At 36.6% G+C, this 144,179-nt stretch overlaps 7 protein-coding genes and 1 long non-coding RNA gene across 17 annotated transcripts in view; 3 read left to right on the forward strand and 5 right to left on the reverse strand.

The window, feature by feature from the left end:
- The first annotated feature begins 2,835 nt into the window (after window positions 1-2,835).
- On the forward strand, window positions 2,836-7,187 carry LOC127514726 (protein SPO16 homolog). The gene is made up of 5 exons (XM_051897833.1): window positions 2,836-2,898; window positions 3,079-3,172; window positions 6,294-6,465; window positions 6,761-6,839; window positions 7,077-7,187. The coding sequence occupies exons 1-5, from the start codon at window positions 2,836-2,838 to the stop codon at window positions 7,185-7,187; spliced, it is 519 nt and encodes a 172-aa protein (XP_051753793.1).
- A 362-nt stretch (window positions 7,188-7,549) lies between these two features.
- glmnb (glomulin, FKBP associated protein b) lies at window positions 7,550-13,361 on the reverse strand. Its single transcript, XM_051897495.1, has 18 exons — window positions 13,323-13,361; window positions 12,921-13,040; window positions 12,048-12,158; window positions 11,858-11,966; window positions 11,497-11,734; window positions 10,717-10,819; window positions 10,448-10,626; window positions 10,094-10,147; window positions 9,953-9,983; window positions 9,760-9,849; window positions 9,442-9,483; window positions 9,274-9,347; window positions 9,029-9,113; window positions 8,788-8,897; window positions 8,163-8,220; window positions 7,918-8,053; window positions 7,728-7,819; window positions 7,550-7,636 (listed from the first exon to the last, which is right to left on the reverse strand). The coding sequence occupies exons 1-18, from the start codon at window positions 13,359-13,361 to the stop codon at window positions 7,550-7,552; spliced, it is 1,758 nt and encodes a 585-aa protein (XP_051753455.1).
- Window positions 13,362-24,953: 11,592 nt separating this feature from the next.
- On the reverse strand, window positions 24,954-32,352 carry gfi1ab (growth factor independent 1A transcription repressor b). 4 transcript variants are annotated; one of them, XM_051896404.1, is made up of 8 exons: window positions 32,192-32,307; window positions 30,852-30,996; window positions 29,401-29,605; window positions 28,842-29,030; window positions 28,006-28,388; window positions 27,783-27,920; window positions 27,512-27,677; window positions 24,954-27,410 (listed from the first exon to the last, which is right to left on the reverse strand). In XM_051896404.1, exons 3-8 carry the CDS (start codon window positions 29,510-29,512, stop codon window positions 27,214-27,216), a joined length of 1,185 nt encoding a protein of 394 aa, XP_051752364.1. In that variant the 5' UTR covers window positions 29,513-29,605; window positions 30,852-30,996; window positions 32,192-32,307; the 3' UTR covers window positions 24,954-27,213. The 4 variants fall into 4 exon arrangements, with proteins under 4 accessions (XP_051752364.1, XP_051752362.1, XP_051752365.1 ...); XM_051896402.1 differs by lacking the exon at window positions 30,852-30,996 and having other exon boundaries at window positions 32,192-32,352; XM_051896405.1 differs by lacking the exon at window positions 32,192-32,307 and having other exon boundaries at window positions 30,852-32,173.
- A 344-nt stretch (window positions 32,353-32,696) lies between these two features.
- evi5b (ecotropic viral integration site 5b) lies at window positions 32,697-90,783 on the reverse strand. Of its 6 annotated transcripts, none has more exons than XM_051896397.1 (20): window positions 90,505-90,783; window positions 74,473-74,699; window positions 65,299-65,488; window positions 62,710-62,934; window positions 61,839-61,913; window positions 61,378-61,503; window positions 61,089-61,232; window positions 60,291-60,380; window positions 59,972-60,069; window positions 59,793-59,853; window positions 59,224-59,277; window positions 58,191-58,223; window positions 57,643-57,792; window positions 56,789-56,920; window positions 55,854-55,994; window positions 55,510-55,668; window positions 54,168-54,314; window positions 53,647-53,742; window positions 38,716-38,811; window positions 32,697-34,598 (listed from the first exon to the last, which is right to left on the reverse strand). In XM_051896397.1, exons 2-20 carry the CDS (start codon window positions 74,616-74,618, stop codon window positions 34,326-34,328), a joined length of 2,436 nt encoding a protein of 811 aa, XP_051752357.1. In that variant the 5' UTR covers window positions 74,619-74,699; window positions 90,505-90,783; the 3' UTR covers window positions 32,697-34,325. The 6 variants fall into 6 exon arrangements, with proteins under 6 accessions (XP_051752357.1, XP_051752358.1, XP_051752361.1 ...); XM_051896398.1 differs by lacking the exon at window positions 90,505-90,783 and adding an exon at window positions 77,257-77,512; XM_051896401.1 differs by lacking the exons at window positions 74,473-74,699; window positions 90,505-90,783 and adding an exon at window positions 69,917-70,069.
- Window positions 90,784-92,856: 2,073 nt separating this feature from the next.
- rpl5b (ribosomal protein L5b) lies at window positions 92,857-101,722 on the forward strand. Its single transcript, XM_051896406.1, has 8 exons — window positions 92,857-93,011; window positions 93,474-93,543; window positions 93,629-93,744; window positions 95,506-95,640; window positions 99,787-99,989; window positions 100,214-100,391; window positions 100,884-100,972; window positions 101,556-101,722. The coding sequence occupies exons 1-8, from the start codon at window positions 93,009-93,011 to the stop codon at window positions 101,650-101,652; spliced, it is 891 nt and encodes a 296-aa protein (XP_051752366.1). The 5' UTR covers window positions 92,857-93,008; the 3' UTR covers window positions 101,653-101,722.
- A 908-nt stretch (window positions 101,723-102,630) lies between these two features.
- On the reverse strand, window positions 102,631-128,548 carry dipk1ab (divergent protein kinase domain 1Ab). 2 transcript variants are annotated; one of them, XM_051898247.1, is made up of 6 exons: window positions 128,321-128,548; window positions 128,154-128,232; window positions 107,638-107,772; window positions 107,075-107,182; window positions 105,996-106,169; window positions 102,631-104,685 (listed from the first exon to the last, which is right to left on the reverse strand). In XM_051898247.1, the coding sequence occupies exons 1-6, from the start codon at window positions 128,410-128,412 to the stop codon at window positions 103,873-103,875; spliced, it is 1,401 nt and encodes a 466-aa protein (XP_051754207.1). In that variant the 5' UTR covers window positions 128,413-128,548; the 3' UTR covers window positions 102,631-103,872. The 2 variants fall into 2 exon arrangements, with proteins under 2 accessions (XP_051754207.1, XP_051754208.1); XM_051898248.1 differs by having other exon boundaries at window positions 128,154-128,237; window positions 128,321-128,545.
- Window positions 128,549-129,492: 944 nt separating this feature from the next.
- Window positions 129,493-142,492, reverse strand: zbtb11 (zinc finger and BTB domain containing 11). The gene is made up of 10 exons (XM_051897122.1): window positions 141,109-142,492; window positions 140,231-140,445; window positions 138,830-139,061; window positions 136,545-137,560; window positions 135,502-135,798; window positions 135,016-135,412; window positions 132,482-132,599; window positions 132,205-132,363; window positions 131,867-132,042; window positions 129,493-130,628 (listed from the first exon to the last, which is right to left on the reverse strand). The coding sequence occupies exons 1-10, from the start codon at window positions 141,416-141,418 to the stop codon at window positions 130,111-130,113; spliced, it is 3,438 nt and encodes a 1,145-aa protein (XP_051753082.1). The 5' UTR covers window positions 141,419-142,492; the 3' UTR covers window positions 129,493-130,110.
- Window positions 141,199-144,179, forward strand: part of LOC127514350 (uncharacterized) — a 16,542-nt gene continuing 13,561 nt past the window's right edge. The window contains exon 1 of the long non-coding RNA XR_007930608.1: window positions 141,199-141,271. This is a non-coding gene — a long non-coding RNA (uncharacterized LOC127514350). The remainder of the gene's footprint in view (window positions 141,272-144,179) is intronic.

Genomic DNA, 144,179 nt, shown 5'->3' on the forward strand with positions numbered 1-144,179 from the left:
TGATGGCAGAAGGTCTGAACTCTATCACAGCTTTCATTGGCCAAGGACTGCCCAAGGGGACATTTGACTGACATGTAACGCAACCAATCACAGTTCGTTTTGTTCTGTGTCATGTTTAGGGGCATGAAAATGTAAAGTTGATGCTCCTACAATAACAGACCGGGGTGCTTCTAATAAATTATTCATTCAAGAACGCTGTGCAAGTTTACTGCAACAATGGAGCTGCGAACTTCACATACTTTTGAAAATCCAGTGTTTAGTTGATCCTGATAAGTGCTCATTGTCACAGTTGTAAACATAACAGCATTCTTCTTCCACGAGGGGGTTTGGCGTCACAGCATTTGTTTCCAGGTGGACCATTAAAGAATGCGACACACACGTCTCCCGGACATCCTGTAGAATTCAACCAACCAGATTACGACTTCGAAAATCCTAAAGTGTTTTCAGTTAAGTGTGCCATATGCATCAGACGTTCAGCCAACGGTCTGTGACTATCTGAAAGGTATAGCTTGTATATTGGCCATTGCATTGTATAGCAATAATTTGTATTCATCATTCTATTAAAGAAACCAACAAATTCCAACAATTGCCATCACTTCTCCTTTGTTGAATAACTTTATTAGAAATAAAGGTAACACTTTAGAATAACTCACGCTATGAAGCATTAGTTAAGCATTAGTAAATAGTTAATTAATCATTTATAAAGCATTAATAGACATTAGTAAGCAGTTTATAAATACACCTATAAATGCTTTGTTCTTGATTTAGAAGCATATCTATAATGTGTTTAATAACTGTATTTTCATACTTTATTAATGATCAATTTATCATTTCTAAATTAAGTATTACATTATTTACAAACCAGTTATTTAGGAGTTGTCAGTGGTTCATAAGATCATTTATAAAGTGTAAGTAAATGATTAATAAACTATTTAAATGTACATTTTATTTAGACATATAGTAATAGTTACACAGTGTGTTATTAAATACTTTATTAACACATATTCCTACTGTAACTCATGATTAATTCTAAAACATTTAGTAGTTGTCAGTTAACTATTTTTGTGAGCTCATCTAAAGTGAGGGCTATTCATGCCTCATAAAGCTTTTATTAAAGGAGATTTAAAGAATACAGAACATAGAAATATTTATTTCAAGGAAAACAATAAAACTTTACAATGGGTAACTTGATATAAAATTAAAAAATAAACATCTGCAATTTCATAGAAAATAAGAATCCCTGTACTCCTCCAGAAAGCATTACTGTGCAGTAAAATGAAACTAAGCCTATGCAATCTGATATAAAAATACATTTCTGTAAAGTGTAAACATTGCTGAATAAAAATTTACCAGTGCCAACACTGGATTACAGCAGTGCCAAAATAAAACAAATAATGTTTTTATAAAACAATAATAATGTAATAAAATATTTCACAGTGTCAAAACTACCTCAGTACTAACTTTAAAACATTAGAGAACTGCAGTGCAGAAGATCACTGAACCTTTAAATCTTCTTTGTAAAGCTTTACGAGGCATAAACAGTCCTCACTTTAGATGAGCTCACAAAAATAGTTAACTGACCACTTCTAAATGTTTTATAACTACCTGAATTAATCATGAATTACAGTAGGAATATGTATTTAGTAAAGCATTTATTAACACACTGGGTAACTCTAAATAATAAGATGAATAAATGTATGTTTAAATAGTTTATTAATCATGTACTTACATTTCCTAAATGATCTTATGAACCACTGACAACTCCTAAATAACTGGTTTGTAAATAATGTAATACTTAATTTAGAAATGATAAATTGATCATTAATAAAGTATGAAAATACAATTATTAAACACATTATAGATATGCTTCTAAATCAAGAACAAAGCATTTATAGGTGTATCTATAAACTGCTTATTAATGTCTATTAATGCTTTATAAATGATAAATTGACTGTTTACTAATGCTTAACTAATGCTTCATAGTGTGCAGTTATTATAAAGTGTTACCGAAATAAAACTAGGAAAAGATACACTTACACAAGTCAAATTTTAGTTTTAAATATAGAGAGATAAAAGTTGTAACTACTAAACATACAGTTTGAAAAATATTGTGCATTTACTGAATCTTTAATTCATCAATTGTGAGTAAAAATATAATTTCCTTTAAAAATGTATTTAAAATAATTTTAAATACATTTATAGTTGGCCTATACCTTCTGTATAGGCCAACTATTATCTAGGCTATAAACCTTATGCGCCAGAGAAACAAGCGCACCGCCATCTTTATAATTATCTTTGAACTTCCGTTTTTGCGGTAGCTCTGTATTTATGGCATCGCTGTCAAAGAATAATTAGCTGGTGAAGTAGATTTACTTGTGGTAGAGTTAATGAAAGTTATTGTGAGCATTGTAATGTTTAAAGCAGATGTCTTAACAAATGTCAGCAGACCGGGAAGATTTTAAAACGAGCAGTTCATTCATAAATGCGTAAGATCGCTGTGGAAATACAAACAGGAAGACAAAAGACAACGAGCGCAGCGTTGAAAAGGGGCGGGGCTATAAGGTCTATAACTGTTTGTATCATGAAAAAAAAAATATTTAAATATTAAATAAATATTAAATAAATATTAAATAATTAAAAAATATTTTTGAGTACAAACAATTTGAGTAACAAGGTGAATTGACATTCAACATTTCGGAATGTCCCAGTTCCCGCCCGCTCTAACGTTATTGGCGTCAGTTGACAGACTGTCTAGTTAAAACCTTTTTTATAGGCTCTTTTGTGGAAGAACTGTTAGCACCGTAACTAACTGAATATCAAGCCAACTAACAGGAAATGGCAAGCGATACTAACACCTCTTCCTGGAAAACAACCGTTATAATCAGTACCTCACCTCAGGTTGGTTTTCCGTGTTTACGTTGGATGGCTAAAATGCTTGCTGTTAAAGTTCATAGGTTGTAGTTGTTATAGCTTTGAGGAAAATATTGTTTTTCCGTTTTTGATTTGACTAATTTGATTTATTGATTGACTGAATGCTTATTTATACGTTTATCTGCTTATTTTGTATTATCTTCGCAGTGTGATGAACCCTCACAGATACTTTTAACGCAGCAGCACAGGATTCGTCGCTCGGACAGCATTCTGTCCTCTTCTTTTGTTTTCCCCTTGTCAGGTAGAAATTAGTTACATTTCATAAGTAAATTTAATCCTTTAGAGATGTCCTACTGGATTTTTTTTCAATGCAGTAATAACGAACGAAATCTTGTATGTGCTGCAGTGTGCAGAAGCAGTTAAGAATTAATTGCAGTCCATCACAATGTAGAAAAAGATAAGCCTGGCAACAAGAAATTGCAACAAATAGAATATAGACCAATGCGAACTGTGACAGAGAACATGCGCATTATGCACATGCGCATTACATCCTCTTTCAGCTTGGGAAATTTAAAGGACGTAACGTTAGTTCACATCGCTACGAAGATATTCGCGATATGTGGGAGAGGTAAATCTTGGATTCTCTTCCTCCTTTTTCACTGTCAGTGTGGATAGATTCAACAATATCTAGTGATGGGCAATCTCAAAACACTGCATTGAAGCTTCACAAATCTTTTGTTTCAAATCAGTGGTTTGGCTCGCCTATCAAACTGCCAAACTGCTGAAATCATTTGACTTTGGCACTCCAAACCACTGATTCGAAACAAAAGATCTGTGAAGCTTCAATGCAGTGTTTTGAAATTGCCCATCACTAGATATTGTTGAAAAGTCATTATTTAGTTTTTTTGTTTTTTGGCACACAGAAAGTATTCTTGTCGCTTTATAATATTAAGGTTGAACCACTGTACTCACATGAACTGTTTTAAAAATGTTTTTAGTACCTTTATGGATCTTGAGAGGAGACGGTGAGTTTGCTCTCAATAGAGGCCTCACTGAACCATCGGATTTCATCAAAAATATCTTAATTTTTGTTCCGAAGATGAACAAAGGTCTTAGAGGTGTAGAATGACATGAGGGTGAGTAATTAATGACATTATTTTAATTTTTTTGGGTGAACTAACCCTTTAATGCGAATGTCTGTGACTGCTGATGTTGTATTATCCTAACACTTCTCTTCATGTATTTTTTGACCTCCATGAGCTATCGTTTGTGCTCCGAACTTATGCACCTAAAGCATGCTTTCATTGAATTTCAATATGTGTGGTATGTGATGAAAAAATAAAATTATAAAATTAATGAATAGGGAAAGAGAAAAGTCATTATTTTGTTTTTGGCACACAAAAAGTATTCTCGTCGCTTTAAATAATTAATTTGGGGGGGGCTACAGAGAGAGAGAGGCAGAGAGAGTGTGAAAATATCTGACTTCCTGTTGGTCGGAGCTAATGAGTGTAAATTAGAAAGTTGTCCGGCTTAATGAGAACAATATGTGTATCGAGTTTGGTGACTGTAGGTTAAACTAACCCCCCCCACTTTTGTCAAAAGGTGGCGCTATAGGAGCTAAGGAGGCCCTCCTCCCTGCCCGTTTCTAAGGCTTTGCCCATGTCTACTGGATGACAATCCTGACATGTGTCAAGTTTCATGCAATTTGAAGCATGCTAAGAATCTCAAAAGCATCCATAACAAATACTGAATTTTGATCTGTTGCTATGGCAATGGTGCTTGAAAAGTATCAAAAATCTTTTCACAGGTGTACATTCGCCATGTCTTGACATTATTCTAATGAAGTTTAAACGAAATCGGGTAAAAATAAAAGGGTGATCTCAAAGCATTTTGAAAGTGACACACTTCCTGTTGCCGGTTGGTGGCGCTATAACTTTGACTCACAATAGTCACATCCATGTGATCAGCCTCCTACAATGAACACACAGCTGAAGTTTCATATAAATCAACCAATGTATGCAGAAGTTATAACACATTTCCTGTTTCCCTTTTCTCACCATAAATTTGTTGCCTCGCCACGGCCAAACTGTTCGAGATATCAAAAATCTGCTCGCAATTTAGCATCCTCAATGTCTTGACTTCATGCTGACCGAGTTTGGTGGTGATCGGATTACTCCTAGGAGGAGTATATCTAATTCCAGAGCATGCGCTTTTCAAACAACCCATAATAGCCAACTTCCTGTTGAGCTGGCGTATAACTTAGAGTACGAAAGTTGTTAGGCCCGATGAGGTCTATATGTGTAGAGTTTCATACTAATACATGCAAGCGTGTTTGATATATGGACCAAGATTTCGGACCCCATTCAAAGGGGCACCATAAAGCCTCTGTGCGACGCCCGGGTCCCAGCCTCTGCGGCGTCCTAATGGCCGCACATTCCAATGTGTGTGCCAATTTTCAAGAGTTTCTGAGCATGTTAAGGCCCCCAAAAAGCCCTGGATGTTGGGAAAAAAATAATTCTCCTTAGAAAAACAATAGGGCCCTGTGGCTTGGGCCCTAATCACAACATATGCATCTTGTTTTAGGACTTCCCCATATTGGTTGTTTTTCTCTGTGGGGTTATACTGATGTATGTTGTAAAATAAAATGTGAAAATATCTTTTGTTAAAGATATTTTGTCTGGGTCATTTTTCAGCTTCTGTTAACTACAGACCTTATTTCAGGCTTTTAACCTAAAACCATAAAAAATAAACTATTGATTTTAGCTGGAAGTGCTAAAATGCTAACTTATTTCTAGGGTTTACCTTGTAGAACTGTCATTCCTGCAGCACTCTCATGTTAGGAAACCACTGAGAAATTCAGGCAAGCACTTACACTGTGTTACAACTTACAACTGTACTGATGACAGAAGCATTGTAGAAAACTCCTAGAGTTTGTTAGCTTTTTAAAATAATAATTAGAATAATCAGTTAATTGGTAGAAAGCCAAATAGAGAGATTATTTAACACAAGGTTTTTATTAAGAACCCTTTTAACATTTCCGGAATTCTCAAAAGTGAAGTTATAGTTGGGTAAACTTCTATAGTGGTGAACAGGAGACTACAGCAAATATGATTTTAGCATTCCCATTTGTTCCAACAGAAAAAGAAAAAATCCACAAAAGGCTTTCCGCGACTTTCCAAAAGAGGAAAATAAAAAATATAGAGAGATTGATTACAGCAGTCAGAAGAGCAAAAAGATGTCAAATTTTAGTTGTTGTATTAGAAACACCCTTGCAGCAGTAATGCAATATAAATATAAAGGAAAATATAACACAAAGTATAGTGTTGAAAATGTACATAAATTAAAAAAAAAATACAGTCTGTGAAAATAGATCCCAGGTGTATGCTAAAGAGTTGCCTTCTCTTCACTTTTCTGTTGCACAGGTACGGCTTTCTTGCTAGTCACACTGGAGGAGTTTTCGGCTAAGCTTGAGAATACAGAACTTTTTGAGAGGATTGAGAAGTTTGTGCACGTCCATAGAAACAGTTTTCTTCTGCTTCGAGCCCCAGTCTATGGAAAAAGAGAGTGGGACATTTTCTCATCAGTGCAGAACAGGTGAATGATAAATTAAAAACTACAAATGTACAACCTTATTTTGAAAGCAAGCATGCCATATTACATACATGACCAAAAAGGCAGAGTTCTAGACATGGCATCGAGAGATTCTTTCAGACTTATTGAATAAAATGCCTGTGTGGCACAATTACTTTCCAAAGGTGACAAATAGCTAATGAACAAACTTTGTGGAAGAGTTCAGTTCTGGCCAGCAGCAAAGACTGTTTTATTTAAGAAAGAAAGAAAGAAAATATGTGATAAATGGTGTGATTCTGATATTTAAATTTTTTGCAAGATTCCTTGGCTGTAACCTCAGAGTCATACCTGTGCACAGTACAGCTGATGTAGTGAAGGGAATGCTGATCATCGCTAAGGTAACCTGTGATGTCTTACACTTCAGTTTGAGTTTTCTTTATTCTTATAATTTTTTAGTAATGTTTTCATTTTACAATGAATGCTGTCTAGAGGTAAATTATGTTATGGTTTTAATGTTAATTTGAATTTAACGTCAAGGACTGTGCTTACTATAAAATTATTTATACTAAAATTCGGTTTATGAGAAGTATATTAGCAAAGTGTCTGCAAAAAGTTTAATGGCCTTTATATTCCAGGCCACAAGTAAACCCAATGTGGAGAATTTGAGAGATCAGATGTCTTTGGCTTGTGCTCAAATCATTGATCATAGCCCAGTTTGGGGGATGCTTCAAGAGAGAGAGTTGTAGTGATATTTATGTTCCTGTCCATTCATTTTCTTAATGTTTTGCTATACTTCTTTTTAACAGCAGATGTCAGTATTGTTTCAAAGTAACTTGTGTAAAAACTGTTAATTGCCATTCATACTGTTCATATTCTTGTAAAACTTTTTTTTTCTTTCATAATAGCAATTCTTCATTAAAAACAAAGTATAAACTTTGTCAGAGGAAAAATCGCCACCTTTTTTGTGCTGAAAAAGACTGAAGAGTATGAATACAGTATTGAAAATATCAATATTGTATCTCTCACATGCAAAATGCAGCATGGTACAGGGAATGTAAATAAATAAATACATTATTCAGTTCAGACCACAGTAATTGTGCCCACTTGTTCATTTTTGACCCTCCTCAATGATGTCCTCTATACGAACCACAAGGCTTTCCATTAAGTCATATGTGACCAGTGCGCACTGCAAGACCTGCAAATGATATATTTAGTGTTATGTATGACTTATTGTCATTATTTTTTAACTGAATTCAGATAAGTAGTAGGCCTACTCATAATCTAACCTTATCTTGTGCCTCACGTGGCATGCTGCCTAGTGTCTCTGTTTTCACAATCAAGCTCTGAACTGATCTCTTCCCAGAGGCCTCCTTAAATTCTGTGGGGAAACAAAGATGTTACTACAAGTCAAATTCTATTTTTTATCACTACATAATATATAAATTTAACAGAGAAAGAACACAAAACATATATTACCTTTAGCCTTGATCTTTTTGTCCTCTCTAAGTCTTTTTAGCTCTTTTCCATAGTATGATTTTGACATGCTTAGACATACTCGTAATAATTTTGTGTAACTTTCTGCAATGTGGCACAGGTCTATCCATATTCCAGTCTGAAAATAACAGGGTGGGTCTTATTAATAGAACATGATGAAAATATACAGTATATATATATATATATATATATAGTGGTGATTTGACAGACTGTTGTAAAAATCTTACGGAAATTTCTCTTTCCTTTATCAATAAATACCGCAGAAGATTCAGAGACTCCATGACCCTTTAAAAGCAATAAAGATTAAAAATATTAACACGGGAAAAAAACAAACAACAAAAAACAAATAACTCTTATTGCTTATAGTCAAATTTTGTCCTTAGGTATTTCTTGTACTTTACACAGAAAGAGTTACGTGCAACAGGTGCATAAAGCTGACCATCAGCAGGATGAAGCAAGGCCTAAGTAATTTATCAGGGACAGATTATCCAGACGAGGTATGTCAATCACTCAGGTTTTAGTATCATTTTAAGAATGACACTGGATCTGCCTCAAAATATTGGACTACTCACCATCTGTTCTGCATTGTGGGATCGTGGCAGTAAACCTGGACTACACTCATAAATAAATTATGGTTGGGGATGGATTGTATCTAGCTAGTAGGAGATCTAACATTTAAAATAGAGACAGCTGCCATACGTGGAGTCTGTACTTGGGTTACGATTCATGTCAATGATTTGTTGATATGAAAGTTGACTAGATCCATCAAGAAGTAGTTACGTGCATTTAGTGGCTTGTCAGGCGATTGTTTTCTTTTACTAAAAGCTTTGTAAAAACACAGGTCTTGTTCACCTGTCCATCCCATGTAGCAAGTCAGTTTCATGGCCCTGTGGGAGAGTGATAGTGTCTCTGAGCAGTGAGATGAGCCATGTCCCCTCAAACCAGCCATCCTGGTAGGCTGACTTTAATAGCAAAAGAGAATAAATATTTCTAACATCAGTGATTCAGAGATGATTCAAATCCTATCACTTGGACAAGTGGACATTTAAGCATGTGATTCATGACTAAGACATCCGATCGTTTTGTACAGTACCTTTCTGCACAGTTCCACTTGATTCTTTAAGTTTTTGATGATGACACTCTCTACCCCTGCATGATGGCTAGTCTTCATGATACGTCTTAGAGCATTCACAAAGGAGAAATAAGTAATTATTACCCAGCTGCGAATGTTCTAATTTTTAAGTTACACTTTTTATATTTACATACATCAACAGATTCCATTCAAATTTTGATAGCAGTTTTAATTAAACATTGATTTAAACTATCTAGATACCATACCTAAAAAATTTGTGCTTCGCTTCACCATTGAGCTTCTCGATAAAGAGCTGGAACACCACAAGACTTCTTCCTCTCTTAATGAAAGAGGTCAAATGGCCGCAAACATAAAACTGGCTTTAATTCACATAGATCAGATTTACATGCGATTTGTGCCTCATCTATACTTACCAAATGCTGGATAGGACAGTCAATCATAATTTTAATTAAGTTCTGTGAACAAATAACAAAAGTTCTCATGTAAGTTAACAAAGTCATTAAAAAAAGTAAACATTTTTTGAACAACACAATTAAAATTCTGGGAGGGAAAACTGATATGGTACTGATATATTGTGTATCCTTAGTTTTCACCAACAAGATATTATATAGGTTTTAAGAAGTGGGTGATGTGTTTTTCAGGTTTTTTTTAACATGCACAGTATAAAACACAAATGCAACTCTAAATTTATTTGTTTTGTTTATTCCACAACAATACATAGTGGTGCATACCTGTGGAACCTCATGAAATGGTTTAAGCTCTAAGAGCTCCACTGGGAGACTGCAGTCTGTTACTCTTTCCAAACTTTTAACATACAAGTCCTTAAAAATGCAAAAAAAAAAAAAACATCGCTAGTAAATTACTACTCAGTACGGAAAATTCAAGTATGTACAAAATTCAAGTATGTAATTTTGTTCACTTTACCAGTCCTTTCAAAATCCACGATTCATCCTTTCTGCATAGAAATAAAAAGCAGGAAGGGAAGTTGGACTAAATACATGGTACACTATGTTGGCTTTTTTTTTTTTTTTTTTTTTAATAAAACAAAAAACGTTGTTTACACACCTACTCAACAGAAGATTGATGTATTCCATATTGCACTGCAGGACGAAAACAGGGCTGAAATAAAATGTCAAACAAAAACTCTGGTACATTAAAAGTATATTGGTCATGTAAACCACTTTCATAAAGACATTGTTATTGTGTACCATGAATTTAAAAAAAAAAAAAAAAAAAACTGTCCCAAGCTCTAAAATTGAGCACAAAACAAGATTCTCAAATGAAGGGGATGTTGAACTGCTTTTAAAAGCCCAAGAGATTTGTGGCCTCAACAGTTCACACTTTCTTTAAGTCTGGTAAACACATGGCAAGAGGGGGAAAAACACATATTTAAAGTTTTGAGGTCTAACTGCAACTTACCTAAAAACTGCAGGAAACACTTCTATGGCAATAAGCTGGACAAACAGCAAGTAAGCCATGCAAGCTCTTGATTCATTTGGATAACAAGCATCTTTTTCCAGTATAGTGTCTTCTTTTCCCCTCAAAGGCTGGTAGAACAGTATTTTTGGCAGAGACTCTTGGCTCACTGCTAAGATTGCCTAGTGTTGGAAGCACAGAAGCACTTAGAAGTTCATCCTTTTTCCAGAAGTACCATGCCTAATAGTAACAAAAATGTCTGATATCATTACCATGATTTCTGTGGCAAAATTCCTCAGGGGTGAAATTTCTTTCGTGTTTACCTCTCTGTCCAGCTGAACTTGGAGGAGAGGTTCCCTTAGACTCTTCATGCAACTGAGCCATTAGAGAAAGAAAGGAAATTGTGAAGAATTAGGTAAAATATTGCATGCTTATCTACAAATTGTTGCATACTTCTCAATATCGTTAATTAAATGAGTGCTAATTAAATTTGCAAAATGTTAACTTACATCAGACTCTTTGACAATGGGCTATTTTTCAATTAAGACAACTGATCATATCTTTATAGATGCCTTTTGAGAATTGTTTACTCTCATTTAGAACAAAAGTGAGCAGTATCTAAATCCCTTGGTTTTGAATGCTTAGACATGTGCCTGGGCATCAGACTTCCCTGCTGAAAAATCCAGCATTGTTGGTGTCCAGTATAAGGTATGTTTTGCATGCTAGGACCAGCATGGGATGCTGGTTGCTGGTTTGCTTGTCCACAGCATGGGATGCGGGAGTGCTGGTGGACCAGTTGCAGCACTGAAATATGCGCTAGACAGCACTATAAATGCAATATAGCTAGATCTAAATCCACAGGATTACTTCTGTCATTGTTATATTGTCATATTGCCCACCCCAGTAAAGCCGTTTGAAACAATGTGTATTGTGAAAAGCACTATACAAATAATTTGACTTGAAATACTTGGATAAATGGCTCATTTCAGCAGTATGTATTTTCCATTAAAATTATTGTGATTCCATTAATAAGAACAGGTTTGAAAACATACAACGTTAGAAGAGCAGCTCTTAGTTTGGTGGCCACTGAATTTGTGTCTTGATTCTCGGCTTCCTGTACAAAGGGTTGTACAAAGGTCAGTACTGCAGTGCAGCATCGGCAGAGCCCATACACATCTTCCTGTTCCTGTTTGTGTGAGTAAGGTACAGGCAGCCTTGAAATTTGTTTCTGCAAAGAATCAAGCGCCAAAGCCAATCCAGGGGCTTTTGACTCACTCATTCTCAACAACACTGAAACGGAAACAAACAGAAAATGTTGTATTACTTGATAGTTGCAGTAGAGGGAGCCCTGTTTGTTTTTGGCTTTTATTTTAAGTTAAAAACATGCTTTTTATACTGGTTTAATTTAATTACCTGACTGAATAAGAGGCATGAGAACAATGATGGTGTCTGCAATGGCATTTGGATCAGTCTCCTCCACTTGCTCAAGTAAAATATCAAGGAGTTCTTGCACACTGCAGATCTACAATAAAAGTTATGCTTATTTATTGTCATCATCTTACCGTAGTAATTAAGAACCATATTTGAGTAAGTACAACCTTACCTGTACAAGTTCATTGAGGATAACCTGACAGTGGGCAGGACTCCGGTCCTTTCTCAGCACTTCATTCACCAGTGCAGGTAGTAGGCCACTGCCCATAGACCTCACTATGTGCTAGAAAGACATTTATCCATTTATATTTTTTACATTTAATGAAACAATTTTGCATTTTTGAATATTTTTGTATGCTTTATGTACTGTACATATTTATAAATTTGTGTAGTATTTGCAAATGTATGCCTACAGACCTATATTCTGTACATGCCTGAAATTTAATGATTCACAATCATGATCGTGAAAATTTTGCATTTGACGGATTTATTATTATTTTGAAATCAGCCATATGGTGTATATTTAGTGCATTTAAGCTCTGCTTTAAAACAGCTATGGCATGTTATTAGTGTGTGCTGCATGCATGGAAAAGTGGAGCAGTGCAGAAAATTGGTAAATCAACAGCACTTAATGGAGTGCTGCTCCTGAGAGGGCTTTCAGTGAAGCAAGAAATCTGACTGGTCCTTCGCTTAACTGCATTCCCACACCCAAGGGTCATGGGGCCTGTCAGTTTGGCAGAATGACAAAGTGGCGGTTTAGTAGAGATACAGCCCATCAAATTCCTCCAATCTTAGTGGATTGATGTCATAAAAATGAGCGCAGGATGTATATGTGTAACGTGTAACATGTTGTGGCACCTGTTTGTCTCTTAAGGACCTAAAATTTAAATGGTACCTTCTTGTTTGCAGTAGTGTGTTATATGACTTGAGTTGATACAAAAAGCTTTAAATCATAAAATGGGTGAGAAATATTTTCCATTGCTTTTTCAATAAGAAGATCTAAAATGAGTTTTTAAAAGTATTATGTCAATGCTTCCAGATTTACCTGATTGGCCTCCTCTTTTATGAAGTCCAGTAGTTCACTGCTGTCACCTTGGGCAATGCAGGTGCGACCAGCATTCAGAAAGAGCTCATGGTCCTCTGGTTTAAAGTCTTCAGTTGTTCTCTGAAACAGAGTCATTGTCAAATCCTCTATCTCTATAAACAATAACAAATAATAACACTGTAAATAATAATAACTAACAAATTTACAAACCATTCCGAGCATATTCCTTTTTGCATTTTGATTATGCCCTTTACAGTCATTATCATAATGCATACTGATTTACACAAATTACATTTATGCCTAACTTGATATAAGTACAAATGCAAATAGTTTATAACAAATCAGCACACATAATGTAGTAAAAATGCAACAAAATATGACACTTAATTTTCTTTTTCTCACCCATCTTTGAATTACATCCTCTATTTGATTCACTGCCATTTTCAGAGCTGGTCTTTTCAAAAATAGTCCATATAAGTAACTCTTCAAGGTCAGGATTATAACAGAGGCTTTTCTGTTCAAGATCTGAATGACATCTAGCTGCAATAAAATTTCCACACAAAAGAATAGGGTAGCTAGGTTTATAATGGAGGTCAGAGTGTTTGAAAAGAACCGAGCAAGAGGCAATCTGACAGGGTACCCTTGTAAACCTCTTAGTAAGCACTGCAGCTGAGTGTCTGCTAATAGGATTAAGAAGCAATCTAAAATAGATGGGACAAGATGGAGCTCTCTCGAATGCCCTGGAAAACCGTCATGAGAGTTCTCATAATTTACAGTCAATTAAAATTCTGTTTGTTCAATTGACTTTTAGAGGCACTAAGTATAATTAATCAAACATTTATCTCTCATACATAGGGTCATACAGAAGACCACACTGACTCATAATAACCCTACTAGACTGCTCTCAAATAAGCCCTGACGTTATTTAAACATGTCATGCCATGAAAATAATGAAAGCACATCAGAAATTGCTTAGTTAATCTTTGGCGAGCATGTGTGTACTGTCCCTTAGCTAAATCCCTAATAAGTCCAGCATTGCTTCAATGGACATGTAACCTGATATGAGCAATGTCTTTAACTTCCTGCATGGATAAGTATTGTAGACCCTGATTTCAGGTGTATGGAGACAAACCAGGTTTGAGCAATAGGATTTAAGCAGCAGCTGCGAAGTTTGCTCTGTCTATTACAGTGTGGTGAAAGGCTTTAACAAAAGGCACAATGTAAATATAACAGGAAAAGACAGACTGGTTGCATGTTAGCTTCAGATTTGCCCGTGGCTAATTGAAGACTGCTGATTTAGTGTTTTGACAGTGAACAGACTGTGTGTAATGAAAGTCGAGCTCAAAAAAATGATCTCTCACAGTATGTTGACAGACAAACAGGTTTGTTGTTTTTGCGCGGTCAGCCCATATCCTTTTGCATTCATTGTATGTTCACAAGGTGTTGCAAAAAAAAAAAAATATATATATTGCATTCAAATTCCCTTTGCAACACCTTGTGAACCTACAATGAGTGCACACAAGGATATGGGCTGACCGCGCTATATGATATACATATATATATATCTATAGCATATAGTGCGGTCAGCCCATATCCTTTTGCACTCATTGTATGTTCACAAGGTGTTGCAAAGGGAACCGTAAGGTTGAAAATATCCAAAGATATTTTAAAATTAACAAAGACATTTGCTTTGCTGTTTCAACCCCCTCTCTCTTGCTACAAGGGCCATTTGGAAGGCTCAAAGTTTGTTGATGGTGATCAAGCCCTATAGGCCAAAGTGTATGTACATTGGGGGTCTACAAATTGTCACACCTTTAGTAAAGTGCGGAAGTTTTAATCTTCTGATTGGTCAGTTTGAATGTCTCACATTTGGGTTTCAGTCACATGGTCAAGGAAGGGATAAAAGAAGATTGTAACTGTTGCTCTGTCTTTTTGATTAGTGGCTTTTCTTGGGCGCTCTCTGGCCTTCTCTCTCTCTCTCTCTCTCTCTCTCTCTTTTCCTCTTTCACTCTCTTTCTCTATCTCTCAGGTAACTTTTTACATACATGCTGGGAACGATTAATTTTATATGATTTTATCATCTCATACATCTATTTTGTAATTATTTTAAGTGTAACCATAATCAGATATTGTCATAAAACCCTTTCTATTACAAATGATGTGCTAACTAGTTTTGATTTAGTATTAACATTAATGTGCTCCCTATTGCAATACAATATTGTCACACTATAGCAACGCTCTCCCACATATTTTGCTATTATAACTGCGCTTATTTCCATCGTTGGTATAAGTTGGTGGTAATAGTCAAGAAATGGACAGATTTCTACCATCTTGCTGATAACGTTTCTTAAGACATTCGGAAATCCTACAGCCTGAACCCCTGTAGGCGGACCACCCTTACAGAATATATAAAAATTATATATATATATATATATATATATATATATATATATATATATATATATAAATTATATATATAATATATATATATATATATATATATATATACATATAATCTGTACATTTCTTGACTATTACCACCAACTTATACCAACAACGGAAATAAGCGCAGTTATAATAGCAAAATATGTGGGAGAGCGTTGCTATAGTGTGACAATATTGTATTGTAATAGGGAGCACATTAATGTTAATACTAAATCAAAACTAGTTAGCATATATATATATATATATATATATATATATATATATATAGAGCATGGCTATATAAGCCACAATATCACTTTAGAATACACTGTAAAAAAGTCATAACAGGCAATCAATATCTTTTTTTGGTGTAACCTCATGTCACCAAGTTATTTCAGATATTAAAGGGTCATGAAACCTCCCTGTTTTAGCCTGGTCGTTCACACCTCTGAGCTGGAAAATCTCTGTAAAAATGGGCGTGTAAAGCTCTGGAAAAGTGGGAGTGTAGAGGGGGGGAAGAGGGGAGAGTACAACCAATGAAACACAGACCTACAACACACTCATTATACAAAATAATGAATATGAGCACGGAGAAAAAATGACAACAAACTCCCAAGCACAAGGGAGAAATGCGAAAGAATATTTAAAAGGGCTAATAATACTTTCATTATGTTTACGAGCACTGCAGTCTCATGATAAACGACACGTAGTTTAACACAGAATGAATAAAGACATAGTTTAATTTTTGTCCATTCTCTAAGTCTTTTGTTCATCAGAATAATCGTGTCATCGCGTTCAGATGTATCAGTGTCCAGTTTACACATATAATTCATTTGAAGAAGACTTGATGGAATATGTGTGCATACACCGTGCTGGTTCATGTTTGGTGCAGGAGAACGTGTGAAATATTTCTATAAAAACTTTAAACACAGATACTGTATTCTGTATATGAGCTATAATCCACGTGGCTAGTGTTGTTAAACTCATCGCGGAGCTCCGCACTGAAACCGATCATATGTGCACTCCACATGCATATCATAACAATTGTATTTTTCATGTGTTCGTATTCAAACTTCAGTTCTGACCGCATCGTGGGCAAAATACAAACAACACTCATGTGCTTGTCCGAACGCAGAGGTAAATCGAACAGCACTTTTGTGACATTTGAATTCTCCGCTGTAATGCGATCTCATGCGAACAAATTTTCCATTTGTGCTGGTAGATTACAGCAAAACAATCTACATGCACCCAAACTTCTGCTCCGGTCGCGTCTCACTATACGACCCATGTCTCTGAATGACAAGAGACAGGAGCAAGAGAAGTGATACTTCCTCGTGCATAATACCGCAATTATAATAGTATGCATACTACAGCGCAGTGATTGGATTGAATGTGCTTTTTCTCATGAATAAATGCAGAAACTGTTGACGTCAGCATGTTCGACCAGCCCATACTGGAGCCAATCAGCACTCTGGATCTTGCCGGTAGTACATGATGACGTCAGATTTTGTGACGTTCTCTGACATTGTTTTTCAAACCGGAAGACAGAAATCGCTCTGAAAAATGCAAAATAACTAATTTCAAATTCTAAATAAAATGAATGAGTACCTTTAGTGTTTTCAATGATGTGCAGCCTATACATATCTGTTCACAGCTCAAAAAAAGTGTTCTGGGGTTTCATGACCCTTTAAATAATATGTTTGACTTTATTTACTACATGAAGCACATTTTTATGTTAACTGACAAAATATTTTTAAGAAAAAACATTTAATAGTTACCTTGTCTTTGAATTTAGTCAGAATGGTGTGTGCTGCCTTGGCAGAAGAATGATGGCATGTGTATACTGTTTCTGGTGACACTTTTGACTTTACATTTGGGATATTTTTGCATATGATACACTAAATTCACATGACGCCTTTTTTATGCTGCATTTCTTTGAGTGTATGTGTGTTATAGGCCTGTCCCAGGTCACTGCTATCATATATCCATGTATTTTTAATAGGGAACAGCAACAGGACAACAAAAGTGTAACCTGAATATCTGACGGACACATCAGCTTTTCAAGCTTAGACTTCTCAGTGGAATTTAGCAAAGAGAAATATGGCATTATATTACCTTTAATAATTTTTCTTGTAAACTTTTGCTTGAGGAAAACTAAAACATTAAAAATTATAATGATATAAACAACAATCATATCTCACAAAGTATATTTGAGTTTAATTCCCCTTCCATCACGGACACACATACTGTGAGACACTATGCTTTTTTGCACTTGCTATTCTTTATAATGGCATGCTGACAGGACTGTTTACTGCCACTCTCTTGCCTATTTCTTGGCAATAGAGTGGCCCTGAAGGCCCCTAGAGGCCATGTCTGGAGCTGACGCTGTCTGCCAGAATCCCTCCCTAAACCCCAGCGAGCATGTCAAGAAAAACTGTGCTGTTTAGGGGTCACTCCCTAGAGTCTGCGCCTTAGCTTTCACTGCCTTGCCTACAGATGGACTTGTTCATTTGATTTGAAACAGTGCACTTTTTATGGACATGGCTCAGATTTTCCATTCCCCATGATTTGGTAACTGCAGGAAGATTAAAAAAAAACTAAATAATAAATATTGTGATTCATGGAAACTACTCAAGTAACTACTCAACCTTTACCATACACAGAGGAGGGGTCAGAGTCAAGTGAAATCAACTTGGCCATGATATATTGTATAACATAGATAAATTACTGTTTTTCCTTAAGTTAACTTCCATATTTAACAAGTGCAAATGAAAACATGAAGCGTATGTATTTACGTGCTCAATCTTCTGGGTGGAAGCAGCCTCTGTAATGCTAGATCTGAGTGTTGTCAGAGTGACTGGGATCATGAGGAGGAGAAAACAACAGATCCATACAACCATACAGGTGCTTCTATTGCCGATGCCTGCTTGCCCTTTTGTAAATCGGCATTTTGATGGCAATTACCTGTGTTGAGTTGTTCCAAATCAATACGTACAGTGTGTGAACCTTAATTGACAAGGATAACGCTGGCCCCTTTTCTGAAGGAGAGACAACCCGTCTGCCTTTGATCAATACCATGCTCACCAGCACGACAGAGTCCACTTGTGTGCTTGGGTACTCTGTGCCTTCATCTCTGTAGGCAACCCCCAATGGCAGAAGAGGCTGGGATGTTACATGTGAACAGGCTGTCAAAGCAATTTTGTCAGTCTGCTCATTCTCTGGTGTTTAGAGATGCTGACACACTGTGTACTGGTTCCCATGATTTTATTAAGGTGATGGAAGCTTTTAGGTGTTTTTTTCCCTCTCTCCCCTCCCTCTCTCCTTTTATCCATGAGTACATGTACAAGTGTTTTAATTTTTATTCCTCCTGCCAAATATGTCTCTGAAGCACCTTGTTTGCCTGTCATTCAGGTCAACAGATCAGTTATTTTAAGTTTAACATTAAATCAACAGCATAAGTTGTGTTGTGTAAATCCAGGTGATGATTTCTATTTGAGCTGTTCCTGTTCTGAACTTTGTTAAGCTGTGTGATATGGTCTTTGGTTAAATATTTGGGCCACACATTTTGACCACAACAGACCATAAAATGTTTCTGTGGAAGCCTGTTTCCACCTCCACCTCGCAATATTACTTTAAATCTTACAATGTGGCTATATCTTACAGTTTATATCCTGCAAGTAATTTTTTTTTTTTTTTTGCCAAGTGATTTTATTTCTCACAATTATGACTATTTCTCTCAATTGCAACTTTATTTCTCATAAACTCTACTTTAATTGTGATTTTATATGTCACAATACCACTTTAAATCTCACAGTGTGACGATATCTTGCCATTCTAACTGAATAGCTACCAAAGTAACGTTATATCATGCAATTGTTATTTTATATATGGGTCAGTGACATGACGGGTAATTTTTTTGTCCAAAGGCCTTATTAATAATAAAAAACAAAGATATGACATCCAAAGTATGTAAGGTAGTACAACTAGATCTGTTGTATTGAATTTAAAAAGTTTTAATTATATTTTGCTACAAGGTATTTTAAAGATTTTGAAGTGTCAAAAGGTCTTTCGGTTTAACCGTCCAAAGGCCAATACAGCCATTTCATTTGTGATTAAAATATCTTAAAATGTAATAAATGTATATATTTTTTTATTCTGGCATGATTTTATAACATCATATATCAACAAAGTGCAAAATGGTATTAAAATTACGTGTAGAAGTCGTTGCTTTGTTATGAGAAAGAATGTCTGGAAAAATGAATTTCATTGATGTCATTCGGAGTAACCAATATAAAGGGACCATTTTGGATCAAGTCATGCGGTCAATATCATGTGACAGGATGTGACATCATTCAGACACCTGCAAAGGACCACATGGTCATGAAGCAAAGTAACTAACTCTCTTATATTTGAAAAATTCATGTTTTCACTTGCTCATACGCATATCCCGAAACATCAGATCATTAGATACAACCGCTAAAAAACATGGAAAATGTTGTAATATTTTAAAATCTTTTTGTACTAAATATAAAATGTTTGATTGTCCTTTTGCTAGCTAGCTAACTAGCTGGCTAGCTAGATATCAGCCTGTTAGCATTGTTTGAAAATATCGTCAATCGGTATAACAAAAAGTGTCATTCGGTAAAACCGAAATTTTGGTTAAACCGAAAGACTTTTTTGGTGACAAATTTTGTCCTTCGTGTAAAAAATGACAAAAGCAGTGTTAATTGATTATAAAAACCACATAATCTCACTGTTAACACTTAATAAAACTTCAAAATTAATTATATCTCCATTATGTTTTTTTCCACTTTTAAAAACCTTATTCGTCAATGACCCATATTACAACTGCAACTTTATTTCTCACAATTGCAACTCTATATCTCGCACTGTGACTTCTTTCTAACAATGTGAATTTATTTCTCATTTTTATGCTTTATCTCACAGTTATTTTTTTTTTTTTTTTACTCTGAGGTTCCTTTACAACAAAGTGTATGTGATAAATGAAGTAAATGTGATTTGGAGGTCAGTAGCCACACCTGCTTCTTCATGCTGTTGTTGTGCAAACATCTATAACTGGACTGTGTGGAAAGCAGGCTGGAAAAACTCAGTTTATTTGAGCAGATCAGGTACTGGTTGTGATCATTAATGATTTAGCATACACCAGCGGGGAAACGAGCAGGGCCAGTCTCATCTACTCCTGCAACCCAGATCTTTGTCCTTGTAACGCTGCTCTCTCAGACCTCTAATCTTTTACAGTGACCAGAATCAAAAGCAGTCTCTATTTTGGACCTTAAGATTAATTTCTCTCTTTGAAATATTTAATGTGTGACATGAATTTTATAGTAATATGTGTAGCTGCATAAGCCACCAGGTTTATTGTATAAAAAAATAGCTTGAGTCAGAAATAAATGACTAATTATTAATTGCTACACTCTTGTTTAAATTTAATTTATTGCTTTTTTCTAACATGTACACACTTGTCTGTAATTTTTGTGTATAATTTTGCCTTTTCTGTTAGTCATGAGACCATTATTTAATGCAATTGGACTGTGTGAGATTTATCCATCGAAGATCATGTTTGACAAAAAGGAAATTATGTCTTTTTAAATAGAGTGTACACAAATGCATGTTGTGATAGTTTTGTTAAAGCTCGCTCTTTTGTTCCGTTCACACTTCAATGCCCATCAGAGAGTCAACACCAACCACATTCGCACAACAACAGAAAAACATTACAGCTGTTCCCACATACACCATTACATGAAACAACCTTTTATCTCTAGTGCTTTTAAACAGTGTAGGAACATATCAATGTGTCTGAGTTAGTGAGCAAACGTGCTGGTGTATTTGTGCGTCTAGTGTCAGAATGTGTCTATGGAGGAGGCTGTGCATGCGAGCGCGTGTGCGTGCTGGACCTCGGGGACATTGGAAGTACTTACCAGCTGACTGTACTCTGCTTGATCTGTTGAGAAGCAGTGCAATGGCTTGATGGTGCTACAGACATTAGCACAGGCTTCAGCAAACCTACATCTGAGCCTCAAATCATTCATTAAATCAGAACATCAAAAGGAACTTTACTTGAATGCCTCAACATTAATTTTTTATTATTACTGAGAATAAATCTTTTGTCTTTTTTCTCACCACCACCGTCTCCTGTCTCTTTTTGCACTCTCTCTCTCTCCCCCTCTCTGTCTCTGCATATCAGCTTGCCTACATCCCTCTCTCCTTCTCTCTTCTAGTTTGATACATCCTTTTGCTTGGCCTGGTATTTTGTGAAATGGATCTTATGAATTTTTCAGAGAGGTTCATTGCTTTAGTCAGGCCTGGTTAAGTGGAGAATTGTATCAATTCGCAACCTTTTAGAGTGCAATTGCATTCTTTTGAAAATCACGCTCTTTATAGAAGAGGGATTTATGCTGACCGATATTGATGGATGACTACTAATAATATTAGAATGTTGAATATACTAAAACATTCCCTTACAAAACTCACTTTACCTTTATGTTTATCTTTCTTGAAATGAAGACAAGGGCATTGGTATTAGAGGAACAAATGCATGGACTGTTACATAAAAGATTTTAGAGCTCTTAATTCTACTGTAACTGTGCAGCCTGGGCCTCTCTGTCACATTGTATTTGTTTCTGACCAGAACGCCTCTTTTTGTTCAACCTTTTACCAACATGAATCCTTTTAGTGCTTTTGTCAGGATTCATATGCTATTAGATTACTCTTTAAATGTTGATGAAACAGAGCTATACTGATGTACTACGGCTAAAGAAATTGCTGGATGAATTAGATATGTGTCATGGAAATTTGACTTATTAATAGTAGATTTCTGGGAAATGTCAAATGTTTAATCATTTTTTGAAATGTTTTTAGGTGTAGTTTCCATTAGTTCTTAATGTAGTCTCAATTCCATCTTGAGAAGCTGTCTAATTTGGAAAACTGATTTCTAAAAAAAAAAATTTGTGTGCTATTTACACATCTACCATTTTATTTCTATATACTATGAACACAATATTTAAACAAATTTTTACAGGTACACTGAAAACTGCAACAAATATGAAACATCCCCATATGTCTCCATTTGAGCGACAGCTAGCATCCAAATAGTGGTAGTGATATGTAATGCTAAATGAAGCAGATAAACATGTCTTTAAATGAGCAGCGACCTACTGCACCCACCTTTCAGCAGCTGACTAGGCCGACTGCGTGCTGTGCAGGGGTTGGTGGGCCCCACTGCGAGATAACTAATGGAAAAGCTTTCAGGCTTTAACCTGAAGGAAAACGTCAGCTCACATTTGACCGCTCACCCAGGTCTAATGTCTCCCAATTGTGGCAATCACCACTGCTCTTACCAATTTTTACTATGACCCCCACCCCACGCATAGCTTTTCTCTGTTACACTCTCTCACACACACATACTCCAGCCCCATCGGACTCTTCGGAGTGACTGACTTTAGAGCGTGCCAAGACTCTGGAGACTTACCTTGTTAAACAGTCCTGAAAACAACAAGGACTTCAAAACAAAAGTGTGCAGCGTTTAGGCAGTAAAAGCATGGTACTCAGGCTCAACTGGGACATCCCAGAGCAGACTGGAAAAATGCTCCCTGTTCCCCTGAGTCTGTGTTGAGGTGTCATGTCAAGCTGGAATAGGATGAATAGGAGCAGACAGACACTGTACTCTGATGGCCTCACACACTGTAACCTGATGCAGAGTTTAAGACAAATCAGACTTCTCTATTGAGATTACTTTTTAATTGTTGCATTTCTTTATTTGTGTTTGTGTTAAATGAGTTTTATTCTCAGTAAGTACATGATAGAGTTAATATTTGTATATCTATATTTCTATATCCTGTTTTATGAAAAAAGTCAAGTTATATTTGTATAGCACTTTTCACAATGCACAACATTTTCACAAAACCGTTTTATTAATTACGTTTAATTGATGGGAATTTTGTAGTTTATAGATTTCATATACATAAAATCCATACACACAATTTCACATATACATAGTTCTCACATTGAAATTTAATCAGGTCAAATATCCCCATTTTCATCAAGTATAATTCACGCAACCCTGTGCAAATTGTTCTTCTCACAGATAGTGTGAGGGTTTGTCATCTGTGCCAACTAAATTCCTTGTTATGTTTTTTTCTCCCTTTATTTCTACGGTTCTTTCTAAAATCATGAATAATTTGTATCTCTACCCTACTGCCTGATGACAGCTGTGCAGTTGTCTTGCAGTCTATTTTTCAGATCAAGTAAATAATGAATAAAGCACCACAACAAAAGAACACAGTATCTGAGCCCTGTCTCCAAGACCTTGCACTGCTATCCCGTCACAGAGGTGCAGACGCCCTGCATTTCCTCTGTCACCTCTGTTTATCTTTCTAAGTTAGAGACTGCAGAGTAGTTCATTAAAATACCAGAATATTAACAGGTGATACTAACATACCTTGTTTATGCTTCATTGCTTGCATGATACTTCTGCTTGTGAAATATTGAAATTATTTTTTTAAACAACACATGCCACCAGCAATTCAGATTTCCCTCTTTTTAGATCTCCCTCTTTTTTATTCATAATGTCTGGTTTTCAGTCTTTTCACACATATATGTAACAGTATTCAAATCAGCAGATGATGTCATGATGATTTGTAGGATGCTAGGTCTTAGTCCTTGATATTCTCTTATCAGCCATGTAAATCAGGAGAGTGTATTGGTGATATTTCACTTGCTCATACATGGAAACAGTGTTTGTCTATCATTAAACGTGTTTTGGGAGCACTGTGGCAGGGTGCTTTTCTTTTTTTCTTTTTTTTTTTTTGTCCATAAAATGGAAGTCAATGGTAACCAAAACAGTTTCAAAATATTTGTGTGTGTGTGTGTGTGTGTGTGTGTGTGTGTGTGTGTTTGTGATTTATGAGGACACAAATTTGTATAATGACATGGGTATGACATAGGTATTACAAGGAGAGGGTGACTTATGAGGACATTTTTCAAAAGGCTTATAAATCATACAGAATTAGTTTTTTTTGAGAAAGTAAAAATGTGCACAGTTTCCTGTGATGGTATAGGTTTAGATGTAGGGGTAGTGTAGGGCGATAGAGAATACGGTTTGTACAGTATAAAAACCATTACGCCTATGGAATGTCCCCACAATTCACAAAAAAAAAGGTGTGTGTGTGTGTGTGTGTGTGTGTGTGTGTGTGTGTGTAAACTAAAGAATGAAGTGCTCTGATTACTCGCCCACTGAAATTGATTGGGCTCTTTCCAGGACTTATTCTATTCATATTTGATATGCCTGGAGGCTGTGGGGCAACGGTCTTAAAACCCTCGCTGAAATCTGGCCTGGCCTAATGGTCCACTTGAAGCTTGCACTTTCCCTCTGAGTGAACTGCAGAGGATTGAAACTGTGGTGGATAGTGACCTATGTAAAGGCACTGCAATCCACGCAGCACTCTGGACAACATCCAGATAGCACTGCCACTGTACTCTTATTCAGACTACTCTGTTCCCAGAAGGGAAATAACAGATTTTGAAATGATGGAATATGACTAAAGTGTTTATGTTAATTGACAATCATAGATGTTATCAGCTTTGGTTAAAAAAAAAAAAAAAAAAAAAAAAAAAAAAAAAGAGCAGATTATATTCCTAATATTTTCCTAATTCCTGCATGTTCGATTTTCCCTCACAGCAGCAGGACATGTAGACCCCACAGCTATGTGCTTATCTCTCTTTTCCCTAGAATAAATATGGATTTTTCTTGTTACTCTCAGTCAAATCTTCGGGGTTTTAAAATATTCAGTATTTTCGCGGGCCCAAATGTAGTGAGATTTAAGCTATAAAAAGTCAGTGATTTCAATCTTTGATTGCTCCTTCCCCACTATACAAAAACTTGTGCGTCTAACACAGAATTAATATCATGGCATCTCGAAAAATGTTGAGGGTACTTTTGGAAAATGAGAAATAAAGTTTTTTTCTCCGTCGTATGCAGTGCGGTTGTTGGAAACAAATTTTAAACCGTATATTATTTACCTTCACTGTGCCAGAACCAGATAAGTTGACGTTATATCCTCGGGCCATTTTAGACTGCAGGGCAGCAGAAAGCACTGACCCGCCCTATTCCGCGGGCATAGAGTGAACTGTTTCTGCTGAATAAACTCCCTTTATTTACACTTAGTTTGGTTAACAGCGGAGATCCAAGAGTGTTTACAGTGTAAATAAAAGGGAATAATTATTTTCATGGCAAGATAAGAGACAACTGCTGTTTGATTTGATAACATCTGCATCCAAAAACAGGAATAATTACATTTCTATATAAGAAATATTTTTTATTTTTTTGAAGATTTTGTTCAGTTAGACTTTATTTCTGAGGACTAATAGTTTATTACTCCGCCATAGTAATGAATTTCTGCAATTATAAATCATTTTATGTATCAAATAAATTGTACGAATCGTAGCTAGGGCTTTCAATTATTTTAAATGCGGCATGTGTTTCTCAGACTGTGGAAAAGATAACTGGGAAAATTAAAAGCAGCGTCTGAAACTAAATGGACAGATGTGAAAATCTTACTCCGAGCTTTAGATGAAAAATATTGTGCGCGCGCGCGCGTGTCATTTTTAAGAATAATACAATGAGCATAAAGTCTTCTTGGTCTTCAATTTAATCTAGGCTATTTTATGACACTTGTTTTGTGGTCTCCACTCAACCTATACAGCAAATACTAAGATTTGGTTCTATAAAGACGTAAATAGTTGATCAATCGTCTTTTATTAAATTATTAGATAATATTTTCATTATATCATTCCTTTCTTTTGTAATATCGAATAATTCTTGATTCACATTAACTTATGCTATTTATTTGTGCTTCCAATAATTATTATCTTGAAAATATAAGATAATGCGAATGCATTAATTGGAAAAACATGACACGTGAACTTTCCCACAGCTCTGTTGCGAATAAATATATATATATTTATTTTAAACAAGTAATGAAATACCCAATGCTTAAAATAATGAAATGCTTTCATTTATAATCATGAAATGATATGATCACAAAATAATTTATCAGATGCGCGCAGTGCAGAGATTTTACAAATCTGTACGAAACAAACTTTGATTACACAAGAAAAGAAAAAAAAACACATTAGAAATATCTCTTCGTAATATTCTTTATTACAATAAATAGTGTAAATTATATAAAAACAAATAGGCTATTTATCAATTTAATTTATCTAACAAGGTATAGCCTAAGCTATTGTAGCCAATTTATTTACGTCAAAGAAAACGAACATAATAGAAAAGAAAAAAATGATGACTGGAAAGGGTTCGACAAGCCAAATAATTTAAGTTGGGCTATAGTACACAAACAATCCTTTTATTGATGAAATCTCGCAGTCTATTGTAGTGCTTATTTTGCCAGCATCCCCTTTGCAGCGTTGAAAACAAAGTGACATTCTTTTGAGATGCGGTGATTTTTCTCTCCTTCAGCTGATATTTTGGGTGATACAGTGTCCTTTCTCGCGGCGGTTATATTTCGTCCCTGATTATTTTGGTGATAATATTTTGGGTTCAGACACTGTGCCTGACATGTTTCTGCAGCGGGCTATTGATTTGAATCAAGATACCTGGTGATACCCTGTTATAATATCACCATGAAAGCTGCCAGACCTGCTGGCCTGCTGCTGACTCGTAGGCAAATCTCACAAAGCATAAACAGCTCCACAACTAATGTAAACGCTATTAGTCGCCTACTCTAAAACAGTGATTTAATGTTTTATGAATGAGCATTTGTAGCTTGTTAAATTAAAAAGCATGTTAAAGTTCCGATGGGTTTTCCAATAGTGTTTGGTAAAGTCCTTTGACTCATGAAGCAATGTTTCCTAACTTCAGTCCGTGTTGTGTTTCCTTGTGTCTTCTTAAATCGACCTTGCGCTGGAATCCTTTGCCGCAGAGGTCACATCCAAACGGTTTGAATCCAGTATGTTTTCGACTGTGCGTTATCAGATTGGAGCTCTGACTGAAAGCTTTCCCACACACCTGGCATTTGTGTGGTTTTTCCCCTGGGAGAGAAAATAGGTACGTCAACTTTTCCATCCAAAATTCTATTTCTATAGTCTAAATAAGGTTATTTCCATAGCAGGCTGCACTTTATTTCGTTTACCTGTGTGGATGAATGTGTGTTTCTTCATATCTGATTTCTGGTGAAATCGCTTTCCACAGTACTGGCATGGGTAGGGTCTTGTATCGGAGTGTATGAGAAGATGAGTGGACAGAGTGGATGATCTTTTAAAACTTTTCCCACAGATTTTACAGTCGAAACTTCTCTCCTGTAAGGTGAAAGGCGTGTTTATACAAAGTCAATTTTGCATTCAGTCGATTTCAGTTAGATTAATATTGGACATTTGTGCTAAATAAAAACAAAATGCGCGCACCTGTGAGTGAACAGCTCTGTGTTGTTCCAGACTGACCGCGTGTCCGAACGTTTTCCCACAGATGTCACAAGCAAAAGGTCTTGTTCCACTATGCGACCTCCGGACGTGAACTTCCAAGCCATGTGGTGTAGAAAACACCTGTGGAGCAAAGAGGACCCATCTTTAATAAATACTCGTGATTTCTAAAAACGTTCAATCTAATTTGCGCTAGTAGCTACATTACCTTGCTGCATTTTATACATTTGTATGCGCCATTGAGCAGGAGACGACTACACATAACATCAGAGCTGGATTTTATCTCAGTTCCTTTTCCCAGTATGCTGCTGTCATCATAAAATCCAGAGGCAGTGGCGCGCTCGAATAGGGTGGCAGTGGAGCTGTAAATACCTGCGCCAGATCCTCGTTCAGTGAAAAGAGAGGGCTCGGCCACGCGGTCATTGTAATAGGCTGGTGGTGTAGGCCGCTCGAGAGAATGGTGATGATTGAGAGTATGCTGTACCAGCTGTCTGATTTCACATCCCGAGTACCTGCTCCACGCGTAAGGCCTGAAAGGGACGGCGAAAGGCTGTGTTTCCTCAACGGAGGGTGAAAAGGATTTTGCTGACTCTGTTAAAGTAAAAAAAAAAAAAAAAAAATAGCCTAATGATTTCCGTGTATTAAATCTGTTACTCGGTTTGTTTGAGTGGGTGGGGGTGGGGTCCTATTTTACTATTTATGTTACCTACGTTTTGTGCCAAAATGCCTTATACAGACTTTTAAAACAAAACACAAAAGTTTTTGTGATATGTTTTTGATATTTGATAAACATTGCTGTGTTCGAATTCTCTAGGATAATGATGTGGACAAAACGTGCCCAGACATCTCATGCAATAATTTCCACCGCCAGGTAAAATGTTTTGTGGTTACTAAATCGTTTAAAACAGGTTGACACATTATGTAAACAAAAAACAAAAAAAATTATGTAGCCTAAGACAGACCCCAAAAAACTGTATGACATGTATTCACACTATACAATTTGATGAGCTTTAGATATCTTCAGTAACCTAAATACACCCATACCCGGTGATGCTGATGGTGATGGAGGTCGCCAAAGGTCTTCGTAATCTGACGAGCGGTCGCACACACTTCCCTCACAGCTGAGAGGAGACTCAGCTTGATCCACCAGGTGAGAGTCCGGTGAACAAGCACCAGTCGTGTCGCCTGTCAGGGCATCCGTACAGCACTCTGACTCGTCTGAAGTTTTGTTTTCTGTAATGATTTTTTCCCCCAGTCAAAACCGCAGCTTGTATTAGGCTAAATATGAATCTTACAACATATGGTACAACGTAATGGTTGATTGTAGTGTGCCACCGAAAATCTAGAATCCAGAGTTTTCCCCCACACAAATGTATAGTAATATTCGCTCTATATTTTACCATTCCTTTCTTTCATAGACAAGTAAACAATGACCTCATTATGTTATCTATGTTTATAAGAATCTGAAGAAAGAAAAAAAAACAATAGTTTTAAAAAAGAAAAATAGCCTATATAAAATCTACAAGAGAGGTAATTAAAGCGTTGTTTTATGTTGTTTGGTATTTACATTGTTATCAGTAAATCGATATATTTTTCGACATACCTGCACATATATGAGCTAAAATAGTATCAAGTCTGTTGTAGTCATCTTCCAAAGATCGTGGCTGGTGGTAGCTGTGCGCTTTTTTGCTCTTCACTAAGAAAGACCTAGGCATTGTGTCTCCTCTGGTTCCTTCTTTCGATGTCCTCAGTCATTAGTGAAGATCAGGCAATCTGTCAGATCCAAAGATGCGGCGGCTTTTTTATCTCTGAAAAGATTTGAAGACCATTGGTTGAAGAGCAGCGCGTCTGTATAGAGGATACGGCAGAGTGGGAGCATGCGTAAAGCAATTCTCTCGTCTGCCAGGTGTTATGAAGACAGGTGCTTTAAAGGAACAACTACCAAGCCTTAGGCCTGTGATTGGTCCGCCCCTCTACGAGAGGACAGACAGGTCCGGGGGGAGCCGTGGCTATCAGGATAAGTGATACACTGTTTTATCAACGTGTTACTCAATCCCTAGCTGCAGGGGGAAAGGAAACGAGGAGACAGCAACCCAGCCTGTGCCTTCTCCAGCTCATGATTTGCGCAGGTTCATGTGTTAAGGACCTGCTGTTAACAAAAATTTGAATATTTTCCTCACACAGTTTTATTTAATTTGTTTGATCAATTTAGGGACTGCTTATTTAATTTGTTTTGCGTTTACATATGGATCATGCACAAGGGGACATTTTGAGTCATTCATATGTGTAGGCTAAACATATACTATAAAATGCTAACACAAATTTATTGTTTTTTTCTTAACACATCAACAAAGATCGTTCAGACATTTAATTTTATTTTTGTTTGCTGTAGGCTTTTAGCAAATATATACACTTTGTTTAAAAAAGTAGGCCTAGATAAAATATTCCATTAGAAAGGTATATTTATTCTTTTATTCTGTATTTTTTAGTTTTAGGTAATGCGTCAAAAACGCCCCCTCAGGGACAGTTCCATTAAAAAAAAAACCGCACTATGACACGTCATTATAAACTCTTCAAAGCCAAATAGCCTATCTCCTTTCTTAACCATTTTATGTTTTGTTACAATTGTTCAAAATAGTAGGCTAATTAAGTCATTGATAACCTCGTTATCATGATTTTTAAAAGAAAACAATTAAAACTGTCATTAGTAAAACTATCTCAGATAAACATAGCCTATCAAATAATTCTATTTCTAATAAACACATTGAATTGTCAAGACCTTGAGTGCAAGGACAATAATCCCCGAATGAGCATTAAAACTGCAGCCTAACAACACATAGGCCTATTAAACGTTTGAGATGGATCAATGCAATTTATTGAGTTAAAATGATAAAATGTTAAATCAATATTTACTTTAAAGACTTAGGCTTATTTTAGTTTCAAAACGGAAAATTTAGTAGAATGCCTATTAAAGTTAATGTCAGCAATTAGAATGCAGCTTAAAGTTCTCAAAATGCTGTTGTTTAATTCATACTTGACTATAGGTTTATTAACCTGGCTTCATAGAGGTGATAAAGTAAAACTTGGTTTTAGTAGACTTGAAATAAAGCTGTCCACACGCCAGCGGGGTCGCGGTGATCTCGAGTTTCGTGGCTCCTCAGTGAACAGAGCTGCCTTGTTCAGAGTGGACGCTGGTGATCTGTCGTGGACACAACAGGGACACGCATTCAGCTCGTGCGGCAGACAATCAGTGGGAGCCCATACATACAGGCAATCAGTCTACGTCTCACCTGCCTTTGACTCGTGACAGCCTTCTCGTAAATTAATCGCTTCACTTCACTTACCTAGAGCGCTTTTGCAGTCTGTCATTTAGGGGAGAAAGCTGTAAATTGATGTAGACTAACCGTTATCTAAGTTTCGGCTTCAACTCGTTATTTGGCATGTTTCGCTCACTTTATGATCAGCTTGTATGGATTTTTAAAATCTGTCGCGCCCATCAGTACCTGATAGGCTACCTACAATCACACAGTCCAGGATCCGCAGAAGATGTTTGTACTGGCCAACAGCGAAGCGCAGGAAATCAAAGCGCAATGTGCCCTCCGTCGATTAGACATGCCACCGCAGGGCATCCGGTAGATAGGATACCGATAATGCAAGGACACTGTAGATATCTTGACTGATGTTCAAACATTATTACACATTTACCTTGTACTCCATCACGAGAAATATATATTGGATATAATAATATTTACTAAGCTATCCCACATAAGTGACGGAAACCTAAACGCAAGCTATTTACTGAACACTGTTAAAACGGGGGGGAAATCAATAAATAGTTATCTCAATAACAACACTAAATAGCCTATTGTTATGTCGTTCAACATAAAATAAACAAACGAAAATAAAAAGTAACAATAAAGATAGGCTACTGACCGTTGCTGCTTCCTTTTTTTTTTTTTTTTTTTCCGAAAAATGAATTTTTTATATAGCCTAAAGATGAGCTTAAATTGTACTTCTAATATACAGAGCCAGCTGTTTAGTTATAAAGATTGGCTACGAGAGAGCAGCCAACCTACCAAAATCTTTATAACGCTTTATAGCCAATTTGTTCATGTTTATCGTCCTAACTAGGCTACTTAGAAAATGTCATCCACGAAGTACAAAGCGTTGCAAATCAAAACCTTTTACATTTGTACTGGCAAAACGGTGCTGATAAAAGTAGAGTTTCATTTAGATTAAATTTGTACGTACAGTATCAGTACGAAACTTCATGCATAACTGGAAACGCGCGAACTGTGATTCCTCTTAGCGAAACCCTGATTCAAGAATTACGTTTTATTAATCATTTTAAATTTAACGAGAGCTCATTCCCCGACAGGAATTAGAGTTCTTACCTGATATTCTAACACAATTCGTTGTAAGATGATTTCAGTACAGTTGAGGTGTTTTCGTTTAAGGCAAAGAGCGCACAGCCCATCTCATCTCATGGGTTTTAAGCGTACACACAAAAAAAGCTTCCTGAAAACGTTATTTGCGACACATCTCAATAGTAATCCAGTGTAAGGAGGGCTGTACCTTCAGCAGCTGTTTATTTCAGTGTACTGAATGTTTTTTATTTGTCCTGAAAAACAGTGTTAGGCTAATGATAGATAAATAAATTAATAAATCCTAATACGAGAGGAAAAAAAAAAAATAATACACGCCCAAACATGGGTGCGAGTTTTTTTCTTTTTTTTCTTCCCGATGTCAAGAGAAACGAATTTATAAAATAATTGCATTAAAAATATATTACTCTGATGAAAAAAAAAAAAAAGTTCAACACGTAGGCCTACAATGATCACGTTTTTTCCCCTTTGCTGCTGCATGGAAAATAGCGAACAAAGCAGAACAGTCGTAGGCTACTATCAAATGGTCTTTTTATTGTGATATGAATCAACACGTCCATCATCTTCAAGACACTTATCTTGCATTGTCAACAGTCTGTAAAGCCTTTAATGCCCACAGGAACATTCCACAGGAATCCATTGTAAAACACTCAACTTTTGTAAGGTTTTAGTTTATATTAAACAGGTTTTCTTAATTACTTTAAATAACTTTAGTGTTTTGTGCTTTGCAAGCTCGTTTAGCAAAGTCTTACTTTGTACGTGGGCAAGGTGGGCAAATAGTGTACCAACTTTACATCCATCATGATAGGTTTTAAGGCTTGCTCTCTGAAATTACTTCATTCTTTTGGTTTGAAGATGACTTCCAAAGACTTCCAAAGTCCACTCCCAGTAGTTCAAAATAAATCACTGGGACACAAAAACTCATTGGAGAACAACGATAGAGTGAAGCTCAATTAAATATATTGCCATAAACAGGGATAAGTAGTATTTTTTCATTGTCGTGAAGTCATATGCATGTCGTCTGTGCAAAAATGCAAACTGATTCAGAAGCTAGTTGTTACGAATATGCATGTAAAAAGAAAAGGAGGGACCGTTGATGGCTGTGAGTGCTTGGCTTGAGTAAGGCCGAGAAACGAGAACATTGTTCCGATTTGCCTCCAATTCCATCAGTTTGCAGGTATTCATGATTCATAACATGCTCAGCATACCACATACTGTAGAAAATATTGTAAATCAGCAAGAATTTCATAGAATCTTTCCAGGCACAAAAACAAAACTCCATCCTGTGAAAGAGAGAACTGACTACATCAAAGCTACAGTACATAAAAGTGATTGGACAGCAGTGTGCCAGGAAGAGTTGTTGCCTCCAAAGGCCTCCCAAATTCAGTAATACATCCTTTAACTGTACAATACATTACAATATAGACAAGACATTCACTGAATACATATTTTCAAGTAATAATGGAGATGAAAAAAATGAAAACATGTACATATTTACATAGATGAGTGTTCCTTGACCCACATAATGTGTTCAAGACTCAATCTTATAATTCATGCCAGGAAAAAAAGGCTTGTTAACTTCAGATATGACACCATTGTATAAATATGGAACATATAAAATGTCCTTTTAAAGATGATAGTGTTCCATTCTTTAATATGTTTGCCTCAAAGTTATGCATTGACTGGTTTCTCATGGTTTCTTAAAAAAAGGATGACTTAAAAAAAATAAAAGCTATGACAATGCAAAATCTTAATGCATAAAACACTACGCTATACAAAGTCGCTTCTCGTAATGTGAAAAATTGTGGGGTATTAGAAACACCCCTTTTTAAGGTTTGGGAATCTCGTGCCACAAAATTATGACTTTTATTACAAGGGTCTCAAAGAGCCTAAAAAGGCACATTAGCCCTCTTTATTGTGGCTAAAATTAAAAAGTAGTGCCAGGACAAACATCTGACGCATTTTGGCAAAAACAAAACAAATGCAGATGTAAACCATGACCTTAAGAGAGATATGACTCAACAAGTCCATTTGAAAAGATGAATGAGGGCTTTTCAAGTTCACCAGTTCGAGTCCCATGCTGTAGGACGAGCTTACAGACCATGTCTCCTCCCCAGACCTTTTGTGTCACCAATCCAGATGATCATACTGTAGTTGTCTTATGGCTGCCATTTGAGGGCACAGTAAGTCGTAGGGTATCTCCTTCCTCATCACCCTCACTTTCCGAGTCCTCCAGGTTTGGATGTAGTGTGATCCGGCCTCTAACCTGATGACTGGTCAGGTGGGGTGACAGCTTCTCTCCATCTTCATCCGAGGACTGGTAGGATTCATTGTCACCTCCATAGTGATTGACTATATGAATCCCATCAAAACTGGGTTGGTTGGGTAATCCCTGCTGCCCTCTTAAGCATCGGATCTATGAGCAGAGGAAAGAGAAAGTCAGCACAACTGAAACTTTAACACCTCAGCCATTTCATTTTACAACATGCAAAAACATTAGGAAACTATTTCTTCACAAAAGATAATAATAGAAAAAGGTAACAGTTGCAAAACACACCAATGCACAAACTCTGGACAGCACCATAAATTTAAACAAGCACATACAGTGGGACGATGGGGCCAAAATGAGTTTTCTACACAAACAACTTTAACTACAATCAGTAAACACAATCTTATCTCATGGTAAATCATATCTATTTTACTAAACATTTTGGCAAATTGGTGGCTAATTCGAATGAATTCGCACAATCTCATTACACAGCAAAATCCCCAGAGTTAAATCTACTCTGCACAGAGTACATATGGTCCCTCTCTAAATAGTGTTAAAGTAACACTACTGAAGCAGAGTTAAAGTTAATGAGATAATTAATTAATTAATTAAGTGATGATTAAGCATTAGTGATGAACACCTGCTGTTAACAAGCAGAATCACTGAAGAAAAGAGAAACACAAAAACTACAACTGACTTTAACTCTGTTTCAGTACTGCTTTAACACTATTTAGAGAGGGACCATATGTACTCTAAGCAGAGCTGATTTAACTCTGGGGATTTTGCTGTGTAGGTTCACATGTTTTCATACTATCTGCTTATGGCCCAGTGACAGTTGGGTGGGGTTAAGCGTGGACCTTCATGCTTTTTTTCCTAAAAATCGTACAAATCCATACGAAATCGCATCTCGTAAAATAGTTATGTTTTCCTGTGAGATCAGGTTGGATAGTTCACCCAAAAATGAAAATTCGGTTATTTATTCACTCTCATGTTATTTGAAGACATTCTGAAATATCTTCTTTTGTGTTCCAAAATAGAAAGAAATGCATAGCATTTTGGAACGGTAAATTAGCATTTTGGAACATTTTGGGTGAGTAAATTCTGAAAATTTAAATTTTTGAGTGAACTATCCCTTTAAGAAACAAGTAATAAGTCAGGAGGTTGTCTGGACTTGAAGGCTAAACCATGTATCATATATAATAATACAATGTTCAGAGTCCATTAAATTAAAATAAAAGTCCATGCTAAAACAAAAGCAAAACATGTAAATCAAATGGCCAATCATAAGCCAATAACAAAAAAGTCCTAGTGTGAAATGTGGTTTTGAACTGAGAAACTTGCTCTGTGGTATAACACACAGTTGATAGAGATGCATACACTCTTACCTGAAACATTCTGCCTCAGAAAGACAGACATGTGGGAGAGACGTATTGCATGGGTATTGCAGTGTAACCACAATCAGTAACATTCTGTTTTATGTCCCCCTCACAATGTATAGTCATCCCAACTGATATTACTTTAATTACAAAACAACCAAGAGATTTTAAAACGAGGACAGATTGTTCATGTGGGATATGAATGCAATGCAAATTGAAGAAGGCTGATGTGTGGGTTGTAGAGGCTAAAGAAAGAAAAAAAGCGAATAAGCCGGAAGGCAGTGTCAAAATGGCAAGTGAGGCCACAAGTATGACTTTGTGATGTTGAGAGATTAGCTTCAGTATGGTTTTGCTTGGTACAAATGCGGCTGATTGGAAACCTCTCGCTGTTTAGCAACTACGTGATTTAAATAGCAACCATATACGAGACATCCGTCCTTTTGTTTTAGGGTTATGACTAAGCTGACTTTAGTGTGGCTGATCTTTTAAGCACAACTTTACAACTTAATTCCACAAATCTCAAGTAAACCTCTGCAGATGAATGATACAGATTGTGTAAAAGTGAAAAGTTTTATTAAACTAAACTAAAAACCGATTTTTTGTGTGTGTGTGTGTGTGTGTGTGTGTGTATTGTTTTTTTTATTGCTGAATGTACACTGATTATTGTTGGCTCTTGACAAATTGTTTGTGATGTTCCAATTTGTAACTCACTTTGGATGAAAGCATCAGCAAAATATTTGAATAAATGAATACATTTAAATGTAAAAACAAAAAGCAATTTTATTAAATGAATGAATTAATTAACTACTGTACTTACAACATTCAATGAAGCAAACATAAAAATTCCGTTAATTTAACTCTACTGTTATTAAATAGCTCTTTTTTCGAACTACACATTCACAAAACATCCAAATCAGTCTTGTTCGTAAGGTTTTGTGGCTACAGACAGGATTCATGCTGCTGCTTGATTGTGTACGAAGAGGAACCTGGCATGTTTTAAGAGGTAAAGCTGTCTTGCTGCACTCTGTAGATAGGGATTGAGATGGATTTAGTAGAAAGTTGTTTGACCGCAAACCACCAGCCTTTTGTTGTCAGCATTAGGGAGGAGGAGAAAAATCACACTACATCCTGCCCTCCGTATAAATCAATTAAATGCTTTCCGTCTTCTGTTCTGTTATGTCGCTGTGATGCGGGTGACATTTTACTATATGATTTCTTAAATATCACACTAGGGATGTTTAAAACTGGTTGCTCTCCAAATACATCAAAGGAAGAAACGTCATGCCCACTGCACATATTGTGTCAACACATTTCCCAGCACAATGCTTGCATCTGTTAGTGACGTCAAATTCCAAATAAACATTACACTATCTATATCGACCTGTACCACCTACATAAGCAACATCACTGACCTGCAAAAGAAGCTATTAGACCAGATTCTTAATGCCTAATTAAAACACTTAACAGTAAATTTACCCAATTTACTATCATATTTGCATTATCCATATTTCTCATAAGCACATGAAAGGCTCTATATATCAGTGGTTAAGCCAGTGACTCTTAAAGGAACATCTATGAGAGAACATCGACCCCCGCTTGCCACACAGTGATGTCATAGATGCAAATTAAACGCTCAAATCAGTGTTGAAATCATTCCACGACCCACAGTTTGAAAACCATCTCTATATAGGATAGGAGAGATGGACACATATTTTTCATGTTTTTTTTTGTTTTTTTGTTTTTTTAAAGTTATCCTTAAAACAATTATAATTGTTGATTTTGATCTATTTATTGATACATCAATTTTTCAAGATGCCAAGCCATGTACTCATAGTACTTCCTCGGTAGCTATTTAACATGTGACAGGGTTAGAAGTGCATCACTGCTACAGAAATAGCAAAAATGACCGTAATCCCACTACCAGAAGTGGGCAACAACCAAAACAACACATTAGCCACAAAAACTACACCACCTACATATAATCTAGAGTTGTCACAAGTAGTAGTTTTTGTTGTTTGTAGCAAACACCAACATTACGCACTAAAGAAAAGGTAAAATAATAAAAAGAAAGCATAATAGGTGCACTAAAAGAGAAATTAATTAAAATAGATTTAACTCAACTGCTACTTGTTTAGAATTTTTTCTTCTTTCACTGTAAAATGTGTGTACCTCTCAGTTTATCTGTCTGACTGATGACCTGATAATTTGATAAGGCTGACCTTGAGTCACAAGTCCAGCCGACAGGGTCGACAGAACGAATTTCAGGGTGGTTACAACACCTGTGAGCGGATAGGTGTAGCGCTACAGATTGTGACGGGGCGTGTGCAGGGCAAACTGAAGTGCAGGAAGAGGCCATGCACAGGGCGTAGTTAACACTTAAAAAAGCCCTGTGAAATAAAATAACAAATCTGTTCAAAGCGCTCAAAGCTTGTGAAAAATAAGAAGCTAACCACAAAACAAATAGTTAAGATCAAAAACATATATCAGGCAGGAAAAGAAGCATCTCATGGGTGGGTAAAACATCACGGTTGCCTAGTTGACTTTGATTACTACAATAGACTCGTAACAAATCCTTCAGGTTGTGAATAAATATACATGTGACTACTGCTTAAAGGTTTTTCTTCATTAAAACAATGAAACTGAAAAAAATATATTTATATTTTATATATTTATTTATATATATATATTTTTTTTTTGTTTGTTTGTTTGTTTGTTTACAAAGTATGTTTATTTAAACTTGAATCATACTTTGAATCATTCATTCACAGATGAAGACATCTGTAGCCTAGCAGATAATATTATTCTATTATTCTAAATTCTAAAGAGTATACAGTCTAATTCAATATTTTGAAACCATACGCATAAATATTTATAAACACGGACATTACCTCATGTTTGAGATCTGCTATCTGATCCTTGAGGTCTCGGATGTACTGGCTGGAGTCTGTGTTGTTTAGCTGACCTTGGACCTTTCCTTCCTCTTTCTAGAAAAAAAGAAAAAGAAAATGTATATATTTTTATATATATATATATATATATATATATATATATATATATATATATATATATATATATATATAATTTTTATAGAGAATATGCAAACCACCTAGAACAAGCAATCATTTACAAAATTTACCTCATGTTAACATCAAAGTTAACCTCAACTACATTTTCAAGTAGTATTGTACCTTTTGCCTTTTTCTGCAAAAGCACCATAAAAGTATTATAAAGTATCATTTAAGCAGCCCATATGACTCATGCGCACTACATTCAAAGTCTTATGAAGAGTCTTCATCTTAAAGTCTTCATCTTCAGCGGGTAGGTAACTACTGTAACTGGATCATATTAACTCGAGAATCAGTCTGATTTGTGAATGAGTTTTGTGAACTGTATAACCTGATTCATTGAAAATATTTGAATTGCACTGTGTCCTAACCAGACATGATGCAACACAAAAGGTAGCTTTTCCATGTCAGAGTTTTCGTCGTAACCAGCCATGGCGATTCTATTTCAGAAACTGTTTCTATTTCTGTAACATTGCAGCTGGAACAACAACATACAAAGTATGACAATGATAATCTCAGGTACTGATTATGTGCTATATTTAATGTTAAAAGAATTTAATGTGTGTTTGAATCTTGAGTCAGATCTTAAAAATAAGTGAAAGGAAACAAGAACGTTACAACAAGTGTATTCTATGACAAAGATTGTATCGTTTGCTCAGTATGTATTTTAAATAATGTGAAAAAGGTGTAATAAAAACGCTCTTCTGATTGTCTCTGATTTTTGATTGATTTCTTCATGTCTCATAGTCATGAAGCAGTGTCTGGTGTGGTCTGCTGGAATCTTATCACATAACATCTGGTTAGGACACGGTGTTACAAGAATTATTCCTTCATGTATTAGAGGAACATCGCTTAGCTCATTAATGCAAGTGTGGGTATCTGCAGGTCGGAGTAATGTCCGTGCCGAAAGTTCTTTACAATAGGTTGCGAAAGCTGCCTGTTAGTGTGTAGGGTAGGGTTGGGGATTAGTTTCTGTTGTAGCCTTGTGTACCTTTCGGCATGCCATTACTCCGATCCGGTCTCTATTAATGTGGCACAAAGCCAGGACCGATATCAATATTTTCAGTGACTATTTGGTTTGGTCAGTTCCTTACACACAACTATTATATGGTTTTAGAAAACTTGTGGAATACAGTAGACAAATACTGCCACTATACTTTTATTGAGCTTTTTTATTATTATTATTTATCATTTTGTAGCTAGACAGCTCCAGTCCTCAATCATTTTATAATGCTGAAATAAGTGGTCAGGATATTCTTTAAAATTGTACATTTTGTTTTCCACAGAAGTAAGCAAGCCAAACAAGTTAGGACTTACATTAGGGTGTGGAAATACTGACAAGTTGTTTTTTTGTTGTTGTTTTTTTTTTTTTTTTTTTTTTTTGGAGAGAACTACTTGTCCCAGTGTCTTTAACTACTATGTACTAACATAAATTATTCATTTGATACAATGCATTTATTGCGTACATATATGTTGTTACATTGTGCTTATATTTATATTAAAAAAAAAAAAAAACCTTGCATGTAATTACAGCTGTAAATAATTTCTGTAATTAAATCTATAATTAAACTGTTGACCCTTCCCTTACACCATAACCCACCCTTAAACCTACCCATACCACTAAACCTGTCCCTAACCTTAAGGCCCCAATATGCTAAGTTCTTTTTCGTTCTTCGCTCAGGGGTAAAAAGTAGTTCGAAATACATGAGCAGCGGTATTATGTTAGTAAACATCCCGACACGGTCCATGCTGCTGAGTGGCATTTAGATGAATATGTAAATATGTGCAGCACGCTGTCCTCTCAATAACAAAATAAACACACAACAAAAACTAGAAAACAGCAAGCATTTTTTTTAAGCATGAGAAAATCATCTGATCATAGCAAAGTGGATAAGTTTGCACAAGCTCTGCAATTTGGCACTCTAGTAAAGTCACATTTATTTATACAGCACTTTATACAATGGATTGCTTAAAAGCAAAAAGCTTTTCAGGAAAGTTCACTTCAGCAAGCTATTTTGAACTCCCAAAACAAACTCCAAATGAACTTTGCTTTGGCCTTATTTTGTTCGAAATCACGGCACATCAGTTTGTTCTTCGATTTCGCATATCGGGGCCTTTACCCGTATCCCACATCAAAGACAGTAAAAGTGTTTTGCAACACAACTTGAACACAATACATTGTACATAGTACTTAAAAGATATATATAAATATATATTTATATAAATACCTAATATAAAAAGGGTGAAAAACCAGGTGAGATGTTTGTGGCAGCCATATTAGTTTATATGTATGTGAACAGATTGAGAGGTTATAAATCCTGTTTGGTCATTCTGTGTCAAATCAACCAAATTTCGGAAACTTCCCTGGCTCAATTTTTTCATTTTGTTAATATTTTTTCTGTACTAAGACAAATATAAATAGTGATGAAAGCCAAAATATTAAATGTCACAGATGTATATTTACTGAGTAATCCACTTTTTTTGAAGAGGGGGGTCAAAATGACAATTTTCACCTGAGATCTGAAGCCAAATTAGAGGGGTGTAAAAATGACTTCAGAAAGATGGCAGCATCATTATTTTATTTTTACACAGTGATTGGTAGGTTTTTAGATCTTTAGCAATCTTTGTTGCTTTAGCAATCTTTATTGCATTATGTGTCAACAATGACGGTTCAAAAATGGCAAAAAGCACTTCTTGAGTTTTTTGCCTCAAGTTTGCATGCCTGTAACTCAAGAAGTATTAAAGATATCTTAAAGGGGTGGTTCATTGCGATTTCAGTTTTTTAACTTTAGTTAGTGTGTAATGTTGCTGCTTGAGCATAAACAGTATCTGCAAAGTTACAGCGCTGAAAATGCACTGCAAACTGAGATACTGTTAAAGTTATGGCAGTTTAATGCCTACAAAAACGACCGGTTTGGACTACAACAAGCTTCTTCCCGGGTTGGTGACATCATAAACCCTGCGATTAACATAAACACTGCCCCTGGGAACACGCAACTAAGTGGGTGAGGCCATGTCACGTGCATACAAGTCTTCTTCCTAGGGATGCTGGAGTTCGGGAACAATGTTTAAAATTTATGTTTAATTCTGTTCCTGACAATTATAATGCTAATTTAGCTGTCTGTGCTGCACATTTTATGGAAGACAGCTTCCAGAATCTACACGAGTTCAATGCTGGATTTGCACAAAGGCTATTACTGAAAGATGAAGCAGTTCCCACTTTAAAAGCAGAAGCTGCTGTTTATGGGCCCCAACCTCTAAGTATGTTTTATCTTTTTATAAAGTTACATAGTTTCTGGGACATAAACAAAGACCAACGCGGTTTGGCTTCGCTAGCCAGTTAACATTTCATACTTCAACAAATGCCTACAAACACCAACAAACTTCTATGCAATCACACCAGTGAACTTCTGTTGGTGTTTGTTGGCGTTTCTGTTATCAGTGTATAGCATTGTTTCATTACGGCATTTATGTTGTGTTTACCCACATGCTCGTTCATGCTATAAATTAAACTATACCTTTACAAAAACGCTGTATTCATGTATTCAGCTACAGTAAAGCTTTAATCAGAACACTATGGGGCAGCAGTAACATTTACAAGTGACAGCATATCTAAACACTTTGACACAAATACAAACAAAAATACTTAACATTCATAAACGTCCATTAAAAGCCGTGCTTGCAGAGGTTCTGCTTGACCCTCTTTATCATTACTGGCTATCCGGCAATATTGACACCATTATTTACATTTCCACTGAAGCAAAGACTGGACTTTGACCGAAGCACATGCGACGTTTGCCCGTGATGGTAAGGGCATGGCGTTTCCGGACAACGCGAATCGTGACAACGTATTCCGGACAGCGAATCACATAGGGCCAGCTAACCAATCTCAGTCCATTGCGTATTTCTGAGGGAGGGGCTTCATAAAACCAGGAACAGCGGTGTAGAATAAAGGTAAAATATATAAAAAATACGGCGTTTTTTAAAAAACGAAGCATTAAGACATGTTAAACTGTGCCCCATAAACACAATCAAGCCTAGAAAAAAAAAAAAACAGTGAACCACCCCTTTAATATCCTTTTAGATTCTGGTTCTTAAACTTTCCTTTTGGTATCCTCATTTTACAGGCCCTCAGTGGTTCAATCCCAGAGATATGGAGATCTTAATGTGGCATTGTACACGTATTCAGTGGTCAAAAACCAAATGTGAGTCACTTTGCATACAGCTGATACTTTTTTTCTTTTAAAGAGGAATATCTGAAGAACAAATAATGTTGAAACTTGAAATGTATTGTGTTTTTCTATCAATACAATTGCATAGAACATACCTGTCTGAGTGCAATAAATATTCCTTTTCCAAAGTTTGCATGCCTGCAACTCTAAAAGTATTCAAGATATCTTAATATCCTTCAAGATTCTCATTCTTAATATACTTTTCTTTTGAAATCATCAAGGACCTATATGGTTCAGTCTCATAGATATGGCAATCTCAAAGCAGCTTCAGGTTCAAATTGTTGAATTTTACCCATTTTCAGTGATGGAAAACCAAATGTGGTTCACTTTGCACACAGCTGATACTTATTGCATTTAAAGAGGAATGTCTAAAGAATAAATAATTGTTTAAACTAGAAATGTATCTTTTTCCCCTCTATCAAAAGAATAGCATAAAACTTGACTCTCTGAGTACCAAAAATCCAATGAAATGGTTGAGGCACATTAACTTGCTCTCAAAAGTGTATTTATAAGAATCTATATTTGTTTTTTGGGATACTTGGAAGATGGGATTTTGTTCATTTTAACAGCTTCTGAAGCTACCAAGAGTTCAAATACGCAGTATCGTAACTACACGTTACCACATTGACATCCCTATATCTATGAGATTGAACGATTTGGGGCCTTAACCTCCTGGGTCCTCTTATGGAAATATGATAATATTTTGTAATTATCATTTAAATCTGACAAATTTTCAAATTGTTTGTTATAAATCAACATCTCAGGAAAATGTTATGGGGTTTCTAATCAAAATATGACTTTCTGTTACAAAACAGGGCATTGATTTCATACATGTCCTCAGCAGAGGACACCAAGACTTAAATCTTGTTTATCAGGCATTTTAGGAGACACAAGTGAATATGAAATGTTGCCAACTATTACTCCCATTATTATACTTTTTTTTTCATTACATTGCTTCAAGAACAGATTCATATGCAAATTAGATACAGTGTATCCATACATTGCATTGAATGGGGGTCTTAGGAGGTTAAAAATGAAGATTCCAAAAGAAAAGTTTTATAAGAGCAAGAATCTAAAATGAAATTAAGATATGTTTAACACTTCTTAAATTAAAGATATGTAAACTTTGGGAAAACGTTTGTTATTGGCACTCAGAGAGGTGTGTTGTATTCAATTGTTTTGATAGAGGGAAACAAGATACATTTCTAGTTTCTGTGTTACTTGTACTTCAGACATTCTTCATTAAACACAAGCTATTAGCTGTTTAAAAAGTTACCTACATTTGGTTCTTGACCATTGCAAATGGGTAAAATTCAACAATTTGGACATGGTCCCAAAATCTATGGGACAACACTATATAGGGCCTTATTTAGATTAGATTAAGATTATTTAAATTAAGACTCCAAAAGAAAAGTTTATTAGGAATGAGAATCTAGAAGGATATCAAGATATCTTGAATACTTTTAGAGTTACAAGCATGACACCTTTAGAAAAAGAATATTTATGGCACTCAAGACAGGTATGTTCTATGCATATGTTCTATGCAGCTGTATGCAAAGTGACCCACATTTGACCAGTTTTTGACCAGTGAAAATGTGTACAATTTACTGATTTACTCATGGAGCCACATTACCATGTCCATATCTCTGGGATTGAACCATCGAGGGCTTTTAAAATGAAGATACTAAAAGAAAAGTTAAGAACCAGGATCTAAAAGGATATTAAGACATCTTGCTAAAGTCAACAGATTTTACTAATAGACCTACCAATCTCGGTGTAAAAATAAAATAATGATGCTGCCATCTTTAAGTAATTTTTACATCCTTCTAATTTGGCTCCAAATCTCAGGTGAAAATTGTCATTTTGACTCCCCTCTACAAAATAGTGGATTACTCAGTACATATACATCTGGGACATTTGATATTTTGGCTTTTATCACTATTTATGTTTGTCTTTCTACAGAGAAAAAACATTAAGAAAATCAAATATTTAAGCCGGGGACCTCTGGTTGAGTTGACACGGATAAGTCTTGCCAATTTAAACATTAAAGTGATTTTAAATCATTCAAGCGCAGGAAGAGGCGAAATAGAACTTAATTCAGTACTCCAACGCTGTTACCTACGCAAACCCACACACAGAGAGAACACAGAATCGAGTTCTCTTTTGCATCTCTTCGTGCTTGAATGGACACATACACACAAAATTCTCAAAATACCTGTCTTGGCAAATATTCTCTTAAACATAGATGGTTGTCTTAAGTGAACTTAAACTGTTGAAAGAAATCAGATGTGTATCATTAGGTCTTAAAGTAACAGCACCCTATAAATACATGTTGCTGTCTATATCATCAATCATGTTGATCAAACAACAAAACAGCTATATTTAATTTATACAGTGAAAACAGTTAACACTGTCACTGCCCCCCATTTTTATTTATTCATTTTTATTTATTTATTTTTTCACTGATCGAAATATGATATAATATGATCCCTAATATTATCCGAACCGTGAGTTTTGTGATCCGTTGCACCACCAGTTTTTGACTGCTGCTGAATGCCTTGGGGGAGCTGCGGTATTGAACAGACATGTGTACACACTACATAACATGTTTACCCACCACATTCACACCTGTTAAAAAGGGAAATCAAAACATACACTACAAACATGCTGCACAGAGCCGTTTTCCTCTATATCGGTACAGTTATGGCAAGCCACACAGGACAGAGTGAGGAGTGAAAAAGGAGAAGAGGTGCAGAGAGGGGTGTATTATAGCGGTACTGAGGTAAGATCAACACATGCACACACACCCTAGCAGGGATGGGTGTTTTCAATTCCTGTGGTCTGCGTTCGGCTGTGCATGCAGCTCTCTGATAGGCCGAGGATGGGGATGGAGAGGGATCTAAAGTGTTCTTCCAAGAATTTGTGTTTTTCTTGAGGTTTCTCCCCCTCCCCCCTCAAAGTGTTGTGATAAGGGAAAGGCAGTTAGCCGACTTCCTTACACTCAGCTGCATGAAATCAGCAGGTGGCAGACTGCAGCTAGGGACATCAAACGTCTGAGTAATGGCTTCCTCACTTCAGTACTTCACTTCAATATCAATTCATTGATTTTAATGGATATTCATTTTGATGAATCAATATCGAATCTTAAATCCTAAGATTGATCGTTTAGTCTATGCTGTTTTCTGTTGATGCGTGAACAAAACTTTATTCATAGCACACCATCTATTTCAATAAGCTTTGTGTTTTGTTACTTTTGATAAGAAACAAAGACCCGGCTTTCAAATTCTGCCAATTGTTATGAAATTCAACAATAAATGTAATTTTGATGCAATTTAATGTGGTGACAGACTGCTTTAGCCGCTTCAGTTCAAGCGCCAGCATGGAGCGCCTGTAAATCGATAATCTCTTCTTCTCTACAACTACTTATATCACAGAACAAACAAGAAAGTATGTTAAAAGAAACAGTACTACTTGCTTAAATGTTTTATGTCTAATGTAAATCGCTCAATCAGTGTTTCAACCAATTGAACGAGCTTGTAAACAATGTCATGTAACGTTGCATTTACCTCAGGAAAGCCATTTAGCCTACTTTCCATAGCTCGTTAGTCAATTAGGAAAAAAACTAGAGAGAAGCACTTTGCAAAATATATGCACTGTATAACATATTCATTATATTTTCACTTAACCTCTTAGAGTACGTTTACACGACAACAATGTACTAAAAATGGAAACATTTTTCCTTTGCGTTTTTGAAAAGTTTTGCGTATAGGCGACGTTGTCACAACGATCCCCATTCACACGGATCCGTGAAATTGACCAAAAGTAAAAATGACTGTATTATGCCAGGCCAGTAGTTTGCGATGTCACTTGGTAAAGAAACACTATGCACTTATAGACTGAACACATAATACACATGCACATGACATTACAGTTTTCACAAATTTGCATTTTTGTTATTTACACTGAGGCGATAACGGTGTTGTTTTCAAAAAACTGCACTTTAAAACCTGTTTTCAAAAACGCTGTTGTCGTGTGAATGGCCAAACCGCATAAAGATTTCTGTTTTTAGTTGAAAATGGTGCTGTGTAAACGCTCCCTTAATGATGTTTTTATTATTTTATATATGTTTGAATAAATCCGTCAAGTTATGACAGCCACCATTTAAACATTGTAGAATGTAGAAAAATAATTATATCATTAGATTTTATATCAAAACTGCCTTGTGCAATTTAAAGGTGCAGTATGTAGGATTCGGTCCGTTAGAGGTCGCTAGAGGCCTATTCAAAACAAAGGCGTAGCTTGATGACGCCAAGTTTTAGCGCGGAATCTTAGGACATGTGGTCTTCACCTCAACGGATGGTGCAAAAGAATAGGGATAGGACTCGGGAAGAAATCATGTTCATGGATGCGATTATTAACGTTACTGTAGTATGAAGCAGAGCAGGACCGAGTGTTGTGGGAGCTGAACGAGGCCGCTGAAGCGATTGCGCAACACACGCCTCACGAGCAGCGGAACTTTTATTATGCCACAGTCGCCGGCGCCGCTTCCGCTTTTCCGGTCATGAGTATGAGGCAACGCAGCTCTGTTTATCATATTAAATACATTTGAGTGTGTTGAAAATGATGTTATAACGTTACTCTGTGCATTCGCATGGTGGCTGCTGTGAGACACTTGTTTGAGACACACTGCAGTAAGCTAGATCGATTTTAGAATATCATATTAAATGATGGATGGCTTGTGTTGATAAATGGCATGCAATTAATTTTAAAACGTATTGTATGATGGAGAAAATTCTGTATTACTGTTACTAAAAATAAAGCTGCATCTGATTATGCTATGTTAGCTACTTCACAAAATAGTGTTTTTCTCTGAGGCATGGTAAAGCATGGTACTCGCAAAAAAACAAAAAAACAAAACAAGAAAATTAGATTTAAACAATAAGACTAAACGTGTTGAGCTACATAACTATAATTAGTTTTCTGTCTATAAACGTAACCAAACAGTTGTTCCCTTGTCTATTACAACATGTAATATATTAAAGCGTCTTTGGTGTTTCCATGGTTTCTACAAAATAAAACCGGAAACCGAGGGTAACGCAGGTATGATGCAATTGACAGGCGACTCCTTACACGTCCCGGAGCCTTGGTTAAAATAGCAATTTTCTCACGATTTACAAATAGTTGGAAACATTTGGGATATTCTAAGTACTCAAGTGAACAAAATATATAACACTGGCCTAGTGGTTTTTGGATATTTTACTGCAAAAATCTTACATATTGCACCTTTAAATATTTGTATACAAAACAGTTTTTTATTAATTATTATATCTAAAAAGAAATAATTTAATTTAAGTGTTACATTTATTTTAAAAGTTTATTCTATTAATTTTATCCTTTAATATTATAGTATTGTACCAACTGACAGGGTGCCCTGTAAAGTTTACAGCTTTAGTTGAGATTTTTTTTTTTTTTAAATAAATGTACTGTACCTGTCTGATATATATTAAATCAGAATCAAATCAAGAGCTTGTGAATTGAAATCAAATTAAATCCTAAAAATCTGTGTCAATAGCCAGCCCCACTAAAAACTAGAACATTTTAATACTACAAGTAAATTTAAGCATCACAACATTATAATGAGATTTGCTAAAGAGTACATTTAACAGTTTTACTAAAGGATTAAATGTGTCTGAAGATTAGATGACAGCAAAGATCATTTAAACTGATATATCCAATGTTAACTGATATTGTTAAATTTAAAATGTGTGTAATGTCAGCCGATAACCAATATAGTATCAAATAGTGCATCCCTAATTTGTGCATTTTCATACTTCAAAAGGAAAAAAAGTCTAATGTAGACTACAATGCAAGTATGAGTCCCAGTTTAATGCAAATTGTATTAAATAATTTAAATGGAGGCATTTTAGGCCTTCCATGACAATATCTCTATATATAAATAGACAACTCTCTTCAGAAGCTAAAATACATTATTTTCCTAAAAAAAGCATATTCGTTGTTTGTTCAGTCCAAAGATTTGAGTTAACACAACTTTTTTTTATTTTATTTTTTTATAATCAACAAGTAAACAGCATAACCGTTTCAAACAAAAAGCAGAACAGAACTGAGCCACAATGACTCGATCAAATGGTGATGCTGATGAACTTGTAATATTAAAAATGAACTGTTGGCCTGATTCTGGGGAAGATTCAACTTCGTTAAATTGAGCAATTCTTATCTGATGGAACGAACTCTATTGTGACATTACTGCTTTTTAAAATTTGATGTATAACATAAACTAGAATTCTAACTTTACAATGAACTTTGCAACTTAGATATAGAAAAGAACCTGCGTATTTGTTGAAATGTTAAAACATAACGCCTTCTACAGACACATTCTGACCAATATGTAGTTAAGGTAAAATGTTCAGTATTTGTTGTTCTATATCAGGTTGTCATGGCAACAAACACTGTCACTTCAGTGTTTCGGGTGCATGTGATTTGAAACACTTCTACTAAATGTCACTTTTCCTCTCTGCAGCAACTCATTACTATACTACTGAGATTTCTTATTGCCTTTTCTTTGTTCATATGTATGCATGCATCTTACAAACACCTGCCGAGCTAAATCGCTCTGTTACAATCGATCATATGAATCCAGAGCAGTAAAGCATAAAGCAGAATGTGAGCTTTGATTATAACTTAGTGTGTTTCTCTGCCTGATAGGAAGTGGTTTCTCATCTGGTAATGAAGATAGCTAAGCTGCGGTCCCATGGGCCATGCAAGCAGCCGTTTCAACCCTGTGCTCTGCTAGGTGTTAAAAACTAAGAAGGAAAAAAAAACCCTCTCCACTCTTAATTAGGCAAGAGCTCATAACAATGCAGAGAAGGAGCAATGCTGATGCTTTGCATTTTCGTTGTGAAGGCTTCATTCAGTCTTACTTGCACATCAATCGCAATAACTATTAAAAGACTCGGGACTAACACATTGTGTGGGTGTTCTCTGAAAGGTGTCTACATCTTCTTCATGCTGGGGAGCTGGGTTAGTGTGTTGGTGTCTGGTGTCAGACAGACCTGTAGGTTCGCTTTATAGTGGAGTTTTCCAGTGAAAATAAAAACCACACTCACTCAGAGAATCAGTCCAGAGAATTAACGCTGTGGTGACATCATGGTGTTATATTTTCCAGCAATGGGACATGACAAGTTAAGAGTGGGTGAAAGATGAGCAAATAAATGATTGGTTCGATGCTATGTCGGTAACAATGATGAAAAGATATGCAAATTCTAAATGCTTCATAATAAAACAAAATTATTTAACTTATTTGTGTTTATTTGTATGTGTGTGTGTGTGCTGTGTGTAACTGATACATGTGGCAATTTGATAAATAGCTTAGATTTGCAACAGTGCTGTTTACTCGCACAAAAAAAGACTTTATATTTCCCAAACTGCATTAAAACACACAAGAGAACAAACAAACATAGAACTCTGCAATATAATGCAGAAATTTCCCTTGGCACTGTATGGCCTTAATCTTGCATGTGTAAAGATGCTGCTGACCTGGTATGCTTGTTTAGGTTTGATGCATCTATAAATTACCATAACGAAGATGTTTGCCATCATTTACTGATTAACGGGTGTTGCATTTGTGTGCACGAGCTGCACTGCAGATCCAACCAATTCCTATTAGCTACAAAAGGTTTTAGTAAGTCTAAGGTTTAAGTAAATTTTAGTTCATTTTCAAATCACACAGAACAGAATGAAAAATGTAAAATAAATGCATTAACAGCACTAATAAACTGCGTGGAACTTATAATGAACTGCATTCATTAATTTTGTTAGCCTGAATTAAAATAAATTTTAATCATTTGGTGGTGTTCTTGACCTATAGATAAACAACGGGTAGTTTCTTTCTCTCATTCGCTCACATCTTCACTGTCTTGTGCCAAAAGCAAAAAAGTGAATTAAAGTATGGTGAGCCAGATATGTTGCCCACAGCCCTCAGGGTAAAAACCATGTAGGTAGCCAAAACCACAGAACCACAGCTAAGAGCTGCACATGCCTAAAAGGAGCATGCTTGTCTAATCTGATATATTGCAAACTGATGCAATTTCAGCATACATAAATCAATTGCATACATCTAGCAAAATACAAATCTCTCTAGTTAAATCTAGGAAAGGAAACAGCTAAATGTGAGATTACGCAGACTGTCCAACATCTTCACACTTCACAGACATTAAAAAAAAAGTTGAAGAGAAAAGCTTGCAACAGAAATGAACAAACTCTCATATAGGTGAGATTTAGTTTCGAATACAAAAAAAGCCCGCATTATATATCCGTCTCAGGAAGGAAAGTCAAACACCCCACACTGATATAAAATGGCACTGATGACATACTGAGCCAATCTTTAAAATAATTTGTCTTCCTGCATGAGGAAAGGAACATTTTTAGACAGCAGCGTTTTCTCTGAAGAGATCAAAAAACGCTCATCTCACTTCTCACTTTAATCCAGTAAATCTTACTAATATAATCTTTCCCTCAAATCAAAACACACCTGCATTTCAATCACAGTTGACATATGTCTGGCCCTATTTACCAGAATGCCAAGGCTGCAGTAATTACAGTAAGTTTTTTTAAACTGATTTGCTTAAAGAGTGTACACATCTTACAACAAGATTCTGAAATCTGTGTATAAGTAAGGTTGTATTTAAACACATTGCAAAGCTAGGTCAGAAGAATTACAGATGTTTTTTTATAAAATTTTAAAGGCATCTAACTTTAGATGCACTCTAATTTTAGTTTTGGTTCAATTAAAATTGTTTTCAAATATTACATACCAAATCAACCAAGAAATGTTTTTAAAAATCACATAATACAAAAAAAAAATGTGGCCTTTCATACAGAAAAAGGCAGCAAGACTGAACCATGAACTATGTTCACAAAGAACCCCTGAGCAAAACCTTATTTACACACTAGATCAGGGGTACTCATGTTTGGAGGCCAAGGGGGCCGCATTTTAACCACAAGAAAAGCAAAGGGCCACAAATAATAACTTGGATCATAAGACCTTTATTTAGGCCTACTTAAGACAATATCTGTAGTTTTACTGAGTATTTACAAGTGCAGTTTATTATCTAGCTTAAGTCTTACTAGTATATTAATTGTTGTCCTATTTAAAGTGTCACTGAACATGAAAAATAGCATTTAAAAAAAAAAAGGATTAATAGCTTGTCTTGCTGTATTCTTAATGCAGAAATGTCTGCATTGTTTTCACAAGTAATTTCAGGTCTGGCTGTTGCTTACTGGCTGATTAGACAGTTTGTCAGTAAGCTGAAACGCTGCACTTTTTTTATAGCCTTTAAATACTCCATTCCACCTTTTAACACTTTTTATAGCGCCTATTTATACTCAGGGTCACTCAAAGGTTTTATTATTATTACCTACCTTTTAATTTGGTCAGAATCCAATCTTTTTTCTTTTTTTTTTTGCTCAATCATGAATTATCTAATTAACCAACGTTGTAAACATGATAAATAAGAAATTCTCCATGAGCTCAATGATGTGACGAAAGATCTGTAATGGGAGCGCTCTCTGCTTGCTTTCTGTTTATAACACATTGACATTAAGAATAAAAGTTTTGTTTTTCATGCTGCTAAGAGGACTATCGGCAACTTACACACTGCAAAGTTTGAGGAGTGTCAACTGCATTACATGATGGACAAATAAGGTTACTTCATTTTTTACTTGCGCGCACATTCTCGTACACAAGTGCTCGACACATGCGCACTAGGGAGATTCATGCTTGTCTAGTCTTTTTCGCTCAAATAGTTACAATAAAATCTATTTGTACTCGTTTAAAATAGAGTTGCTGATATCTTTTAATCCCCTCACACAAGCTCTCTTCAACACGGCGGGCTATTGTGTTTGTTGTTACTCTTGTTCTGTCTTTTTCGTTTCTTTTCAGACTGAAACAACAGCCCGTTTCAGTGCTGACACCTTATAGATAAACTAAATTAGTGCAAAAACTATTTAATGCGAACGTGCAAAGTGCCTTCAGTCTACATTGTTCTTTGCGGTTAGAAAAACTGCTGTGTGCTGATGATTACAGCGTCACACGCACTGTACGCCTATCCTACATGTAAAAAAAAAAAAAAAAAAAAAAGTAATATTCATGCTCATTTTGAATGCAAATTATAATAAAGAAGCATTTATACGTAGCATGATGCGGGCCACAAATTTAATGCTGACGGGCCGGATGTGGCCCGCCTGTTGAGTACCCCTGCACTAGAGCTTAAATATTGTGGACAAATAATATACTCAAAATGCTATGATAGCAGACAAATATGCTCACATGTTTAAATGTAAAAATCTAATGGGCATTCTAGGAGCTAACAAACAAAAAAAAGCAATACTATGAAAGGGAACTATAAGCAGCTTTGCTATGGAGAGACTACTGTCATGGACTGGACAGAAGGGCTGTGTAAGACTAAATTGGACTGATGAAGTGTGATTCGTTGCTTATTTGTACCTGAATTTCAAGCTCAGAGATCTGCTGCTGAAGCTCAGCCATGGCAGCTATATTGTCAGCTTCTCTCAATCTCACTGCCATTACCTCTTCTTTATTCTGTTTGAGAGATAAAGAGAAAAAAAACTGAGAAATGAAAAAACTGTGAACATATCAGCTTTTACTGAATGGCTTATTTTTGTATGTTTAACTGAAAACAGAAACACACTCAGCATCTTAAACTGATGTCTTAAACTGAAGCACTGACAGGAACTACTAAACCCTATTTAAAGCTAAGTCATGAATGAGGAAATGCAACTAAATCATACAAAGATGTGGTAATTAGAGGCATATTTTGCTTTTTTGTATCATAAAAGTATTTTTTATTTTTGGCAGATTACTAATTATATGAAAGGTATAATGGCAACTAGAATAAATAAATAAATAAATAAATAAATAAATACCTTTTGGATAAAGTCTACATTTTTGCAACAGGCTATGGGATTAACTGACTACTCAGCTGATGTCATGTAAATGATCATCACCTTGCATTCTATTTCAGCCTGTTTCCGTTTCATCTCCTGCAGCTCTGCATGCAACATCTTGTTCTGGTTGGTCAAAACCTGCAGTCGCTCCTGTAGATTTCGTGCCTCCAGTTCTGCTCGCCGCAGTTGATTACTATGTCTTTGATTCTGTGAGTAAAAATATAATAAATTCAAAACTCACAGCTTTCCTAAAAAAAGACAGCATTGCTAACTCTGATAACAGATACAGCCTATCATGTAAAAAAATCATTTAATTTGTCTCCCTCTACTGGCCAAAAATCTGTGTATGCTCTCTAGTCTCAGCCTCGGACATCACACACGGACTGCCCACACTCCACTAGCTGAATGTCTAATGCATATGGCACACAAAACTGGAAACCTTTTATAAGGCAATAGTATAAATCTGATTTGCTTCTACAGGTTTTCAGGGAGCCTAGTGTGCGGTGATCTTTAACGGTCCACCAGAAAACAAAGCTGTGCTTAAAGTTCTGATACTGTAGCAATGATCACTTCAGAGAAGTGACTAAATGCTGGATTTAAAAAAACGTTCTAGACATAGAAGAAACTTCTAGATAGAGCATTTTGTCGTGACACTTAGTTGAATTTAAAGAGATGTGTTCACATGCGGGATACGATTAAAATATTATTTTCCCAAGCTTGGCTAACCCTTTGGATTCCCAAGTGTTCAGAATTTATTAGCTGTGTATTCTCTCACATCAATAATGGAAGGTGAAGTACAGTACTGTACTAAGGGAATATCTGTGGCATGTACGGGTAAACAATGAATGCATCAATAGTCTGTTATAGCACAAAGGTCTGTAATTGTCGCAACATGTACCCACCCCTAAACATGATGTTGCACAAAACAAAACTACAAAACTGTGATTGGTCACTTTACATGTCAGTCAGACGGCCTCTTCCTGACTAAGTGGGTGGACCTTGGGCAGTGGCTATAGAGGCCAGACCATGTCGTTAGGAAAAGGTCTGGCTACACAAGACTATATGTTCTCGGACTTCTTTTCTCTATAAATTCAGTGGCCAGCAGTACAGGGCTCAAAATTATTTAAGTAGTTTTATTAGAATTAAGTGTCATTTTGTTGCACTGTCAATTATTTTGGCAATATCTGATTAGTATTGCCCATCCTAAACATAACAAAAGATGTAGACGTAGCCAGGCAAAAGTCTGGCTAAGCAAGTCTGTCTCTTAAGTCCTGAACAAATGATGATTCTTTGAAAAATATGATTAAAAATGTGAAAACAGGATTAGAAATTGGCCATCTTATGAATGCCCGACATACTGCACAGGTGTGAGTGCGTGAGTGAGAGACATGCGTGTCAAGACCTGGGTCTCCAGTTCCAGCATCCTCTGTCTGGTCTCTCTGAGCTCAGCCTGTGCCTCTGCCTCTCTGAGCCTCACGCTCATCAGCTCATCCTGAAGCTCGCTCGCTGCATTCTTCCGCGGACTGTCTTTCCAGCGGCCCGCTGTGCGTGCCAGATGCCTCTGCAAACAATGCCAAAAATGTCTTACTGAAACATTTGTGAGTCAATTGGAGGCATGAAAAGGAGTGCAAATGGTAAAACTGCAACACAGCAGAGCTTGTGGGTATTACACACATTCTAATATTGTGAATGAAACAGCTTTCTATGTGTGTGTGTGTGTGTGTGTGTGTGTGTATGTATATTCACCTGCCAGTGCTCCTCCAGGTCTCTGACCTGCTGTCTAAGCTCTTTAAGCCCTGTTAGAGCCTCTGCCTCCCTCAGCTTTACACCAATTAACTCCTCCTGAAGACGTACCACATTATTCTCATCTGGCAGGGATGCATTTCTCTATAACAGAAACAAATATACAAGAAAGATAAGTGTAAGCTTATACACCAGAATGAAGAGAAAGAAATTTTCTGCAGTTAGGCAGCTAAAGTGGGGGCCAAACCTGGACTCATTTAATGTGTAGAAAAGCAAGCAGAAAAGATAGCTTTGACTGTCTAAGTTTAGACTGCTGTTCAAAATATATATATATATATATATATATATATATATATATATATATATATATATATATATATATATATATATATATATATATATATTTATTTATTTTTTTTTAAATAAAATGGGCTAAAGGGTGAAATGGCCAGTAGACTGGTTGCCCACTGGAGCTAGGCAGGGTTGAGCCAGGGTTAGTACCTGAATGGGAGACCTCCTGGGAACATTTTTTTTTCCACACACAGTACGAGTTGCAATCTGACATGTTTTTCCATCACCTTTTGCCTTTGCCTTTAATCGGCCCTGATCATCGGCTGTTTTTAAACAACTGGCCCATTACCGATTATTGGCTGATACTTCGGTGCATCCCTAATTTTAATGGATATATATTTAAATATCTTATGATTATTGAAAGCAGCTTGTGATGGCATCAAGACTGAATTCAATGTAGGATGATAAAGTATTATATTACTTCATGAGCAGGTCATGTAGCAAAGTAGCCAGTTACATTATTGTTTGGCTCCTTGAAATGGCAGTTCTGAGAATGAACATGAATACCAGCACCACAATGGTGAAAAAAAACACAATTGCTTACAGGTGAGTATGTGTGCTTAAGAATGCTAATAAAGTTCTACCACCTTCTCCATGTCGAGGATCTTGTCCTGCATCTCTTTCAGTGCGCACTGAGACTCAGCATCCTTAAGTCGGGCTTGAACCAGTTCTTTCTCCAACTGCAGGATGAACTCCTCAGTGTAGCGTGGGTTCGCCTTCTAAATTAAAAAAAAAAAAAAAGTCTGACCAAAAATTCTGTCAATCAAAACCCAACCTGTAAGTAATTATTGTCAGTGTTATAACCGAATACTCATGGAAATAACATCTGAACGGCTCTTGTGGTTTGATTTTACCAACAACATAAATCACACATTAATTTCATCTTCAGATTTTAAAAAAGTTCTCTCCACACGTTCATGGTTTTACCACCAGCCACATTAAAACATAATGATATTGCTACACAACATTATGTAAAACAGCACTTTCCCCACAGCACATGACACATTATCCACTTTTTCTGTGTTGAGCATGTGCACATTAATAACTGATGAGCCATATTCTGCCCTTTGGTTGAGAATGTAGATTTTATCAAACAGGCAGTGGCTTCTCAAGACTCTCTGCTTAAGTTACACTCATTCTTGACAAACTCCTACATATACATAAACCCCATTTGGCAGAGTTGTGCATGCAAATGACCCCAGCTCTGCTGTTCTGATCTGCAGTCATGCATGTAAAGAGCATCGTTACAAGAGCTGCTGTTTGCAGCTCTGTGGTCGCCGAGATTTTGTTGCTAGGCAACGGCGAAAGAATCAAGTACAGCTGCCACTGAAAACTGTTGAAATGTGGGAGCTAAACATTTCTCAGTGTAGTCATACGGTTTCTGTGTTCAAAGAGCAGGCCTCTCATCCAGGAGGAGGCGCTGTCTCTGAACTGTCCTTACCGCAAACGGCTGCTGTTGCTGGAGCTGTCGGATGGTGTTTTGCGCTTGCTCCAGCTGTGCACTGGTCTCCTCATTGTGTTGTTTGACTGTGGCCAGCTCCCGCTTGACCAGATAGTTCTCCTCCGCCTCTTGGGCTCGTGTCACCTGACCCTGACGTGACCAATTATGGATGAGGGGTGAGCGGAGAATCGGAATGGGTGGAAACGGATGTATGGATGGAGAAAAATAATGCTGGATCTCAAGCTCTGTCATGCTGTTAGCAGTTTTAGGCTTTCAATTTAGCACTTAAAATTTCTTCGACTATCAAAGGGGGGATTATTGTAGTATTCCACCAATAATCAGGACTGCAGCTCAAAGATAGTAAGCACAGTGATACCTCTTCCCTGTCAGAAATTGCAGAATTTGCCTTATTTCACTGTTGATTGTGAGTAGGTGTGAGATATTTAAGCAAATCAAGGAAATGAAGCAAAGCTAAAGATAGAACTGCTGGGTTCTTAAATGGAAAAAAAGACAGAGCTAAAGGGTGGAAAGGAGAGTGAAAATTGTACCTGAATCAATCTATCTGCCAAAGAAGCACTTTCCTAAAAACAGAAAATACATAAAAAGGAAACAGCAAAGAGAAGAGAGAGACCAAAGAATATTACAACACAGAACAAAACAATAAGACTGATTTGACAGAAAACAGTGTTCTTTTTCGTACCCCTACATTAAACATTGCAAAGATACTGTTCTAGATGAACATTTGCTATTTCAGCATAAATTTGCAGCTTTGAAAACATCATAGTAAGGTGGGGTAGAAAAGGAACATGATTTGAGCATGGTGTTCGTGCTGTGGCTATGGAAAAAAGCAAGATTGTGCACCACAACAGGGTGAAAAGTGTAAAAGGAGACCAAGCAGAGAACAGTCCGTGCTTCAGAAGGGTGAGAATAAATAAAACAGAATTAGTGTTATTTTAAAGCCTCTAGGTCTACTATTTGTGTGACGAACGCGGGCCTTGGCTACGAACGGGGAATTTCTGAAGGCGTTTGAATTAGTACTTCATTTGAGTACAAAGGTTCCGTGCTGAGAGGTGATGAAAGTGGAGGTGGGTTTTTTTTTTTTTTTTTTTACTGACCTGCAATGTGGGCTTTCTTTTTCATGCATGACACAAACATGTTTTCACAAGCAGAGAATATTCCGACATGCACCACTGCAGGCTTGGGTTTTCACCCATGCTCAAAAGATCATGGCTCGAAAACAGCCTGTCAGACAACCACTTTGGCCTGAAATAAGTACACGTAGTGTACAAGCATTTCATACCCATGTGCGCACGCAAAAGATTGATTTTTCTTTCAGTTAGCACTGTACTTACCAGCCTCTTAAAACACAACAGGTTTTCCAATGACATGCACACAAGCAGTTAGTTATGATACAGCCAATGGGGTGCGTGGACGAGCATTTGTAATTGTTGACACCAAAGAGTTGTGATAATTGACAGCAAGGAGATTAACCATTTCAAGATAAGCAAATATGGGATGACAATGGTTAATGGACGTGTTTGATTGATTAATGATTTGCTTTGCCTCTTATTTATCACTCACTTTCTCCAGAGTGTCTATTCGTTGCTTCAGCAGTCTGTTCTCTGTCCGTAGTCTCTGTAATAAGAGTGTCAACATTAACAATGTTAGACTGCAATACATCAATAAATATTCCAACTATTTGGCAATATTATTGTTTAGTTTGGGTTTCGATTGAACACATTTAACAGTATTTACTTTAAAAAGGGTTGAGAAAATAAGTTCAGAAAACTCTTTTTCACATGTCCGCAGTTCTCAAAAGTGGATGTTGTTATAGTTGGCTAAATGTCTACAGTGGTGAACGGGAGATTACAGCAAATATGATTTTTGTGTTCTTATTTGTTCCAATAGTAAATTTCTAAATTTCCACAACTTTCCAAAAAAAAAAAAAAAGAAAAAAAAAAAAAAAGGAGATTGACTACAGTCAGATTGTCAATATTACTATTGCTCCCACAGCTGCTGTATTATTTTTAAATGTACTTTTTTAATAATAAAAACTTTGCTAGACTTACAATGTTAATAACTGTGAAAAAAAATCAAATGTTTGGAAAGGCGTAATTTAAGCAAGTTGGGTGGTGGGATGGATGTCTTACCTTGATCTCCACCTGTTCTTCCATCTCCTTGGTTTTGATTGTAGTGTACTCCTTTTCCAATCTGTGAATGAAGCCATAAAGAAACAGTTCAGAAATCTTCCATGTCTAAAAACATACTTAAAAAAAAAAAAAAAAAAAAAAGAAAAAAAAGAAATTCAATTAACATCATGTAAACTCACTTTTTCATTTTCTTGGCATTGTACTTGACTTGATAAGCAGCCTGAATAACTTTGTCTGGTCCACTATCCAGCTGGTGAGGGATGACCTTCTGAAAGTGCTGCAACAGAGAGTGAAAATAACAAAACTGCATATTATCATTTAATTATGCATATTTGTAAAACAAATTAATTTGTACACTGCTTAGTGGAAACTAGTCTTTAAGTCTAGACTCAATTTATGGTGTAGCAGCTTCCACAGAAAGTATTGGCTAGCATACGCACTATAATTAAGACAAATAAGTGTTTATTCTTGAAAGGAAAATGTTTATAAATACCCCACCTGCAACATTCCCTCCATGTCCAACTGCATGAGCTCAGCCTGATTCATCTGCAGGATGGCCATCCCCACACGAAACACTATCTCTAAACCCTGTAAGGACACCTACTGGTGAAAACTAAAGATCCAAGAATGTTTGCAGTAGCATTGTGAAGCCACCAGAGGGCGATAGCAGAACACTAAAATACACCAGTGTTTTGTTCTCAATTAGCTTAGCACATAAAACATATGACTACACCACCAAAATGAAAGGCAGAGGAGACACACTCTCTCTCTCTCTCTCTCTCTCTCTCTCTCTGTGTGCGTGTGTGTTCTTGTATACATGGTTTATGAGGACACAAATGTGTATAATGACATGGGTATTACAACGTAAACATGGTTTATGGAGGACAATTCCTGTGTCCTCGTAAACCAAATGGTTTAAATTAAAACCATTTTTAAATTAAAAAAAATGCAGACAGTTTTCTGTAATTGGTAGGTTTAGGGGTAGGGGGTAGTGTAGGGGGATAGAATGTACAGTTTGTACAGTATAAAAACCATTACATCTATGTAGAGTCCCCGTAAACCATATATACAAGTGTGTGTGTGTGTGTGTGTGTGTGTGTGTGTGTGTGAGTGTGTGAGAGTGTGAGAGTGTGAGAGAGAGAGAGAGAGAGAGAGAGAGTGTGTGTGTGTGTGTGTGTGTGTGTGAGAGTGTGAGAGAGAGAGAGAGAGAGAGAGAGAGAGAGAGAGAGAGAGAGAGAGAGAGAGAGAGAGAGAGAGAGAGAGAGAGAGAGAGAGAAAATGATAACAAAGTCTTACCTCACACATGAATATATCAAAGATCCTGGTGGCTACAGGAAGAGGGAACGAGGTAAGAAAGATTGTGAGAAACCAAGATGAAGCATACATGGAGGTATGGAAACTCTGGGCTTGGAAGTGCACATGGAGCTCTGGGAGCTGCTCCTGCAGGGAGAAACCAAGAGACTGTAAAATCACAGAGAGAAAGCAAGAACTATGTGCAATTCATAAAACACATTAATTTAATTTAGTGGGGAATTGGAACGTTAAGCTAAGCTTAAAAGTCTGATTTTGGCAAACAGTCACTGACCTGAATCATACATTCAAACTGGTACATGCAGAGGCCAAGTTCAGCCATACTGGGTTTAAAGAGCTCTCTCAGCCTGTAATCTTGCATCAGTTTCACAAACACACAAAACGCCTCTTCTTCTGGCATCTGCGAGAAGGCAATTATACATCACATAATTACAGACTAGGAAAAACACTACCAACAGATATACATTAATTTGAAGAAATAATAACCATTATTATTATGTAATAACTATTATTATTATCATCATCATCATTATTATTAGTGCAAAACCCAAGATTATGTATATAACCATCACAGAACAGCAGCTCATCCAGCATTATCTTATCAGTATAAATATTATACTGTAATGTTTCATAATACAGCTTGTTAAAAATCGAATGTGATTTATGGCAATATATATTTATGGCAATATATATTTATGGCGTGATTGGTGGAATATTTTTTGACTCTGTTAATACCTGCATTAGAAGAAGGCCGACAATGAAAGCGCTTCCTTGACAATAACCCACCTCTCTATCAACCAGGGAATAGGCCTGTAAACACAAAAGTGAGATTTGGTGAGAGCTGGACTATCGTTTATAAAATCATTGCTGAGTTAAGAGCAGAATCAACTCTGTTCTTCCCCCAGACAAGCCTGTGAATTACTCATCCACTCTTTAAAAACAACCTCCAGTGATCTTTAGGTGTTTTCTTAGGGTGAGCTGGCTTTAAATGTCATTAAACTTAAACTGATGGCTACAGATCTGGAGGTTCATATTCCGAATGAACTATACTTATAAATAACTAAGTATGAAGTATAACTACTATGTCCTTGTTCAAATGTTTTTTTTTTCCTGATATCAAATGTGTTTAAAAAAAATATATATATATATATATATTGTTAATGATGGACAACACACAATATTGGATCATATCAATTCTCGTCAATGCTGGACCTAATGATGTTGGAAAGAAAATAGAAACCGCATATATCATTTTGAGTTACAGCTTTACCTTTATGTTCAAAATATTCTTATATGTGCAATCTGCTTAATTTAAACTACTACTGGACATTTAAAAATCTAATAAAAAAAATTAACCTATAACCTGGCGTACCAGGTGTTTTAGGGAAACTGCAGTGATGCCGTGTGATATAATCTTATTACATTTACTGATGAGCAGTCCCAGAGAAAATTTCTTGTCTTTATTTTTTTCTGAAATTATTAGGTTTCGTGTCAATTTGCGGATGAATTGGTCAACATCCTGGCTATCACCCCATCCATTCAAACTCTCTCTTCCAATCTCTAATGGAAATCATTTCTCCAGTTGGCCAGCAAGGAGAAAACCTACCTTCATAACATTAAAGAGCACCTCCTGACCCAAACTGTCCTTCTCCTTAAAGAACTCATGCTCGGGGTAGGTACGGGCAATGTCCCTGCGGATAAGTTTTTCACAGGGCGAGGTCATCTTCAGCAGCTCAGAGTACTGCTCCTTTATGGGTAGATTCTGGGCATTGCACAACAGCTGCCACACTATTGCTCGGAAGTGATGCGGAATGCCTTTCCTAACCAATTCCTATGAAAAAACAACAACAAACCACTTTTAAATATTAACACTGAAAGTAAGGGCATAACAGCCTTACTTAAGAACAAGTACTCATGTCGCCACTTGCCACATCTACAGGGTTGTAGAAGATATTAGTTGATTTGAAGGATTACACCTTAAAATGACTGAAGGTTTCAAGATTGTCAGCATTCAGATGTTCTCCCAAGGGTTTAGTTTGTGCCTCAGACAGGATAAGGCAATTTTATGCTGCTAAATATAACCTTGTCAGAGATTTCTATAGCACAGCTCAATGTTTTTGTAAGCGAATTATGTTTGACCTGATTAAGCTGTTTCCTGTGTTCATCTATGAAGCAGAAATTGGCTCAGACAGCCAATTTCTACAGCTGGTCATTCCTGTGAGGGTCTGAGATGCCAGTCCACCTACATACACTGTCAGCTCTGAGATTCTTCAAAAGCACTCTAGGGTTGTGCTAGAGATCTGTCTTTGTTAAAAACATCAGGCTTTACAAAAGACTTCTGTTGCTGCTCTGCTAGAAGAGCCCTAGATCCTCCCCTTTGGCTTGTAAGAGGTCATACAGTAAACATAAACTGCATTTACAAACTGCATTCACTGAGCACAGTAAGTTCTGTGGGAAAGCGACAACATTATGCAGGCAACTGCAAAATTTGCACAAGTGGTTTATATAATTTTCTCTTTTCCTATTGTTTCCTTGGAAATGTTATTATGAGAGCGAGATGTGTAAAACACTGCAGAAATATTAATTTAGGAGGAAATGGAAAATTTTTCAGAAGCTTCCATGTAGTTTTAAAGGAAAGTTAAGGAAAGGGCTATAATGATAAAAGAATTCAACCAGTCATTCGAAAGTTTTGAAAGTTTTAAAACGGTCTTATATTTTTTTTTATCATTTAGATTTTGTTTTTGGAGGCCTACTTATAAATGTTATAAAGAGCAACAACACATGTTAGGCTCACTATGAAGCTTATAAATCACTTTCCATAACATACCACGGGGGATTTTATTTACTCATTTTGTATAGTCATTTTTGAATATTCATTACTCAAATATATCCGTGGCTCTTAATCCTGGTCCTGGGGACCTACCGCTCTGCACATTTTGCATGTCTCCATGTCTCCCTTATTCATCACAGCTGATTCATCAGCTTGTTAGAAGAGCGCTCCATGAACTGAACTGAGTGTGTCAGATAAGGGAGACATACAAAATGTGCAGAGTGGGGGTTCCCCAGGACCAGGATTAAGAATCACTGAAATCATCATTTATCATTTAAGGATGCACCGAAATGAAAATTCTGGGCCGAAACCGAAAATTCTGGATGCACTTGGCTTATTTTAAATTAGCTTATTTTTCTCAATTCCAAGAATGCAAAGAACAGACTTGCATTCTCGTGGAGACCGTTCTTGCCAGGCGACCTTGAAAGAACGAACTCGGAAGGATGCGAGGACACAGAATGCATCTTTGTGAGAACTGAGATGTGCTGCGATCTTGTTGCTCAACTGACCGTCCCAGCATATTATAAATAATGACCAATACACAATAAATACAACATAACATCACAAACAAATGTCCTATAACCTATTAAAACATTTCTTTCATATTATTGACTTTTTTTAAATTATATTTTATCTAATATTATTTTGCCACGTGTATTTGAAAAAAATAGTATGCATGTTTAATGTTACCTATGCTTTGTCAATGCTAAGATTCTTTTTAATCTGCCAATAAAAATACTGCATGCTTTCTTTAGGTCTTTATCATTTATTAAGCAAAACAATCAAAAACAAATGTTTAGTCTGCATTTGATGCATCCTCAATATCAAGAACACATCCGGGTACTTTCATGCATTCTCTGTACTTGGGTTCTTGAGTATTGGAATTGATCTTCGATGGTTGATGATGGCGTAATATAAGAACACAAGGATGCAAGATCGCCTAAGAACACATATTGAGAAACAGCCATAGACTTTTAATGAAATTCAATCAATCATTTTAATGATACTGAATTTTAAAAAAATATAAGCCAATTAAAAAATTGTGTTCAAGCGCATTGAAATGCAAAAGAGGAATCAATTTACTCGTGAACACATTAGCATTACCGATAAATCACTCACATATTTAAATTGGGCCATATGTTTTATGACCCTCTTTGTAATGCGCTTTACTTTCTTGCAACAGAAATAAATCTATATAGCTGTGTACTTGTGCACTATATTTGATGTTGCTGCAGATTTTCTCTAAATCTTGTGTACTGTTGTGATTAAATAAAAGAATTATAGCTGGAATTCCATATGTTCAGTTCATAAATAGCATAAATCTGTTTCACACACCGTGGCTTGATGTATAATCTATCTGCTTACCTTTAGTTGTTTTTCCTTTTTCTTCCGCACATCTTCCCACTCGTTGACGATGCGTCCCCACATGATCCATGAATCCTCCTCCAAGTGTGACAAATTGGAGGAGGCTGAGGAACTAGACACCAGCGAGGAGCCGCTGTTCCTTCGAGAGCCATTCACAGACCGTAAAGACTTACTGTCCGTCTCCAACAACCTGGAAAGACAACCATGGCAGATAACAGTTAATACAAAATTAAATTAACATTTTTGTTGTTCTTTTAAAAGAAGCACAATAAAAACTGAAAAACTGATATATGAACTTAAAGTTAACCTACATCAGATTAAATAGGCCTGGGCAGTATGATTTTGCCATGGTGAAAGTTTGCTTAAGCATTATGAAAAACAAATGTTCGATAAACAGTTAATGTATTAATGACAATGTCACAAATGTCAAAAAATGAGGCTGTTGAAATGCAAATATATTTTATAAGATTATTTTCAGTTTCCTTGGTTACTTTTACAGTTTCTTTTAATTATTCTGTTTTAACTCAAGTGTTATACAATTTGAAGCAGTGGTTTTTGCAGGTGTTCATAAATATTATTCATTATTGATAATATTTTTTGGATAAAGTTCCAAAATAATAAGAAAAATGAAGAAACATTTCATTTATTTACATATTAAGCATTTAATTCATAAAATTAAAAAAAAAAGATTTTTCACATGGTTATTGAATATATAAACAATTTTCAGTTGAATTTCCAGCAAAAAGAATAAGATCTATATAGTTATGTATAGTATTACCAAGACAAAATCATACTGTGACATTAGATTTTAATTAATACCACCCACCATAAAGTGAATATTGATACACTGGTAAAAGTTGTTGCCTTAAAGGAAGTCTTGGTGTACAGATGGAGCAGCGATAAGAAAAGCAATCATATTAAGTAACACAATAACAGTCAAAACAACTTGGTTTATGTTGACTTTCCTTCCAGTATCAGGGAAGTGTTCTAAGTTGGTAATCAGTGAACTAAATGGCAAACTGGTTTTTGGGGCAGGAATGAGGGCATGATGCCAGCAAAAAGAAAAGACATTTCTAGCCATTCTACGGAGAAACAATTGTGATGTCACTGCTGCCAAACTTAGGGAAACAACACGTTCATGTTGAAAATAAAGATGTATTTTGGGCAACAGTAGCAGTTGCTATGGCTAAACTAGTCCAATCGCTCTCTCTTTTTGCCTGATTTGGGGGGGCACTGCATGGCTTGTTTGTTCGAGAAAACGTAGTTTTAAAAAAAAAAAAAACTACAATTCAGAGCAGACAGAAATGCTTATATGGGTGTTAACTAGGGGTGTTCCCGACTACGGATTTACAGTCGTTACATAATCAGATTCGAATCAGATTGCCTATAGTTGAGTCCACTAGTCCACACAAACTCTTTCTGCTCTTAAAGCCAAAGGACTATAGGCTACTTTGAAAAGCTTGCGTGCTCAACTGTGCATGAGATGGAGCGGGATGCAGAAAAGAAAGTAAGGCCTATACCCACGCCTTAAGACAACTTTTATTTTCTTTCACACACAGCACAGAGAAATAACTTCCTAACAAAGCGACCAAACTGCCTGCAAGTGATAGACGAAACTGACAATGATTTTTATCTTTTTTAAACTGAAATGAAAGGCAATGTGGATAAACATTCATAGCCACGATGTACAGTACACCACACAAAGACAGAAGAAAATGAATAAACACATTTTGGATTAATAAACCTAAAAAAATATATATATATATACATATATATAAAAAAATAACTGCACACTGCAGGTATGCATTTCACATGTCGGCAAATCAAATTAAATCGGTTAAATTAACTCTACAGCGCAACATCAATGCACCGAAAAACAATCAAATTAATTACAGAATTGAATTGGAACAGAACATACCGTTCTAATAAATAAAAATAAATTTTAAAAAAATGAAGTAGTCATAATCAAGTCACAAGTGCAGGGGAACATATATTCAAAACACAAGCCACAAATAGTTAAATTAGATAACCCAAAGTGATCAATAAATAAATTAAAATTAAAGAAATTATAAAAATAACGAAAGTAGCCCATAGCCAGAATTGTCAACTTTGTCTTTTTAACTGCAGAGACAATAAATGCTAAACTGGAGTGGCAGTCTTTTTAGCTAAACATTCACAGCATCCAAAAATCAAATTAGAAATGGCTGAAATGTTTTGAAATCACTTGTACCCTACCTGATCAAAGAAAAAAATCCAGTCTTGTCACGCGACCTGCCTGTGTCCGTTTGAGTCTTTTCAAATGTGCTAGTCAGCTCGTTAACATTGACCGGCAGAAGTGCGCTGCAATGTTTGTCGCTGTTGAGTGGTAGGACATGAGCTGTTGGCACAACTTGCATCTTACGTTTTTTGGATCATCATTTACCATTTCAAAGTGCATCCAATTCCACACTTTAGATTTTCTTATCCCAGACATTGTTAAAGATTTAATCCCTGCCACCAAGATGCTCCTCTGTCGGTAACGGATCATGGAAAGTGAAACAACTCTGTCACAGTGGTGGTTGGATTTGTTCACGCACATTAAAAATATTTATAAAAACCTTTCTTTTCACATTTTTATTTATAGCATTATCATAATAGGCTGTATATTAACTTATTGGGAGAAAACCGGTAGGTTTATGTGAAATCAGATATTGAGCACCCCCATATCTCGTCTCATAACACCTCTGCGAAGATTCGACTGAGATTGGTAGTCGAATCAGGCTTGATTATTCAGGGTCACCCCTAGTGTTAACAGTAGCATTAGAGTGACATTATTTTAAGACTTAAAAGTCAAGTATTCAGAACTAACAACTGAATATTGTTATGAAATAGGGGCTGCTTGCCAAATGAGTGCGCTAGCTTGGGAACACTGGCAGACAACTATAAATGGAAAAGCTAATTTAAGATTCTAAAGCATATCTAATGCAAAATGCAATAGCCAACGCTAACCACATCTGCATGCTCAAACATAACAGGACAACAATAAAACAGCCTACCCTAAAAAAAAAAAAAAAAAAAATACAAGCATGAGAAAAAAAAAAAAAAAAAAAGACTAAATCTTTCTGACACTTCCAGCAAAACATAAAACTCTCCAAAACAAAGTAGTAAAACGCATATTAAATAGTTTAAAAAAAAAAAAAAACTGTCCCTCTCTGACTGTGGGACAGCCGGGAGGGCTATCATTGTGAACCTGACCCTGGATCAGCTGGAAGACAAGCAGACAATGCTTGTGAGTAACCTCAACATTTAAGAGCTGACAGCACAGACACAAAGCCATGGAAACCTGATCTCGGAAAAAGAGAGGGGCCCCGGGCCTTTAAAGGCAGCACTAGGTGACGTCATGGCCAAGGCTCTGAGGCAGGATCCAGTTACAGCCGCTTTTGGTTCATTCAAGGGGGGCCACGGTTGTTAGGGGTGAAAGGCAGCGAGAGAGAGTCATGGGGTTCACAGCTGAGGGGTTGTGATGCTGAATGAGTAACTGGTGGTAGGTGGGCAGAAAGGAAAAAGAGAGAATGTCCTGCTGAGAGACTTTCAGTCTCGGTTTTTCTCCAACTACTGGCCCTTAATCCTACAAAATGTAACTTTTCAACCCAATTTTTGTTAGAAGTACACTGTAAACTGCATTCAAAGTAACTTAAGGTTACTTTAAATTCCAGTCACAAACTAATCAAGGCATTAGGCAAACAACACAGGGGCTGAATCTCCTCCACCTAGTCGAGACCAAAAGATAACTTAAAGGAAAACTCTGAAGACCATTTGTTATTGGACAGTTCACTAAAAATGAAAATTCGGTTATCATTTACTCACCCTTGTTTTGTTACAAACCTGTATGACTTTCTTTGTTCTGCGTAACACAAAAGATAGTGTAATATTTTAAAGAATGATGGTAACCAAACAGTTTTGGTAATTTCTCAAAATACCTTCTTTTATGTTCCACAGAATAAAGAAAGTCATACAGATTTGGAACGACTTGAAGATGAGTAAATTATTTTTTACTGAATTTTCTTTTTTGGGTGAACTGTCCCTTGAAATCTCTATCAAGATGATATTTATTTAAAGGTCAGAACGTTTACACTGGGAAAACCCAGCAAATGTTTGCACAATTATGTCCACTCACAAGCCATCATAAAGATGTTCAGAAGCTACATAAATTACAAATAAAGCAAAACAAATAATTGATTTAAAAAAAATCTTGTTAAATGTTACAAAAAGTACATATACTGTATGCTTTACCTTTGATGAATTCAGTGAGCATTTAAGACAACTTGCATTGCATTTGTTGCTTCTGTGTTAATGATTCACTGCTGGTTAAAGTGCAAAGTGAATTCTTGTACAGGAAACAAACACTTTTGTTACACATTCCTCCACAAAAATTATTTTACTTTGTAAAAGCAGAGAGAAAGCCAAGTACTTGTTCTACGAATGAATTTGAAAGCAACCACAAACAGAAAACAAGACTGTGCCAGCGAAAAAGACTGCGCTAATAAAATCTGTAACCGGCTGTGAATTTCAGCTCCGCTGCATCTGCAGCATTGTGCGATAGAGAATTGATCAAAGGTATTACTGTGAGGCTGCTCACCATGGGAAGCTCATTCTGCAATCCACATGTCTTTCCTCGGATTCCTCCAAGTAATCCCAAATGTGTGTCTGTGAGAAATGAAACAACCTGATTTTCTCTCACACTCTCTTGTTGTCTCAGTCTCACCCTACTCTCTCTCTCTCTCTGAACCCACATAAACAAACACACAAACACTGCTTATCTAAAGTGCAAAGGCCCTTGACCTGTGCAGCGGCAAAGCAAAATCCCAGGAGTTTAAAATCTGTGCGAGCATGCATGGAGAATGCTCCAAAATTAACTGTTTGCCACACGTGCCGATGGTGGGTGAATTAAAAAAAAATAAAAATAAAAATTACTGGCCTTTAATTCTTAATGGCTATGAAACTGTATTATGCATTAAAACAACAGAATCATTTAGCAGTTTTTTAGCTTGGCATATATTCACTTCCATTTTGTGTATCTCTGTAAAACACTACCTGTTACCAGTGTTGGGGAAAGTTACTTCCAAAAGTAATGCATTAAAATTGTGTTACTCCCTAAAAAAGTAACTAATTGCATTACTTAGTTACTTTTAATAGAAAGTAATGTGTTACGTTACTTTTGCGTTACTTTTTCTCACAGGGGTTGGGCTTGCTTGTTTGATTTTTAATAACAAAACAAAAGTTTTATTTTTGGTACATGTAAAGGCCCATTCACACCAAAAGTGAAACGAATAAGCCTTCTTCTAGATTGCAGAAGAATATGATGCAGGAGAAGAATGTTCCACAATCTTATTTTAGCAATAAAAACAAAAATAAATAAATGTCATGTTTATTTTTTTGCTTATTAGTATGCTTTAAAGTCTAAAAAGAAGACATTGGTTAAAATTTGTATAATTTAACATTTAATTATTGTAGTTTTTTATTAATTTTGAGGAAAAGTGAATGTTTTTGTGCAAGTGAGATGAGAAAATGCTCACATTTAGTCTAGAACAATACCCATCACCACACACAGTGCGCACACGGCTCTGCACTTAAGCTGCCTTCACATGCTATCGGAAATTTGATAATTCCCACTTCTGAAGTCATGATTACGAGCTCATTGCATTCAAGTTTCGAAATGGGAGGGCGTTCATCTGCAATTTTTACCAAGGAAATTCATAATTCAGAAAGCACATGAAGGCAGCATTACTCACGATTCTTTCAAAATGAGGAAAGGAGATCTGTCAGTCAATACATGAGAAAACAAAGTAACTTGCATTACTTACTTGAAAAAGCAACTCAGATGTTTTGTTGTAAATGTAAAAGTAATGCGTTACTTTTTACACAAAAAAAGTAATCTGATTACGTAACTCGCGTTATTTGTAATGCGTTACCCCCAATGCTGCCTGTTACAAACTCATGATGACACTTCCTTGTACTTTCATTTTGGAGGCTTGCAAAAAATGCAGAGTTTACTCAAAGTCAATTGTTTTCTCTAATTTGGCTTTTAATTTTGGACCATGATATGAATTGTCTTGTCCATGTATATTAGAGTTCAAAAGTTTAGGGTCAGTGAGTTTTATTTTTCTTACTTATACTGCAGCCTTGGTAAGCATAAAAGACTTCTTTCAAAAAATACCAACCCCAAACTTTTGAACAGTAGTGTAAAGTAGGGTTGGGTATTCGTAACTCCCAATACTATACACATTGTGACACACAATCCAATACATCAAGAAATAATTGTGTTTGAAACTTTTTCAGATAGCGGCAGATAGAGTGTCAGTGTGTCAGCGAGACAGAGCAAATCTGTGGTATCAATCTCTCATGCTGTTCGTACAGTTTTGTTGAGTGCCATGTCTTAGAAGTTTCTCTGACCTCACATAGAAATGTCGGTTTAGACTAGCTGCTTCTTCTTCATTAACTAAACTGTAGAAAATATGAATTAAACAATAAATAAAAATATGGATAAGAACTTGAGATGGATAAAAATGTGGATAAGTTTGAATCAATGTAACATTGTAAGAAATTAAATTGTGATGTATCCATATCTGATTGTATCAGCATAGCCCTAACTTAAAGATTCATCAGTGGTACTCGAGGCCCCATTTCTGCAGTGGTAAGACGAGCTCATATGGCCACGTGAAGAATTGGAGCTCCAAACACTCCACAGATCCTCTGAGCAGCTGCCCTACTTTCCATGCTGCAGAGAGAACTCTGTGTGGGTGTTGCACTCGCCCAAGCGGATCATTCTGATTCCGCTCTAATACCGAAACCAGTCTGTGATACCAAAAACAACAAGATGAAAGCGAGCAATGGGTCTCCAACCTAATCAATACTTAATGAGGAAAGGGGCGGGGCTTTATCTGCCAACAACAAATTCAAATGAATGCTCACGAAAAGGTCAACATGCCCATTAACACTTTAAAACGACCAGGAAATAAGTTGCAGATGCTGATACAGTCACAATTTCTTCTTATGTGAAACCAGGAAGGAAAAGGCCTTTATTTTATTACATTTCTCCTTCCTGGTTTCAAATGTGGCAGTTTAAGTAAATTCAGCTGATTTTAAAAGGCCTTCCAAAGAAAGTGTGGTTTAAATGACTGTCAGATATATCATTTTTACTCTGCTTTGCTATCAATATCAGACAAACTGCCTAACGTAAGCATTATGAAAGTGCTGAGGCTTGAGAGGAGACACACTCTCTGACATGTGCCAGACAGCATTACACTAATGGCATGCATACTGTGGGAGACAGCAGGTGATAGGGCATTGTTCGTGATCTCTGGGACCAGCTGTGGCTTCCAGCTGTCCTGATGAAGACTGGGGTCAGAGGTCAGCTAGCCTGAGCACCACACCCACTCTGCCATTTAGTAAAGGTCACAGGTCAAAATGGGTTAACATACTAAATCTAAAGTGAATAAGTACAAATGCACATCCACAGTTGATTTTTTTTCCTCCCTCAGTTTGCTGTGCAAAACCGTAAAGATAAACAAATGTTCTCCTAGAATAAACTACGAGTTATCTGAACCAAAGTGAAATTTTGTATAAATGAGTTGGCAATAAATTAGTTAAAATGTTGGCCATGCGTTCCATTACCATAAATGTTACTGTTAAAGGGTTAGTTCACCCAAAAATGAAAATTCTGTCATTAATTACTCACCCTCATCTCGTTCCACATCCTTAAGACCTTTGTTCATCTTCAGAACATAAATTAAGATATTTTGGATGAAATACAATGGCTCAGTGAGGCCTGCATTGCCAGCAAGACAATTAACACTTTCAATGCCACTGTAGTCACATGAACTGTTTTAAATATGTCTTTAGTAGCTTTCTGGTCATTGAAAGTTTTAATTGTCTTGCTGGCAATGCAGGCCTCACTGAGCCATCGGATTTTATGAAAAATATCTTAATTTGTGTTCCGAAGATGAACGAAGGTCTTAAGGGTGTGGAACGAGATGAGGGTGAGTAATTAATGACAGAATTTTAATTTTTAGGTGAACTAACCCTTTAATCATTTTACATTTACACTACCGTTCAGACTTTTTTTTTTTTTTTTTTACAAAATTAACACTTTTTTTGCAAGGATGCATGAAACTGATTAACAGTGACAGTAAAGACTTTTACATAATTACAAAAAAACTGGAATAAATTATAATTGACAGGAAATTATTTTATTTTGCAATATACTATAATATATTTAAAACTGTAATAATATTTCACAATATTACCGTTCTTACTGTATACAAACAAATGCAGCCTGCAGAGTGAGAGGTGGAATAGGATCAGGACACATCACCGGCAAGACTCGAACCAGAGTCACTCGCATGAACATTACAGTTTGGAGCAAATTTGCAAACCATGTTCAAGACATTTCCTACAACTAGGTGTGAGCAATTCTCCTACTTGTTATAATGTAAACAATGGAAGACTGAGACTGATAGACAGAAAACAAAGAGTGATAGACAGACAGCTCCACAACCCTTTATCTCTCACAGGTTCTATATTTGGAAAAGTACTGTGCCATCACTTGTCTGAGAACACAACACAGCCACCCCAGTAAAGGCTTCACTGTGTTAACATCATGTCAGTGCTCTTGACATATCACTGTTTGTATTAGAGAGCAGGCTAAATTTGGACCACACCAGAAAAGAAGCTGGACAAGACTAGAGCTCTTCAACACAAGGTTGGACAAACTTTAAAGTTGGCAAGACCGAAGGCAAATTATACACAAACAACAAAATTTCCTTAAAAAAAAAAAAAAAGCTTGCAGATGTTTCAATTTCCTGCTTTTCAGCATAAAATATGCTTCAGTTCCTTTACAAATGCTTTTCTTGTATTCAAATTAAGTGCTGTCCACAAGTCTGTGCACGTGCTGTGGAATTGATACAGAAGCAGCTGTTTCGGTATTCATATCAGCAAAGAGTATGTGACGATACATCAGCGTATCAATATTTTGAACACAGCCCAAAGAGACCCAATAAGCACTGCAATGTTCTGACAAAACGGTGCTCCCAAAATGCTTTTGGGAATGGGAAAATTGTTAAAAGTGTTGTGCTTTGGTAAACACTAAAGACTGGGAACAAATCATCCAGACGACATTCGGTGAAGCACTCATACCTGTTCTGCTCCTCTAGTTTGGCCAACAGCTCCACATCATCTGGGCTGAGCTGGGTCGGGGAGGCTGAGGAGGGCGAGGACAGCGAGGCAGTGGATGAAGCCACAGTAGTGTGCAGCGAAGAGGGCGTGGCCACCTGACTAGCCATCTGACTCACCGTGTGCGACACTGAGTTCTTTACCCATGAAAGAGTCGAACTCAGCTTGCCTGCTACCTTGTCTGTCGCCACCTGTGTAAAAATAAAATAAAGATTATTTAAGGGGGAAAACAAAATTGTTACAATTCAGAAAACATCTTAAAGGCTTTAATTTTAGCAAACTAGTGTCAGGATATGAGAAGTTTCTTGTTATAAACTCTAATTCTTGGTTTTATATAATATGTAATTTGTCAAATCACATGATAGTTTTGTTTATTTTTAAAAATCATCATCATCATGCTCTTCTAGATAAAGTGTGTTTAAAGCAACTTCATAGTTGTTAGACTGCTTTTTCTTCAGGTGTCAGTCACTTATGATAGTGTTTATGCTAATATTATGTAAGCTACTTAAATGGCATATATTGAACAAATGTATAGATACAATGAACAATGAGACAAATTAAAAGGGTATATCAGAACATCTGACAATATTACAGAAAAAAAAAATTAAATCTAGTAAACACATCTCAACAGTTACAGCATGTCCACATCACTAGCAATCTTTTTTCTTGTGTAGAGTGCATCTTAAATTAATCCTGAATAAGCTAATTACAGCAAAAATTTTGCAGAATGTTTGTGTTACTACAATATCTTACAAACTGTGAAACTAACTGAGGCAATTTCTTCAATAAGATGCTTTAAGAAATGAAACTTAAGGAACCGTTTTAGATTTGTTTGTGGGGATGGCCTGAAAGACCAAATCCCTCACACAGGCATTCTTGTGTATGAAAAAATTCAGGTCAATGAAAACAGCTTTGCACTGTCCAAAATATGCATGCAGACTGATTTGAATGTGGCAAAGTTTATATTACCACAAACAAACACACTGGTTTTCATACTTGGTTTGGACTGTACAGTGCCATTGTTCACTTTCCCTTATATGCCTTTTTTTGTTGCTTTGCTTTAAAAAAAAAAAAAAAAAAAGGACTATTTTTAAAACTACTAAAGGAATAGTTCACCCAAACATTAAAATTCTTTTTTTCTTCTGTGGAACACAAAAAGAAGATATTCTGAAGAATGTTGCTTACCACGGACTTTGGACAAAAAAAAAAAAAAACAAACAAACAAAAAATGTTCCACGTAGGAAAAAAATCATACAGGTTTGGAACAACATGAAGGTGAGTAAATTATGACAATTTTTATTTTTGGGTAAACTATCCCTTTAAGAATTGGTAAATATACTTGCTGGTAAAGGCAGTTGATGACGTTTGAAAAATGATCAGATTACATTTTTACATAATATTCCCATGACTATATTCTCCATTATTTCCCATATAGGTCAGCAGGGTTAACACCCAGCACTAGTCAAATGAAAGTTCTCTTTGCAAGTCACAGTGGGGTGCAGCCTGTCAGACATAGGATTGACATTGGGCAAGAAATGCTGTTGCTAAGAAGCAACAAATGATTTCATATAGGTTCATTTTAACCAAATAACATTGCATTGAGATTATAGGTAAATTGCCAGTAACAACATACAAGATAATGTCACTTGTCTAAAAAGAAAACTGTCTGGTTAAACAAGTGTCTGGTAAAATTAAGCATTCATCATAGCCAGTTAGCCACTGTGGCTTTTAGTTTTTTTTAAGTCAGTGAAGTTTTGGTCTTAGCACATTTCACCCATATGATATATACGTATATGGCAAAAATAATCATTCATCTGCCATAAAGCAGAGCATCCATAAAAATGTGACCCTTTGTAATCATCTGACAATAAAAGACAAAGACATAAAAGACATTAGACATCGCTTTTGTTTGGCATCCTCTTCAAAAGTGGCTCTTTAAAAGACAATTGGATTTCAGTGTCTTTTAGTCCATGCCTATAGCTTTGAGGTCATCTATATGCTAGTATACTCCTAAAACTTGGAAAAAACAGTTTAGCGGATACAGGCATTTGCTGTATTTCGTATTCTTATATAATCAAAATATTGAGGTCTCATCTTCCAATTGCAAGTCTAATTATTTATCCAATAAAATTCTCCCTAAAATGGGCATGTACCTTCCACCAAGAACAAATACTTGTCTTTGACTTAACATAGCAAATTATAATTATCAAATAGCAAAGCATGATTTGTGGCCAACATCCTTTAGTTTGCATCATAGACATAAAAAAGCTCTTAAATGTGTCCTGGACCACCTTCCTCTTTCATTGAAAAATAGGCTACATCGGCACAGGAAAGAAAACTATATTTGTGAAGCCATTTCATGAGCTTTTTAAAGTGCTGTGTAAAGGGTTTTATGAAACACTTCTTCCTTACAGCTACAAAAGCAAATTGGTTTACTAGGTCATTAGTTAGGCGTGTACACCTTAGATTGGAAACTGATGCTATCTGTCATTCTATATTTTCAAAAGACGACCTTTAGAAGGTTTGGACTAAGGAAATATTTGAGGTAGTTGTGTACTTCCCACCAGAACGGCAGTAGTAAAAACACTGATTCGCTCAAACTGAATCACACTGAACCTGAAGACATTAAAAAGGCACAAAGCAGTAACTGACAGTACGAAGACAACTGGGAACCATGACAGTGTAACATTAGAAAGGCAAGAATCCTCCGTTTCCATCTAGGATTTCCTAGGTGTACTTTGCTCTTACCTGAAGAAAAACGTCACCCTAACTGAGGTCCTCGTTAATTCCATAAACAAATCCACAGGAGAAATAACAGTATTTGAAGACGATATTCTCTTGTGATCTAACTATCTCTGCAGTCTTCTGAGATGTCTGACAGATTCCAAAGTCACACTGTTGTCTAGGTGTCACCTGGGGTCAAAGTGCTCAAGTAGAAGACACAGAGGCAGCTGTAAAGTAGACAGAAGCAGTTGTGTAAGCTTCTACCTTCCCTTTTACAGCTGTAACACTAATTCATGCCTTGGAATTCACCCGACAGAGAAAAAAAAATCCTTTCCTGCAAAGCCTCTGTGACGTCTGAGCTCACCGCGCAGAGCTTCACGACATAAGTGAGCTGTAATGATAAACCCAGGGGAAGTCTACCTCTTTACAACAAAGCAGGTTTCTCATTTGCATGTGGCACTTCTCTGAATCCTCTACAAGACAGATCTCACGTTTCCTCTTGCAATCACCATTTCTGACAAATTATGACCACACGCTTATGCATGGCTTCTGTGGTTTCACAAACAACCAAAAACAAAATGTTATAGTATTCCCCATCAAAATGCCTAGAAATGACTCAGAGCAGTCAAAGTTGGAAACACCCTTTCTTAGACAGCGTTACAGTCAGAAGAGTGACACAGAAAGAGGCGGGGTATAGACAGGAAGACCAGAACAAAGTGCAGATACAAATTAAGGAGCAATCAAGAATTGACAGGTGTATCTGATATAAATAAAATACATATATACACTAATTATAGATACATTGAATCCTTGTAATATTACAATATAATATTATACATACATAATCTCACAAAAGTGAGTACACCCCTCACATTTCAGCAACTATTTTAGTATAAGGGACAATACTATAGAAATGAAACGGATATATTTTAGAGTAGTCAATGTGCTGCTTGTATAGCAGTATAGATTTACTGTCATCTGAAAATAACTTTACATACAGCCATTATTGTCAAAATAGCTGGCAACAAAAGTGAGTACACCCTAAGTGATAACAGTTGTATGTTGTTTAACCATGCAAAGCCACATGTCCTATTCATCAAGTTCATGTTTTTGTCTGCTTGATAGGACCATACAAATGTGTGGATCTTGTATTAAAGCAGTTAAAATTTGGTGCTTTGAGTACAATTCTCTCATACTGATCACTGGATGTTCAACATGGCACCTCATGGCAAAGAACTCTCTGAGGATTTGAGAATTAGAATTGTTGCTCTCCACAAAGATGGCCTCGGCTATAAGAAGATCAGTAACGCCCTGAAACTGAGTTACAGCACAGTGGCCAGGATCATAGAGAGAGGTTTTCCAAGACGAGTTCCACTCGGAACAGGCCAAAGAAGTTGAATCAAAGAAGTTGAGACCTTGTGCTGTGCATCAGGTGCAGAAGCTGGCTTCAAAAAACAGATGCATGAGTGCTGCCAGCATTGCTTTAGAGGTTGCAGAAGCGGAAGGTCAGCTTGTCAGTGCTCAGACTGTATGCCGCACACTGCAACAAGTCAGTTTGCATGGCTGTCAACCCAGAAGGAAGCCTCTTCTGAAGCTGGCTCACAAGAAAGCCCGCAAACAGTTTGCTGAAGACAACCTGTCCAAAAGCATGAATTACTGGAACCATGTCCTGTGTTCTGATGAGACTAAGATAACTTGTTTGACTCAGATGGTGTCCAGCATGTGTGGCGACACCCTGGTGAGGAGTACCAAGAAAATTGTGTCTTGCCTACAGTCAAGCATGGTGGTGGTAGCATCATGGTCTGGGGCTGCATGATTGCGTCTGGTACTGGGGAGCTCTGCTTCATTGAGGGAAACATGGATTCCAACATGTACTGCGACATTCTGAAGCAGAACATGATGCCCTCCCTTTAGAAACTGGGCTGAACGGCATGATAATGACCCCAAACACACCGCCAAGATGACAACTGCCTTGCTGAGAAAGCTGAAGGTGATGGAGTGGCCAAGTATGTCTCCAGACCTGAACCCTATTGAGCACCTGTGGGGCATCCTCAAGCGGAAGGTGGAGAAGCGCCATGTGTCTAACATCCAGCAGCTCCGTCATGTCATTATGGAGAAGTGGAAGAGGATCCCAGCAACAACCTGTGTAGCTCTGGTGAATTCCATTCCCAGGAGGATTAAGGCAATGCTAGATAACAATGGTGCTCACACAAAATATTGACACTTTGGACAGAGTTTTGACATGTTCACTTAGGGTGTACTCACTTTAGTTGCCAGTTATTTAGACAATGGCTGTATGTTGAGTTATTGTCAGAGGACAGTAAATATGTACTGCTATACAAGCTGCACATTGACTACTCTAAAGTATATCCAGTTTTCATTTCTATAGTGTTGTCCCTTGAGAACATAACAAAATTGTTGCTGAAATGTGAGGGGTGTACTCACTTTTGTGAGATACTGTACATATTTTATATATACACTTTTTTGCAAAATAAAGTCAGCCCAAATTTAGCTCATAAGTCCATACAAAGTCTGCTCAAAGCTGTGTCCGTGCATTAGAAGCTACACACACATGCAAATACAATCTGCCTGGTTTCATAAACCAAAATCAGATTTCATACTCTTGTCCACTGATCCACTCATTAGCTCAGTTTTTTTAAATATCAACAAGTTAGTAAGAAAGCAAAAGGAACTAAACTCACACCACATCAGAAATTCTGTCATTCTCTCAGCTGTGGTCCAACTGAGAGTGCTGGCACTGTCAAAGAGGTGAGTCAATACTGTAAGTAATGAAAACATCATTTGGGTAAGCCTAACTTAGCGTTTTCATACACAGAGGAGAAGAGTAACTGCTAGGAAACAGAACAATATCACTTCCTCTGCCCTGGCCTTCTAAATGATTCATACAGAAGTGCTGGGCTGTGTTTGCTGAACAAGACAAAAAAAAAAAAAAAAAGGAAGGTCAGGCCTCATGCATTTTTATTATGTTTAATAAAAATTCCCAAGGATAACTCCCTCTTCTAACGAAAGAACTATTATCTACTAAGTACAACAACAGAAATAGACACATGAAAGGCAACACAGACACATATCTGTGTGGTCACAATGAATTGTCAATTTTTAGACAGATCTCTGTGTAAAGGCGTTGTGAAAAACAGAACTTAAAAACTGTGCAATCAACATACTGCAGAAGAAAACAACCATTTCAATATTATATTAGATGATAATGAATTTATGAATTGCTTTACAGTTAGAAATTAGGGATAGAAATTGGTGTAGAACATGTAGCCAACTAGTAAAAATACAGTTAGAATATTGCAAATATAGATAAAATATAGGGAAGATAAACAGTTTAAAGAGGGGGATAGAAATCAGCAAAAAATTAATACGAGATTTTGCTTCATTAAACCATATTTTTTCAAGGTTTAAGACAGAGACCATCTCAGCAAGCCATCTCTGAAAACATGAGGGAGCTTAATATAATTCTCTTAGCCACAACCATGCCCAGCATCAATGCCAGCTGCAAATAATAAGGCAAAGAGGAATATCTTTGAAGGAAGAGGAATATCCGAATAGCCAAAAATGGCCAATTCCATTTCAGGAGGGAGATTCTGATCATATGCCGCTGAATACCAAGAAAAAATACCTTGCCAGTAACTCTGGAGTTTCAGGCAGAACCAAAAAGAATGAGAAAGTTCCCTCTGCACCCTGACATCAATCACAAATTGGAGACACAGCTGGGTAGATCTTGTGTAGTTTGGATTTAGAATACTGCAATTTTAAACTGAAATAATTGGAGTCTTGCATTGATGGAACAGTTGTTAACTACTTTAGTTAACATGAACTAGAATGATCAATACTTCTAGAGCATTTATTAATCTTAGATAATGTTAATTTCAACATTTACTAATACATTAATCATAGTTGTATTTGTTAATGTTAGTTAATGCTTTGTGAACATGAACAATCAATGAACAGCTGGATTTTTATTAACTAACATTAACAAAGATTAATAAATACTGCAACAAATGTATTGCTCACTGTTAGGTAATGTATTAACTAACATAAACTAATGTTAACAAATGTAAAGTGTTACCTATATATTTATTGATTTTTCATAAATGTATAGGTTGAAGTTAGATTTATGTTGAAATGTTATTGGTTACATAAGAAATAAAAAAATTTAAATTTTGCATACTATTTTTATTTGATACAGTGGCTAAATTAATGAGAAATAAAGCTTCAACTTTAGAGGTTTCCAAACACTTTTTGATTTTTTTTTTACTTGCAAGACTGATTATATTAGAGAGAAAATTATAACCATGCAACTGTCTACTACAGTATTGCATCAGACGTCGGGCTATAGACCCCCTGTGGAACAATTCCATTCATTCTTTGCTATAGGAGAGGAAAAATTGTCTAAACTTGTTAAATCATCAAAATCATTAACATGTATGTTAGACCCTATACCAACTAAGCTACTGAAAGAGATACTTACAGAAGTCATAGATCCTCTTCTTATCTTAATATTATTAATTCATAATTGTTATTTGGATATGTACCAAAAACTTTTAAGCTGGCTGTTATTAAACCTCTTTTTTAAAATAACGCAACTTCATTCTAGAAAATTAGTTAAATACAGACCAATCTTGAATCTACCTTTTCTGTCAAAAATACTAGAAAAGGCAGTATCCTCACAACTATGTTCCTTTTTAGAAAGAAATGGTATCTGCGAGTATTTACAGTCAGGATTTAGACCGTATCATAGTACTAGACTGCTCTCATTAGAGTTACAAATTATTTACTCTTATCATCCGTAATGGTTGTATCTCTCTATTAGTGTTACTGGATCTTAGTGATGCATTTGATACTATCGACCACAACATTCTTTTGAATAGACTTGAAAATTACATTAGAATTAGTGGAATTGCATTGGCATGGTTCAAATCATACTTATCTAATGGTTACCAATTTGTAGCAGTAAATGAAGAGATGTCATATCGATCACAAGTTCAGTATGGAGTACCGCAAGGCTTGGTACTAGGACCATTGCTTTTCTTTTGTACATGCTACCCTTGGGAGATATCATTAGGAAGTATGGCATTAGTTTTCACAGTTAAGCTGATGATACTCAGCTCTACATTTTAATGTGCCCTGACGAAACAAATCTATTCAAAAAAAAATTAACGAACTGCGTAGTTGGTATAAAAATTGGATGACTAGAAATTTCCTACTACTTAATTCTGAAAAAAACAAACAAAATAAAAAAAAAAAACAGATTTTAATTATTGAACCAAAAATCTCTGCACGTAACAACCTAGAATACTGTCTAACACTTGATGGCTGCTCTGTCAGGTCTTCGTCGTCAGTTAGGAATTTGAGTGTGCTCTTTGATACCAATCTTTTATTTGAAAGCCACATTTCTAACATCTGTAAACTGCATTTTTCCATCTAAAAAAATATATCTGTCAGTTTAAATCTAGACTAAAAACACATCTCTTTAACCTGGCATACACATAACATGATCAATTTCTATTATTCAAATCAGTTAAATGATTGTTAGACTGCATAAATTAGACCAACTGGAACTGGGAACACTTCCTATAACACCCAATGTACTTGTTACAACCTAAAAAGAATGACATCTGCGCTAATATTAGTTTGTCTGTCTCATCCTTATCCCGAGTTTACCGTAGTCAGCCGGATCCAGTCCATATCCAGATCAGATAATGGACCTGCACCTAGAAACGACCACAACGCAGCCCTGAATATCAGCAGAGACCGTGTCTACTAGACAATCCCCTGGGAAGGCCTCGTCAAAATGACAGCCATTGTGAGTGTTCATTAAAGACAAAGAGCAAAAAACAATAACAAAGTCTGTCATTATGTCAAGCTGGGTAGAAACCTGCAGACATGCATGCTGGCACAGATCCTCAGCAAAGACCACAAGAACCAGACAGGTCCTCCGCACAGACCACTATGGCCGGCTTCGGCTCCACACCGGCGAGATGCAGCCTGAATCATAATCACACTGTGTTCGTTCGGTGTATGAGAACTTAACTGAGCTGGACGATGACTTTTTTTTTTTTTTTGCAGAACTGATTTATAGAAGAAATTAACTAATTCAATTTACAACGGAAATGAATCAACACTGAACTGACTTCAGCTGAACAACATCCGAAATGCATAATTTTCCTGTTATCACTGTAAAGACTTTGAAACAATCTATATTGTATAAAGCTCTATATAAATGAAGGTGACTTGACTATTTTAATATGCATTTTATTTTTAATAGCTCTGTTGTCAGAGCTATAAAAAAAAAAAAAAAAAAAAAAAAAAAAAAAGCACAATCGATTTCACAAAACAGCCATCCCTATAGAGATACATAAAACAAAATAACTGTATGACAACAAAATACTGTGACCCTCTTTTCTTTTCTTTTTCTCATTGGAGAAATAGTGAATTATATTTATTGTACAGAGGCAAATTATTTCATGACTCCAAGCCTCCGTCATGACCCCAGACTAATCTCCAGCTGACAATGATATATTTTCAATAAAAACCCCTGACAGCCAGACCTCAGCTCATCCTGGAAGGTGAACAAGAAAGTGATGTGCATGCACTTTCTATCCACACTGCTGGAGGTTCAGAAGAAGGAAAAAACAGACTACATGGACTTTTGAACATGCTGAAGTCAACACAACATTTTCCAGCAACCCATTAACTGGCCAGAGCTACATATCCAGAGTGAGAGCCAGAGAAGTGAGTGTTCATTAAAGACAAAGAGCAAAAAATAATAACAAAGTCTGTCATTATGTCAAGCTGAGTAGAAACCTGCAGACATGCATGCTGGCACAGATCCTGTGTTGCACAGGAAAACAGGAAACAGCAGCTAGAGATTACCACCTTTATTAGTGGTACGTCCCTACACTGATCCCGCTAATGTAGCACGCTGCACAGGACTGCAGAAAACCTTTTGATTGCAAAATTTATATATAATGAAAAAATGATCTGTCTGATAAAGAGACTAGAGTCAGACGTGCTGTCTAGACTAAAATGATTATGCATCAACATAAAAAATTACTGTTATGGTTTTCACCGCAACATACACTAATGTTTTATGTACTTCTGTCATTATTTACTCATCCTCATGATATTTTGAAGAATCTTTACAAGGCTCGTTTCCATTCAATCACAGATAATAACAACCATGTCTGCCAAGCTCAAAAAGGAAAAGAAAAGAAGTCCACACAACTTTAACATTACATTTCAAGTCATCTGAAGTTTTACAATAATATTGTGTTAAAAAAACAAAAAAAAAAAAAAAAACACTAAATTAAGTTGTTGTATCCGGGTAATCTTTCCCCCTGGTGAAGCATGTACGATCACAATCAATCACACTGATGCCTTTGTGTGTCACGCCAAGCAGAGCTGTGCAATTAATCGCAATTGAATCGCAATTTCGATTTTCAATTCGATAATGCTGCGTTTTATTTTTCATTTGATTATTCAATTTCTGTAGTAGGCTGTTAGCTGAATACTTTGAGACTTAATTGCGTGAAAAACATAAAGCACCATTTGTTTCATTTGTATCTTTTTTTCTATTTTATTTGACCTGTTGTTTGTAATTTGCTTTTTTCTTTTTATTGTATAGCTAACGGCCTATTTATTTTCAATCATTTTTTATGTCTTTTCCATTAGTTAGCCTAATATTCTGCTGTGGTATTAAAATTCTAAAAGAATTCTAAGAGAATTCTAAAATGTTACTGGTATTTAAAATTTAGATATCATTTCCAGCAAATATATACTTAATATATAGGCATCATTAAATAAATTACTTTGGTCATATGGTCCACACATAGAGTAGGCTAATTGTGTTAAATAATCATGATTACAATACTGACCAAAATAATCATGATTATTATTTTTGCCATAATCAAGCAGCCTCAACAGCGTTGAGATCATTTTTAGGTATTTAACAACAGACAATTTCAGGTAGTCAGAGCTTAGCGTTTTTCAGCATAACCTGTAAAAGATTCAGGCATTTTTTCAATATCAAAATAATACTTGTAGTATTGTGTAATTCTCCTCAGGTTTTACGTAATTTAGAGAATACCATTTGAATATCTAGGAAAGAAAATGAGACTTGAGTTGCTTCTTTTTTGAAGTCTGATAAGTCATAAGGTCTATTTTTAGTTTTTTAATCATATTGAAGAGAGTGTGAAGATTCTTCAAAAATTGTCCTTTTCTGCACCATGAAAAAGAATAACATCATATCGATTTGAAACAACATAGGGTGAACAAATAATGACAATTTTTCATTTTTGGGTGAACCATTCCTTTTAAGCGATAAAAACAGTGCAAGCCCAACCTGTCTCTCTGTGAGTGAACTTTAAACTAAGCGAGCAGGAGGCGGTCATGTCTTTAGCTAAAGCTCTGTGTCCTCCACTGTTTGTTATAGATTCTGCTTCAGCTGTCCAAATAGTCCACAGGACAGCCAACCTGTGGCCCTAACAACACACATCAATATAGAGAGAGCTTTAGGACAACAACCGGCAAACACAGCATAGGGTTATTTTGGAAAACAGCTATTTATCATTTCCAACACATGTTCAGTACAAGGAAAATAATTTCACTGTGAGATAAACGAGAGGAATAGGTATTTAACAACAGACAATTTCAGGTAGTCAGGGCTTAGCGTTTTTCACCATAACCTGTAAAAGATTCAGGCAATTTTTCAATATCAAAATAATACTTGTAGTATTGTGTAATTCTCCTATTCTAACTTAATTTGCCTTATAACAATTGTAATTTGACACTTGTTCTATGCCTACCAACACTGTCTATGTAACTCAATGATCAACCACAAAAACGCTAGTCACAATACTTCTTGAGTGCCATCAAGCCGTAGTTTTATGTAAAAGCAACGGCCCTGGGCATGTGACCAAAAGCGCAAAACTTTTACTGGTTGTATGGCCAGCATTATTTGTAGAGTGATGGAAAAGAGATTAGAACACCCCTCCGTAAAAAAAAAAGTTGCACTGACCGATGAATGTTTGAGTTAACAGAGGCATTAACTGTTAGCTGTTCATTCAAATTAAAATATTATATTTAATATTAAAATATTAAAATATTGCTCTGAATCTTTTCTTGGTGTTAACAGGCATTAGTTCTGTAAAATATAACCAGAAGTTTAAACAAATGGAAAAATAGCCCCACCTCAAAAGGATGCATTGGACAGCTTCACAAATGAAGTAACAAAACATTTCTACCAAACAATTCATGCAAGTCACACTTCTGCTTTTGATTTCCTTTGCTGTAGGCAACAAAAATTATTTTATCATTGTCGTGTAAATGTCCCCTTAGTCACAAACGCATTCTAACTAAATTAAATCTGTTCCTTGTATAAAGCGATCGAGTATCTTCAGAAAATTTGGACTAAACCAGTTCATATGGATTAGTTTTATGATCTCTTCATGAACTTTTTGAAGCATCAAAGTTTCAGTTGCGTAGCTGTCTATGGCGGGACAGAAAGCTCTTCATTTGTGTATCGAAGATTAACAAAGTCTTACGGGTTTGGAACGACACGTGTTTGAGTAATTATATGACAGAATTTTCATTTTGGTGTGAACGAACCCTTTAATCGTGCCACTAACTCCATGCATCGATGACTCATGGCCCAGATGGTCTGCTTCCATATTAAGTAACACACTTTAGGGACTTATTGTAATGGAATGTTTAAGTCTTCAAACCACACTAAGTTTAATGATGTTCTCTGTATAGGCCTGCAGCAAGTGGCCATCTTGCAGGTGGCATCTTATCTAATGATCTTCTGCAACAGCATGTGTAAATCAAGACTGCACTTCTAGTTTTCCACATTGTTTTTCAAAGGAGATGACAATGACAGAGCAGCAACAATACATCTGAATACCGAAAGATGAAAGGGCCTTTGCCAGACACAATATAACAACAGACTTGTCACTGTTAGACCAAAAAAGGTCTGTGCAAGACTGACCTTTGCAAAAAGGGATTCAGGATACCTTATATACTAAGCAGCTTTTTTTTTTGTTGCATTATATTTTTCCACTCTTTTTCACCAGTCAGCACTTTGCTGTGAGGGAATCGGCTGGTTTGCTTACGTCTGTGCACTACTGCCTGACTCAAGGTTAGAAATTCCCACAGTCATGCAGTCTGAGATATAAGATACTCTTAAAAAGGAACTGAAATAATGCCTGTCTGCAAAGCAAACACAAGTTCCATTTGCTCAGGCCAAATGGAAGCAAGATGTTTGTCTGAGTGTGTATGTGTGTAAATGGGTGAGAAAGGAAGGACAGAGAAAGAGAGGGAGTGAAGAGCAAGTTTATACAAGGCCACAAGACTTTAACAAAGCATTCCTGCAGGGAATCTTCTATTCAATGTGACAAATTGTATGAAGTGAGATGGAGCAGTGCACCAACATGGCTGGGCCGCGTGAATAAGAACAATGAACGATCCCAGCATCCATAAGGGGAAAATATAACATCAAATGTAAGCAAAAAACAAAGTCCCCTCTACCAGACAAGAAGAATTCTAGAAGGCAAGTAGAGGCAAGTCATTTGGTCGCATGAATTCGATTAAAATCTCAAGACACATTTACACCCGCAAGCCACCACTAAGTCAGTCAACATCAAGCATTAGCATTCCCACCACAACAGACTAGAAGACTGTCAGAAGCATTACGTAGTCACATTCAAGATTATCAGCCTGACAAATCAAGGAAATCTTATCACATGACTGACAAACATACCTCAGGTCACAATACAGTCAAATTCCTGAATCTGCATGTTCCAGTGAAGTGCTACAACAGCACATAACACTGCAGTTTGGTGTTCACAGAAGAAGGATGGGCTCACAACTAAAGTGGATCAGCAGCGATCAGAGGGGGATCAGCTGTAATCACTGCAAAGCCCGAGTTAAAGATCCAGTGGTTCACGTTTTACTCGTGGTTCTAACGACCTTGATGGGGTCAGAGGATGAAGGTGAGAGGCAAGTATCTGAACTAGAGGAAGGTGTTTTTTTTTCCTCCAACACAGACTTCCTGGACTAGAAATCTGATCACTCTTAAAAATGTTAACACCAAAGATAAATGGAAGGGAGAAAAAAAACATCATAGTTGGCAGTTTTCCTAAAGCCATTGATCAGCTAATCACACCACTCTGCATGGCCCTAATGTTTACATTTTCATTAACGAACTGTATTATTTAGTCAAAATGAACTTTAAATGGTAACACAACAGATTATAACAAGAGTACATATGCCATCAAAAATGCCCTTTGATACATGATTATTTTAAGCCCGGGATACACTGCACAATTTTTTGCTGTCCTAGACGAAAGATTGCCATCGTGAAACAATCGTGGCGATTTCTGAGTTCAAAGACGTGGCGAGTTCAAAGACGGCCATTTTCCCGTTCTTGCGACCAAAGATAGCCTACGATAACTTTCTGACAGTGTCAGAAATTCAGCATGATCATCGCACAGTGTGTTTGCTGTTACGACCTACGTCTACTGACCAGCCAATAAAAATGCGAAATGAAATCAATGCAACATGGCGCTAAAACTTAAAACTGCTTACCTCAAGCTCTTTTCCCTTCTTCTTTCGCCGCTTCCTTTTTTTTCAGCACACATAAAAACTACAACTGCCAAAGTGTGATTCAACATGGTCTTTTTGTTTACCACTAGCGCATGCTGATGACGTTTTATTCTTCTATAGAAACTTGCATCGTAGCCTACGAGTCAATAGGCTTGTTCGAGATGCATCGGCGCTGCGCAGACCGATCAGCGTATGACATCAAAGTACTGCGAGAGCGATTGGAGAGCATACGACTTCTTATGCTATTGAATCGCTCTCGCGGTACTTTGATGTCACACACCGATTGGTCTGCGCAGCGCCGATGCATCTCGAACAAGCCTAATAGGTGTCATCAGCGTACAGTCTACATGCTTGTCGTACCCAAGTTTAATAGATCCATGTCGCAGAGTGTGATTTGTAATGATCTTAGGATTGCTAAAATCGTGCAGTGTATCCCGGGCTTTAGACATTGGATGAAACATCTTTACCTGTTATTAGTTTTAAAATAGCTTTTCCACAAATATTTACACTCCAAACTTTGAATTAGAGATGATCACTAGAATGTCCCTAACAAAATTACAAAATAAACACTATGCAAATATTTTTTAAAGCAGGTAAAACTAGTCACCCCTCATTTTTATAGGACAGTTTTTACAGGTTTTTATATGTAGTGAATTTTAATATTAAGTAAATGTTTATTTTTTTATTTATTTTAAACATTTATTTTTATATTTTCTATATGTCACTATGAAAACTATGAAATATCAAGATTAGAGACCATGTTTTGTCCCGGTACTCACTGGTAACCTGCTCATCTCCTCCAAAACCTTTTAGTCCAGCAAATATGGCAACATATTTGAATGCATACAATAGAAATACTCCCATGATGATTAGATCATCAGTATTCTTGATGTTTGCTTTGTGTAATAGTATAGAAACACAATGGACTAATGTGTTTGTTTCTGTTTAATGTGATCACACTCCTCTAGTTTCTTCTGATCAATGCATGCTGGGTCTCACCCCACCCTAGACATCTAAACGTGGCACTGTGATCCGTGACAATGTTGTGACCAGACGCACGTGCATTAACCTCTGACCACAAATGTGGAACTATTATTCAAAACTCAAAATAATAAGGCTAACAAATAACAGAGCAAATCCAATGGCATTTAAATATATGTTGGCAAACAACCCAGCTCATAACATCAGTCGTACGACATACGTGTGCATGATTTAGAATAAATCTAATAATAATTATGATAAATTGCCAACATATAGCAGATTATATCAATATAACCTATAAAGGAATATGATACATTATGCATACTTTAAACTGGTCAGTGTTAAGCGGAGTCTTGCTGAGATATCTGAGACTCTGGCTAAAGGAGTTAGCAGTGGTGGCTAACGGACAGTCTAGACCTCAAACTGAAATGCTGGAACTGTTTTAAGAGTCTCAAAAATGACAACTGTTATACCTTATTTTAGTATTTAAACTGTGTTTTACTAGCTGACAAGAAGCTAGATGAATTGACCCTGAATAACTACATGGACAACTATATAAACAACCACAACAAACAACGAACGTTGGACGGCATTCACCTCCTTACTGCAACAGGCACAGACACACACATACTAGATTAAAACCCGTCTCAAACTGTTTACCTTGAAGTCTTTTTCAATTCCAGGGGTTTTAGCTAAATATTAACTTTCCATGGAGCGAGGTAAAGTTGCATAACCTTGCACACAAGCGCACACTGAGGGTTCAAGCCCGTCGTCAGCGGTCAGTTTTCACACTAGGGCAGGATTTCAACAGTCCAGTCCATAGAGACGCTGAATGTATAAAGCCCGTGTGTGCGCAGACAGCAAGGCAGTTACCGCAGCTCCTCCAGCAGTCACTCATGCCATCAGAAGACGGGCTGTGCGCTGCGGCTGCGCTGGACAGAACTGCGCATGCGTACACATGCGCTGCCTGCAGGGCTAACCAGCTCTCTACCACCCTCTGCTGTAAACAGTAGGCTACATGTAAACACACGACACGAGTGCGGACTAAATGAAAATAATAAATAATAATATAATAACAAATTAGAAAAGAACAAAATTAAAAGTAGCGTCACTTAACAATTTCAGGGTCCACCTTCACATTTTACCAGAGACGTTCATTGTGCATCTTCACTGATTAAACTACAGATGTAATTCATAAACAAAGCAATTTTTGAATACAACAAGACATAATGAACAAAATGTAGTTATTTCATAATTATTTTCATAACAATGAGTCCATCTAGGCCTAATTTGTTCTTCACAATACTCTGCCATAAGCCTAGGCTATATCTTGAGTAGGCTATAAGTTGTCACAACAGAAGTGAACTCAAAGCAGTTCAACTTTATTTTGTTGTATCTAAAGCAACAGTTTAAATTTAAAAGTTGTAATGTTTTCTGGAAAATCCCCAAGTGTATTTCATGACTGCAATCAGAGTCTCTCACTGTTTCTATTTAGGCTATATGCTGTATAGAGATTGTCAATACTTTTTCATATTTTATTAAAACAGACTGCTCTTGTGAAAAGAATAAGCCAGATATTTGAATAAGCAACTCACCATTAGATGGCTAGGTCATCTGCAAAATGTAGATTTCTTTTAGAAGTTAGTGACTAGACAGGCAGCAGAAGACGTCGCACAGCAACTAACTTTTCTGGTTTTCCTTGGTTTTGCTGACGTTAATCGTCATTTCTTTCTGATGCAGGACACACCTTTCTCTTTCCAACAATGCATCACTGACGCAGCAATCAGCCTATTAGAACTGCTTTATACGTGGAACCTATTTTAAGACACAAAAAAGAGAATTACTTTATCCATGTAATGAGGTTAATGACTTCTCTTTTAAAGGTGTGTCTAAAAGTCAAGCTGTCAATGCGGTTTTGTTTGCATTTCCAAAAAGAAAACATATTAAGGAGAATTCTGTTAAAATTATAAAAGAATAATTGCTCCAGATCTCATATTATGACCACTGTTTACGTAGTTCCATCAATGTCACTTCCATCTCATCTCAAATTATGTAATGTGTTTAATAGCATGGAAATAATGGATTTGGAAATTACATTTAAATATTTATAAATAATTTTAAATAATATAAATAACCATATTAATGCAATTAAATAATTTCTCAAAACAATTATAAATTATTTTAAATAATATAAATAATAATATTAACACAATCAAATAATTTTCCATAAATAATACTCTAAAATGACAGCTTGATTACTGTAATTTTCTAGTGGATAATTTTCACAAAGGAAATATTAACTAGAAATATTAACTAGAAAAAAATTACAATTCCTGCACACTATTCAGACTTGCAATTGACCTTCCTCAGACTTACAAAACATGCCCCAACAGAGTGAAAAAGCTGTTAACAGTAATTATCACCACACCTCCAAACACAGACAACAGGACAAAATAAAAAGACAAATATTCAAATAGGCTACCTGTTGCAAATAATCAGAAAAAAAAAAAAAAGTCCTACACCCAAATGAACAATAAATCTAATTTTACAAAATAAACATCAAGATACAAATAAATCTATTACAAAATGACATTAAATCTACATCTTCTATTCCAAATGATAATAATAAAACTGTTTTGAAATGGCGTAGCCTATGTTTATTTGACTATTTCATTTGATCATAACCATGTTAAACATGCAATAATTTATATTTTTACCTATTTTCATAATTTAATTGACTGTCTAAAGGTAAAACGAGTAAATCTAGGCCTATATATAATAGACATTTAAAAAGCAGCAAAAAATAAATAAATAAATAAATAAAACACATTCAGCATAACAGCTTAGCTATACAGTAGACAGTTAAACTGCATCTTCATGTAATGAGTTGAAGCCAGTATTTCTTGGAACAATGCGATATGAGATGGACAATGTCATTTGTTGATAAGCATTTTTCATTAACAGGTATTTTAGCTCATATACGCCTTTATACATCCAAAAGAGCAGGTGTCGCTGTGCTTTCCTCCTCACAGTGTTGTTTTGCCCCGCTGTCGATGATATTTACCGAGCATGCGCACATCATTCTTTCTTTTCCCAGTGCAGCGGAGTCAAAACTCCCTAGTTTGACTCCAGGCTCCGGCTTAGGAGACTGAAAAGTCTACAAAATGGTCAGTACAGCGCTGCAATACTTCTGTTATTGTGTTCCCTAAAGTTTACTTGTATGTTTGGTGCCCTTTCGTTATAGTATGATGACAGATAATAAAAGGATGGCTTAAGATTTTCTCGGATAGACAGCGTTCAAACGTGGCCTTATGGCTGATTTTAAGCCCTTCCCACATGAGTTTCAGAGAGAGATGCACACTAGTGAATATTTGCAATATTACTAAAGTTTTTCGCAATCTCACACGCTCTGAAAAAAGCACAATATTATTGTGTTTTTAAACATCTAATCGATCTCTGGCATGATGTTTTATGCTAGCATGCTATGCCTTAATTTTACTGGAGGCCTTTCAACCTTTTGCAGTCCTATCACGTCAGTTTTCATTGTAGCAGAAATTTCAATTTGTTTTGCGTCTGCAGGTTGAATCTCGGAAGTGTTTGACTTTTAATTGACTTGTGTTGTCTTTTAGGGATTTGTAAAAGTAGTGAAGAACAAGGCCTACTTCAAGAGGTACCAGGTGAAGTTCAGGAGAAGGAGAGGTAACGTAAATGCAGAACTTTGAGCAGTTATATAAACTCATACAGACAGGCCTGACTTTCATTGTATTCTCGTTATGCTTTTCAGAGGGAAAAACTGATTACTTTGCCCGAAAGCGCCTGGTTATTCAAGACAAGAACAAGTACAACACACCCAAGTATAGGATGATTGTCCGCTTCTCCAACAGGGACATCATATGCCAGGTGGGTGTAAAGATGCTCACTGTTTGCCCCATGACCACTTATGAAGTGTTCATTCAGCAGGATATCCTAAAATGCTGAAAATCAGTACTTGCATAGGATGGGGGGGGGGAAAGTTTAACCTTTAACAATTTATTGAGCACTAAAAGCAATATTTGGTCACACTTTATATTAGGTGGTCTTTGTTAACCATACAGTATATTTATTAAATGTGTGCATTTGTTGTTACATTCAATGTACTTCCATTTCCTTAACATTTGTTGTTAACATGTGCACTGTCAACTTTACCCCTAACTGTAACCCAAATCTGCACGCGTTATGAGTCAGTTAACCTGATAATCGGGTCAAAGCAGGACAGTGAACCGGCAGCAATTGCGTGAGCTTTCGCACTAAACATGGAGACTGAAGCTTAGCTATAGCTTCAGATAGAAAAAAGCTAGAAAATAATATGCAAATAATTTGGTAAAAAGCAGAGAACAGCACAGCCATTCCTTCAAATAAACTAGTGTATTTATATGTGCATGTGTCAGTCAGTGAATGCACACACTGTACAGTTGCAGCCACTGGACTATAATAATATTCATTGATCTAGCATTGATCTGATGTGGTTGTGTATTATTTGGCAATGGGGGACAAGCCTATACACTGTTCAAAACCAGGCTGACTCCCCGGATTTTATTTATTTATTTTTTTTAACCTCTTAAAAAAAAGGTTAAAAAAGGTGTGTTGCTTAACACACTGAGCTTGGCTTTTAATTTCTCTCACACAATGCGAGCCGCGAACCATATGAGCATCAATGAATTCCATGCAATTTCTTCCGAAAGAAAATCGTCTGAGCTTGTACGACAACAAAAATCTTACCATGTACGCCCAGCTTAACCCCTACCCTTACATCTAAACTTTTTTTGAATTAAAGGCGCTACACCAATTGGTATTGAGACCAATAGAAAAACAATCATGTAATACACAGAAATAGACAAATGAAAACAGAATTACTGTTTACCCAGCTATACCTCAAACTCATCAGCAATAAATGTGTGATTTTTTTTTCAGAAAAACTACTCAGTAAATACATAGTCTTGTGGGTATTCAATAGCCGCTTTTCCACTGTCAGGTTGAACGATTCTAAGAACGGTTCCAGTTATTTCCACTTGAGCCTGGTATGGCACGATCGCAAACCATTCTCGGCCCAGTCGGGCAACCGTGCTGTTTGAATGCATGTAATGACGTCGCAACTCAGGATTGGTCAGTTGTCTGTTTCCTGGCTATCAGTTTCTCTGTAGTTGGCTAAGCGTGCTATTTGAGTGACGTAAACACAAATTAATAATAGAATTAAAAGAAATATCTGATCATTTTCCATAACACAGTCACTGTTTACATCACATATCGTCTGTAAACTCTTGTGTTACCAAGGCAACATTTGTTTTTGTATTTATATTACGTTCTAAAGAGCTTTGTTGTCAGCCCCGCAGTGGAAAATGAAATCGTATCCGTACCGGCTGGGCCGGATCGGCACGGCACGGAATGGAACAAGCTAAGAGAACGGTTTGGCCCTATGGTGGAAAAGTGGCTAATGTTAGTACATAATAGTTATATTTTATGCATTAAATGTAGTTTTTGAAAACTGTGTTCTAAAAATATGGTTGGCATGCATGTTCTCATTATTGTGCATCGTAAGATGAATCAAGCTTGTCTGTATGTGAAATATCATTGAAGAAATATCCCTGTTGAGTCAAATGTGACCTAAGATTTTTGTTTTCCCAGATTGCCTATGCCAAGATTGAGGGTGACATGATTGTGTGTGCGGCCTACTCCCATGAGCTGCCCAAGTACGGCGTCAGTGTGGGTTTGACAAATTATGCTGCAGCCTACTGCACTGGGCTGCTGCTCGCCCGCAGGGTGAGTCTTGCTCTCGCCTCTTATTTTGACTCATTTCCCCATTGAAATTTATGAAACTTGCCTTGCAGATCTGTCTCAAGAACTTGCAGAGTAGTTGCATAAAAAAAATGAACCTGTAATATCTAGTAATTTGTCTTTATGACAGAAATGAAGAAATATGACTTTAAAAGAGTCATTTCAATTGCAGGAGATCACATTTGTCCAAGATAGATTGCATTACTCATAAGTGAAACTGCAAAAGGGGCTCGCTGTCTCAAATGAAATATTTTACTGGAATTAAATATTCCTGCTTAACTTTTCTGTTGACACCTTGGAAAGGGTTAAGTCAGTCCAGATTTAGCAATGGATTTTTTTTTTTTTTTTTTTTTTTTTTTTTTTTTAATCATTATATAGGTATTTTGCTGTTTAGCCATGAAAAGCAATTGCTGTGTCCCAGTTTGCATACTATACATCCTAAATGTTATTTGAAATTAGAATCAATGTGTCCCAAATCGTAGTATGTTGAAATGAGTATCCCAAGATAGCCAGACGGTCTGTTTCTGCTGGAAATTCGAAGTGCAGATCCATGCACGCACTGCAGGACAGAGGCCATCCAGGAATTGAATTTAATGTAAATCTGTTAAACTACTAACACGGTGGATGTGCAAAACCCACTGTTAAAGGGTTAGTTCACTCAAAAATGAAAAATCCGTTAATTACTCACCCTCATGTTGTTCCAAACTAGGGCTGGGACAATAAATCAATGCATTGAGAATCAAGAAATGATTCTGGATCAATTCTGCTAGTTTGCAAATGCATCGCGATTCTCTCTTGAATTGATTCTGGGCTTAGTTTTTAACAGTAGATGGCACTGTGTGCTTTAGAAACAGCCATACTCTGCTTGCTTCCAATTCCTTAAACACACCACTTGAACCTTTTATAAAAATCTTTCAAAATTTTGAAAAGGTTGAAGCGAATTACAAGGGTGTTGGCAGTGGTCTGTTTACATTAACCTTGCGTCATGAAAGCATTCTGAGGTGCAAGCACTTTCTCAGACTCGGTCGAATGCACAAGTGCGCTCTTCTTCGTGAACATTTGAGTGTGCGATTTTAAAAACTAGCCCAGAAGCACCATCTGCTGTTAAACTAATCTCAGAATCGATTCAAAAGAATCGCGATGCATTCGGAAAATCTCGGAATTGAGTGATGACCACCCCCCCATGACATGAGGGTGAGTAAATGATGACTGAATTTTCATTTTTTGGTGAACTGCCCCTTTAATTTGAGAGATTTAGATAAAGGGGTTTGAGTTTATCTAACCTCTAAAAAAGTATATCTAACCTGATTAAAAATACTATCAGCAACAATACTGTTTATGAATGGGTGTTTGGCCATTAACTTGCTTCATTATGAAAAACATTTTCTTTTCTACATGGAAGACCCACAACTGGCAGAGTAACATGCTACTTTTCTCTCCAATACAATGAGAAGAATTAAACTAATGTGGAGTGTTAACTGTGACAAGATGATTGATAGGCCAGTTTACAGCAACAGCATGGTCTGTTAACTGTAATTATAACATGGTTGTATGTCCCAAAACTTGGCTACTCTTGTTATACACTCAAACATATACTTTTTCTTAACAAAAAGTGTACATACTTTTAGGGCTTAGATAAGTAGTCAAATTGGGATGCAGCAAATGTTTAATTATGAATTAAATCACGTCTACCTGTAGTGCAAGAGTATGTTTGCTGACATTTAAAGAGTGCGGAAAGCAAAACGTATAATTTCGTCTGCATCCATTGCGTCCATTGCATATCGTGCCATTTTACTTCCTTTTCCGGGTCAGAACGTCTTGGGCTGTTTCGCCAGTGTACAGGTGCTGGTCATATAATTAGAATATCATCAAAAAGTTGATTTATTTCACTAATTCCATTCAAAAAGTGAAACTTGTATATTATATTCATTCATTACACACAGACTGGTATATTTCAAATATTTATTTCTTTTAATTTTGATGATTATAACTGACAACTAAGGAAAATCCCAAATTCAGTATCTCAGAAAATTAGAATATTACTTAAGACCAATACAAAGAAAGGATTTTTAGAAATCTTGGCCAACTGAAAAGTATGAACATGAAAAGTATGTGCATGTACAGCACTCAATACTCAGTTGGGGCTCCTTTTGCCTGAATTACTGCAGCAATGCGGCGTGGCATGGAGTCGATCAGTCTGTGGCACTGCTCAGGTGTTATAAGAGCCCAGGTTGCTCTGATAGTGGCCTTCAGCTCTTCTGCATTGTTGGGTCTGGCATATCGCATCTTCCTCTTCACAATACCCCATAGATTTTCTATGGGGTTAAGGTCAGGCGAGTTTGCTGGCCAATTAAGAACAGGGATACCATGGTCCTTAAACCAGGTACTGGTAGCTTTAGCACTGTGTGCAGGTGCCAAGTGCTGTTGGAAAATGAAATCTGCATCTCCATAAAGTTGGTCAGCAGCAGGAAGCATGAAGTGCTCTAAAACTTCTGGTATATGGCTGCGTTGACCTTGGACCTCAGAAAACACAGTGGACCAACACCAGCAGATGACATGGCACCCCAAACCATCACTGACTGTGGAAACTTTACACTGGACCTCAAGCAACGTGGATTGTGTGCCTCTCCTCTCTTCCTCCAGACTCTGGGACCCTGATTTCCAAAGGAAATGCAAAATTTACTTTCATCAGAGAACATAACTTTGGACCACTCAGCAGCAGTCCAGTCCTTTTTGTCTTTAGCCCAGGCGAGACGCTTCTGACGCTGTCTGTTGTTCAAGAGTTGCTTGACACAAGGAATGAAACCCATGTCTTGCATACGTCTGTGCGTAGTGGTTCTTGAAGCACTGACTCCAGCTGCAGTCCACTCTTTGTGAATCTCCCCCACATTTTTGAATGGGTTTTGTTTCACAATCCTCTCCAGGGTGCGGTTATCCCTATTGCTTGTACACTTTTTTTCTACCACATCTTTTCCTTCCCTTCGCCTCTCTATTAATGTGCTTGGACACAGAGCTCTGTGAACAGCCAGCCTCTTTTGCAATGAACTTTTGTGTCTTGCCCTCCTTGTGCAAGGTGTCAATGGTCGTCTTTTGGACAACTGTCAAGTCAGCAGTCTTCCCCATGATTGTGTAGCCTACAGAACTAGACAGAGAGACCATTTAAAGGCCTTTGCAGGTGTTTTGAGTTAATTAGCTGATTAGAGTGTGGCACCAGGTGTCTTCAATATTGAACCTTTTCACAATATTCTAATTTTCTGAGATACTGAATTTGGGATTTTCCTTAGTTGTCAGTTATAATCATCAAAATTAAAAGAAATAAACATTTGAAATATATCAGTCAGTGTATAATGAATGAATATAATATACAAGTTTCACTTTTTGAATGGAATTAGTGAAATAAATCAACTTTTTGATGATATTCTAATTATATGACCAGCACCTGTATAGTGTAAATGCAAATATCGGATACGGGTCACTTTTAAAAGATGATGCAAGCGGGTCGTCAAACAAATCGGATATAGTCACCAAATCAGAATTGTGCATCAAGGCCTGCAGTGTAAATGCGGAGCAAGAATCTGTATTTGTTAATCTGCTACTATGGGTGCATTTTACACCTGGTACTAACAGTCATCTCAGGTGCAGTACTTCAACCTGAGGTTTGCTTGTACACGCTTCATGTGATCTGCATCATTGCATGTTATCATATACCAAAGATGTTCTATGAAGTCTGGCTTTTTCAAATGTGATCGGGTTTTTTTTTTTTTTTTTTTTTTTATATAAAGTTGGCAAAGTTTGAAACCTTTGCATTGCTGCAGCATTACTTGTTAGATAAGAAGTCATTTGCTGTTGTCCAAAACCCATCCAGACACATTAGCTTTGTTTGTGCTAATGGAATGTGGTTGCATGTGTTTTTAATGACCCCCAAATTTTATTTGATAAGATCACAGTGCTTTGCAGCCCGTTTTCACCTGTTTTGAGTGGCGTCCTCTTGCAATCCAATCATCCATAACTGTTAATACCAGGAGTACATGGGTCCTTAAGCAGTTCTTAAACATTTTAATTTAATCCTGGATAACTGATACAAGGACACAAGCACAGGTTATAACTGGAGAATTGTGTGCTCTCTTCCAGCTGCTGAACAAATTTGGCCTTGACAAGGTATATGACGGCCAGGTGGAGATCACCGGGGATGAGTTTAATGTGGAGAGCATTGATGGACAGCCTGGAGCTTTCACCTGCTACCTGGATGCAGGACTTGCCAGAACCACCACTGGCAATAAGGTGTTCGGAGCCCTGAAGGGAGCGGTGGATGGAGGTCTCTCCATTCCTCACAGGTAGATCTACCATCTTACAGTTTACTGTGCTAAAACAAATGTGGGTCTGTATGTTCTAGGTCTTCCTATTTCATATAATTCTAACTTGATGACAACTCTTGAAACTGAGCAGCTTGTGTTGTGATTGCATTTCAAGACGGGACTGATTTTTAAGACCTGTTTACATTGGAAGCATCTCAACTGCATGAGGTCTGTTCATTAATACTAAGTGTAATTTGTCTTAGCACCAAGCGATTCCCAGGCTATGATACTGAGAGTAAGGAGTTCAATGCAGAGGTCCACCGCAAGCACATCCTGGGCCTGAACATCGCAGAGTACATGAGATACTTGATGGAGGAGGATGAGGATGCGTACAAGAAACAGTTCTCTCGCTTCATCAAGAACGGCGTTACCGCTGATTCAGTATGTGCTGTTTTTTTTGTTTTACTTTTGATAACTCTTAAAATAATTTGATACAAGGCGCTTATTGTGTAAATACATGTTTTTACATTGTACTTGTATTTTTAAATATGCGTGTAATTACATGTGTAAAATCATGACAAACACTCTGAACATCACGCAAGCACAGAGTATGATCACTTCTTGCCCGAGTTTTCACATGTACTTGCATCACGCTTCACAACATGCTGAGGTTTACGTATGAGTTGCAAATGAGTTTTGGCCAGAAGTGACTGAAATAGACGATTGAAATTGTATTTTTGTAACACACCCCCTTACATTTTGGGGTGGAGTATCCCTTTAAAAATTGTGAATCCATGGCTTTGTTTCATGTTTAAATTCAGTATTTCATTAACATGATCTTACAGTAAAGCAGGCTGATACATAAGTTATAAATGGTGATGTTATTAATCTTGTGACAGTTTTGCTATATTCTAATATGCATCTCTTCCTCAGATGGAGGAAATGTATAAGAAGGCACACGCAGCCATCCGGGAGAACCCAGTGCACGAAAAGAAGCCCAAGCGGGAAGTCAAGAAGAAGAGGTACAGATCTTTTGTTTGGTTGCTTCATGTCTTGTGCTCACAGGTTGATGTTCATGAACATCACAGCCGTAGAGTCATGTTGTTTTTGCTTGTTTATGTGTTTGTTTGTTTTGTTTTTTTTCTCGTCAATTAAACTGTTTAGAACTGAGATTTTATGTCCACAATAACTGTTCTGCTGCTTGATGATGATACCCTTTCAGACTGAGCAAATTGTGGTTGGTCCTGCATTTGCACAGTTGATGCAAGCATATTTCAAGACGGGGCTGAGAGCAGCTTTGGTTAATAGTTGGACTTTCAGTGTCAGTAGAGCCATTAGAGGAAGTTTTATTGTTTTAAACCGTCTACTTTGGAGTTTTTCATAGTGGGCATAAATTCTCAGCTAGACTTAAAAGAACATTAATGAATTATGCTTGGGACTAAGTAAATCAATTAACTTGACTAATGCTTGTTTGGTCAGGGAAAATTGGTTAGTCTCACCTAAATGACTGTTTCATTAAAATGTATTGCTGTATTTAAAAGTTGATTTCCTGGGAGAAATTGCTTGCTACTTGTGTTCACTGAAATTGAGTGGTTTTCTTTCTAGATGGAACCGTGCCAAGCTCACACTGGCTCAGAGAAAAGACCGTGTTGCCCAGAAGAAGGCCAGCTTCCTTCGGGCTCAAGCTGCAGAGGAGGACTAGAGCTCGATTCTGCTTGCTTCCTCGTATTTGTGCAGAAATCCTTTGTTCTAATAAATATTTCAGAAAAGACTGTTTGTGTCCGTCTGATTGCTTGTAACATTAATAAGGTGTATTGTTTACAATATTTAAATATGGTTTGTGTATTTCCATGTTTTAACACCTGATTTTAAGGAAACCTTTAGCATTTACGGAACTAAGGAAACTGCAAACAATGGCAAAATGTAATCTTTTCAGTTCTCTGTATTGTAGTGAATGAACTAAAAACAGTCAGGCCTGAAGTTCAAAATATACTTAAGTTTTGTGAAGGGCCCTGAGTACTAACTTATATAAGGCTGCTAGCTTATATACCAATACATATTTAAAGCTTGTGATATTCACTCTTAAAGGAACATGCCACTATTTTTGAAAATAGGCTCATTTTCCAACTCCCCTAGAATTAAACAGTTGTTGATCTTTTTCCTATTTAAAACTTGACTCTTCTGTAATTGCATCGTGTACTAAGACCGACGGAAAATGAAAAGTTGCTATTTTTCTAGGCCAGTATGTCTAGGAACTATACTCTCATTCCAGCGTAATAATCAAGGAGCTTTGCTGCCGCACCATGGGTGCAGCAGGCGCAATGATATTACGCAGCACCTGAAAATAGTCCCCACACTTGCACCACCAGTTTGAATCTGCTCTCCTCCTCCCTTCTTCCCCAGTCTGTTCAGCCACACTTTCTTGCCTTTCATGTTCCGAAAGCTCATCTTCAGTGTATTCCAGTTCAGGATCTGCACCAAAGTAAATATCTTCTGAATCTCTCACAAATGTCTCCATGGTTGCAAGGCACACTCCCTGTGCAAGCAGGTGGTCACGTTGGTTACGTTGACGGAAGTTAGCCTATTTTCAGGCGCTGCGTAATATCATTGCACCTGCTGCACCCATGGAATGGCAGCAAAGTTCCTTGATTATTACGCTGGAATGAGAGTATAGTTCCTAGCCATATCGGCCTACAAAATAGCAACTTTTCATTTTCCGTCGGTCTTAGTACACGATGTAATTACAGAAGAGTCAAGTTTTAAATAGGAAAAAGATCGAAACTCTTTGGTCATTTTTGAGCAAGATGCTAACGGTCTAATCAGATTCAATGATCTATGCTAAGCTGCAGCTAAAAGTGCTACCGCCAGACCCGGAGATTGGTTGAATGGATTCCAAAAGGGGGAGTTGGAAAATGAGCCTATTTTCAAAAATAGTGGCGTGTTCCTCTAAGATGAAGCGGAGTTCAAAATTTTTTAAACATTTCTGCACACTTGTCTCTTTAGAAAAAAATGGATAATTAAAATTGTTTGTTGCAGTTTGACTCAAAAAAGGGACAGCATAATTGTTCTAACCTATTGTATTGTGTATAACAGTGTTCAGTCTGAAAATTATGAATCATGCAAATAATTTCAGATCCTTTGTAGTTAAAATTGGAAGCATGGAAATGTTCTGAATTATCTTCTGCAGACTACAGCAGGGGTTTTCACAATTTCTGATGCTCTAGGCCCCCTTAAATTATCCCTGACCAAGTAATGACATCTATATATTTAATGTAAAAAGAAATGTTATCACTGGACTAAAGCCAAAGTAAATTACTAAAATAAAATAGTGGACAGTATTTACTTATGTTCTAGTTTTTACCCACTACACCTTTAAAATAAAACCCAGATTTGAAACCAGGGCTGTCAGTACAATAAAAAAAAATTGTTATTTTAATCTGTAGAAATAATAATTCAAATCAATTTTTTTTTTAAATAACATATTTATCATGTTAACAAGATAACTTTGTCTGCCCTAAAAAATATATTTTGTAAAATTATTTGATTTCTGTAAAATGGGCCTCAGTTTGAAAACCCCTGGGAGAGAGACAGTTAGATTGTCTCAGTTTCCTGAACAAGGATCTGCAGTAAGAATAATAATTTGGCATTTTCTCTTGGCACTGGAGGACCTTCATTAGCAGAAGTATCTCTCTGCAGCCCAAGCTTTTAGAATTTGGGATCGAGTCAAGATTGAGTAATTTAACAAAACAAGGTGCCACAAAGGGTATATTGACAGTACTCTACAAATGCAGGCCAAAAATAAAAAATATGTAATTATATTAGGCAAAATATGGGTTGTCCGATATCATTCAGACAGTCCCAGTCTGTTGTTCATATCTTCTGTGTTCTGTATATAAGAACAATAACTTAGTTCTATGTATTATTACGAGTCTTTTGTGTGTGATATCTTCTTCCAAAGCAGAGTTTTGAGGTTGTTGAGAATCAGGGAATGCTCCATTTCCATCTGTTCGCTGGCACCTTTGAGAGCAATGCAGGCATACAACTGTTTCTCCAGTTCGTCTTTAATGTCTGATGGTGCACCATGCAGAAGATAGTCCTTCAGTGTGCTACATACTTTAGCCAGATTCGGCTGCGTGACCTCCGTAGTGCAGCGGTGTTTAGTGAGATCACAGGAAGTGAGACAGTCCCTTCCGTACACACAGTCACTGTCCTCTTCGCACCGCCTTTCACGCATTGCCTCCTGAAAAGCAGCTTCGGGTATAATACGCTTTGCGTCCACCACCTTTATATCATGGCGCTCTGTATAACCAAACCCCGCGGCACTGACATCGCACATGAGGAAGCTTCCGAATGTGCCGTGGAAGACATCCTCAACAAGCTCAAGCAGACCGATGGCTATCTTAGCCTTGCGGGGCCAGGAGGGCGCAGCCCACTGGTCGATGCTTCGCCTCAGGCTGGCTGGGATCCACAGCTCTACCATCCATGGTAGGCTGATGCCATAGAGTGGTACGTAAGGCACCTTCTCCATCACATACAAGTCCCCACAGAAGCCCAGCAGTCTGGGGGTGTGCTCTCGGTCCTGCAGCACAACAGACAGCAGGAATTCATTCAGCTGCAGTAAAGCCCAAGATGAATGTGCTTCTGACAGGGAGATCTGGCCATCCTTGTTGCTGTCGGCGACTCCAAGCACAAGGGTCACCAAATCTGCTAAGTTGGCTTGGTCTCCTACTTGTGCCTGCAAGGGAAAAAGTGTCATTGAAATGAGTTAAAGGGTTAGTTCACCAAAAAATGAAAATAATGTAATTTATTACTCACCCTCCTGTCGTTCTACACCCGTAAGACCTTCGTTCATCTTCAGAACACAAATTAAGATATTGTTGATGAAATCGGATGGCTCAGTGAGGCCTCCATTGCCAGCAATGTCACTGCACCTCTCAAGATCCATAAAGGTACTAAAAACATATTTGAAACAGTTCATGTGAGTTCAGTGGTTCTATCTTGATATTATAAAGCGACAAGAATACTTTTTGTGTGCCAAAAAAACAAAATGACGACTTTTCAACAATATCTATATGGGCCAATTTCAAAACACATGCCTTAGAGCTTAACGAATCGAATCAGTGAATTGGAGCGCCAAAGTCACGTGATTTCAGCAGTTTAGCCATTTGATAGGAGATCCGAATCACTAATTCGAAACAAAAGATTCATAAAGCTTAGAAGCTTCATGAAGCAGTGTTTTGAAATCGGCCCATATAGATAGTTGAAAATTCGTTATTTTGATTTTTTGGCGCACAAAAAGTATTCTTATCGCTTTATAATATTAAGATAGAACCACTGAACTCACATGAACTGTTTCAAATATGTTTTTAGTACCTTTATGGATCTTGAGAGGTGCAGTAACATGCTGGCAATGCAGGCCTCACTAAGCCATCGGATTTCATCAACAATATCTTAATATGTGTTCCGAAGATGAACGAAGATCTTACAGGTGTAGAACGACATGAGGGTGAGTAATAAATCACATTATTTTCATTTTTGGGTGAACTAACCCTTTAATAATAAGAGATGTGGTATATATATATTTGTCTCTGCATGCAGAAAGGTCTTCCAGGGTAAGAAAATCTCTCTTTTTATTTTACTAAACAAATTCATGGAGAACAAGCAATGCATGTTTACATAAATTTACAATTTAAAGGGGGTTAAATAGGGGGTTAAAAGTATAAACTAATTATTTCCAACTGCTTCAGACCTCAGGTCCTTTAGTGCACTAGCACAGAGGTTTTCATTCATTCATTCATTCAATCATACTGTTAATAAATATAATAATAATAATAATTATTATTATTATTATTTCTAGTAATATTAATATAGGCTCCAGCTTCCTTGTGACATAGGACAAGTGGTTTGAGGAATGGATGGATGGATGGCTATAAATGTCACAGTCAAATGTTTACTGATTCAAGAAAATGAATCTCCAATGCTAAAAATGTTGAAGTGCAGAAAAAATGTTAAAATTATATTACAAAACTGCATGGGATTTGAGACCTTTAGATGGCTGAAGACCATTTCTTTGAACTTCTCCATTGACGTCCCTTTGGTTGGCCTGTTAAAAGATGACTCTTTTCGGGGTTCCAGTTCTACACCCAGATCATAATGAGGGTCCTCCTCCATCTGGCACTTTATGATCCCTTCCATATCCCCCCAACTGCCAGAATATACCTAAACAAGAAGATAACTGTGAGAGCACTAATAATTTTAGATTTTATTTTTCATATTTATATTTTTCATAAACACAAGCCTTATATTCATTTGCCACACTTGTCCCTATAATTTGACCCAGTGGTCTTAAAGGGTTAGTTCACACAAAAATGAAAATTCTGTCATTAATTACTCACCCTCATGTCGTTCCACACTTGCAAGACCTTCATTCATCTTCGGAACATAAATTAAGATATTTTTGATGAAATCCGAGAGGTTTATGACTTGTCCATAGACAGCAATAAAATCAACATTTTCAAGGTCCAGAAAGGTACTAAAGACACCGTTAAAACAGTGGATGTGATTGCAGTGGTTCGACCTTAATGTTATGAAGCGACAAGAATACTTTTTGTGAGCAAAAACATTCTCGTCGCTTCAGAAAATTAAGGTTGAACCACTGCAGTCACATCGACAGTTTTAATGATGTCTTTACTACCTTTCTGGACCTTGAAAGTATTCTTTTTTTTTTATGTCTATGGACGAGTCATAAACCTCTCGGATTTCATCAAAAATATCTTCATTTGTGTTCCGAAGATGAAGGTCTTAAGGGTGTGGAACGACATGAGGATGAGTAATTGATGACAGAATTTTCATTTTTGGGGGAATTAACCCTTTAAAATACATTATGTTAGTTGTCAAAGTAATTATAGATACCATTACAATGACAAGCACTTACTTTGGGGGAAAAACAATACAGAATTATTGGAAAGAGTGAATGGATGGATTTTGGATGGATTCATCCTTTAACTTTGCATGCAGATTCATATCTGTGCAGATCCAGATCACCAAAAGCATGCACTCAATAAAGGATCAGAGAAGAATTACTATGTTATATTAAGGAGCAACTACAGTCTGTTGTGTCTGACCTGATTGCTGGGTTTGGCAGAGAGACATTTCCCCAAGTAAAGAGTGTCTTTTTCACACAAGCTGTTGCAGGCTGAACCATCAATCACCCCCTTCCGGAATTTATCGCACTGGAAAGACATGGAGATACACATACGTCAGAGTCTACGTTGCATTATTCATTTTATTCCATGACATTGTACTCCCCAAAGATTGCCTGATCCATTTATTAAGTCAATGTCTTTTACAATCACTCTCCTCTAGATGGCTCCCTTTTGTAAATAATGTTTGTAAAAAAAAAAAAAAAAAAAAAAAACCGCGTCTAACAGCTGTGGCGGTGCCCTTTTCCCTCAATAAAAAAAGTTTTAATCATAAAAATTGAATAGTACTATATTCATGAATAAAGAGTTTGAGCTTATTTTTTACAGTGGTATCAGTATCAAAACATTTTCATTTTGCATTAAAGTATTACTTTTGTATTTCTGTATCCAAGCTGCTATTGGTGTCAGTGGAAGTCTAGTCTAGTATAGAATGACTGACATATTGGTCAGCAAATATTTAATGTAGTTAAGAACTGAAAACTCACAATAGAGTTCTTGCACTCATGTCCACGGCACAGCTCTGTGTATGAAGAGTATTCTACATACACCACCCAGCTTCCCACGAAAACAGCCAACCAGGAAAAAAACAGGTACTTCATGTGTAGGTAGGAGAACCGGGCCTGTGCACCAAGAGAGTGGGACAAAGAAACACTTCAAAAAACCCTTCCCTTTGATAACATCTCTCCCAATGATAACTGAAAAACATTAAAAGGTTTTTCTTGATATTCATATAGTAATAATTATAAAACTGTTTTTAATTGATGCTAAATGTGTTGAACATTTTGACTGTTTTGGACTATAGTGAAGATTTGATTTCAGCACTAGGCAAGTAGGCAGTTTGTGTGCTGATGTGCGCTGATTATGAGCTGATATAATTTGCTGGAGGTTGTACTGCAATGGTAGCGATAAGCGCCAGGACTGCTAAAAACCAGATAAAAAAAAATCATAGCTCAGTGGAAAGATTTACAGTCTCCATCCCTAAAGGGTGAAATTATTATAATTATTAGTATATATACACTGCCCAGCCAAAAAAAAATGTCGCTGTTTGGTTTTTAATAGACAAATACTTAAGAGTCTATGGATGGATCATTATTACAGTGATTTAGTGTGTAGCTTTTCATTTCTTAAACAATCATGTATTAAGATGTATCATGGCCATATTCCAGGATGACAAAGCCAAGATTCATCAGGCTCAAATTGTGAAAGAATTGTTGGGAGGGTGCATGAAGAATCATTTTCACATATGAATTGGCACTGACCTTAACCTCAGTGTAAGTTTTTGGGATGTGCTGGAGGAGACTTTACAGAGTGCTCACCTCTTGCATTGACAATACAAGATCTTGACCAAAAAATGATGCACCTCTCGATGGAAATAAATGTTGTGATGTTATTTCCATCAGACAATGCAAGAGGTGAGCACTCTGTAAAGTCTCCTCCAGCACATCCCAAAGACTTTCAATGAAATTAAGGTCTGGACTCAGAGTGCCAATTCATGTATGAAAATGATTCTTCGTGCTCTCTGAATGTGTCTTCCTACATGGTTGTTTCAGAAATGAAAAGCTACACACTCCATCTTTAAGGGTTAAAAGAACCGTTGCCAAACATATAACATGCTAAAAACATAATAATCACTGTAATAATGATCCATTCATAGATTCTTATGTATTTGCCTATTAAAATCCAAACAGCGACTTTTTTTTTTGGCCGGGCAGTGTATATATATGTAAAAAAAAAAAATAATAATAATAATATATTTATATATATATATATATATATACTTTATTTTTTTTACATATATATTCACTGCCCGGCCAAAAAAAAAAGTCGCTGTATGGATTTTAATAGGCAAATTTATTTATGTAAAAAAATAAATTAATAATAGCTTTCTAGTTTCATACACTTAAAATGTACTGCTAAAATGAATGTATTAATTACTTACGAGGACAAACACAACTGAACAATATCCTTCATTTCGTCATTTAACCATTTAACCAGGATAGAGGTATTAAACCCAGGAAAATCCTATCATCTTTTATTTATATGTGACCTTTTAAAGCTCAGAGCAGTGTGAAACTATCATCTTGACAGCCACACAGTATGTGTGATCCATTATAAATAGATAGTCCCCTCACTTCAGCCACTGAGTGCACTTACTTCATGAAATATAATTTTCACCTAGATTTCTAAAAACAACAGATGTCAGAATTTATCACAAACTTATTTATGATGCAACAGCGAAATGTTTCCAAATCCATTAGACCATTTCCCAGATGCGGGCTCCTCTGACAGAGTGCTCGAGTCTTATACGGTCAATTTTCCATTTTCCTCTAGGCAGAATTTCCTTGGGACATGAGGAGCAAAGCCATCTAATGTATGTTACAGCTTCATCTTCATCTTCAATATATTTGCAAATGTTTGAGAAACATTTCCTACTGTCAGGACGTAGGAAGAGAGATTTCAAATGAGGAGCTGGAGTCAAAGCTTGCCTGAAACTACAAGCAAAACGTTTGAGTGAGCGGGGTAGCACACAGCCAGCTAATTTCAGCACCATCACAGCCCTCCGTGGTCTGACATTTCCTTATCTGCAAAATCTGAGCTGACAGAACTTCTCCTCCAGCATGAGGAGGAGGCTGAGCATGATAGCCTGCAATAAGAGTGAAAGAGTGTAGATCTGGTGTTGTTTTGTGTTTTGGGAGGAACTTTGTGTGGTAGCAATGGTTTGCTGAGTGCTTTACCACCTGTATGCAGAGTTTGTATAAGCTGATCATCATGCAAACACATTCACACACAACGACAGTAGCAAAAACAAACAACTAAGGAAGTAGACGACAGTATGTGATAACATGACAGATGAAAAACAATTGGTGCGTCCAAAATCGCATAGTATACGTTTTGTTTGAAGGTTTGATAAAAGTATGTTTTATATGGTTTGAATGAATGTTTGTAGTATGAATTAAATTCAGACGAACTACATCTGGCATGCTGTCAGAGTCATGTGACGTACAGCGTCAGTTGCATCGCTTCACTGCCATTCACAAATCCTCTCTCATGGCCTAATTGAGTTTGTAAAGTGTCCATTAGATGCACACTTCAGAATCTCATCAGAAATAGTAGGTCATCCAGGTACCTTTCGACTACTGTTTTAAGAATACTATGAATTCGGACATACTGCTTGGCTCACATTCTCTTTTTGTCTACTGTTGTCTGCACTTACAGACCAGATCTATGGAAAATACTGTAATCTACTATAATAATAATATGTTGTTTTTGACATACCAAATTCTACAACGTAAATGATTTTTAAATCAGGTAAATATGAAAGTGAAATTCCCAAAGTGAAGATGAGTATAGTGAAGGTGGTGGGGGCGATATATAAAATATGATTTAAAGGTGATAATATCTGAGTCTTATTTGGTTGGAACTGGAAAGCACACCTCAGAGGAACAGTTTTCTGAACTTTGCTCAGCTCAGTGCAAACAGCTATACCACTTGCAAAATTTATAAGAAATGCTAAATTATTAATTACAATTGCAGCCAAGCATCTCTGTATCAATGTAGCTAGTGTTCAAACATTGTGGATATGATAGCCCTGACCTGCACAATAAAATCAAGTAGAGTGGGTTGCATGATGGTCTGGCTGTTAAAATGATTTTTTATTTTCAATTCCAAATAGAGATGTTCTCCTTGATGCAACACTTAAACAGTTTTTCCTATAAAATCATTCATTATTTATTCTCCTCAAGTGTGAATGAGGCCAACCATGCTAAAAGTGTTTGCTTACCATGAGTTTTCTAAAACAGCATATAGTACCATACTGGTTAGGAGCTGGTACTTTGGGATTTAATCCAGTGCAAACATTGAATTGCAAAACTGTAGTAGGCCAATAAATTATGAGCCAAATGTTGGCCATTTTGAAATGATCAGCATTAGCCGATAACTGCTGACTGACATGTTAGCTCCACCTTTTGTCAGTTCCAAAGTCTAAGCATATTTTCTGTTATAAATTCTGTCATGAAACTCTAGATGGCACAGGCTGGTGGATCCTTAATGCAACCTGATGACATTTACATTGTTTACTACATGGCACAAGCTAACTGGCTCCTGTCACATCTGCAGCCAATGAGCTTGCTGCAAATACATTAACATTGTCATATCCATTACCATGCTAAAAAATCTTTGTGTGTGTGTGTGTGTGTGTGTGTGTGTATGTATATATATAACCAGTCACAAGTCGTACGGGTATATTACATTGTATGGGCTAAAATGATCGATTTTTCTTTTATGCCAAAAATCATTAGGATATTTAGTAAAGATCATGTTCCATAAAGATATTTTGTAAATTTCCTATGTAAATATATAAAAAATGTATTTTTGTAAGTAATATACATTGCTGAGGACTTAATTTGGACAACTTTAAAGGCGATTTTTCTCAATATTTTGATTTTTTTGCACCCTCAGATTCCAGATTTTCAAATAGTTGTATCTTGGCCAAATATTGTCCTGTCCTAACAAACCATACATCAATGGGAAGCTCATACATATATACACATACACAGACAATTAATATATATAAGTAAATTTATTGTATTATTTATTTATATTAGTAAAATACATGCAAGCAGACTACTAAATAAGTAAAATGAATGCTGCATATGCATCCATTTGTCCTGCAATTTTTAAATACTCTAGAGTGAATGATCTCATATAAGATAGTTGCCTATTATGCATACTGCAAAGAGATTAGCAGACAACAGACCTGATGGAGCCTCTTCTCTCTAATAATGATGATGAGACATCAGTTGGACAGTGATGGACTTTCTTCTTCCATCTATTTTGCTTATGGCTCAGTGTCAGCTCTCTAGTTTCTCTCTCGCAATGACATTTTATCTCAGAGAACATCCAAATTTCTAACTGACAGTAAGCTTCTTTTAATCAGCCTCCTATTTCATGGTACAAGCCGTGGTAAGATTTAATCTGTACTCTATTTTGATAAAGCAAATCCAGTTATTTTCAGAGCCTGGAGATGTACAAACCAATATCCTACGCCAAGCTGATCTAAACCAATAACCAAAATGCCAATAATGTAAGTAGATTGATTTCAAGTCTAAACCTCACAATCTGAACTGCCCCCCAGTTTACAATTTAAAATTTGGTCAGGTCCAAAGAGCCTGGTCTGGCTACAGTCAGCAGAACTGAGATGATATATGTGTTTTTTCCTACATAATTTGAAAAGAGGTTTTTAGTCACCCACTCATTGGTCTCATCTGTTAGTTTGTCTATAATTTAATCTGATCTCTCTCTCTTACAGTGTCTCTTTCTTCAGTGGCATCCCTAATGACAGACCATCACTCCCTGTCCGCTACGGGCACTCAGTGAGATGCAATTCTGCCATTTCCATCTGAGAATCCATCTTACTCTACTCTTTAAATCTCATGCCCTTCAGGGTCTCTCCCCCCACCATCTCAAACTCACTGCCTCACTAAGCCAGGATGACAGGCGTTGGAGAGTTGTGGCAGGCCAGCGTCCTGTACAGCCTTTCATACCTCACAAGGCCCAGAGGAGCTGTCGCCATGGCAATGGGCTGACAGAATGCTCAGTTTTGTAGGCAGGCGTCTCCCTGAGTCCAAAGTCAAGGTTTGGGAGAAGAGGTTCATTCATAAATCCTAAATCAGTTTTCTAAATTCCTCCCACTGCCATCCTCTCCTTCCTGTTCGGCTGATGTCTGTGGGCTTAAAAGTTCGAAATGATTTAAGAACTTTACAATTCTGATACCTAAACCATATCTGGGCCGATTGTCCCTGTGACTCACTACTGATATTTAAAAGAGTTATACTAATATTTAGTAGAATATTTCTACATAGTCACTTTATTTTAAAAATCTGATTAATCAACTATATATATATATATATATATATATAGATATAGATATAGTTATCGTGTTAATTAGGGGTGTCGCAATACCGGTGGAAATTTTATGTCGTAGAATAAACCGTGAAAGTAATGTTAATCACACTGTGTTAATGACAGACCTTATTTCAGCCATTTAACCAAATTCCCATTCAAAAAACAGATAGACTTCGGGACGATGCAACCGGAAGTGCTAAAATGCTAACTCGTTGCCGGGTTTTGGCCTACAAAAATGCATCATCCCTGTAGCTCTATATTATTTTGCTAGTCCTGAAATAGGAAATGTTGCATTAACCTGTTAACTGCTGACGCCTTTCTGCGTTTTATTATATTTACATCTCTCTGGGCTTTTAGTACGGTGGCCGAGAGAGCTCAAAGCGCTGCAACTGAAGAAAACACATGCAAATAGAAAAAACACCAGCAAATTAGGACAACATCTTCATCAGTTTGACTACACGTGTGCTGCAAATAATCACAACACAACCAAATACAGAAATGCGCTGCAAATAGGACAAAGCTCATTGCACTCGGACTAAAGAAAACACACACAAATAGAAAAAACACCAGCAAATTAAGAAAACATCTTCATCAGTTTGACAACACGTGCAGCAAAAGTTCACAACACAACCAAATACAGAAACTCTCTGCAAATACTCACAATGCACAGACAATGAGGATGTTAAAATAAACAAAAAACCCACCTTACAGTTAATCGACAACACCACTGACATGTATATATTGAACAATAAGCATGTCCCAGCCAGGTTCGTCACTTGTTTGGGGTCCCCTTGAAACATTTCCTTTGTTTTCTGTGCTATTTGAAGCGTGTTTCTGTATCTGGGTGCGTTGTGAACTTTTGCAGCGCGTTTATGTATTTGGTTGCACTGTGATTATTTGCAGCAAACTGTGTTGTCAAACTGATGAAGATGTTTTCTTAATTTGCTGGTGTTTTTTCTATTCGCATGTGTTTTCTTCAGTTGCAGCGCATTGAGCTCTCTCAACCACCATATTTTAGTCCAAAAGTGTGCTCATTCGGATAAAAACTTGTGGATTATCCTACGTTCACTTCAAATTTCTTTAGAAAGCAGTATTTATTTATTTTTTGTATTCTTACTCAAAATAAGGCGACGTGAGCATTATGGAACAATAAACTCTCACATGTGATTTATTTCTAATTCATACTCAACGCCGGAGGCATACCTGTCAACACTCCCATTTTTGCCGGGAGTCTCCCGTATTTCACACCCATCTCCCGCCTCCCGTTTTGCTATTTCTACTGGGAAACTCCCGTAATTTGTATGGCCCAAACCTCGTTATATGATGAATAATCACATAAATATATTATTCCAAGGTTGTCCAGTTGCCAGATTTTGTATGAAACGCATTCTACTCGCGCAATCGACACATCATACAAATTCCAACCCATTTGTGACATCAACCTGGCAACCTGCGCTGTTGATATCTGCGCAGTTGACACGGGAAGTTGAATCAAGGCAAGCATCACTGCTAGAAATGGGAGGAGAAGACTCAAGTTTTGAAATGGGAGGGCGTTCATGTGCAATTTCTACCTAGGAAAGTTGTATTTACAATAATTCTGAGAGCACGTGAAGGCAGCATAACTCACAATGGCACAATCGCGCAGTGGAGGCACAGAGGGGCACACCGACCTTTAGTATAATGTTAATGTACAGTGTTAATACATGAAATAAATGTGTTTTTGTTTCATGTTCTACAGTTACATGCACCACAGTTTTTAACTGCTATGCAGTGTTTATGTTTATGTAATACAATTTGTAATAATAATAAAAATTAAATATAAAGAAACATGAATAATTCATGTTATCATAATACGCCCTCATGCAGAAAGTCCACAAGTGAGACTCATAGGAGTAAACACTTATGAAGTTTCAGGAAATCCCTAATATGGACAAAGATATCACTGCAGCTGAGTAAAATGCAGATAGAGACATTTCGACTATTAAACATGAAGAAAATTAAGACACTATTGCGACAGTATATGGTTTATCTGTGTTCATCAAGCCATCTTGGGTATTTTCATAAGGACAATGTATATTTATAAAGCAATGCCAATCATCATTGCCTTTATCATATAGAATATTATAAAATAATAACATTTCTGCCTCATTCTCTGCTAAGAAGTCACATCAGTTTACAAAAATAAGTTATTTCAAACTAGTTGCCATTAAGTGTAATTGTTCTTTTTGTATGCAATGGTGTTATTCTTCAAAAAAGAAAAAATGAAGTAAAGATGAATTCGACTGTTAGCATTATTTTTTTTTTCCAATATTGTGATATATTGTTATTGTGAGTTCTTTTGGCCACAATAATCGTGTAGTGAAAAATCTGATAGGCCTATCTGATCTATAAATCAGATATCAGACTTATACACTACCATTCAAAAGTTTGGGGTTGGTAAGATTTTTACATGTTTTTGAAATATGTCCCTTATGCTCACCAAGGCTGTAATTATTTGATCAAAAACACAGTAAAACATTAATACTATGAAATATTATTACAATTAAAATTAACTGTTGTATATTTGAATAAACTTTAAAATCTAAAGGCAAAGCTGAATTTTCAGCATCCATTACAAAGGCACTATTTCCTCAGAATACCCATCTCTCTCCAGGATGATTCACAAAACTCAGCTGCAGCTGCAAGTAATTAGTTTAATGTTTCCAGCGAGCACTAGGCATATTTGTAATGTTTTCACACGTTCATTGTTTTCACATACATAACTGTAAAATGCAAATGCATACTCGTATCTTGTATAATGAGAGAGGAGCTAAGAAAGCCTGACAAAGACTTTCCAAAGATAACAAGAGCAGAGATGATCAAATCAGTCAGTCCACAAATATAATTAAAACAATTAATCTGATCAAGTCTTATCCTCCAGGAATCCATAACCTTGTTGCTACAAAAGACAAGCATTACCCATAATGCCTGGAGCACATGTAAACAGTTTTACTGTTTTTAAACTTGCTTTCAACAAGACAACACAAACAGCAACGCTTTGCTTGTGTATCAAGCAGTAGCTCATATATCAAATTGAATGAGTTTGACATCAATAGCTTTATAGTTTGCCACTCGGGATGACAGGTCTCCCCCTTTTGACAGGAAGTGTTTCCATGGCAGCACTTTGAATTAACAGAGGGTTGCAGTGTCAGAAAGCTCTCATCGTTTAGTACACTGGGATCATGCTGGTCAGTGGACACATGTCTGTATGTGTCAAACAGCATTTAGATGCTCCGCTGCTGTGAACTCACATGCAATGTGACGGTAGACAGTGTGAAAAATTCAGCGGCGGCCCCCACATCACTCTCGGCTCTCAGCCAAACTGAAGACTGCGTGGAATTTCAATCACAAGACGGAGAGAAAAGTCCACATAAGGCTCCACACCACATGAGCCCGTGGCACAGCCTTTTATGGGGGAGTAGAAAAAGCATAGAGGTGCAAAGAGTTTTTGCAGACTTTATTAAGCGTGCCAAAGATGAGAACCGCATTAAGGCACCAATGCACTTCATAAGAACTTTCATTTCATTTTTTGGACAGCTCTATCAGCTCCTCTTACAATTATGGGCTTTAAGGACATGGTTCCGTCTGTCTGCACTTTGAGGTGAACTCTCTTTAGCCGGTGCTCTGAGCTAAGAGTCTTAATTAGGTCGCTATTGATGATGTGTTAGCGGGACACCATCACAGAAATGGGTTAATGGAAAATAAGTGTGTCCAATAAAATCTTCCCTAGAAATATACTTTTTTTATTCATGTTTTGCTACAATTTGAAGACTTGATGTAGTGTAACCATCATTACATCAAAACAACTTTTCAAAAAAGATTAAAAAATATTTTTCACAATAAAAAGTATTTTTACAATTATTATGAATTATAAATGAATAAATATTACATTTTTGGAGATTTGCACCATATGACATTTTACAAACTGAACTAACTTGTCATTAATACTTCATATTATCTGATATTTTAAAAGACTGAAGACTAACCATGAAAAAAATGTCTTCATGCTTTAAAATAGCTTAAATGTAACTCTACACTCTTGCCTCATTTAGTATACGCGGTTCTATCAATATGCAAATTAGCCCCGCTTCCACTTATGTACACCAGCTCAGATGAGATCCACTCGTTGACGATCACATGTAGGTACAAGGTAGTTTGTGACAACAGAAGCACTATTGATTTCAAACTGCGTTTTTGAGATTGTCTTTGGTTCACTGCAGTTTTAAGGAGAAAATACTCAGCAATGGTGTTAACTTATGAATTTGCACATGATTTGTCTTAAAGCATAATAAAAACACCACATAAACTTATAAACAACATTAAAAGCTTGATTTTCACCACAGGGGGACTTTAAAATTCACCATGTCTATTTTCTAAATGTGTGTTATTGATCTTGATCATTAATGATTCATCCATCCAAGTTTTGGTTACCTGGACTTCTGCACTCTGGACAGAATGTTCATTTTTACGTGAATTATCCCTTTAAAGGAATGCTTTTTGTGCACCAAAAAAACAAAATAACTCTATTCATCAATATCGAGTGATGGGCGATTTCAAAACACTGCTTCATGAAGCTTTGAAGCTTTACAAATCTTTTGTTTTTAAATCAGTGGTTTGGAGCATGTATCGAACTGCCAAAGTCATGTGAACCATTGAAATTTTGAAACGTTTCGAAACACTTATGACGTAACAAAGCCTCGTTTACTGAAATCACGTGACTCTGGTTGTTTGATACACGCTCCGAACCACTGATTCGAAAAAAAAAAAAAGATTCATAAAGCTTCGAAGCTTCATGAAGCAGTGTTTTGAAATCGCCCATCACTAGATATTGTTGAATAAAGTCGTTATTTTGTTTTTTTGGTGCACAAAAAGTATTCTTGTCACTTCATAATATTAAGGTTGAACCACTGTAGTCACATGAACTGTTTTAAATATGTCTTTAGTAGTTTTCTGGGCACTGAAAGTATTAATTATCTTGCTGTTAATGCAGGACTCACTGAGCCATCGGATTTTATCAAAAATATCTTAATTTGTGTTCCGAAGATGAACGAAGGTCTTATGGGTGTGGAACGACATGAGGGTGAGTAATTAATGACAGAATTTTCATTTTTGGGTGAACTAACCTTTTAATCACTTCTCATATTTAACTGGGAAAGGTGATTGTATTTTTAAATGCACAACTTTAAATGTACAAATAAATGCCTATTGTCTGCATGTGATTTATTTTCTTTGCTGCCCTCCCATGAGGTTAAGCCTGTTTGCACCTCTATATGCACTCGAGCATGTATGCACACAAGTCTGTTTAAACCAGTAAGAACTTCGCTTGGCTCACTGAGACATGCTGTAATGCTCATTGCCATGGTATCTCAGATCGATCCTTGCTCCATTACAAGTGCAGTACTCCACAAACAAAGCAAACCCACACCTGACCTTTTCAGTCAATGCACAGAGACATTAATTTCAACTCAGCTAATGTGGCATGTTCATCCTCAGGACAACATCGTTCCTCACTAAAGGCAAAGCCAAACAGAAGTACGTAATGAGAGGTTATTGATTGAGGCTTTGTGTCCGCTTTTCATTAGTGGCTGAATGAGTGAAGACCAGTGGCTGTGGAAAAGGTGGGCAGAAACAGTGGTATCCCAATGACCCTCAAAGGCTTTCATCTAACGTTTTAATAAAAACTGTTCTAAAGACATACAGGCAAAAGGGAGTGTGTGTTAAATGAGGTAGTCTGCATCTTAAAAGATCTTCTGCTATTCTCAAAGTTACATTTAATCTGCTGCTGACCAGCCTGTGAAGAGGTGCATGAAAGGGATCTTTTTTTTTTCTTAAGGTCTTATAATGTTAGTCAAAATTTTGGTGTGATAATATAGTTTTTTAAAATCAGTATTTCTATTTATACACTACCGCTCATGAGTTTGGTGCAGAGTCTCTTATGCTAACCAAGACTGCATTTATTTTATCAAAAATATAGTAAAAAGGCAATATTGTAAAATATTACAATGTAAAAACTGTATGTTATTTGAATATATTTTAAATGTAATTTATTCCTGTGATGGCAAAGCTGAATTTTCAGTAGCTGTTACTCCAGTCTTCAGCATCAGTGTCCTTCAGAAAGCATTCTAATATACTTTTCATGAATTTAATAAATTCTTATTAAAGCTGCGGTCTGTAAGTTTTGCCTCTTTGTTGCCATCTCTGTTTGAAGCCTGCAATTGCAGTTATTTGCGGAATTATCATCTTTAAGTGGCTTGTGCATCGACACGGCTCCTGAATCTAATGTTTTGAGGAGAATGTGTGGCTGTCAGTCACCGCACCGGTGGATACTGTACTTCAGAATCACAGACTGTAGTCTTGGAAGTATGAGCAAAATTAAAATTTTCACCAGAAAATGTAATGTGAACAAGTAACAAATTTGCCACTTTTGTTCTGACCAACTGAGAAAAAAAAGCATTACAGTAAATCGTGCTACCAATGGTGATTAAATCTAACGATTGCTTAGCTTATTTCACTTCAAACCGCGGAAATTATTATTATTGTTATACTTTGTTCTCAAATTGTTAATGTTAACAACATCAGCATTGCATGACTATGTGTATTTAGTGTGTATTAGCGGTACTTGTAGGTTTCAATTTCTGTACAGTCTAATCTCTAACGTTAATTTGTGATACCATACAATCCGGCATCAAAATGATAAGTTTATTTATTCCAGCTGCTGTGAGAAAATGCTATACATTATCTGCCACCTGCAGCATACTCCCATGCCATATAGCCTACTAGCTAGGACTCCTTCTTTATGTAAACAGATGTGACGTAATGACGCAAAGACGAATGGCAGCATGCTCAAATTTCCAGCGGAAACCTACCAGTACCACTAGAATTAGAAAACATTATTATAAGCTTACCGTTGTGAATCGGGCTAAGGTAAGGAGATAGTTACTGCTTTATATGCCAATGAAATAACAATATTATTTTTATATTCATATTTTAATTAAAAAACATTTTAATGATCTCATGTTGTTTCATAAGTAAATCTGTCTTGCTTGTCCTATATTTTTACTAAAAAAAACAAGCCTACAATATTGCAAAGGAAAAAAAAATTTCCCTTCTTCCTCCTTAGCGCTTCATTGTGACTGTGCAGGCCATGTTTGCGAATACCAGGCATCACTTACATGCAAATGTGGGAAGACATATGTTAATGTATTCATCTAATGACGTCAGAAAGCTATTAAAGTTACAAGCCATTCTTGCAGCTTAGTTTCAATAGACATTCTAAATGGACAGTGTTGAGATCAAGAATAATTCATGATCTGAAGTGCCTCTTTAAACAGTTTACTATATATAGGCTCCAAACATGTATCACAAAACTGAACTAAAGGGATCTACTATCTATCATTTTCTTAAATCCTCCAAATAAGAATAAAACATTTTATTTCTGGAATATGACTGGAGATTGAATCTGCCAAAAGCATAAATGTAAATGTGAAGGTTTTACAGATTACACTATCTCCCTTAGGCTGTGACAGCTTGTTTGGTTTGACAGCAGTGTTTCTATTGAGAGGAACTGCAGAGGGACAGATATCCTAATAGGTCCGCAGAAGCTTACTATGTAATCAACCTCCTAGTGCCGAAAGCTTCAATCACAAGCATTGCTATTTGCTCTCAAAGCCTAGCCTTTGATTTCAGGTACTCTGCAAAAAAAGTCCCATACATAATAGGAATATGGAGCATGTCAGTTGCTTTTAATCCTCAAACCCCTTAGTGGCTCGGTGAGAGATGATCGGATGGAAGAAGCGGCTCAAGTGGGGGAGAATTTTTGCACTGACACTTGTTTTCATAGCTCGCTCTCTACTCATCCATAATTCATGATCATAAAGCGATTTCTTGCTGCTTCTCCCTAATGCCCCCCTCCCCTTCAGACCAATGAACGACAGATAGATTGAGAAAGCAACAAAAAGAGCAAAGAAAAGTGACAAAGACAGACAGAGAGTGAGAGAAAGATGGCTGCTGTCACGTATGAACTCAAAAACAAAAGGGTTTTTAATGTCCTGAACTGCAGAGAAAACAACAATATTCTCTCACTAAAGAATGAAGAACAAGAAAAAGCTTCTCTAGTGCATTATAAGTGTGATGGGAGATAGTGTTAGTTCCTACTCTCTCTCTTCCTCCCTTTTTCTCTGCTCCCAAGCGGCGGCGTTCTGATGGAAGCAGACGTCACACAGGCACTGCAGGTCTAATTTGACTCATCTCTGTGAGAACAACCAGCAATCAGGCACCCCATCCCGATTCTCTCACTCCTGTTTCCCCATGGGACACATCCATCTACACACTGACTCAATGCTGCAACAGTCCAAAGTGTTTACATCAAACTAACCACTGGAGCTCAGGAAGGTTGTGATTCAGGGTGATGAGAGCAGCCCAAAACATAGATTCACATGAAAAATAAAAACACATGATTAATGTGGTATGATGATCAGTTGCTTCTTGTTCCACTACGCAGTGATGTGTGACTCCAACAGCAACAAATAATCTAGTCATAGCAACATCTTCACTGTATCACAAATGTCATTTCAAAGCAGCCTCTCTTTTATGAAGTGGAAAGACTTACGTCACAAATGTTTGTGTTTTTTTTTCCATATTTAGTGCTTGGGTTCATTTGTCAGTGCAGATTAAACAAATGTTAAATCCTGATAATCCTTTATATTATATCAAACTGAAATGTACGCAAGAAATGTAATAAATTCTGTTGTATTACAGTGTGTGTGTGTATATGTGTGTGTGTGTGTGTGTGTGTGTGTGTGTTATAGAATATATATTTTTACATAATTTTAAAACATTAAATATAAGGGAAAAATGTTATTAATACTTATAATACTAATAATACTTAATATACAGTCAAACCAAATTTATTCAGACACCTTGAACATTTCATTCATTAATACAGTTTATTCACTATAGTTTAAAAAATGGTAATAAAATATGACAAGATCTCAGAGTTAAAATGTGTCAGAAAAAAATTAATCTTAATTATGTCAGATAACACTTAAGCAAAACATGGTCAGGTCAAAGTGTCTGAATAATTTTTGGTTCCAAATTTTTATAAATTTTACTGGTAGTCCACTGTATGAAGAATTTTTGGGTATAATATGTCACAGTTTACTTTATTTTGCTATCCTCACTTACATAAATGAACTATAGTGTCCTGCACCCACCAGTAAAAATATATCAAAAATATCAAAAATGTCTGAATAATTTTTGGTTTGACTGTATATGTGTATCATTAAAAATCATTTGGTCTTACTTTTCAGAGAGAATCAGAGATTTGGTTTTAGTTTGGTGGAATATGTTATCGTATGTTTAGCTAATTTCATCTAAAATTATCAAGAATTTTAGCTTAAAAACCTAAAATAACACCCTATATATGCCATACTCACTCTAGCTTCCTGCTGTCCTCCTGATATATATTTGATATATTTAAATATGTCCTACCATATAACCTCATTTAGCATGTGACACAGTTCCTCTGGGCTGCACTGGAAGCAAAGAGGGCCAGCCTGACACTCATAGTAAATAGGAGACCTGGTTTTTTTTATTCCCACCGGGATAAAATAGAGGAGAATGGTCGTCTGACTGTGACAGATCCCTAAACGGCACTGAAATATGGCTGAAATGAGAACCAAGTTTCTTGTTTAAAGAAAACCAGGGTATCTAATTCTAGGTTAAACTATAAACATACTGGACAGTAGGTTAGCCACACAAGACACAACTAGGTAGGACAACAGAAGAATTAAAAGAGTAAGTAGTCAGTAAGTAGTCACAAATCTAAGTAAGGCTCTGGAGGCCATGAAATTTTAAGTTCTTTTCTGATGTACTAAAATCCTTTAAGGCTAGAGGCACTCTTTTTAAAATCATTCATTGAATGATATCTAGATACAGCATTCCTCTGCTATCGTATGGTTTTATACAAAATAACTGAATGCTTTTGGTTAAAAGAGGACTGTATGGATTTTGAGTCATAGTGAGTCAGCCAAATAAGAAACATAGACATATCTTAAAGCATTTTCCTGCTGTAGCCTGATAAAACTGTTTCACCAAATCACTGCTTGGAAAGGATGGAACTGCAATGCAGTATATTTGGACTCTTATGACTAACACCAAAACAGCTGATACTTGTCATACACTTGTGTACAAAAAGTGTAATGAAACCTAGCCAAGGTGAGAATTGAGTGAAAAAATGTACCGTCCTATGGGACCATGAAACAGAGAACTCTACAATACACTGCACTGGGGTAACTGTGTCATTTTGTATTGGTCCGCTCATATTACTTTCCCTCTTGTCCTTGATAACTGAAAGTTTGTCTGGACTTGTTGTCTGAAGGTTCCCTATGGAGTTTTTTTTCTATTGAATGCCCTCTTTCCCTCATGGCTGGGTGGTCACAGTGTTTTAGTCCCCGACCTTTGAAAAAAGAGGGAACTAGCCTCAGAAAAACCTGATTTTATAATTGTTTTTAATGTATTTCTGAATAAATTAATAAATTTAGATGGAAAAAAGCATCATGTCATTGACCTATTTTAATAAAAATGCAGATGTCTAGATTTAATTATCATTTAATAAAATGTTAACTTAAGAATACTAATAAACAGCATAGCCAAATACCTGGGTTCATATATATGTTATTCAGCTGGTTATCACTGCGGCTTTGTGGGAATGCTGTATCTGAAAACATGTGAATCATGCCTCTGGCTGAGAGAAATGTAGAACATTACAGAGAAACTCACCTCCTAAACAAGTACTATTGTGTCCTGAAGCATTTATTCTCAGTAACCTCGTGAATTTTATGAGGCAAGTTGAGTTCTCCTAATTCCTTCCATATAATGTTTGAGAGCATAAAGCTGTTATTTTAAAATAAATTCTCTGAGCACATGACCTCTAAACAGAATGCCTTATGTAGATAAAATAAAGCATTCTATTCAGAGTTCATCTATTTAGAAAGGACAGTAGTTCCAGAGGTCAAAGTAACAGAGCAGATCCTTTGGGCATTTACACATTTTTATAATATAATATGACTCTCACATTTTCCATAAATATGAAATCAGAGAGCATCAGTGTATAACAGAAAGGGTGAAATTTGAGCAATATTTAAAACTAATTTTTTTAAAAATGTATGTGAAGTTTTGTTCACAGGGAAGAGCCACTATTTCTTCGAACTAAAACAGTGTACAAGGACCATTGCAAAGTGGTGAATATCTACGTCCAAGATTCATTTTGCTCACAAAAAAAGCACATATCTCACATTCATGTTCTCTCTCCATCAATCTTTCACTTGAGCAAGCAAACACCAGACAGTAAGCCAGACTCCGAGTGCGAGGATAGTCAGAGCTGAAGCCTCGTAAGCTGCTGAAAGTATGCAGGATTACAGTCTTCAGAAAATAAACAAAATGCTTTAAGGAGGCCTGCCGTCCAGTCTCAACCGCTCATCCCTCACACCACAACGCTGATGCCATTTCCTTCATTTTGAGGGATGTAAAGTACCTACAATAAGGATGACCATCACAGGTTTCACCTTATAGCACAAGACTTCTTCAGCTAAATATGTGTTTATTTCACACAAACAACACAGAATTTGTGTTGTGAGCTATTCTCACACTGAAGTGTGAGGAAACCAAGGAATGAGAAAGAAAACAAAAAATAAAATGTGTGTAAAAATGTGTGAAATACATGCAAGAACCAATTAAGCTGGTGTTCATTTTTCCTGATTATTATAAATGACAAACATAATGAAGCATAAACAAGTTGGTTTTATGATGCAGTGAAAGTGATTTTATAGCATTTTATATGGTAAAATACTCAACCCAGCCATAGTGCTCATCATCTTAAATCTGTGGTTTTGTTAGTCCAATTTATATGCAATTAGTACAGTCCATGTTTCTCAAACTTTCTATGTGTCAAGGGTGTAAAATGCAGTAAAAACACTTAATAGCCCATCATACAGGCACATGGGCCCTATATGGGAACAACTCTGTATTAACACTTACTATTATTATTATTATATTTAATTTTATTATTTGTAAATTATTCTTTTAATCCTCTAGTGCTGCTTGTGTGGTGGTCAAAAATGACCACCTTTTTATTATTATTATTTCAAACGAAATGAATGTACTATATGTTAGTTTGATAATGTTTTCATTTAAAGTTTTGGGTGGATTTTATTGTACTAAAATATATTTATGGAATATGATCCATTTATGACCTATTAATCACTTTTTGAGCATAGACCTGAAAATAAAATTTCCAATTTGAACTGTTGTAAATTTTGTATGCTTTGGAGCACAGACTTAAGTTTGGTCTATTTTTAAATAAGACACTTGGCAGATTATTGCTGAAGTGAAAAAAGTGTTGTTGTTGTTCCAAACCCGTAAGACCTTCGTTCATCTTCAGAACACAAATTAAGATATTTTTGATCAAATCCGATGGCTCAGCGAGTCCTCCATTGACAGCAAGATAATTAACACTTTTAGATGCCCAGAAAGCTACTAAAGACGTATTTAAAACAGTTCACTTGACTACTGTGGTTCAACCTTAATATTATGAAGCGACGAGAATACTTTTTGTGCACCAAAAAAAATAAATAAATAACGACTTTATTAACAATATCTAGTGATGGGCGATTTCAAAACACTGCTTCATGAAGCTTCGAAGCTTTACGAATCTTTTGTTTCAAATCAGTGGTTAGGAGCGTGTATCAAACTGCCAAAGTCACGTGATTTCATTAAACGCGGCTTCGTTACGTCATAAGTGTTTCCAAAATTTAAATTTGTTCACCAGTGGGGGGCGTGACTTTGGCAGTTTAATGCACGCTCCGAACCACTGATTCGAAACAAAAGATTCGTAAAGCTTCGAAGCTTCATGAAGCAGTGTTTTGAAATTGCCCATCACTAGATATTTTGTTGAATAAAGTCGTTATTTTGTTTTTTTGGCGCACAAAAAGTATTCTCAACGCTTCATAACATTAAGGTTGAGCCACTGTAATCACATGAACTGTTTTAAATATGTCTTTAGTACCTTTCTGGGCATCTGAAAGTGTTAATTATCTTGCTCGCAATGCGGGCCTCACTAAGCCATCAGATTTTATCAAAAATATCTTAATTTGTGTTCCGAAGATGAACGAAGGTCTTACGGGTGTGGAACGACATGAGGGTGAGTAATTAATGACAGAAGTTTCATTTTTGCGTGAACTAACCCTTTAAGTCTATTAAAAATGCATACAAATAGACCTACTATTTTTAAATTTTATATGAAATATACATTTTCCATAACATGTTTTACTCTAAAACTGAGAGACAATCAAAGCCATAAATCTAAACAAGTTGTGTTCTAAATTTGAGGTTGATATCACAAAAAATTAGCTTTCAGAAAGATTTTTTTTTGGGCGCAGTACCACACTTTTCCACTAGATGAAATTTGCTTCTTTGTTTTCAATGCGGTCATTTTTGACCATGAATGGTAGTGTGATTATTTTTTTCAAGACCATTTTACCTTTTCGAATCATGTCCATAATTTGTGTGTGTGTACAGATATCTTTGTGAGAACCAGTTTGAGTATTAGACCATCAGAGGGAGGACCAAGAGAGTAAAGTGAGGACATTTTGGCTGGTCCTCACTTTCTGAGACCTCTTTGAATGCCTGTTTGAGGGTCAAGACTTGGTTTAAGGCATAAGGTTACAATTAAGTTAAAGGTAGGTTTAGGGTATGGGTTTAGGTTTGGCACTTAGTTGTGATGGGTAAGGGTTAGGGTAAGGAGAGACTGCATTGTGTCAATGAATGTCCTCACAAAGATAGATATACAAGAGTGTGTGTGTATGTGTGTGTGTGTGTGTGTGTGTGTGTGTGACATATCAGGACACAAATTTGTATAATGACATGGGTATGACATAGGTATTACAAGGAGAGGGTGACTTATGAGGACATTACCCCATGTCCCCATTTTTCAAAAGGCTTATAAATCATACAGAATGAGTTTTTTTGAGAAAGTAAAAATGTGCACAGTTTCCTGTGATGGGTAGGTTTAGGTGTAGGGGTAGTGTAGGGCGATAGAAAATACGGTTTGTACAGTATAAAAACCATTACGCCTATGGAACGTTCCCACAATTCACAAAAACAAATGTTGGTGTGTGTGTGTGTTCACATACCAAGTGCCAAAACCTTTACCAAGTTTCGTACCATTCCGATTAAATAAAAAAAATTCTAAAAAACCAAAACGTAAAAGTTTCGGTCAAAAATGACCGAACAGCAACAGAGGGTTAACATTTCATTTTAATATTTCAGGGGAATATAGCTAACATCAATTTATCAGCAAAACTTTGCAGAAGCATTATTCAAGACTCCCAAGTAAATGCCCCTAAAAAGTCTGTAATGGTGAAACTAGGTTTATTATTCTCTTGATGTAAAAAATATATGAGCTTGTATCGATGTTGCTCAGTATACAAGTGTAAAATGAGCTCGTCAATCTTTGACGCACATGAACACAGCGCTCCAATGAGTTTGGGAATTCATGGTTTATATTTTGAATTACGTTTTTGACAGGTAGGAGAAATGTTTTCAGCAGGACTATAAAAATGTTATACAGCAGCACAGTTGCTACAGCAACGACAGACCCAATGATGGATAAAACGCAGCAACATCAGTTTCATCCATCACATGAAATTCACAGGAGAAACGCAAATGATACAGTTGCGAAAATTCGTAATTATTCGTAATTCGTAGTTCTGTTTTTAGTAAGGTATTAAACGACGCTCATGCAAAAAGGTCGAAAAAATGGTTGAAAAGAGTCGCGGATGTGCCGCTCGATGCATTTAGTCGTTATTAAAGCTAGTTAGATGGAGTGAAGCTTAAGATGAAGCCTTCAGAAACTTCAGAGTCCAAACGGGATAACAGCGTCCCCACCTCGTCTATTCAGATCTCTCACACAATTTATTCCAAGTACGCAAATGGCTATTAAAATGAAACACTCGGTACGATTTATGAACAAGTTACATGCGATGCTTATTTCGCGTCTTACCTGGATATAGACGGGTCGCTTCAGCCAGATCCACGGTATCAGACCCCGTGCCATGATTGAAACACCACATTTCACAGCACTAACCTACCACAAACACATCATTAGTGCACGGTGAAAGCCATTTAAATGATGTAAAAACACAAATTACAGCGACCAATGTCCTTTACCAAGCCAAGGTCTTTCTCGCCATGAGGAAAGAGGATGATGAAGAGTATGTGAGGCTCCTCAGGCGCTGCACCTCACGCGCGATGAGCAACATCTGCGCTCACATCCACTGGATGAGCTCGCGTTCATCAGCACGAGAGACAACGCGAACTAATCCCACATTTTATGACAACATAATGAAGCCTAAGGAAGTTTGTGCACATTTAGAAAGCCTTTTTTTAGTCTTGTTTACTTAATTTCCAGATAAGATGCACACAGGTGGACTAATGTGAGTTGTTTTTCTCCAAATTAGGTCAGGTCAGAGTGTGAAGCTCTGTTTGTCGCACAAATATCTCGCCTTTCTAAACATTTTACAATGGATAAACACAAGTTGATATAACACTAAATAGAATACTCCTGGGAGTTTACTTTTGGGGTTTGTTCACAGACTGTATTAAAAAGATATTCAAGCAATTAAGCCCAATTATAATCATAGAAATCACAATTTAATTGTGGCGTTTGTGAACCAATTGTAGTAACCAACCACAACCTCCAACCACATAAAAAAGTTTATAAAAAGAAAATATATTTTTTGAAATAAAAAGTATGAATTTGCTTTTTATATTTAAAATTATTAATATAGCATTATATTAATAATTATTTTAGCACAAATTTTAAAAGTTTACATCATGTGGTCTTCCATGAACTCAACTGTTATTTGCAAAAGATTTATAGTAACAAAGATTTTAATAGATTATGTTAGTACATAATTTAAATATTATATGACAGACAATTAATAATAATATAATGTAATACTAACATTTTACAGTGAAGTTCTGGCCATAGCATTTACCAAAAATTTAACAAAAACATTTCTTTTTCAGAGTGCACAGCTAAAATCATGGATGGCTAAAACAATATTACTATACCTTTTAACATAATGGTGTATGTTTATAAAAGTGTAACCAGAACACATTTAGAAACTATAACTGACAAAAACCAATAGATTTAATCTTATTCTACAAAATTCTAAACAAAAATTCTAACAGCTAACACTATAATAAAACCATAGTAAATTTTTAAGGCCAGCTCTCACAAATCTTGGGATGCTGGTATATGTGTGTGAGAGTGTATGGACTTCACACATTTTCATTTTCACTTCAAGACAGATAAAATAGAAAAAAGAGAAAAGAAATATAGCACATGGTGTATCCCTGCAGACAGGGAGTTTTTTATTTGGTTGTCATTTCTGCTGCTATACATAGTACTCAGCTGAGACCGAGAGGAACCGCATTATACCACAGACAAGAGCCTATGGCCCTTTTGCTAAGACTGTTAGAGCTCATATATAATCTTTACAAATTAAAAAGAAAAAAAAAACAGCCTTAATAATGAGAAAATGTCACCTAGTTACAAAAAAGTCAAACGTTTATATTGGGATCCATCTGTTGTATGCTTGACTGTGACAATTACAATGCAAATGATTCTGTTTATGTACACGTGTATACAGAAGCTTACTTATAATGCAAATCAAGCATTTTCACACATCCACATCATGCAGATTCACACACACACACACACACACACACTAGCTGTAAGAAGGGTGATGTCAGCAAACTCAAGAGTCTTTTAAGCTTATTTTAATTTACATTTTACATCAAAAATAAATGAGCACTTTTTTACATTATCACACAGAGTGCATATGACAACAAAAAAAGAATAAGTCTGCCCTTATTCATATTACTTTTACTGCCAAGTCACTATGATACTGTCGACATCAAAGGCTGAGGAGCCAGATTTGAGTACTTGTGTCTCATTCCACCTCTGCCACATGGGCCACCTCCACTTCCATGGTCTGGATGATCTCTGGTGCCTCTTCTACCTTGACTGCAGCTTGCTGTGCCAGGACGTAGTTCACCACCTGCATAATACTCTGATCGGACAACGTGGCTACGGCGGCATCACTCACAGCCTGCACGGCCTCCACGGTTTCTTCGGTGATGAGTACGGTCTCTATCTCCTCTGTGACGGGAGGCTGTGGAGGCTGGAGTTCAGGGGGCAGCTCAGAGCTGAGGATGCTGACGGCGTGCTCCACCTGCGTGCCTTGGTTGTGGAACTGCAGAGTGTCCTTCTCTAGCATGATCTTGCCGGGCAACTGATCTCCATGGAACTTGGTTATATGCTTCCGCAGCGTTCTGGCGTCTATGTGGGCCTCCTGGCACAACGGGCACACGTACGGGCGCTCGCCCGTGTGAGTGCGAACATGGCGCTTCAGCGAACGAGCATCAGCCCATGCAACGCCACAGGTCAGACACTCAAAGGGCTTCACTCCTAAAAAAAAAAAGAAAAAGAAAAAAATAGCAGCATGACATCTGTTATACTCAGCTATTTATAAGCATTTGAAGTGGCTGACACCCAAACCTAAATGTCAGTTGACTGTAAAATTGCTAAATACAAGCATGAAAATGTGTAGGATGTCTATTAGACTGAATGTCTCAAAAGAATGACATGCAGTGCCACCTACAGCCACATTGCAGATGTGCAGATCAGATCAATCTTTTCAAAGCAAATAAAAAGTATTAAATAGTTTTTTTGTTTTTACAAAAATACATTTTTGTTTGGTTTGCTTTGGGTAATATACTTTCTAAATCAGAAAACAAACAATATATATTTTTGTCAAAAATACAAAAATAAAAGTATTTTTAGTAATTCATAGAGGCAAAATGAAAATTTCTGAGATTATTATTTTCCTCTTAAATTGTTAAAAATATATAAAGCACCATCCTTTTTTCTCTTCCTGAAGTAGTTATGCAGTTCTACTAATATTTTACACACACACACACACACACACACACACACACACACACACACACACACACACACAGTCAAACCAAAAATTATTCAGACATTTTTGATATATTTTTACTAGTGGCTGCAGGACACTATAGTTCATTTATGTAAGTGAGGATTGCAAAATAAAGTAAACTGTGACATATTATACCCAAAAATTCTTCATACAGTGGACTACCAGTAAAACTGATAAAAATTTGGAACCAAAAATTATTCAAACACTTTGACCTGACCACGTTTTACCTAAGTGTTTTCTGACATAATTAAGATTCATTTTTTTCTGACACAGTTTAACTCTGAGATCTTGTCATCTTTTTTTTTACCATTTTTTTAATGAAATGTTCAAGGTGTCTGAATAAATTTTGGGTTGACTATATATTATATATATATACACACACACACACATGTGTGTGTGTGTGTGTGTGTGAAATATTAATAGTATTAATAGTGGAGAAATGAAATGGTATTTTTTTGGGGACCTAGGAGAACTAAAACTGTTTTATTATTATTTACAAAATAAATAATAACCATGGTAGAGTCTCAAAAACTATGATAGAGTCATAGTGTTATTATGATTAAAGCTATCATAGTTATTGCTGTTGCTGTGAAACTAAATTTTCCTTTTTATATTTTTGTTTGGGTGAAATAATTCCTGAATCTGCATATAAATGATTTGTTATTATCATTCTACATGCGTTTATGTATGATTCTCCACTAACCCTGGTGATTATTCATGTGGCGGCGGTACTCTCTGAGCTGTGTGAACTTCCTCCCACAGTGCTCACACTCTCTCTCCAAGTTCTGCTTCACTCTGCCCTTCTTTCCATGAGTGGCTTTCTTGACATGCCGTCTGAACAGGGCCTTCTCAAAGAACTCCTTCCCACACACATTACACCTGCCAAAAGGACAAAACATACAATGTAGTTTGCCGTCTACCTCTAACAACTGCCTGAGTCACTCTAGAGTTCAGATATCATATAATAGAGAAATTCATAACAGGCCCTTCAAAAAGCACAAGCGAAAAAAAATACACTTTGTTTTTCTGTTTCTCCCTCACCTGAAGGGCTCTGCAACAGTGTGCGATTTGACGTGCGAGTACCAGTCTTTCTTCCAGCTGTAGCATTTCCCACAGACCTGGCACTGGAAGGGCTTTAGGCCTAAGTGCTTATTCATGTGCTGCTGCAGGTCTTTCGCTTCAAAGAAACTCTTATCACAGCTATAATGGAAGAACAAAAGGTGTCAAACCATTATGTGGGAAGATACGTGAATAAAAGTTTAATCGGGGGGTTCACAGAAAGCAGTCGTGTGTATGTATCAAGGGATAAGGCACTCACTGAGTACAGTGGAATGAGCGGACGTCAGGTTTTGGTTGATGTTTCTTGAGGTGTTTGCTCAGTCCGGAGGCACGGTGAAAAGATGCTCCACAGGTTGTGCATAAGTACTTTGATTCACCTGTCAAACAAACTGCTATTATGAACCACTCATTTAGCACTATTGTAATGTTAAAGGATTAGTTCACTTTCAAATGAAAATTACCCCAAGCTTTAATTACCCTCAAGCCATCCAAAGTGTACATGACTTTCTTCTTTCTGATGAACACAATAGGAAAAATATTAATAAATATCCTGACACATCTGAGATTTATAATGGCAGTAAGCGTTACCCAATGATTATGAGCTGAAGAATGTGTCTCCATCCACATCCATCCATTAAACATACTCCACACAGCTCCGAGGGTGTTAATAAAGGCCTTCTGAAGTGAAGTGGTTTGTTTGTTTAAAAAAATAAATAAATAAAAAATCCATATTTAATAAGTTATGAGGTAAAATATGTAGCTTCTGCCAGACCACCTTCCATATTCTACTTATGAAGAAAGTGTAAAACTCTTGCAGTTCACAAAGCTCACGCTACGTCCTACGCCTTCCCTATTCAACTTACAGAAAAAATGTAACTGACGCAACGCCAGTTTACACTTTCTTCGTAATTTGAATACGGAAGGCGGTCTGGCGGAAGCTAGATAAGAGTACATTTATGATGGATGGATGTGTATGGAAGAACTTTATTCAGCTCATACTCGTTTGGTAACGCATACTGCCAATATAAAGCTCTGATGCGTCAGGATATTTATTAATATTTCTCCGATTGTGTTCATGAGAAACAAGAAAGTCACATACACCTAGGATGGCTTGAGGGTGAGTAAAGCTTGGGGTAATTTTCATTTGAAAGTGAACTAATCCTTTAATGACTACATTAATACTAAGAGCGTAAATATTTGCTCAGACATTAATTCATCTCAATTGCTACCTTTTACCAATAATATTAAATTTGGGTCAAAATTATGTCTAATTCAATTAGTTCGAGTCATACTTTCAAAACCAAGCTGACCTGTATCTGGAGCAACTGAAAGTGTTTATGTTGGAATCTAGATTTGGTGGATCTTTACAAAAAATATTTAAAATTTTAAATATATTTTAAATATAAAATATATTTAAATATCAGATAGTTTACAAAAATATTTTATTGAATATAAACCTAATAAACCCCTTAACCCACCTTTTCACGATCTCTGACCAATTACAGACCAAATGTCATTCATTTCCAATGGAGAGTAGTATAGGATCTGTGTGGTGTTCAGATCATATGCGTAAGCAGAATTTTCGGATGGGATTTGAGCTCCGGATGTGATATTTGAACTTTTGTGGCTAGACCATATGTGACTGCCAGACTGGATGTGATGTATTCCAATCAAAACTATGGCTTCAGTCCAAATTACCAACATTTTTTCCACTCGAACGTTATTCTTTAAACACTATTTCTGTAAAACAGGCGGTTAGCACTAATTACATCAGAAATAATTATTTTATAATTGTTAATTAAATATTTACCTTGATTAGCCCTAGAAAACCCAGCTATGTTTTTCTTTCAGACATATTGGTGTCTTTTGTTTTTGTATGGATATATTCATACATTTATAATGTATTAATTTTATCATGGTGAATTAGTGGAGGGTAGCGGCTGCTTTCATTGTGAGTTTGAGTACTGTGCGACTGCCACTAGAAGACGAAATGCGACAATCTTATGTGAATGTCAGAGATAGTGGAAAGGCAGTTTTAGATTATTCATAATGAGAAAGCTAAAAATACATAGAGCCAATTCCAAATATATAATTACACAGCATTTAGATACAATCAACAGGAAGAAGCTTCCAGAAGGTGTCAGATGCCTCCAATGGTAGCCACATACATGTCCAGATTTAAAACACTCTGTTTATTTGCACATTTAACACGGCCCACTCATTCTACACTTCACTTGATTATGTATTTTCTGTATTATTTCATTCAGCTTTTTTAACCATTTTTAATTACATTTACTCCTTTTTATTTGTCTTTTAGGGTATATATATATATATATATATATATATATATATTCAATTTTTATTTTGACTCTCTTCTAAACTACCATAGTGCATGAAAATGTGCTATATAAATAAACTTGCTTTGCCTAAAGTAATTATAATCATTTACTTAATTCTGTAACTGAATCTAAATTCATTTTAATTTTTTTTATCTTAACTCCCGTTCTTAATACTAATCACATAACACCAGTTGCATATTTAAAGAGATAGTTCACCCAAAAATGAAAATTCTGCCATCATCATCATCATCTCACCCCCCATTGACTACCATAGTAGGAAAATTCTATGGCAGTCATTCTTCCAAAAATCTTTCTTTATGTTCAGCAGAACAAAGAAATTTATACAGGTTTCGAACAACTTGAGGGAGAGTAAATGATGAAAGAATTTTCATTTTTAGGTGAACTATCCCTTTAAGTATTCGTCTGGCCTGACACAAGCAAAATGTGTGTGTACCTGTGTGAATACTTGTATGCTCCTCCAGGCTTCTTTTGGTGACAAAAGACTTGTCACAGACAGTGCATTGAAATCTCTTGAGGGAGTCGTGCAGCGCCCGGTGCATCTTCAGGCTGTGCTTGGTGGCAAAGCTTTTCCCGCAAACCTTGCAGGTGTGCGGCCTCACCCCCGTGTGGTTCAGCATGTGAATGCGCAGGGAGTACAGCTTGGGCAGAGTCTTGCCACAGATGTCGCACACAAACTCCCGTTTGGTGCGGTACCTCGCCTGATCTTCTGACCCCTGAGAATCTTCTGTGGCCATGGCCCGTGTCATGCTGGCTCTCTGAGTCTTCTGATGCTTGTGACGGGCCAAATGTGCACGGAGTGAGGCTGCGTACTGGAACTCCTTATTGCAAATCTGTGAGGACAAAAGAAAGGTCAGGAAAATAACCAAAATGCATTAAGATCAGGCAAGAATTACTTTATATTCAGCCCAAGGGTACATACACTGCACTTGAAGCTACGAGCCTTCTCATGTTTCAGAGTGTGCATGATGAGGGCGTACCGCCTCTGGAACACCATGCCACACTCATTACATGCATGTTCTCCTTCAACAACTCCTCCTGGGTCTCCCTGTAGTGCGCCCTCCTCCAAAGTCTCTGGCTGGTCGACAACAGGCTCCAGTTCCTCTGCTAAAGGCGCCATGGCATCAGGAGCAGCCGCTATGTTTGACTCTGAAATCTCATCAGGATTGTTCTTCACAGACTGAACCGGTCGACCTCTCCTGGCAAGTCTCTGAGGTGTCTGGGGACACAGTGAGATTCTAAGAAGACAATCAGGCTGAACTTTTTTTTTATCCAAACACTGGCTTATTGAACGACAACAGGATATTGGGGTCAGTGACAAATAATAGTGTCTATATCTAGTTTAAAATGAATGAGACAAAATTTTGGTTGCACTTTTGTATTTTATATGTATTCATGCTGATTGTACGTGATTCTGAAAAGCAATTATATCATTTACAAGAAAGGTTTAAATATAAAGACTGGTGAAAATGCCATAATTCTCAAAATTCTCATAATACATGAGAGTATATTTTCTGAGTTTCTCATGTTGGTCACATAATATGACTTGGTGTATAAAGGTATTTCAAATATTAATAAGCATTGAAGCAGTTCTGTTAAAATGCATTTTCCTAGGAAATAATAAATAATTTGATTATGCCAATCTTTATTATTATTTATATTCTTCTTAATATTTGTTATTATTTTTTATTAACTACTTAAAGTTCCTGTTTCAAGAATGTCATTCATTCATTCTTGCTGTGATGATTTTAGAACATTATGATATCAGAAAACCAGTACAAGCTTTGCAAAAGAGCGCATAAAGGCCACATAGTCGGCACACTTTTGAGCCACAACATGACAGATGGGCCACCCTGCGGTCTTGTGGACCTTACAAATGTGCCAAGTCCAAAAGGGCACCATTTGGGACAAGGCCATCGTCACATTTACAGATGAATCATATGTCGAGTGAATGGGAGTGCATACCTTTGCAGGGGGTGAGGTGCTTCTCTCTTCCTCCTCGGTCTCAAGTCCCATATGAAGACGAACGTACCCTCCTTCCTTTACGGATCGTTTTCTGAGGTATCTCTTGTTGGGATCTTTGCTTTCCTCTTCTTTTTTCTCTTCATCTGCACCAGATCCATCCTCAACCCCCTCCATCTCTGTGGGCTCCTCCTCTGCAGGGAGAGGAGGAGGTGGTTCCGGCTGCTTCACTTTAGGTGGTCTTCCTGGCCTCCTTTTGACCGGCGCAGGGGCTGGCGGTGGTGCTGCTGCTGCCGGCTCAGGTTGGCGTGTGGGCACAGCAGCTTGGGGCTCATCCTGCACAGCAGGTGGTGCTGCCGCAGCTAAATGAACAATCTCAGAAGCGTCCATTTTGCCAGGATCCACACTAATGAGATAGGCTCCCGTTTGCATACTCTCTGCGACAGGAGTGTCACCAACCTGTGGCTCCTCTACAGACCAACAAGCCTGTACTACAGCCAGGGACTCACCTGAACCCGCTTGCCCGGAGTGAGTGACCAAAGTCATGGTCTCGCCCTCTTCTGCCTGGCCACTGTGGGCCACCATTGCGAGAGACTCAGCTGAGCCAGCCTGTCCACTATGAGTAACTACAGTCATTGTTTCACCATCTACGGTCGCACCAGCAAGCAAGGCCAGCGATTCCGCCGTCCCGATTTCACTTGTGATTACAGCCAGAGACTGTCCTGCTTCGGGTGTGTCATCACTCTGCATAGTTACCACATAGGTTTCGGAAGCGGTGGGCGTTACTGGCTGAGGGGGCGCAGGCTGGCTGGCCACCACAGTGTGGATGTCTCCTCTCTGATAGACCATCAGCTTCTGTTCTTCTACTTTCTTATGCACAGATTCACAGATCTGAAGTACTTCAGCCATTAATAAGTGCCGTGCCAGTGTGGCTACCTCTGCCATCACGCAAAAGTTAAAGGTCAGATTTGAGGTGTAGGCAAAATCCAATAATGGCAGAAAACTGGCCTTGCTGAAGCCTAGTAGGTAATACAACACAAAAGAAACAATTACGATTTGAATACCTATAAATAACACACACATCAAAAAAATTTAAGGTACACTATGTAACTTTTTTCTTGTTCGAAATTTCAAAATTTTAATGAGTCAATACATTATCAATCCTTCTTCCAAAATGTGTTTTTGTCTTACCCTGATGCCTATTTAAGTGTTTATATTTGACCTCTGTCTGGATGTTTTTTTTGTGGGAAATTGCGTACATGCATCACTCCTCCATGCGCATCTCGTTATATCCGTAAATAGAGAAAAGTTGTATGTAATAGAGACGCATGTATGGTCTGGGAGTGGCATAGGTTAGTTGTCACAATGAGCTAGAAAGGTTGAAATGGAAAACTCGAACCTCCAGGGAATCACAACCATTGGCTTGGCTTTTCGGAGATGTCGAGAATTGAGAGATTTTAAATGTTTTTGAAAGCAACACGGAAATGGCGTTTTTATTACTCAACAGGTGAGTAAGGTATTTCATTGAACAGATAAATGGCCATACATAGATTCTCGAACAGTAAAAGCTCATATTTATCTGCACACAGCCGAAGCACAACCAAAACAATGTTCTTCCACAAAATGCATGCAGTTTTGTTTTTTAACCACTAGAGGGCCAAAAGTTCCATAGTGTACCTTTACTGGTTAATGTTCTCACACAAATTACAAACTAGCTAAGAAGCTGCCTATCTAGGCACATTTTGGACATTAGCGGTTGACTGATTTTTTGATGGCCGATAACAATATCTTAGAGAACAAGGTGGGTGATGACTGATATAAAGCCGGCAAATATGATATCATACTATTTTAATTCAAGGATAGTAAATTACACATGCTGCAATGAAATGCACATTTATTTACATCATATTTTCTTAATTTAGAAAAAAATTAATTAAAAAATTTAAAAAAATTCTTAATTTAAAAAAAAGTATTAAAATGAACAGTAGTACACAGTCTCACCCAATTTGTATACACAATATATTTGTGTATAATACAAGAATATTAAAAGAAAAGTGCTACAGGAGTTACTGCTCATAAATAGTGTTTCAGATCAGTCACTTTTGAGGTCACATTTGGCTTTGGATGCTGTGGACCCTGCTATGGAGACTGTGACACAGCCCACTAGGGATTGGATCAGAGATTATATTTAAATACTTTTTAAACATAAAACCTAAATTAATCTGTTTGTCTTATCACATTGTTCACGTTTCATCATTTCAAACAACAGCATCCTGCATTTTTCTCACCAGAGAGGTCAACGACAGCTTCATGACTGGTCACAGCGCCCTTTTCCACAAAGAGCTCGTAGAAATAATCACTGCAGGAGGCCAGTACAGCTTTATGTGCCCGATGCTCTTCACCCTCAATGATCAGGGTGATGTCACAAAACTCATTTCTCAGTCTCTGCTGGTTCAACCTGTCCAGCATCGTCTGCCCATGCTTTGGTAAGAACTGCTTAACAACTCCCTTACTGTCCACCTATAACCATGCATGAAAGAACATATCCATCAATTTGTCAAATAAATAAATAAAATATAAATAAACAATATTTATACAAAAATTCTATGTGAGGGTCTTTTAATGTGAGGGTCAATGACATGACGGGTCATTTTTTGTTCAAGGGCCTTAATAATAATAAAAAACAAAGATATGACATCCAAAGTATGTGAGGTAGTACACCTAGATCTCTTTTATCAAATCCAAAAGGTTTTAATTGTAATTTTCTACATATAAAGGTATTTTAAACCTTTTTAAAATGAAGCTGTTGGTATTTTTTTTTTTTTTTTTTGTCAAAAGGTAATTCGGTTTAACCGTCCAAAGGCCAATACAGCCCCTTTATTTGTGATTAAAATATCTTAAAATGTAATAAATGTATATATTTTTATATTCTGGCATGATTTTAAAACATCATATATCAACATAGTGCAAAATGGTATTAAAACTGCATATAAGTCGTTGCTTTGTTATGAGAAAGAATGTCCGGAAAAATGAATTTCATTGATGTCATTCGGAGTAATCAATATAAAGGGACCATTTTGGATCATGTCATGCGATTAGTATCATGTGACAGGATGTGACATCATTCAGACACCTGCAAAGGACCACATGGTCATGAAGCAAAGTAACTAACTCTCTTTTAACTATTTGAAAAATCCATGTTTTCACTTGCTCATACACGTCCCAAAACATCAGGTCATTCGGTACAACCTCTATAAAGCATGGAAAATGTTGTAATATTTTAAAAACTTGTACTAAATATAAAAAGTTTGATTGTTCTTTTGCTAGCTAGATATCAGCCTGTTAGCATTTTTTGAAAATATCGTCATTCGGTATAACCAAAAGTGTCATTTGGTAAAACCGAAATTTTGGTTAAACCGAATGACTTTTTTGGTGACATATTTTTTCCATCTTGTAAAAAATGACAAAAGCAGTGTTAACTGATTATAAAAACCACATCATCTCATTGTTAACACTTAATAAAACTTCAAAATTAATTATATATCTATTATGTTTTTTTACACTTTTAAAAACCTTATTCGTCAATGACCCATAAATAAACTATTTTACCTGGAATATTTTCAATTAAATTCAAAATTTCAGGGGTTAATTTTTTATATTCATTGACACAAATGGCATTCCGTACTTACAAAAACCAGTTCATGTTTATCAACTGCACTGGACTGTTCCTCATCCAAATCATCATTTGCCTCATCATCTTCTTCCTCACTGGCATAGGCAGTCTTTCGTCTAACTTGTCGGACAGTTTGTTTTGTGGCATCTTCAGCACTGCCTCTCCCCTTCTCCTGCTTGCTTTGGCAGTGACTGCACTCTTTGATGCAATCCTTCACCTGCTTCAGTACACCTGTGATAAGAAGACTAGGTTTAAGCCACATATAATAACAGACTTTGTCTCAAAAGTCAATAAATTACACCCATTTTTGCCATGGGATTAAAAAGCACTTGTCTATCACTGTCTTACTTATTAATATTTAAATATACAAGGTTTCTTAAAGTTGGCATGAAACCGAAGTTGCAATCTTCTTTCCTATTATGACATACATCTGAGTGAAACTGCTTCTTGAACAAGAAAATATGTAGGGTGGGAATTGATTGGACTGTTGGATCTGTGATCTCAGGTGAACGAGTTTGTCCCCTCGCGCCAGTAAATACATCATCAAGAGGGAGGGGAAATTAATTTTATTAAAGATTACGAGGTCACGTGAATTTAAAAAAACAAAAAAAACAAAAAACAGTGATGTGCACGAATAAATCATAATACTGCAATATTCAAAAAAGACTAGTCAATTTTGATTTCATGGTGACTTTATTGCCTATTCTATTTCACAAACTGCCATATTTATAACCCTTTTCTATACGGTGTTTATTATTGACACTATCCAGCTGTGGCTTCCTTTCTTGTCACCTGCTGTGACATACTGACAAGAAAGATTTAATCAATGCCAGCTGTCACACAGCATTACAGTGCTGGAAATCTTCGCGGTCATTAAAGCTGTGATTAGTGTACCTCTCCACCAGTATTTCTGAGAGATGATATCCCATGTCTGCTGCTGGTTGAGGTGTTCCCCTCCGGACGTGATGTGCGCCTCAGTGATGAGTTCCTTCCGTCTCTCGGCCTGCAGCACCACTTCCAGCTCCGTGAATTCATCCAGACCTTTCTGCCGCCTCTGGTAATAAAGAATCCCATTGCGCACTATGTAACAGGCAGCTGCTTTTCGGATCTTTCTCTTGGTGTTGCCATGCGTGCCCGGTGCGTAAGGTTCCCGTTCATCGGTCAAGTAGCGCTGGATGGCTAAATAACTCTCCTCGCTCGACATAACCCCGATTAATGACGCTTACTCAACAAAAACAAGACACATCAGCCTATGGGAGGTATTCTCGAGCGTAGAATTCAATAAGGTATTTTTTCAGCCCGTTTCCACTTCCATAGATGACACGGAAAAATATCGAGTGTGATATTTCTGAAATATTTTCCAAGGGGGAACGTCAGTTCTTGACCGTGTGTGGTGGACTTGCCTGAACAGACAAAATGGCTGCTGCACAACCGGATGTTGCGTTTGAAATGGCGGAAGCAGCTCCGAGAACTTCACGTGTAGGACAGTCACGATAACAGCAGAGAGCGCTGTTTACCAGCAAGTTTATTATTTATTTATTTTTATTTTTTTGATGCTTGAATACTTTTGTTGTCATACCAAATTAGTACTCTAAACATAGTGCATTAGAAATATATTTATTTTGTCTAAAATATAGGATATATTTAAAGAAACACTTTAATTATTTTTTAATCATAAACAATATCGTACCAGTTAGTCACTGAGCTGACCTACATAATTTCTTGACTAACCAAATAAAGGAGTTAATTTATATTCACTAAAATTTGTTGTTTTCTTATTTGAGCCCATTGTATCTATGGAGGCTACGACTACTGAAGATAAACTTAAAGTGTAGAAGGTAAATGCTATTTACCTTAGTAATAAATAGCATCTAGTTTACATTAAAGTAGAAATAGTTGCTATTCACACAAAATCTAAACAGAAGTAATATGTTACTTGTACTTTTTACTTCTCATTTATAAATCTCTAAATGGAATGGCTCCACCTTACCTTTCCACCCTTTTGACTGAGCACCATCCAACAAGATCACTTCGATCATCTAATCAGAGACTCCTGTCTATCCCTAAATCAAGGTTAAAATGTAGGGGGGGCGTGCCTTTTCTGTAGTTGGCCCTAGACTCTGGAATGATTTGCCCATTTCGATTAGCCTGGCTTCATCTTTATCTGTTTTTAATTCTAAGTTAAAAACATATTTGTTTGACAAAGCATACATGTTGAAGCACCCTTACATTGTATTTTACTGTTATATTATAATGCTGAAGCACTAATTCTAGTCTATTTTATGGTATTTTTCTACAATTCTCTGTGTATGTGTTTTATTGCTTAATAATTTTAAAAATAATAATTTTTTGGTTTTTTTATTTTTTGTGTTTTTCTGTGTTTTTAGCTATTGTAAAGCACATTGGACAATGTAGGTTGTATTTAATTGTGCTATATAAATAAATGGCCATTGCCATTGCCATTACAGGTAAAATATAGTAGTGGACTGTTGGCTATTTGCATTTGATGTAAATACACACTGCCCAAATTTGAATCTTACAGGTGGTGGCATTGATTTAATGAAAGAGCAAATCTTTACTCCCTGACATTCATTGTGGGATGTCTTTTATCTCTCAACTCCTCTCTCTCTAGGTATGCTGGAACACCGTCTGACAGAGATAACTGAAAAGCCAGCACCTCTGTAGAGGGTTGCCAGGCAACTGAAATGACTCATCACATACTCTTCTTGTTAGCAGCATCAGTTTGTCCACAGCCCATTCGTCCTTATCATTGATACATTCCTTCCATTGAGAAGACCCATTTAGTCCCCTGCACACTTCTGACCTGCCGCACTGATAAAGTCACTCTTCATAATGACTGAAGTACACATACACGCATACTCAAAATCACAGATGAAAAGCTGTTTGGCAGTAATCATGTATAACAGTAAATTTTAGAAAATAATATTACTATGAATTCAAAAATTATTTTGCTGCCTGTTGTCACTTAGTAATTTTACATCTTTAAATTCTTTTAATTTCAGGCTACCTTTGAAATTTGTGGACTACAGTAAAAAAAAAAAGGGATAGCCGTATTATTTAAACTGAGGTCTGAGGACAGAGAGGGCTACTTGCTAACTGTTCAAATGTTCTAAACTATTTTCTAGGTTTTTTTTTTTGGTCATGCGAATAAAGCTATCTGAATTGAGAGAGAGAGAGAGAGAGAGAGAGAGAGAGAGAGAGAGCTATTCCCTCTTGTTTTCCGGTTGTCTGCAGAAAGGGGGCGCTGTTACAGCTTCATGTTACAGCACATGGCATGGCAAGACGTCGGTCCTTGTTGAATGTTGAGTCTTTAACTTCATAATAATGACTGTAGAGGAGAGGGAATCTCTCATACGGTCTGACAATTGCTCGTATGTACAGGTGCTGGTCATATAATTAGAATATCATCAAAAAGTTGATTTATTTCACTAATTCTATTCAAAAAGTGAAACTTGTATTTTATATTCATTCATTACACTCAGACTGATATATTTCAAATGTTTATTTCTTTTAATTTTGATGATTATAACGGACAACTAAGGAAAATCCCAAATTCAGTATCTCAGAAAATTAGAATATTACTTAAGACCAATACAAAGAAAGGATTTTTAGAAATCTTGCCCAACTGAAAAGTATGAACATGAAAAGTATGAGCATGTACAGCACTCAATACTTAGTTGGGGCTCCTTTTGCCTGAATTACTGCAGCAATGCGGCGTGGCATGGAGTCGATCAGTCTGTGGCACTGCTCAGGTGTTATGAGAGCCCAGGTTGCTCTGATAGTGGCCTTCAGCTCTTCTGCATTGTTGGGTCTGGCATATCGCATCTTCCTCTTCACAATACCCCATAGATTTTCTATGGGGTTAAGGTCAGGCGGGTTTGCTGGCCAATTAAGAACAGGGATACCATGGTCTTTAAACCAGGTACTGGTAGCTTTGGCACTGT

The sequence above is a fragment of the Ctenopharyngodon idella genome, chromosome 6 (genome assembly GCF_019924925.1).
Source record: "Ctenopharyngodon idella isolate HZGC_01 chromosome 6, HZGC01, whole genome shotgun sequence".
Classification (NCBI taxonomy): domain Eukaryota; kingdom Metazoa; phylum Chordata; class Actinopteri; order Cypriniformes; family Xenocyprididae; genus Ctenopharyngodon; species Ctenopharyngodon idella.

Coding starts and splice junctions, on each gene's coding strand:
- LOC127514726 (XM_051897833.1), top strand. CDS start 2,836: ATGGCAAGCGATACTAACACCTCTTCCTGGAAAACAACCGTTATAATC. Junction 3,173..6,293: donor TTTTGTTTTCCCCTTGTCAG/GTAGAAATTAGT, acceptor TCTGTTGCACAG/GTACGGCTTTCTTGCTAGTC. Junction 6,466..6,760: donor TTCTCATCAGTGCAGAACAG/GTGAATGATAAA, acceptor ATTTTTTGCAAG/ATTCCTTGGCTGTAACCTCA.
- glmnb (XM_051897495.1), bottom strand. CDS start 13,361: ATGGCAGTGAATCAAATAGAGGATGTAATTCAAAGATGG. Junction 10,148..10,447: donor GTGTTTCCTGCAGTTTTTAG/GTAAGTTGCAGT, acceptor ATTTTATTTCAG/CCCTGTTTTCGTCCTGCAGT. Junction 7,637..7,727: donor CACGTGAGGCACAAGATAAG/GTTAGATTATGA, acceptor TATCATTTGCAG/GTCTTGCAGTGCGCACTGGT.
- gfi1ab (XM_051896402.1), bottom strand. CDS start 29,512: ATGCCTAGGTCTTTCTTAGTGAAGAGCAAAAAAGCGCACAGCTACCAC. Junction 29,031..29,400: donor TTTAGCTCATATATGTGCAG/GTATGTCGAAAA, acceptor AAATCATTACAG/AAAACAAAACTTCAGACGAG. Junction 27,411..27,511: donor ACACACATTCATCCACACAG/GTAAACGAAATA, acceptor TTTCTCTCCCAG/GGGAAAAACCACACAAATGC.
- evi5b (XM_051896397.1), bottom strand. CDS start 74,618: ATGGCTAGTCAGGTGGCCACGCCCTCTTCGCTGCACACTACTGTGGCT. Junction 60,070..60,290: donor ACATGGAGGGAATGTTGCAG/GTGGGGTATTTA, acceptor TCTCTGTTGCAG/CACTTTCAGAAGGTCATCCC. Junction 34,599..38,715: donor TAGCAGATCTCAAACATGAG/GTAATGTCCGTG, acceptor CTCTGCTCATAG/ATCCGATGCTTAAGAGGGCA.
- rpl5b (XM_051896406.1), top strand. Junction 95,641..99,786: donor GGCTGCTGCTCGCCCGCAGG/GTGAGTCTTGCT, acceptor GCTCTCTTCCAG/CTGCTGAACAAATTTGGCCT. Junction 100,392..100,883: donor ACGGCGTTACCGCTGATTCA/GTATGTGCTGTT, acceptor TCTCTTCCTCAG/ATGGAGGAAATGTATAAGAA.
- dipk1ab (XM_051898247.1), bottom strand. CDS start 128,412: ATGTTGCTCATCGCGCGTGAGGTGCAGCGCCTGAGGAGCCTCACATAC. Junction 107,183..107,637: donor ATGAGTGCAAGAACTCTATT/GTGAGTTTTCAG, acceptor ATGTCTTTCCAG/TGCGATAAATTCCGGAAGGG. Junction 104,686..105,995: donor TGGTCTTCAGCCATCTAAAG/GTCTCAAATCCC, acceptor TTTCCCTTGCAG/GCACAAGTAGGAGACCAAGC.
- zbtb11 (XM_051897122.1), bottom strand. CDS start 141,418: ATGTCGAGCGAGGAGAGTTATTTAGCCATCCAGCGCTACTTGACCGAT. Junction 132,364..132,481: donor CGCTCATTCCACTGTACTCA/GTGAGTGCCTTA, acceptor CTTCCATTATAG/CTGTGATAAGAGTTTCTTTG. Junction 130,629..131,866: donor CCACATGAATAATCACCAGG/GTTAGTGGAGAA, acceptor TTTTTTTTTTAG/GAGTGAAGCCCTTTGAGTGT.